The 144179-nt window shown below is 46.2% G+C and overlaps 3 protein-coding genes and 1 pseudogene across 7 annotated transcripts; 2 read left to right on the top strand and 2 right to left on the bottom strand.

The window, feature by feature from the left end:
• Positions 1-32847: 32847 nt before the first annotated feature.
• On the bottom strand, positions 32848-68611 carry kctd15b (potassium channel tetramerization domain containing 15b). 3 transcript variants are annotated; one of them, XM_078400680.1, is made up of 6 exons: positions 68516-68611; positions 67279-67400; positions 53328-53503; positions 43210-43354; positions 41686-41991; positions 32848-34438 (listed from the first exon to the last, which is right to left on the bottom strand). In XM_078400680.1, exons 1-6 carry the CDS (start codon positions 68574-68576, stop codon positions 34280-34282), a joined length of 969 nt encoding a protein of 322 aa, XP_078256806.1. In that variant the 5' UTR covers positions 68577-68611; the 3' UTR covers positions 32848-34279. The 3 variants fall into 3 exon arrangements, with proteins under 3 accessions (XP_078256806.1, XP_078256807.1, XP_078256809.1); XM_078400681.1 differs by lacking the exon at positions 68516-68611 and adding an exon at positions 67583-67761; XM_078400683.1 differs by lacking the exon at positions 68516-68611 and adding an exon at positions 67583-67638 and having other exon boundaries at positions 67279-67377.
• chst8 (carbohydrate (N-acetylgalactosamine 4-0) sulfotransferase 8) lies at positions 67304-143551 on the bottom strand. 2 transcript variants are annotated; one of them, XM_078400679.1, is made up of 4 exons: positions 143207-143551; positions 130782-130816; positions 123076-124184; positions 67304-67377 (listed from the first exon to the last, which is right to left on the bottom strand). In XM_078400679.1, exons 1-3 carry the CDS (start codon positions 143322-143324, stop codon positions 123096-123098), a joined length of 1242 nt encoding a protein of 413 aa, XP_078256805.1. In that variant the 5' UTR covers positions 143325-143551; the 3' UTR covers positions 67304-67377; positions 123076-123095. The 2 variants fall into 2 exon arrangements, with proteins under 2 accessions (XP_078256805.1, XP_078256804.1); XM_078400678.1 differs by lacking the exon at positions 67304-67377 and having other exon boundaries at positions 122619-124184.
• LOC144594827 (UDP-glucuronosyltransferase 2A1-like) lies at positions 87815-94428 on the top strand. Its single transcript, XM_078401730.1, has 2 exons — positions 87815-88022; positions 92793-94428. Exon 2 carries the CDS (start codon positions 92818-92820, stop codon positions 94426-94428), a length of 1611 nt encoding a protein of 536 aa, XP_078257856.1. The 5' UTR covers positions 87815-88022; positions 92793-92817.
• Positions 101496-106797, top strand: LOC144594320 (UDP-glucuronosyltransferase 2C1 pseudogene; annotated as a pseudogene). The gene is made up of 2 exons (XR_013547379.1): positions 101496-101662; positions 105064-106797. The product of XR_013547379.1 is annotated as a UDP-glucuronosyltransferase 2C1 pseudogene (transcript).
• Positions 143552-144179: the final 628 nt, after the last annotated feature.

Here is a 144179-nt window from a genome sequence, read left to right as displayed (position 1 = left end):
TGGAGTTGCCGAATCAGTAACCAGTGGTGTTCAAGTCAAGTGAAGTTTATTACCACAGGCACAAGTACAGTGGGATACAGGGACAATGAAAACCTTGCTCTCAGCAGCATCACAGGCACATAGATTCAAACAAACAGACAACAAACAAATTCTACATAAATTACACACAACATTTCTAAAAGAGAGAATACCGTGCAGAAAACAAGACATTCAAAAAACAAGTCTATGGTAGTGCAGGTGGTGGTCGTAGTGTCCCGTTGCTGAGGTGGGGTTAGGGTCGTGCGGGTCGGTTCAAGAACCTAATGGTTGCAGGAAAGTAGCTGTTCCTGAACTTGGTGGTGTGGGACTTCAGGCTTCTGTACCTCCTGCCTGACGGTAGCAGTGAGAAGAGGGCACGGCCTGGATGGTGGGGATCCGTGATCATAGATGCCACCTTCTAGAGGCAGCGCCCGGTGTTGATGCTTTTGATGGTGGGGAGGGTGAAGCCCACGATGGACCGGGCTGAGTTCACCACTCACTGCAGACTCCTGTGGTCCTGTGTGTTGGAATTGCCAAACCAGGTCATGATGCAATCAGTCAAGATACTTTCTACAATACAAATGTAGAAATTTGTTAGACTATTTGGATTCTTACAAAATCTCTTTAAATTCCCAAGAAAGTTGAGGCCCTGGCATGCCTTCTTTGTAATTCCATCTATGTTCTGGGCCCACGTCATCGAGTTAACCCCCAGGAATTTGAAGCAGCTAACCCTCTCCACAGCTAATCTATCGATGAAATCTGGTGCCTGGTCTCCTGACTTCCCCTTTCTGAAGTCAATCTGCAATTCCTTGTTTCAACAATTAGTTCCTTCGCCATAAGCCTGGGCAGGTGGGACTAGTGAAGATGTGGCCTGTTGGTCGGCATGGGCAAGTTGAGCTGAAGGGCCTGTTTCCATGCTGTATGACTCAGTGACTCTCCATGACTTTGTTGATGGTGAGGGCGAGGTTGATGTTGTGGTACCAATCAACCAGGTGTTCTATCCATCTCAGGTACACTGACTCAACCACCGGTGATTTAGCCAACCACAGTGGTGTCATCAGTGAGTTTGTAGATAGCGTTGGTGCTCTGCCTAGTCATGCAGCCAGAGGGCAGAGCAGGATGCTGAGTGCACAGCTCTGAGGAGCACCTGTGTTGATGGTCAATGCGGAGGCGATGTTATTACCAATCCACACTGATGGTTCTCCATTCATTTCTGAGCAGTGGGGGTCAGTATCAGTGCACGATTCACCTTCTCTTACCATCACTTACAGTCCATTCTGAGGGCAGAGAGACAAGAAACCTCTGAGATAGTAGCTTAAGATCTGCCCCCAACTTTTTTTAACATTGCATGTTGCAAGGACTCCGGTAAACCATTTACCATTTGATCTTTCTTTGTCTTTAAACTTCATTATGCAATTATTCTGACCCTGAAACAGCAAACTTTGGCTCCTCGCCAATTTCATTAGATATTTTTAAAGTCAAAAACAGGGACAGAAATTTGAAACCAAAATCCCAAAAGCTATGGACAGATTCATCATTCATCCAGTCATGTTGTTTACACATGCCCTGTCTGCGCTGTTGATGGCAAAGGAAGGAGTTACAGTAGATGCTTCACGTTTGTGCGATGTTGCATGGAAATAGCTGCACCTACCATTGATGTGATCTCTTCCTCATACTTGCTGTGTGCTGGGACCAGCATTTAGTGCCTGAGGAAGTCTGTGTCTTAATAAGTCACAAAGAGTGACAGTTAAGTGTCGCGAGGTTGTGGGGAGAACTGACGGAAGTATATAAAATTATGAGAAGTGTAGATAGGGTAAAAAACTAGAACCTTTTTCTCAGGATGGATAAATAAAATACTAGAAAGCAAAACTTTAAAGTGAGAGGGGCAAAATTTAAAGGAGGTGTGCAGGGCAACTATTTTTGCACAGATGCGTGGAATGCACTGCCAGGGGTGGTGGCTGAGGCATGTACAATTGTGGGATTTATGATGCTTTTGGATAGCATATGGTTATGCAAGAATGGAAGGATATAGATCATGCATAGCTAGATAAGAGATGGTCTTGGCATTATGTTTGGCTCAGACATTGTGAACCGAAGGGCTTGTTCTTGCGCTGCACTGTTCTATGTTAACTACATTGGTGAGTGGCTGGAACCACTTAAGAACCAGATGGCATAAGAATGGCAGGTTTCCTTTGCTAAATGACATTAACATATAACATATAACATATAACAACTACAGCATGGAAACAGGCCTGTCCGGCCCTACCAGTCCACGCCGACCATTCTCCCTGACCTAGTCTCATCTACCTGCACTCAGACCATAACCCTCCAATCCCCTCCTATCCATATACCTATCCAATTTACTCTTAAATAATAAAATCGAGCCAGCCTCCACCACTTCCACCGGAAGCCCATTCCATACAGCCACAACCCTCTGAGTAAAGAAGTTCCCCCTCATGTTACCCCTAAACCTTTGTCCCTCAATTCTGAAGCTATGTCCCCTTGTTGGAATCTTCCCCACTCTCAAAGGGAAAAGCCTACCCACGTCAACTCTGTCCGTCCCTCTCAAAATTTTAAAAACCTCTATCAAGTCCCCCCTCAACCTTCTACGCTCCAAAGAATAAAGACCCAACCTGTTCAACCTCTCTCTGTAGCCTAAGTGCTGAAACCCAGGCAACATTCTAGTAAATCTCCTCTGTACCCTCTCCATTTTGTCGACATCCTTCCTATAATTTGGCGACCAGAACTGCACACCATACTCCAGATTCGGCCTCACCAATGCCCTGTACAATTTCAACATTACATCCCAACTTCTATACTCGATGCTCTGATTTATAAAGGCAAGCATACCAAACGCCTTCTTCACCACCCTATCCACATGAGATTCCACCTTCAGGGAACAATGCACAGTTATTCCCAGATCCCTCTGTTCCACTGCATTCCTCAATTCCCTACCATTTACCCTGTACGTCCTATTTTGATTTGTCCTACCAAAATGCAGCACCTCACACTTATCAGCATTAAACTCCATCTGCCATCTTTCAGCCCACCCTTCCAAAAGGCCCAAGTCTCTCTGTAGACTTTGAAAATCTACCTCACTATCAACTACTCCACCTATCTTAGTATCATCTGCATATTTACTAATCCAATTTGCCACACCATCATCCAGATCATTAATGTAAATGACAAACAACAGTGGACCCAACACAGATCCTTGGGGCACTCCACTAGACACTGGCCTCCAACCTGACATACAATTGTCAACCGTTACCCTCTGGTATCTCCCATTCAACCATTGTTGAATCCATCTTGCAACCTCACTATTAATACCCAACGATTTAACCTTCTTAATCAACCTTCCATGTGGAACCTTGTCAAATGCCTTACTGAAGTCCATATAGACAACATCCACAGCCTTGCCCTTATCAATTTCCCTGGTAACCTCTTCAAAAAATTCAAGAAGATTAGTCAAACATGACCTTCCAGGCACAAATCCATGTTGACTGTTTCTAATCAGGCCTTGATTATCCAAATAATGATATATATTGTCCCTAAGTATCTTTTCCATTAATTTTCCCACCACAGACGTCAAACTAATAGGTCTATAATTGCTAGGTTTACTTTTAGAACCTTTTTTAAACAAAGGCACAACATGCGCAATGCGCCAATCTTCCGGCACCATCCCTGTTTCTAATGACGTTTGAAATATTTCCGTCATAGCCCCTACTATTTCTGCACTAACTTCCCTCAATGTCCTAGGGAATATCCTATCAGGACCTGGAGACTTATCCACTTTTATATTCTTCAAAAGTGTCCGTACCTCCTCTTCTTTAATCCTCCTCATTTCCATCACTACTCTACTTGTTTCGCTTACCTCACATAATTCAATATCCTTCTCCTCGGTAAATACCGAAGAAAAGAAATTGTTTAATATCTCCCCCATTTCTTCCGGCTCAGCACATAGCTGTCCACTCTGACTCTCTAATGGACCAATTTTATCCCTCACTATCCTTTTGCTATTGACATATCTGTAGAACCCCTTGGGGTTTACTTTTACATTACTTGCCAAAGCAGCCTCATATCTTTTTTTCGCTTTTCTAATTTCCTTTTTAAGATTCCTTTTACATTCTTTATATTCCTCAAGAACCTCATTTACTCCCTGCCGCTTATATTTATTGTATATCTCCCTCTTTTTCCGAACCAAGTGTCCAATTTCCCTGGAAAACCACGGCTCTTTCAAATTATTATTCTTTCCTTTCCACCGAACAGGGACATAAAGACTCTGTACTCTCAAAATTTCACCTTTAAATATCCTCCATTTCTCTATTATATCCTTTTCATAAAACAACAATTTCCATTTCACTCCTTTTAAATCCTTTCTCATCTCCTCAAAATTAGCCTTTCTCCAATCCAAAATCTCAACCCTTGGTCCAGATTTGACCTTCTCCATAATGATATTGAAACATTAATGAACACGAGGGGTTTTTAGGAAAATCTGACTGCTTTGCGTTAAGGCCCAGTGGGGAGTATTGTAAAACAAAGAGACCGAGGGGTGCAGGTACATGGCTCCATGAAGGTGGTGACACAGGTGGACAGGGGGGTAAAGAAGCACGTGGGGATTCATCGGTTCAGTTATTGAGTATGGGAGTTGGGACGTCCTGTTACAGCTGTACAAGACGTTGGTAAGACCACTCTCGGAGTACTGTGCACAGTTCCAGTTGCCTTGCTATAGGAAAAATATCATCAAACTGGAAAGAGTGCAAAAATAGATTCATGTGGATGTTGCCAGGAATGGGAGGTTTGAGTTATTAGGAGAGGATGATCAGCTGGCTGTTTTTTTCCCTGGAACTTAGGAGACTGGGGGGTGACCTTATATAATTTTTATAAAATCATGAAGGGACATTGATCAGGTGAATAGCCACGGTCTTTTCCCCAGGGTAGGGGAGTCTAAAACTGGAGGGAAAAGGTTTATGCTAAGAGGGGAAAGATTTATGGGGGCCTGAGGGACCACATTTTTAATTCAGGCAGTTGGTATATGGAACGTGCTGCCAGAGGATGTGGTAGAGGTGGGTATAATTATGACGTGTAAAGGTTTTTAGACAGGTACGTAAATAGGAACGTTTTGGAGGGACATGGGCCAGGTACAGGCAGGCACAGGCGAGTTGGGCTGAAGGACCGGTTTCTGTGCTGAATGACTCTCTGACTTGGTCCCTCCATGCTGACCCTGGATTTTTATCCACATATGTTAAACCAGATTCAATTCTCACCTGTCGTGGTGTGACTAGAAGCTTTATTTTCCCAAACACTGGCTCAGTAACAGAACGAATACAACCCCACATTCGTAAATCATGCAGCCTCCTGCGAGAAGCCAAGAAAACAAAACCGAAGCTGATTCAGGATAAACTGCTGGAAATTCCACTCAGATTCCCTCAGGCAGCTAAACAAAGCTCCATGAGACAACAGCAGCCCATAAATCCTCGGGGTAACCTCTGCGAACTGGAGACTGCCTAGGCTGAGGAGGTGGTTGAAGCAGATACTATAGGAACGTTTAAAAGATATTTAGAAAGGGACATAGATAGGAAAAGTTTGGAGGGATATGGGCCAAATGTGGGCAGGTGGGACTAATGTAGATGGGGCATCAAATATGTTTTAATCAGTGTGGTCACCATCGTTTTCATCCAAATCATTAATATATGTCACAAAAATAAGGGGTAGGCCAGTTAGGACTGAGATGAGGCAAAACATTTTCACCCAGACAGTTGTGAATCTGTGGAATTCTCTGCCACAGAAGGCAGTGGAGGCCAATTCACTGGATGTTTTCAAGAGAGAGTTAGATTTAGCTCTTGGGGCTAAAGAATCAAGGGATATGGGCTCAAAGCAGGAATGGGGTACTGATTTTAGATGATCAGTCATGGTCATATTGAATGGCGGTGTGGGCTCAAAGGGCCGAATGGCCTACTCCTGCACCTATTTTTCTTTGTTTCTATGCTTCTATGTTTTTATGTTTCTGAAGTGTTAATATCTATTATGTTATCCTATATATTCTGCATTAATCCATTTTAGAAAATTCTCCTCACATTCCTATTGACTCACCCCAGGTTCTGCCACTTACCTACCTACCGGGAGAACATTACAGCGGTCAATTAACTCAGTGACTCACGCAACACCCCTCCAACATAGGACAACGTGACAGCAGCTTACTAGCCCCTCTTTGAATATTTGTTCTAAAGATAACAAGTGCACAGAAAAAACAAGAAATTTGGAAATCTGAGATAAAAATCAAAGACAGCTTCTGTTATCAGACTTCTGAACGGTCTGTCCACAATCAAGGGCACTGTCCGATCCACCTCTACCCCATTGCGGCTGTTGGACTCGGTCAATGGAACTGGTGCGCGACAATGCTGACAACTATATTCTGCATTCTGTATCTTCCCCTTTGCTCTGTTCATTGTACTTACGTTTGCCTTGATTGTATTTATGTACAGTGTTTTTTGATCTGATTGTATAGCATTCAAAACAAAGCTGTTCATTGTACCTGAATGATCAATGTCAGAAATATACAGCAGGTGAGTCAGGGCCCGAGAAGGGCCAAGAGTGGTAATGGGATGTAAAATATTAACAACCATTAATATAATAATATCTTTGAAAAAGTCTGACAAGAATGATGCCACACAGGTGAAAAACTGGTGGAAAACAAGACGCATTAGGAAAATAATTCAAGACTTCTGACAGTGAGGAAGAAAGTGGTTTAAAGCTGCAGGAAATCTGACCTTTTGTGCACCACTGGTGTTTGTGACCTTCAGTCAAGGTTTAGGCAGCCAGCACCTTATTTTGTTGCTGCTTCCATTGTACACATCTCCTCCTCCCCAGTGCCCTTCCCAAGTGCTCATCACTGCGTCAATGTCATTGTGTAATTGGGGGTGGGGTCTAATTGGAGATATGAGGAACTGCAGAAGGGTCTCGACCCGAAACGTCACCCATTCCTTCTCTCCCGAGATGCTGCCTGACCTGCTGAGTTACTCCAGCATTTTGTGAATAAATCGAGGAACTGCAGATGCTGGTTTATCCAGTACAAAGTGCTGGAGCAACTCAGCGTGTCAGGTAGAATCTCTGGAGGACATGGATATGTGACCTTTCAGTCTGGACCCTTCTTCAGACTCGCTACCACAGCCACGGGCACCTATCCACTTTCTCCAGAGATGCTGCCTGACCCGCTGAGTTCCTCCAGCACTCTGTGTCTTTGTTTTGGGCTGGGGATGGTAACACGCTGTCTCTGGAGAGGACACAGAGCCACGATCTGTGACTCAGGGCAAGGCTGAGCCATGGGCGACATTACACCAGTGAGGAGGGGAGGTGACCCAGTGATAACCGTGTGGGAGCTGACATTGAGAGTGGTCATCTGCCGTTCATTCCCCCCTCTCTCCCCACCCGCCTGCCCTCATATCCATCCCTCCAGCTTTACATTTCACTCTGCCTCCCCTCTCCCTATCTGCCTCCTATTCACCTCTAGCCTTTGTCAGTTACTCCACCCATCTACCAATCTCTTCCCTTTCCCTGATGCTGCCTGACCCGCTGAGATCCTCCAGTACTTTCCTTTTTGCTCAAGATTCCAGAACCTGCATTTCTTGTGTCTCTGGAGTCAGTCTGTGACCTCCAAGATCAGGTTTTTATATTGCCAAAGTCGTGACACTACATGATCAAGGCCATCAACAGAACAGGGTAATTCTGTGCTTTTCTCTCGTTTAGGGAGGGCGGGTGAGGGTGTAGGGGGACAGGGGCAGGGATGTTTCTGCGGCTGTGGAAGACAGTGATAATTCAGAAGCAGACATACAAGTCATTAAAGAAATTTCACAAAAGGCGAGAGACAGGAGTAAAAGTGATCGAGAGTGCAGAGACAGATCCATCAGAGTTGATGCTTTATTGGTGAGCTGGCCATTCCTCAAACAGTGACCAATTATAAGTGGCAGCATGTGCCCAAAACCAAGCTCCCAGGAAAGACAGAGGGGCAGGTTAGGCATATTTCACATTCATCAGACACAACAATTAAATGGACCAGCGTTCCCTGAAAGACTAAGACACAGCTTGCTATTTTTTGACGCATGTCTCAAGTAAAAATCTATTGATCTCAAAGAATGTCCCTTGGCAATTATGAAATATTAAATCCAAGCCATGCTCTCTCTTTAAAAAATGCAGTTTAATTTTTTTTTATATATTCATCGCATTTTTCATTTGATCAATTTTAATAAGTTGCAATATGCTCTGAATATTGTTTTTTTATAAAACTCCAACCATCATTTAGTACTGTCCTTAATAATATTCTCATTTTTACTTTTGAAAGGAGCACACATTTTAATCAGAAACTCCTGATTAGATCTTTGCTGGGAAAATGTTCAGGTGCCATTTGAAACAAGGACTTTGATTCACAATGTGACCCCTCACATTTCAGAACATAGAACAGTACAGCCCAGGATCAGGCCCTTCGGCCCACAATGTCAGCACAAAACATGATGTCAGGTTAAATTAGTCTCCTCTGTCTGCATGTGATTCACACCCCTCCATTCCCTGCATATCCACGTGCCTATTTAAAAGCCTTTTAAATGCCACTATTGCATCTGCTGCCTCCACCACTACCCCTAGCAGGGCATTCCAGGCACCCACCACCCTCACACATCTCCTTTAAACTTTGCCCATCTCACCAAAAACCCAGTGGCTTCGAGCCTTTGACATTTCCACACTGGGAGAAAGATTCTGACTGTCCACCCTGTCTATGCCTCTCGTAATTTTTAATATATTTATATCAGTTCCATCCCTCAGCCTCCGACGTTTCAGAGAAAACAATCCAATTATGTCCAACCTCTTATACTATAGCTAGCACTCTCTAATCTAGGCAGCGTTAGACAATTTAGAAGTTATTCATACACAGTGAATTGCTTCCAGGTGGAATTACTGATGTATGGTGTAGCCAGGCAGTACACAGCAGGATCCCATGATCAGCCAATGAGTTTCTTGTGACACAGGTTGAAGGAAGAACTGCAATCAAACACCAGGAGTAAATGTTCAACCTTTGAACTGAATGGCCCATTGGAGTGAGCACCCAACTTCTCATGTAATTGGACAGCAGCTCAGTCCTCAGCATAGGAGGCTGAGGGGTGACCTTATTGAAGTGTACAAGATCATGAGGGGCACGGCGGATAAAGTGGACGCTCACAGTCTTTTTCCCAGAGGAGAGGATTCTAACAACAGAGGGCACCAGCTTAAAATGAGAGGGGGGAGATTTAAGAGAGGCCTCAGGAGCAACATTTTCACTCGGAGGGTAGTCCGGATTTGGAATGAGCTGCCGAAAGAAGCTATGAAATTAATTACGACTTTCAAAATGCATTTGGACATATATATATATGTCCAAATGTATATATATGTATGTATATATATATATATATATATATATATATATATCCAAATGCATATATATATATATATATATATATATATATATATATATATATGCATTTGGACATTTATATATGGCATTTCTTTCTTTAGTCAGAGGTTGGTGAATCTGTGGAATTCTGTGACACAGAAGACTGTGGAGGCCAAGTCAATGGATATTTTTAAGGTAGAGAATAGATAGATTCTTGATTAGTACAGATGTCAAGGGTTATGGGGAGAAGGCGGGAGAATGGCATTAGGATGGTGAGATAAATCAGCCATGATTGAATGGGCCGCTTGGCCTAATTATTCTGCTCCTATCACTTATGACCTTATGACCTTATCTCTCTCAGTCTTCACTTTCTGTCAGCTAGAGGAACTCAACGGGTCAAGCAGCATCTGTGGAGGCAGAGAGACGGTCAATGTTTTAGGTCAGGACCCTGCATCAAGGCTCCACATTCCTACACTGAGCTCTCTCAGCCATTTCCACCACCGCAGTGAGGCAGGACACCAACGCACAGAACAGCACCTCATTCCACCAGGTAACCTACCACCAACAGGTGGAATATTCTATTCTGCGCATTCAGGTAACCCCCTCCTCTCCACTGCCCCTTCTGTACTCTGGTTGAGCAACGGCAGTGTATTTTGTTTATGTGAGACGCACTGCTACCACTGCACCTGGAGATGGAAGGACTGAACGTTTTGGGTAGTCAGTCCGATCTGGAACAAGCTTTGTCCTGGTGTGTTGCCGTTTTTTGAATGTTAACATAGAACATTATAGCACAGGAAAAGGCCCTTCAGCCCACAATGCTCGTGCCGAACATGGTGCCACATTAAACTAATCACCACTGCCCGCATGTGATCCACATCCCTCCATTCCCTGCACATCGATGCGCCTATCCAAAAGCCTTCTAAACCCTACTATAGTTTCTGCCTCCACCATTACCCCTGGAACGGCGTTCCAGGCACCCACAACTATCTGTATAAAAAACTTACCCCACACATCTCTTTTCAACTTTGTCCCCCTCACCTTAAACCAATGCCCTCTAGCCTGACATTCCCACCCTGGGAATAAGGTTGTGTGTGTCTACCCTATCTATGTTGTTGTTAGAACTGCATTGGTGCAGGCAAGTGGAGAGCATCGTGCCACACTCTGATGATAGGACAGCGTTGGGGTGTCAGGAGGAGCATCATTGGTAGAGACATCGGCAGTAATCTGTGGAAACATTCCCAGTCATAAATCACTATGGATTAGTGCCGGAAATTGGCTGCTCTCTCTCTGTGTTAGAAACGGTGAAACATGTAGACATGTTTCTCCGTCACAATCACCCGTTTTCCATCTGCTCTCTGCTCTTCTCTGCACTTGGCCCCCTCCACCACCTTGTTACAGCCATCATTGGTCAGGCCTGAGCTTGGCCTCATGGACTCTGGCTGTTAAACCTGAGCCCAGTACTTCATCCAACAGGTGGCCGATATCCAGCAGAGAACAGTGGCCTCTCCGCTCCCATCGCACATGGGCGTCCTCAGTTCACAGAACATGTCAAGAGAATTCATGCAAGCTATCAGATTTCTAGACTAATTAATTTTTTTTCATTTGAAATGTCCAAACTCCTTGGCGGGTCTTGCCAGCACAGGCTGATATACTGGAGCCGGGATTTTGATCCTTTCCTTTGCCTCGCGTTGTGATGTCCGGGAGCTAAACTTTCCTGCTGCACTCCTGGAGACGTAACATGTCCTTTCATCCCGTCCCGCCGCTCCTGCAGCTTATTGCAAGTGGGCTACGATGCCGTGTGGAGGTCACTGGGACTTGCTCGTGGGGAGAGGAGGGCTGTGTCACAGCCTGTTTTGTAAGTGTACACCACTGGCTACTCTGCTCCAGAACATTCTTTACCGAGCAAGTGGTGACATGACGTGACTCACAAATATGGTTTAGTTTAGAGATACAGCACGGAAACAGGCCATTCGGCCCCCCCGTCCACGCCGACCATCGATCACCTATTCACACTTGTTCTATGTTATTCCACTTTCCCATCCACTCCCTACACACTGGGGACAATTTACAGAGGCCAATTAACTTACAGACCAGCACGTCTTTGGGCTTTGGGAAGAAACCGGAGCACCCGGAGGATACCACGAGGATGTGCAAACTCCACACAGACAGCACCCAAAGGTCAGGATTGAACCCGGGTCTCTGTTGCTGGCAGGTGGCAGCTCTACCCGCTGTGCCACTGTGCCACCCTTGCCTTCATCCTTCTCAGATGCCTCCTTCCCTCGCCATCAATGGACCTACCAGGTACCACCCTGCCTGAGGTCATTTGTGGCCAACACTGATCGGCTTTGGTATTTTCTCGCCCTCAGCTCTTCACCCTCCCCCCTAAACTTTCATAGAGTCTTGGAGTCGTACAGCGTGAAACAGGCCCGATGGCCCAAATAGCCCACGCCGACCAACATGCATGCCCCTTCTACACTAGTCCCACCTGGCCCATATCCTTCTAAACCGACCCTATCCATGTACCTGTCCAAATGTTTCTTAAACATTGCACTGTGAATCTTTCAGTCTGAGGAAGGGTCCCAACTCAAAATGTCCCCACCCATCCTTTTTCTGTCATCTATCCTTTGACCCGCTGAGTTACTCCAGCACTTTGTGTCTATCAGAATTTCACTGGTCGTGTTTGCTTAGATCGGAAATGCGTGGCATATCCCGTGTTATTTGTACAGCCCATCGCATATCACTCCACACCCTGCAATATTAGAGCATCAAGAATGCTACCACATCCGTCTAAATACCCAAGAAATCAAATCCCTTTCCATGTAAATTGTGTGCCGTGAAGCAGTCAGATTGCTGTGAGGCTGCTTTATACTGCAGGGGAAGGGGGCTAGCCTGCAAGGTATTAATCAGCAACTCTACACCTCTCTGTTGCTCTCGACCCAGACACCCCTCCTAGGTGCCTATTATTCTGTGAGTTTGGTGAGGAGTAGATGAAAATGTCCTATTTTGGCAGCTCTCCTCATTAAATGGAGAGGGTTAATCTCGCGAAACAATTTAATTTCCACTAAAACTGATACCAGAACAATGATTTTGACGATGACAGAATGTTACTTAATAAACACACAAAGCTTCACAAAGAGGCCATGTTCACCAGCAACTCAACATAAACCTCGCCATGGTAATATTTGGGGTTTTATACTGCAGAGCTCCGCCAAGCAAACCCCTTTTTTCCCCCAGACTAGGATAAAAAGGAAGAGTGGGAGGGAAAAAAAACCACCTTATTACTTCGAAGTCCTGCAAGCCATTTTAGTCTCGAAAGGTTTTGGATGGCCCCGGGCAGTATGTCTGCAGTGTTTCGGGAAATGAGTTGCCTTCGCACGAACACTGCTGTGTTCTGCAGCATTGCGGCCCCTAGCATCCCCGCTCGATTTCTTCTTAACCCTTTGTTACCCGGGATTCTCTTCTCCAACAGAAACATGGGAGGGGGCACAGCCAAGCAGATGGGGGTCGGGGGTCGGGGGTGAGGGGACACGTATGTGACGAGGCAAATTATCTGCTTAACAAGTCAACAAACTACTGGAACGATGTTGACACCTTTCCTGTTTCTTTTCTAGAAAGGAGAGAGATAAAATGAGAATTGAGTTCAACCCTCATCAACTAAATCCCTTCACCTCTATCTGAATCAAAGTACAAACGCAACTTTAATTTAAAGAGTCGATGATTTAATGTTAACTCTTTAAATTGGAGCCCTTGTTTCAGGCAGAATCGTGGATTCATTTGACTATTATCAAAATTAAAGTTTCCCTTACAAAGCTGAACTGGCCTCCTTCCTTCACCCTCCCACTTGTTCACAACTCTGACATGTCTGAATATAAACTGGGGTTTGAGTTCTCAGAACTGTCCTGTTGCAGACCTGTGTCACCCACATCAACATGTGTGGCCCTGTCAACCCACCCTCACTGCCATCGATCCCTTCAATCTGAAAGGTAGGAAAGTGTATTAGTGACACAGAAGTGCAGCTGGTAGAGCCGCTGCCTCACAGCGCCAGAGACCAGTGTTCAATCCTGACCTCAGGTGCTGTCTGTGTAGAGTTTGCATGTCCTCCCTGTGACCGCATGGATTTCCTACGGGTTCTATGGTTCCCTCTACGTCCCAAAGACGTGCAGGTTTGTAGGTTAATTGCCGCTCTGTAAATTGCCCCTGATGCCCAGGGAGTGGATGAGAAAGCGGAATAACATAGAACTAGTGGTCAATGGGCAATCGATGGTCGGCATGGATTTGGCGGGCCGAAGGGACTGTATCCGTGCTGTATCTTCGAATCAATTAAAAGTGCTGGCTGCTAAAATGCATTCTCTTTGACACCATGCGTGTAATGTATGCTCCCCACTGCGCTCTGTTGTAAAACTCATTTTGTTACATACTCTCTGCTTTAGAATGGTGCTGTTTATGCAAATCTCTCCAACTATAGCATTTAAGAGGCTTTTGGAAAGGCACATGGAAGTGCAAGGAATAGAAGGATAGGGATCATGTACAGGCAGATGAGATCAGTTTAACTGGACATAATATTCTGCGCCAACATTGTGGGATGAAGGGCCCGTTTATGTGCTGTACTGTCCTGCTTTCTATTAGGCTTGGTACCTATTTTTGCCTTGCATCTTCCCCAGTTTCAGATTCCACCATTCCCACCACAACATATCCAGAATCATTGTTCCAACCCTGTATGTTGTGGCTGCCTCTGCTCCACGTATGTGTGTGTGTGTGTTGTGTGTTGTGTGTGTGTGTGTGTGCGTGTGTGTGTGTGTGTATGCATACATGTGTTTGTGCGTGCGTGTATGCGTGTGCGCACGTGTGTGTATTCATGTGTGTGTGTGTGTGCATGTCCGCGTGTGTGTATGCATGTGTGTGCGTGTGCGTGCGTGTAAGCATGTGCGCGTGTGTGTGTATGCATGTGTGTGTGCGTGCGCGTGTGTGTATGCGTGTGCGCACGTGTGTGTATGCATGTGTGTGTGTGTGTTCGTGTGCTCCTGGTTCCACCCTAGTGCCTGATGCTACTCTCAGATGCCAACCCTGGTGATGCCTCGGTGTAACTTGTTCCTGGGACTGCCATGATTGGGGTGGAGTGAGCTGAAAGTTGTCTCCGTGCACGGGAGCTGCAGCTGGGAGGGACGATGTTGTCACCGTCAGAATAACAACTCGGATCTTTTACTTCAAGAGTCAAGAGTGTTTAATTGTGATGTGTACCGGGTATTGTGATGTGATGTGTGCAATTGTGATGTGTGCAAGGCAACAATAACATTCTCACTTGCAGCAGCTTCACTGGCCCGTAAACTTAATATCACTCAAAGAAATATGCAATAAACAACAATACAATTCATTAATAATGAGTAATATTCAGTAACCTGATCATGATAGTAACCAAATACATAGTGCAACCAAAACAAAGTCCACATAGATACTTGCAGAGGTAAGGTTCTGGTTAGTGTTGTGCAGTGTTCAAGAACCTGATGGTTGGTGGGAAGAAGCTGGTCATGAACCTGGCGGTCACGGTTTTCAAACTCTTGTACCTTCCTCCCGATGGTAGCAGCGAGATGAGAGCGTGGTCAGACTGGTGATGCCGGCTGCCTTTTTGATGTAGGGGCTTCTGCTGCTTCCTTCGATGATGGGGAGAACAGTACCCATGATGTTAATGTAAATATTCAATCAATAAAGAAATCTTGCCGTGCAAATTGTGCCATGCTGCTACCAGCCTCCTGTAGTGGATTACAAGGTGTGTTACTAGCATGGCTGACGTTTACTAAACATCCACAAATTCCCATTGCAAACATTCCCAGTCAAGATGGGACTGTCAGTGCCGGCATTCCTCTCTAGGTGAGAGAGGCCATGAGTTGGGGCTGCTATGGAAAGGTCCCAGTGTGGTGAACTACTGCTGGAATCCAGGCCGGTTGTTTGGAGACTCCAGCTTGAACCCATGGCAGCTGGAACATTTCACTGTAACTTTACTGAAGGAAACCTGCTTTCCTTCGCTCAGGATGTGACTCCGGCCCCAAGAGAAGCAGAAATGGTTGGAAGTTCTCAACAGGTCAAACAACATCTGTGGAGAGCAAAACAGAGTCAACATTTCAGGCCGGAGTCCGATCATCAAACTGAGACATTAACTCTTGCTTCTTTCTCCATAGATGTTGCCTGAACTGCTGTGCTTCCAGCCATTTCACTTTTTCTTTCACATTTCCATCATCTCTACTTCATTTGTCTTCCAGAACCACCAACAAGGTTGACTCTGAACTGCTCCTTGGTTCAGAGGCATTAGGGAATCCTGTGTGTTGATGGGTAGGTGTTGGGTGCTGGTCTGTCACCAAGTATCATGGCCGGGCGGACAGACTGCATCTTATGGAAGGTGATCATCGCTTGCTCTCGGTGCTGCAAATGTTATGTATCATCCCATGGCTGGTTATTGTCCTGGGCTTGCTCTCAAGCTCTGAGCTGCTGCATTTAGTGAGAACCTGTGAATGGAATCAGAGCCTTGATCATACTGTCGCTGTTCTTGCCTTCCCGATGGACGTGTATCAGTAACATTGGTACTGGTTTATTGGTACTGGTACTGTGCCAAGATACAGTGAAAAACTTTGTGTACTATCCAGTCAAAACATACTATATATGAGTACAATGAGGAAAACCAGTCGTGCAAAAAAACCCCCCGAGTGCAGAATATATAGTGTCACAGTTACATAGAAAGTGCAGATAAAAAAAGTGCAAGGGTGGCACTGAGGTAGGTTGGGAGATTGGGACTAGACCCTAGCTTACGGGATCACCCTTCAGTAATCTGAGGGAAAGTAACTCAGTGGGACAGGCAGCATCTGGAGAGTAGGAATGGGTGACGTTTCGGGTCGAGACAGGAGTCTGGTGTGTGTGACGGACTGGGCTACATCCACAACTCTCTGCAACCACAGTGTTGGTCAGAGCTGTTCCCAAACCAGGCTAATAGGATGCAGGATGGCTTTGTGAGTTTCCCATGCACAGGCTTCTCACCACAGGTAACACCACACTCCCCAAAGACCATCTGCAAAACTATCTGCAGTTTTCCTAAATCATGACAGAAGTGGAGAGTAGTCAGGTTTTCTAACGCCTTTTCCAAAGGAAGCTTGCCTTTCCTGTCTTCATTACCTCCTGCTGTAAAATCCTCGCAGGTATCTGCCCTGTCTAACTCCTGTCTGGTGTTCACCGTTGGCAGTCCTGCCTCCAGCTGCTGGAACCCTAAGGACCAAATCTCCTCCCCCCAACCTCTCCTCCTTTAAACCTACCTCTTTGGCCAAACCTTTGATCAGCTGTATCCAATGTTTGATGCTGCTTCTGTGAAACGCCGGGAGAGATTTTACTCCATTAAAGGCATTACATATAGTAAGTGCATGTTATTGTAATCGCAGCCAACAGCAGGATAACAAAAGCCCAAGCCAGAGGTTTTAGACAAACTGGTGCAGCAGCAGTTGTTCTGAGGAGCCAGGGAGCATACCTGGTCAGGGCCGTCTTAACGCATGGGCCTGATGGGCACTTGCCCAGGGGCCCACGAGCATAGGGGCCCCATGCTGATCTGTGTATGTTGCAATAAATAAATACTACATTAAAAATGTAGGTTCAATAAGTGCTTTTTTCGCAACATTTTCGGTCCCTAAGTGTTTCTCACAGCGATCTGTAAGTACTTTTTGCAACAATGTAGCACCCTAAGTCTATCGCTGTGCTTTTCGGTAAGTGCTTTTCGCCGGCATGACAGGGGGGGGGGGGGGGGCTGGTAGGGAAAGGGGGGTGGGGGAGAGTAACGGTAGGGGCCCCAGTACACTGCTTTGCCCGGGGGCCCATAATGCTGTAAAAACGGCCCTGTACCTGGTGAGGCGTTTAGTCCAGAGCTTTGGTTACAGCCAGTCTTCCTGAAACTCCCGAGACTGTAGGGTCCAGGTCCACAGCTCAGTGAAAGTGGCAAGACGAGTAGATTGAGCTGTGAGGAAGGTGTACGGTATTCTTGCCTTCATCGGTCGGGGCATTGAGTATAAGAGTCAGGAAGTCATGGTTAGGCTGCATTTGGAATATTGTGGAGAAACAAGAAACTGCAGATGCTGGTTTACAAAAAAAGACACCACGTGCTGCAGTAACGCAGCGGGACATACAGCATCTTTGGAGAACATGGATACGTGACCGTGGATGGAGAAGCAAGTCTGAAGAAGGTTCTAGACCCAAAACGTCACCTATCCACGTTCTCCAGAGATGCTGTATGGCCCACTGAGTTACTTTATCACTTTGTGTCTTTTTTTGGAGTTATGTGTACAGTTCTGTTCTCCCCATTACAAGAAGGATGTGGAGGCTTTGGAGAGGTTATAGGTTTACCAGAATGTTGCCTGGATTGGCAAGTTTTAGCTATAAGGAGCAGTTGGACATACTGGGATTGCTTTCCCTGTACAGAACTGTATGACAGGATGAGAGGCATAGACAGGGTAGCCTGAATCTTTTATCAAAGGGTGAAAATGTCAAATACCAGAGGACATATGTTTGAGTTGAGAAGTGAAAAGTTTAAAGGAGATGTGTGGGGCAAGTGTTTTACTCAGAGAGTAGTGGGTGCCTGGAACGTGCTGCCAGGGGTGTGTGGTAGAAACAGACACAATAGCAAAGTTTAAGAGGCCTTTAGTTGGGCACATGCACAAGCAGGGATTGGAGAGATAGAGCATCTCTGGGAGATGCAATCAGTTAAAATAGGCATGGTGGTCAGCACAGACGTTGTGGGCCGATGGGCCTGTCCCTGTGCTGTGCTGTTCTCTGTGGTGTGAGTTGGGTCGGGGTGTTTGATCCGAGAGAAAGCTCCCAGTGAAGGCAGTGGAACCTCTACTTTTCTCCCAAGGTCAGCATTAGAGATGATGGAGCCCTTCTCTAAAGCTACAACGCTGTTATATTTTCAGATCGCCTTTCCTCTCAATGGTCTCTGGATGCGGTGAGTTTCTTCAAAGCAAATGTGGCAGTCATTTTTGACAATAGTCCATAGGTGCAGGAGGAGGCCATTCGGCCCTTCGAGCCAGCATCGCCATTTAATGTGATCATGGCTGATCATTCACAATCAGTACTCCGTTCCTGTCTTCTCTCCATATCCCTTGACTCCGCTATCTTTAAGAGCTCTATCTAGCTCTCTCTTGAAAGCATCCAGAGAAATGGCCTCCACTGCCTTCTGAGGCAGAGAATTCCACAGATTTACAACTCTCTGACTAAAAAAGTTTGTTCACCATTCCCAGGCTGTGGTGTCTTGGGCTGGCATTTGGCACCCTCCTTGACACTGGATGATCAGCCATGATCACAATGAATGGCGGTGCTGGCTTAAAGGGCCTCCTCTTGCACCTATTTTCTATGTTACATGCGTGGCCTTTCCATTGGGTGGTTTGGTGTCGACCTCTTTGGCTTGACACTGGAGTTGTAGGTGAAGACGAGGGTTGCTCCTACTCCAGGGCAGGAGTAGACCACATGGATTTTCACAAGCCCAGGTTTGCAATTGCAAATTCTTTAGTAAAAGAGAGTTGAAATTTTGTAAATTAATTGTTTGGATTTGAAGTCAACTTCTCAGTATCGCTCACGCCAGCTCTGATGACTTGCCCAGTTACATAAACACAACATTACCATGCACACATCCAGATGCTACAAACATCAACAACTTTTCTTTCCGTCTCTGGAGCTTTGCACAAACCATGTTAAGGGATGGGGCAGAGGGAAAAATGACTCACCGATTGTACCTGGACTGACTCTGGAGATGCCAGCCTCAAACCCTTGGAGAATTTACAATCAGTTGCAGAGTCATAGAACTGTAATATCAGGTTGCACCACAGCTTGGTTTGGGAACAGTTATGCCCAAGACCACAAGACGTTGCAGTTATAGATATAACCCAGTCCACAGACCAGCCTTCCCACTATTGACTCCATCTGCACCACCCTGCCTCGGGAAAGCAGCTAACATAATCAAGGACCACTCACACCCGGTCATTCCCTCTTCTGACCTTCAGATGCAAGGTACCAAGTTTAAAAGCACCACATTCAGGAACAGCTTCTTATCTGACCTTTGAGCTAGGATGTGGTCCCAATCCTTGGTTTTTCTCTGGAAAAGGAACATTACAATGTCAGCATTACATTCTGCTATCTGGTATTTTTCCCTGTGCTCTACCTGTTCTACTTATGTTTGGTTTGATTGTACTCATGTATGGCATTGTCTAATTTATTGAATAACACACAAACAAAACCTTTTCACTCGGTACATGTGACTACACCAATATAGTGTTATAGTGTTGTGGTTACAGATGAAAAAGTGCAAGGGCCACAATGAGGTAGGTTGGAAGATCAGGACTACAACCTAGATTATGGGAGGACCATTTAGTAGCCTGACAACAGCAGGAATAAGCTGCTCCTGAATCTGGTGGTACATGCTTTTAAACTTTTGTTTCTGTTTCCTATTCAGATAAAGGATGGAAGCAGAGGGAAAGACCGGGGTGTGAGTGGTTCTTGATCATGTTGGCTGTTTTCCCGAGACATAAGTGTACATGGAGTCAATGTGGCTGGTTAAATTTCATGTGGATGGAGACCCACCCCCCACCCCCCTGAATCTTGCTGATGGGGTCTTTGTTGTGGTTAATGTCACTGAGTGTCAATGGTTAGATACTCCCTTGTTGGCTATGGGCATTGCCTGGCACTTTTATGGCACAATGCTATTTGTGCTTTTCAGCCCCAGCGTGAATATTATTCAGGTCTCCCTGTATGTACACCGAGGACTTGCAAATGGAATTAAACATTGTGCAACCTTCAACGAACAGTCCCATTTGTGACCTTCCAATGGAAGGACGATCTGTGAAGTTGCTGGGTCCAGACACTGCCCTGAGGACCTCCTGCAGTGATGTCTGACCTGGGACACTGCCCTGAGGACCTCCTGCAGTGATGTCTGATCTGGGACATGGCCCTGAGGACCTCCTGAAGTGATACCCTGGGGCTGGGGTGATGACCCTCCAGCAGCTACAATCCTTGTGCAGGGTGTAACTCCAGCTGTTTGGGTGTGTTTCCCTCTGATGCCTGTTGACCAGTTTGACCAGACCACATTGATGTGACGTTTGATCGAATGCTGAGAGTTCCTTGGCCCCACTCTACGATCGCAGAGACAGACATCACATTCCCCTCTATCCTCACTAATGGAAACGAGGAAGTCGGGTCATAAATCCCCACCCTTTCTATCCTTCCCCTTCCCGCTCTTTTCCATTCTCCTTGTTATCTTCTCCCTTCATTTGGATCATTTACAATTATACATAAAGTATTTTCATTTGCCTTATTCAAAAATATTATCCCTCCCTCTGGTTCTACATTTCTCTCCCAACTTGCTTCCTCATCAGATCCCCCGCCTGCACCCTTTTGTTTTCTCCACTCATCGCCTCCAGCCTCGGTCGCTATCTCCACCCTTCTCCCCCCCACCCCCCCCACCTCACTCATCTGTCAATAAATCCTCTTCACTCAAGTCTTGCCCCACCCCCCGTTCCCATCACCGCTCGGTCCCCTCGAGTCCAGTCTTGGAGAAGTGTCCCGACTCGAAACGTCGCTCATTCATTTCCCTCCACAGATGCTGCCTGGGCCGCTGAGTTGCTCCGGCACTTTGTGTTCTATTAGACTTTCGACCTTAGGGATACAGCACAGAAACAGATCCTTCAGCCCACTGTGTTCGCACTGATCAACAATCATCTTGTACACTAACACACTAGGGACAATTTTCTTCTTTTTTTTTTTACCTAAGCTAATTAACCTACAAACCTATACTTTGGAGCATGGGAGGAAACTGGAGCACCCAGAGAAAACCCAGGTGGTCACAGGGAGAAGGTACAAACTCCATCCAGACAGCACCGGTAGTCAGGATCGAACCTAGGTCTCTGGCACTGTAAGGCAGCAACTCTACCGCTGCGCCACTGTGCCGCCTGTTTTGCTGGACCGTGTTAGAGACTTCATTAACCCTCAGCTTTCCTCTCTTCTGCCATGCCCACCTGGGAGAAACCCACCTCTAGCTTCCTCAGATCCCTGCCCCTCAGTGTGGGACCCCCTCATGACAACCAGGTGTGGTGCCCAGATGTGGGCAGCTGTGTGAGCTAATCGTCCACATCCCCTGGACAAGAAGCGACACTCCCTGGTCAAATGGGAATGGGTGGCGGGATTTGTAAAAGGGGCGATGAAAGGAAGATAAATTGAACCGAGTTGTAAAGCAGATGGAAGGACCAGCATTCAATGTTGAGTAAAATATTTTTACACAAACTAAATGGAAACAGTTTTTTTTTTAATATTCTAATGACAACAACTGTAATACAATATGTTAGTGTAACTGCAGGGCACAAAACGAAGCAAAGATTGCAGTTAACCGTTGCTGAGAGCGGGCATTTGTTCCGCTGTGGATCCCAGTGAGTCTGTCAACTTACTTGAGGGCTGACAGAAAGAGGGTGTGAGAACAGGCACATTTCTCAACTCAGAAACACAGCACTGTCTATTATTAGAATAAGCTGCAGCAATTCCTCTTGCATCCCATAGTTACAGTCACGGAGCTGTACAGCATGGACAAAATAGCCCCTTGCCTTCGTCCATCTTGTCCATGCCGACCAAGTTGGCATCCTGGGCTAGTCCCATTTGCCTGCCATTTGGCTCATATCCCTCTGAACCCTTCCGATCCATATATCTCTCCAAATGTCTTTTAAAGATCGTGTATGGCGAGTCCGAAAACTTGTTGGTTGTAGAAGAAGTTTATTGCAGCCGCAATATTCGAATACAGAGTTAAACAACAAGGTAAAGGACAACCATCAAAAACTTACTGTCTTCTTCGAAGACTTCGCCGAACTGAACATTTTGGGCGCCAAAAGCGCACATGACCACGCTGGCCAATCAGCGATGTCGCTCCCTGGACCAATCCCCATGGTCGCGTTCACACGTGACCTCGCTGGCCAATCTGAGGGTTCGACGACCTGGACCATTCTCTATGGTCGCTACACGTGACTGTTTCGACTTCTGTAGCTTCCTCTGGCCGCTCGTTCCAGATGTGGACCAACCCTCTGAGTCTTCCCACTTCACGTGGTCCCACACCCCTCCACAGCACCTCACTGCACCTCACCCCACTCCCCCCACCCCACCCCACACCGGGTTGAGACTGATCCTTGATTATGCTGGTGGCCTTGCCGAGGCAGTGTGAAGTGTAGATGGAGTCAATGGAAGGGAGTTTGGTTTACGTGATGGTCTGGGCTACGTCCACAATTCTCTGCAATGTCTTGTGGTCTTGGCTGCGGGCTGTTCCCAAACCATGCTGTGATGTATCCTGATCAAATGCTTCCTACGGCGCATCTGTAGAAGATGCTGGTCCTTGTTGCAGGTCCTCGGTTCCTCACTGGTCTGCCTGCTAGTCATCTCCTCCCCTCACTCCCAACCCTGAAGCCGACACCACTGAACCAATCCAACCCCCACCCAGAAATTCACTTCAGCACCTCACTTCCCTCACAAGACCACCCTGAAATGTCACAGTCATCCAGCACTGAAACAGGCCCTTCACCCATTTCGTCCATACCGACCAAGATGTCCCAACTATGCTAGTCACGTTTGGCCCAGATCCATCTAAACCATTAAACCATGCCCCCCCCCCCCCCCCCTCAGCTCTGAATTAATCCCCAGCCCCATCTCCCTCCTGGAACCAGTCCCCAACACTCCCCTCCCCCCAATTTTGTCATTGCTCTCACACACACATGCACACGCACACGCACACACACATACGCACACACACATACGCACACACACACATGCACACGCATACACACCAAATTTGCGCAGATGCACACATTCTACAAACATGCAAGCTAAACACAAAAACAATGTCTGCCTGCGTGCAATTGTAATGTGCCCACTGTTGTACGCAGAAATCCCGAGAGAGTTTATCCTTCCTTGTGCTCAGCACCTTTGCTGATATCCCTCCCTAGACTAACTGGTTTGGGGCATCTGTGAGACAAGTGATCCAACGGTAGTGTGTGAAATCACGAGGGGAATCATAGGAAGAATGCAGTCATTTACCCAGGGTGGAGGAATGAAGAACTAGTGGACATAAGTTTAAGGTGAGATGGGAAAGATTTAATAGGAACCTGAGGATGGTGGGGGGGGGGGGGGGGGGGGGGGGCACGGTGAATGAATGAAGGTGGTGAGGGTGGGCAGGAAAGGTTTGTACATCAGGGGAGGGTCCCGTCACTGGGGTGAAGATGCCCCAGTCTGAGCAGTGCCGTCATGTGGAAACGTTCCCACTGCCCTCCGTGTGGTGAGGCAGTCCTGCCTCTCACCGCACTGGCACAGCGTATTCTCAATTACACAGATCAGAAAGCACACAGACTCCTGCACTATCTCATTCTGCCTCCCAAAGTCTGAGAGCACTTAACGTGTAATGAATCACTTTGAAGTGCAGCGCTGTGGAGGCAAACGCTGAAACCGTTTCAGCAGCAGCGGCACCACTCCAGTCCCCAGATCCACTCCAACGTCCACCTTCCAAAGCTCAATATGTTGCACTGCACACATCCCCTCAGTACCCCTCTCCCTCTCACTTTCTCTCTCTGCTTCCTCCTCTTCCCTCTCTCCCTGACTCTCCTCCATCCCTCCCTTCTCTGTCCATCTCTCCCTCTCTCTCTCTCCCATTACTTTCCTCTCCCCCCTCTAACCTCCTCTCTCCCCCTACTTTCCTCTCTCCCCCCTCCCTACCCTCTCACACCCCCCCCTCACTCTACCCTCCTCTCTACCCTCCTCTCCCCTCTCTATCCTCCTCTCTCCCCCCTCCCTACCCTCTCACCCCCTCACTCTACCCTCCTCTCTCCCCCCTCTACTCTCCTCTTCCCCTCTACCTTCCCCTCTCCCCTACTTTCCTCTCTCCCCCCTCTCCCCCTCCCTTCCCTCTCCCCCCCCTCCCCCCCGACTCTACTCCTCTCCCCCCTCTACCCTGCTCTCTCCCTGCCCTCTTCCTTTCTCTCTCCTTTTCCCTAGTTTCCAGCTCTTCCCCTCTCTTCCTCCCCATCACCCTCCCTTTCCTCACGTACTCCCTCTCCCACCCCTTGTGTAAGTCGTCACCACACTACGGGAAGGATATGGCAGCAACAGAGGAGATTCACCAGGATCCAGGTGCCTGGAACAGTGATTCGAAAGAAGCGTGGGTTGATTGTTTGCTGTAAATCGCCCCAGGTGTGGGTGGATGGTGCGTGCTTGGGGCGAGAGTCGACAGGAATGTGAGGGACGATGAGTTACAAGGAAGCAAGTGGGGACTGGGTTCATCAGCAATGTTGTGTGAGCTAGCACAGAGTCAACGGGCCAAGTGGCCCTGGTGACCCATTAGAAAATTGTGAGAACTTATCTAAAGACACTTGGACAGGTACATGGATAGAAAATGTTTAGAGGGATAAGGACTAGGTGCAGGCAGATGGGACTAGTTTAGATGGGGCATCTTGGTGGGTGTGGATGATTTGGGCTGAAGGGTCTGTCTCTATGCTGTATGACTGACCTGGTAAAAGCAGTACAAGCAGGATCCTTTGCATGGATCAGATACACCACCACAGCTGGTTTACGGAGGAGAGGCAGCTGCCAGTGCTTATGGCTGTCTGAGCAATGGTGATCAATGGCATTTGTTGAAGACCTGCAATCCCACAAACATCCACAGTCCATGGAAGACCAGTGATCCTGGTTGTCCATACACTCGGGAGAACAAGCTGCCTTAACCACTGTGGCCTGGAGTTACAGGGAGAGCTTGGATAGGACGGGACCTTTCACTTTGGAGCAGAGGAAGGTGAGGGGTGACCTTATTGAGGTGCACAAGACCGTGAGGGGCACGGATAAAATGGACGCTCACAGTCCTTTCCCCAGGGTAGAGGGTTCTAAAACTAGAGGGCACGGGCTTAAGGAGAAAGGGGAGAGATTTAAGAGGGACCTCAGAGGCAACCTTTTCACTCAGAGGGTAGCCCGTATCTGGAATGAGCTGCCAGAGAAGCTACAGAAACGGATACAATTACGTCTATTAAAGGACAGTTGGACAGATGTCTGGAGAGGAAGTAGGAAGTGGGTCAAATGCAGGGCAAATGGGACTAGCCCATGTGCCAACTTGTTCAGCATGGACAAAGTGGGTCAAAGAGCCTGTTTCCATGCTGTACATGGTGGGCTGAAGCACCTTTCCATGCTGTACAAGGTGGGCCAAGGGCCCTGTTTCCATGCTGTATGACTCTATCACCGTCCCAGGTAGGTAGGGCAGATTCACTGGCCAGGAGATGAGCAGTGGACCAGGTGGGCTTCAACAGCACACCGTACCTGGTGCTGCCTAACCGAACTGAACGATGAAAGATGGCGGATCAGTCTGCACCGTCTCCCCCCACCCCCCCCACCCCCCCGTCCGTCCCCCCCCCCCCCCCCGCCCCACTCTGCTCCTCCGTCAGCGACCTACATCACCTTAGCCGCAGAGTGGGAGCGAGTGCATTACTGAGTGAGGTGGTTCCACCCTGGGCAAAACAGAATTGTTTTTCCCAAAGCACCATCACCTGACCCGCCCATGCCTGATCACTTCCTGGCATCGGATCAGAGGAGCAGTGAGCTGCAGCTGTGACCAGCGCCAGGCTGATCCACCCTCTTGGCTGCGGGAGGATGCCTGGGGGCCACGCAGCCCATAAAACAACGCACTGCTTTGTTCCGTGTCAGGTCCCTGACGGCAAAATGGGCCAGCAGAATGGGCCACTGCGGAGCTGAACAATATGTGCACGCACATGTACACGTACACAAACACCGCTGTGGACAAGAAGGAGCCAGGCAGAGGGAAGGATGGGAGAGGAGAGAGCCTGGAGACTGGGTAACTGTGCTGCTCCTGCCCTCCGGCCTCTTCTGTTGTGTTTCTTCTTGCAGTGAGCTGCTCACTAATTAGTTACTATGGCTACAGACAATGTTGGCCTCTGTTTGAGTTCCTTAAGGTGCAGTTACTTTATTAAAGGTGGGTTTTTTTCCCTGTGTGATTCAGATTGTAGTAAAAACAAGTGCTCACAGATAACCTGGGAGTTATTTAGCAGTAAACAAAAACAGCCCTGCCTTCTCCCCACGGCCCTGGGCCTTCAGTTGGTTTACGGTTGTAACAAGGAACGGCTCTACCAACGCTGGCAGGATTGGCTTGGACCTCCGTTCCCCCCCCCCCCCCCCCACCTCCCCGGCCGCTGGCACCCCACACCTCCCCCCCTCCCCTCACCCTTCCACAGGGGCACCGCTAACCTGGCTGGGGTGCCACTTGCCGAGGTACACCTCTCTGAGAAGGGTCCCAACCCAAAAACATCACCCATCCTTTTTCTCCAAAGCTGCTGCCTGACCTGCTGAGTTACTCCAGTACTTTGTGTCTACCTTTAATATAAACCAGCATCTGCAGATTTTTGTTTCGACACCTGTCTAAGCTTCGTTTGACCTTGGCCGTCCTTTTGTACAGAGGTCACGATCCTCAACAGGGTGCTCAGTGACCACAGGGTTCGATGCTGACCTCTGCTGCTGTCTGTGTGGAGTTTGCACGATCCCCTTGTGGCCGCGTGGGCTTCCTCTGGGTCTTGCGGTTTCCTCCTACATCCCAAAGAAGTGCAGGTTTGTAGGTTAATTGGCCCTCGGTAAATTCCCCCTAGTCTGTAGGGAGTGGATGTGAAAGTGGGATAACATAGAACTAGTGTGAACGGGTGATTGCTGGTAGGTGTGGACTCGGTGGGCAGAAGGGCCTGATTCCATGCTGCATCTCTGAACCAAACCTAGCTAAACATCAGAGCCCAGGGTACAGGTGGGCGGGGAACATGGAGCAGGAACACAGGGAGGGGTGTTGGCCTGTCACTGGATCCACCGCTCTCGACCTGGTGACTGCATACATCATTCAGTACAGCGCAGGAACAGGCCCTGCGGCTCACAATGTTCGTGCTGATCATGATACCAAGTTCATCTCCTCTGCTCGCACGTGATCTATAGTCCTCCTTTCCCGCATATCCACGGGCCTTTGTAAAATCCACTTTCCTATCTGCCACCGCTGGCAGTACGTTCCTGGTACTCACTACTCTCCATGTAAAACAAAACCTGCCCTGCACATCTCCTTTAAACTTTGCCCCTCTCACCTTCAACCCATGCCTCTCTGATATTTCCTCCATGGGAACAAGACGAAGGCTGCCTACCCTATCTTTGCCTCATAATTTGATATACATCTATTACGCCTCCCTTCACCCTCCAACGTTTCAGTCTCTTGTGTCCGGATTCATTTGCTGTTTTGGGCACAAGGCAAGAGGTGGTAGACCTTCTTCATTTGATCAAAGTTGTCACATTTCCCAATATTTGGGAGTTCTCACACTGCATAAAAGCAAACACTGTCCCTGCTTGTTTCTGAGATTAACACTCACAGTCTTTCCCTGTGACAGGCCAGATGCCACTAAGCTGGAAAGTGCAGAGACAATTAACGAAGAAGTTTCACGTTGATGATTCAGGATAAGATCTCGCTTCAGGACCCCAGGCATCAACTTACTCCTTTTGCCTCCACAGATGCTGCTCGACACACTGAGTTCTTCCAGCAATGTTCTTTTTGTTCCAGGTTGGAGCATCTGCACTTCATCATCAAAAGCAATTGGTGGTCCACTTAGTGGATGAATGTGAATGCAGTGGAGCTGGTTGTGGCAGTGCCAGGTACAATCAAAGTCAGTAGCATTTGTACTCTCATAAACCGTGGCCGTTGGGTCGGGGGAGTTGTGCTACAGACAATAGGTGCAGGAGTAGGCTATTCGGCCCTTTGAGCCAGCACCACCATTCAATGTGATCATGGCTGATCATTCTCAATCAGTACCCCGTTCCTGCCTTCTCCCCATACCCCCTGACTCCGCTATCCTTAAGAGCTCTATCTAACTCTCTCTTAAATGCTGGCCTGATGTTGTACTTTATCCGAGGCTGGATAATGGGCTTGGTATTACTGCCTGTGCACAATGTGTGTGAGGATGCTTAGCTCTCATCAGGTACCGGTGAATCTGGTTTCCATTTGGCTGTGGTTACAACAGGTTTTAATTTCCTACCTGGGCACATCTCCAAACCCATGATGAAGGGGCTCTCTAGCCCAATAACACAGACTGCTTGTGAACAAGGGGGGATTAAACAACAGAGATGCACGGTTACCTGTTGCTTTTTGTTTTAGAAAATCAAGCTGTGAATCTCATAGTCACAGAGTAAAGCATGGAACAAGGCTCTTTGGCCCACCTTATCCATGCCGACCATGTTGCATACTGGGCTTGTACCATTTGCATTTGGCCCATATCCCCCTCAATCTTTCCTATCCATAGATCTACCCAAATGTCTTTTAAAAGTCGGAATTGTATCTGCTTCTGGCAGCTCTTCCTCTGGCAGCTTGTTCCAGATACAGACTACCCTCTGAATGAAAAAGTTGCCCCTGAGGTCCCTTAAATCTCTCTCCTCTCACCTTAAGCCTATGGTTTTAGAATCCTCTACCCTGTGAAAGAGACTGTTAACATTCACTTTACCCATGTCCCTCATGACCTTGTACACCTCAATAAGGCCACCCCTCAGCCTCCTATGTTCCAAAGAAGATAGCCCCAGCCTATCCAACCTCTCCCTATAACTCAAACCCACAAGCCCAGGTAACATCCTGGTGAATCGCTCTGTTTCCAATGTGTTGGGAGCAGAGGATAGACACAAAATGCCGGAGTAACTCAGCGGGACAGGCAGCATCTCTGGAGGGAAGGAATGGGTGACGTTTTGGGTTAAGACCCTTCTACAGAGGGTTCCATGCGCTGCTTCCATCGGCAGGTGAACACTGCTCAGTGACTGCCTCCTTCAGCTCTTCCTCAAACAGATCACTTGATATTCAAATATGTTACGCTTTACTTCTAACCTTTAGCTACCTCTATCTGGCCTGCGTCTGTTGTTTAAATTCCCCACCACTGACTACTGCATTTTTGTTGAAAAGAAAGAAAGAACTCTTCCCCTGGTACCAGGTCAGGCCGGGGCAGGTCTGGAAGCCCTTGAACCCCAGGCCAGGGACACAGCTGAGTGCAGGTGCTGGGGGACACAAAGGGTCTCTACCTCCCTTGACCTAGACCTCCCCCTCCGTGTATAACCCGGGGTTTGGGGCAGTTTTAGATTCCCGTCCTGCCTGTTCTCTCCATGCTAACAATGTCTGGTGGGAACCAACGCTGTAGACATTCGGATCTTGTTTTGATTTTCATTTTGTAGTTTTATGGGGTAACCCATTCCAGGAGTAAATTTCAGGTCATCGGCTCCCACATTCAGATGCCTTTAGCACCACCAGGAATCATGCGTTGAAGGGAATTTATAGGATTTTTTCAGTTTACAACTTTTTAAGAAACCTCGGTGGAATGAAGCAGATAGAGAGAGACAGCTGGCAGTGTTGCCGCGGTGGTGAGCTGATTTCAGGATGTGCTCTGCTTGTGTAAGCATGGTGTTCCCTGTCCACTGGGATCTGCTCCCTGCATTGGGAAGCCGGGTGCAGGAGGGAGGAAGGACTGTAAGTCTAGAGGCTAATCAGACAGTTTCTCACTTTAAGAATACTTAAACTGAGAATATATTGTTATCTGATGATTATTAAAGAATGAGCAAGTATACTTGCTTTCACCGGAGGTCCAGTCCATACTTTAGTTCTGGTTCCAACGATTAACACCACTCCCATTATATCTAGAAAGATGATAATATGTCAATAACATTTAAAGGGACCTGCATTTATTAGAATGTTGTTAGTTTTGTTATTGTATATACAATTACCTTCCATATGCACAGACAGAATCTCATTCTTGTACTGATTCTCCAAAGGAATAATAACATATTATCGTTTAATATTTCACGTGGCTTCCATTGTCCTCTGTAAAAATCCGATCCCTGATCTGAGAGCTGCATGAGAGTGGGTTAGCAGCAGAGTTGGAGTGGATGGAGACGATGGGACAAATGCCTCGTTTCGAACATCCCCATCTCCGATCACGCTCCCTCTCCCACCATCTCCACCCTCACTGCCAGCTCTTTCACTGCAGGGTTGCAGTGGGGTTTCCACAGCCACTGTCTGGTATCTTGGACCAGGGCAGATCACTCCTCATCCTCCTGCGCTCCAGGGAATAGAATCCCAGCCTACTCAACCTCTCCCTAAGGCTCAGATCCTCTAGTCTTGGCAACAACTGAGAGGTTGGTGAATGGGATTCCACAGAAGTTGGAATGCGGGTGGCTCTGGATGAGTTCAGGTCTGCGGAGAGTGCACGATAGGGAACATTTCACTGCAGTGAAGCATTGGTCAATCCCCTGGGCTGCTCTTGGATAGAACAACTCAGTCATAGTGTCTTTATCTCCCCCCACATAACCAGACCCAGGTTCCAACAGCAGTGGTTCCACAGATGTGGGATCTTTTTCATATTGTTGTTTTTATTTCCATTTACCCAAGGTAGGGAGCTGCCATGAGGTGCACACTTGCACGTTGTCTCTAAAATGGAGACAAACTCACACCCCACACGGAGAATAATCAACGAGGCAAAACACAGCTTTGACATTCCTGTCTTTCCTTTGTGGCAGGTTGCTTAGTTTCGCAGTTGAATGAAAGGCCCATGATTTAACCTAAAACTTGAGCTGATTCTGTCAATTCAGATACTGACTAACTTGTTGAGTATTACTGGAATCTTTTTTTTTGTTATTTTGAATTATAAATGCTTTAAATTTGAAGTTTTGAAGTTGTGTAAGTCAGGAGCTAAAGTTAGTGGGAGGTAGAGGTCCAATAAAAAGCATCAAAATAAGTGTACAATGAGGGTAATGGAGGGAATGTCCGTGGACAGGTGGGTCTAAAGATGACATTGACTAATAAAGTCCAGATGAGCAGAAGATTCAGTAAATGGACTAAATTCATTCCACTCATCAGATTTCACAATGGACAATACACAATTGTAGTGCTACCAGAAGGATTAAGTAATACATAGCACATGAAACCATTAGAAAAGAACCTGTTGTGCCGAAACTAAAGAATGCGAGGCCCACAAGTGAATACAGCGGCTGAACCTGAAGGAATTGAAATGTTGCAAGCTGCAGTGATGGAAGGAAACGATCGTAGTCAGCTCTCAATATGTTCTGCTGGAGGCTGGACCCCGTGTTAGAACAGTGCAGGATAGCGGCTCAGCAGGTGGAGCCACTGCCTCACAGCACCAGAGACCTGGGTTCGACCACGACCGCAGGTGCTGTCTGTCTGGAGTTTGCATGTTCTCCCTGTGACCACGTGGGTTTCCTCTGGGTGCTCTGGTTTCCTCCCACATCCCAAAGGCGTGCGGGATCATGATTTAATTGGCCCTCTGTAAATTACCACTAGTGTGTACGGAGTGGATGAGAAGTAGTGTGAACAGGTGGTCAGCGTGGATTCAGTGGGCCGAAGAGCCTGTTTCCATGTTGTATCTCTAAACTAAAACTAAAAGAGAGAGAGAGAGCAGGCGGCATTTCAACCGCTCCATTCATGCTGTCCCATTGATGTCTCCACTGATGTGTGGTCACTGCTGTAATGTGGAAAACAGCGATCAAATTGTGCAGCAATCTCCCACGGATACCAATGTAATAACCAGTGAGTATTATTAGAGTCATCACTGCTGCAGGATGCGTGGTGTTGCAGACATTGGGGAACTCCCTGGTCTTCATGTCCCCCATATCCTTCTGACAGGGGAATTGGTTTAGAGAGGTGCCTTGGCAACATAGCACAACCACAGCACTATGCTGCTGGGTAAGGGATGATCTGGCTGAATGTCCGTTTCAGACACAAGACTACTGTCCATCCAGCTTTGCTGGACAATGGAATTAGAACAACCCATGAGTAGTCCTAGAGCTGTAGGCATGGATACAGGCCCTTCGGCCCACCATGTCCATGCTAACCGTTGCATATTGGGCTGGTCCCATTTGCATGCATTTAGCCCATATCCCTTGAAACGTTTCCTATCCATACATCTGTCCAATGTATTTTAAAAATTGCAATTGCAAGCTTCTACAGGTTACTCTGGCAACTCATTCCAGATAAGGACCACCCTCAGAGTGAAAAGGTTGCCCCAAGGTCCCTCTTAAATCTCTCACCTCAAGCCTGTACCCTCTATTTATAGAATCCTCTACTCTGGGGAAAAGACTGTGTGCGTTCACTTTATCTATGCCCCTCATGATCTTGTACACATCAATAAGGTCACCCCTCAGCCTCCCAAGTTCCAGAGAAAAAAAGTCCCAGCCCATCCAACCACTCCCTATAACTCAAGTCCTCGAGGCCTGGTGAATCTCTTCTGCACCTTCCCAACTTAATGGCATCTTCCTATAGCTTTATTGTAGAAAAAACAGAGACAAGTTTCAGTTAAACATCTTCGTTTATTTATAATTAAAAAAATCAACTGCTTTCTTTTCAGCATTTAATGAATTGTATTTTAACTTTAGCTGCTTTAGTCTCATAGGTCTGGGGCCTGCCTCCGACTGAGTGAGATGATGGTGGAGTGAGGGGCAGGAGACTCTGTATGAAGACTGTGAGGGGCAGAATGAGACACTGGGTGGGTTATGTTGCTCCCGGGTACTCTATAATCAAACCTCTGGCCAGTGCTGGCTGACCAGTGGGGTGCTCACTAAAATCACATCGTCAAGCATCAAGGTGAAGCCCAAGAAATCGTCTTTAAAGTAGGAACAGGGACGGTGTCCCAGCATTGACTGTGTGTGTGTGTGTGTGTGTGTGTGTGTGTGTGTGTGTGTGTGTGTGTGTGTGTGTGTGTGTGTGTGTGTGTAATAGAGATGGTGTATGTAACAGGATATGTTTGTATGTAACAGGGACGGTGTATGTAACAGGGACGGTGTATGTAACAGGGACGGTGTATGTAACAGGGACGGTGTATGTAACAGGGACGGTGTGCTTAACAGGAATGGCGCCCCAGCACTGACTCTGTGTGTGCGTGTAATAGAGATGGTGTATGTAACAGGATATGTTAGTGTGTAACAGGGACAGTGTGTGTAACAGGGACGGTGTGTGTAACAGGGACGGTGTGTGTAACAGGGACAGTGTGTGTAACAGGGACGGTGTGCGTAACAGGGACGGTGTGCGTAACAGGGACGGTGTGCGTAACAGGGACGGTGTGCGTAACAGGGACGGTGTGCGTAACAGGGACGGTGTGTGTAACAAGGAAGGTGTGCATAACAGGGACGGTGTGCGTAACAGGGACGGTGTGTGTAACAGGGACAGTGTGTGTAACAGGGACAGTGTGTGTAACAGGGACGGTGTGTGTAACAGGGACGGTGTGTGTAACAGGGACGGTGTGCGTAACAGGGATGGTGTCCCAGCACTGTGTATCTGTAACTGGAGTGGATTGTGTCAACTCTGTTTACATAGACATTGCCCAGTGATGGTGAGCTGGTTGGCTCCCAGGGTCATTGAGGCGGACTGTGTTCCTTGGGATGGGAGCAACAATGCTTGGCTGGGGAATAGGTGGGGACAGAAGAATACTTTACAAGTTGCAGCAGTTGTGGATTATCGCAGTGTGAACCTCAGCCGTTGGTGGTAACCAGCGCCCCTCCTCCTCCTGCCTTTTGCCATCCTGGAATGATGACCGGCGGCATCGACTGTCCACACGCGTACGGTGACAGGAACGCAGCGGATCCAATCCAGCGATAAGTATCATCGTCAAGAGATCTTACTCTTGGACAGATGCCTGCTCTCGAGTCCAGCAACTAAAACGGAACAGGTAGAATGTTGGGGTGGATGAGGGTTGGTAGAAACAGAACATAAAAAAGCCTAATAGGCTGGGCTGGGTGGTGCTCACACTAATCCAGGGGCTCCTGTTTTATTCTGAACGTTGTTGGTGTGAGCTGTAACAGCTTGTCCCGACGATACAGCACGTATTCACTGAACTGTGAGGAATCCACTCCGCCACCGCAGGATGCCACCACCTTGAATCCCTTGTGCAACAACCGCTCCAGAACCTGCAGGGAGGACAATGTCACAGTCACACAGCACGGGAACAGACCCTTCAGCCCAGCCCGTCCATACCGACCAAGCCCCATCTAAGCTTGGTCCATGTCGACCAAGATGCCCCATCCAACCTCAATCCCATATCTCTCTAAACCTTTCCTACCCATGTACGTCTCCAAGTGTCGTTTAAATGTTGTTATTAGTACCTGCCTCCTCTGGCAGCTCAGTCCATCTTCTGCCGGGAGGGAACGGGGTACTCCCGTGCCTTCTCTCCCCACCCCATTCCACCCTCTCCCCGAACCACAATGATCGGGGGCTGGGTGGAGCCGAGCGGAGCTGGGAGCGCTGAGCACACCTACACCCTCGCTCACTGAGTCAGTGCTGCTGCTGGAGCTCTCTCCCCCCATGCCCTCTCACCTTCCCCTCACCACTGTCTCTCCCGCACGACATTTGTGGCTGTTTCTGACAACCACAGTTTGGGTTAGAAAACAGTTCTCAAGAGCCCTGTCTTAACCCAAGACTGCCCATATATGGAGCAAATCCCCTCTCAGTCTCCACAGCCTCAGCCTATTCAGTATTTTCTTATAATTGAAATGTTCGACTCAGGCAACATCCTGGAGAATCCCCTCTGCACCTCAGAACGTGGAACAGTACAGCACAGGAACAGGCCCTTTGGCCCACTATGTCTGTGCCAAACATGATGCCAAGACCAACTCTTATCGGCCTGCAAATAATCCATATCTCACCACCCTCTGTGTAACAAGTATCAATGTAATAACATCCTACCCACAGTGTGGTGATCAGAATTGCACTGTACGGCAGCGATGGCCTATTCAAAGTTACATAATGTTGTACTGGGCAGTCCCTGCTCCGATTGTCTGTACCCCAGCTAATAAAGGCAAACATCCCACAGGCGTCCTTCACCACCTTATCTACCTGCCCTGCCATCAGGGACTAGGGCACAATGGCTCTTCTGTTCCTAAATACTCCCTGGGGCTCCACCATTCATGAGTGAATGAGGAGATATTGATTCCAGTGGCAGAAAGGTCAGTGATCAGAAGACACAGATTGAATGAGATTGGCCAGAGGGAGAGAGGAGAATTCCTTTCAATGGAGCAGCCTAAATTCTGATAGGGAAAGGGCGAACAGGAATGGCAGTGGAAGTGAGTTCAACTGGAAAGGGGATGCGGATAAATACTTGAAGAGTAACAGTGTGGGGACCAGAGGGAGTGGAACGTATTGGACAGGTCTCTCACTGCCCGGCATCAGCACGGCGCCTGATGCCTGTGTCGGTAAGCAGGTCAGAGGGACACCCATGTAAATAAAATGGACACCGAGCAGGCTGCTCTGGCTGCCCTGGTTCCGCATCTGGGGCTAGAGCCCAGAAATGTAACGGAATTATACAGGGAGCAAATAGCATATTAAAAACATATCATCGCATATTACGACCAATTAATGTGTGAAATGGCGACAAAAATCATAAGGGATAGAAGTAGAATTAGGCTATTCAGCGCATCAAGTCTACTCCGCCATTCAATCATGGCTGATCTATCTCTCCCTCCTAACCCCATTCTCCTGCCTTCTCCCACAACCTCTGACACCTGTACTAATCAAGAATCTATCTATCTCTGCCTTAAAAATATCCACTGACTTGGCCTCCACAGCCTTCTGTGGCAAAGAATTCCACAGATTCACCACTCTCCGACTAAAGAAATTTCTCCTCATCTCCTTCCTAAAAGAACGTCTTTTAATTCTGAGGTTATGACCTCTCGTCCTCGACTCTCACACTAGTGGAAACAGACACTCTATCCAAGCCTTTCACTATTCTGTATGTTTCAATGAGGTCCCCCCTTATTCTTCTAAACTCCACAGTACAAATCAGCCTGAGTCTTGGTGCTGGGCTGAGGCTGCACCAGGGATCCTGCAGGCAGAGGATTGTGTATTCCCTTCTGTGGAACCCAGGCTCCTCAACAGACATTACAAGCGTAAAGAGATGCAAGCAGGAGGAGGCCATTTGGCCCCTCCCACCTGTTCTACCCTTCAACAAGAACCACGGCTGACCTTTTACCTGTGTCACCTCCCTGCAGGGACCCCCAGCCCCATTACCCTCCACCTTGAGGAAGGGTTCCGACCTGAAACATTGTTCATTGCTCCTACAGATGCTGCCTGACCCGCTGATTTCTTACAGCACTATGCTTTTTTGTTCTTTAGTTACCCTATCATTTCCTAAATAGCAGCATTACATTTCCTGCCTTCCATCTGTAGGATCCCAGGACCTGTGGCAATTTAGAAAATGGCAGTGTCTAGGGTGCCACCATGTCCGGGACCTTGGCATGGAAGTGTCAGGTGCCGGCATTTAACTAACTCCGTGCTGTTCATTTCCTACAGCTCCTCATTCACTCCAGAATTGTAATCTGGGATTACTTCCGATGGTTCTGAAGCTTCGCTTCAATAACGCTCAGCACCCAGATTATAATATGAACATAGATTTCATCGGGGATGAGACATAATAGGAAAAGAGGCCGAGCAAAGTCATCAAATCAGTGCTTTGTGCATAAACAGACAGACCAGCATTTATTCAGCGTGGAAACAGACCCTTCAGCCTGACTCACCCATGCCATCCAAGATGTCCCATCAAAGCTGGTCCCATTTGCCTGCCTTTTGCCCATATTCCTCTAACTTCTCCTATCCATGTACCTGTCCAAATATCATTGAAATGTTGTTATAGTACCTGCCTTAAATACCTCATCTAGCAGCTCGTTCCATACACCACCACCCTCTGTGTGAAAAAGGTGCCCCTCAGCTTCCTAGTAAATCTTTCCCCTCTCATCTTAAACCTCTGCCCTTTAGTTCTTGATTCTCCTACCCTGGTTCAAATACAGCATTAATTTACCCTATCTAATGCCCTCGTGATTTTATATACATCTATAAGATTTCCCCTCAGCCTCCTGCACTCCAAGGAATAAAGTCCTATCCTGCCCTGTCGCTCAGGATGTCGAGACTGACTAATCTCTCCCAGTAACTCACTCTCATAAATCTTCTCTCCACTCTTTCACCTGACGTTCTTTTGGATTGAGAACAACTTTATGACTGCTGATTTAAAGTTACGAATTCAAGGGAGCTGCGGCTTACTCTGGCAAAGTGTGGACTTGGTAGTGGGATTGAGTTGTTGAAAGGGTAATAAAGCACTTTGAAATTATAGATGCACTGTGGTTTATTTGAGCAAGGTAGGCGGATTGTTTAGGTATGGTTAGGGAAGACCTGGGATACGGGCAAAAGGTGCACGCAACTTGGACTGGTACAGGGCTTGGAATGGACTGATTTTTGCAGAGCTTATGATTAGTTACCTGCTGAGGGCAGGTTTGCTGTAAACACTCAGCAGAAAGTTCGACAAGTTCCTGCTGTTGCCCAGTGTACAGCCGGTGCTGAGGAGGCATGTCCCACTACCAGGGACAGCCAGGACAGAGTTTAATCACTTTCAAGAATCAGAGATCAATTTCCCAGATGATTTAAGGTTTTTCTTGTGTAAAATGTGGGCGATAGAAAGTGCAGCGGGTAGAGCTGCTGCCTCACACCACCAGAGACCCAGGATGCTGTCTGTGTGAAGTTTGAACGTTCTCCCTGTGACCGCGTGGGTTTCCTCTGGGTGCTCCAGCTTCCTCCCACACTCCAAAGACATGTGGGTTTGTAGGTTAATCGGCCTCTGTAAATTGCTCCTAATGTGTAGGGAAAGTGGGATAACATTGAACTAGTGTGAAGGGGTGATCGATGGTCAGCTTTGACCTGGTGAACCGAAGGACCTGTTTTCATGCGTATCTCAGAACTAAAAATCGACACAGAAGAGGGCCACTCGGCCCCTCAAGTCTAACCCACCCATTCAATGTGATCACTAGACCTCCTCTTCTGCACTGGGCAGCTCTCCATCTCCCTCAGTTCCCTGACCTTTAAATATTGCAGCTATTTTCTCTTTAATGTGATCTGTTATCCACAACAATCTGGAGTGCAGAATTGTGCAGACTCACATCATCTACAAGAATTCCCAGTGTTTGGTTTTAAATGACTGTCCCCTGATCTTGTAACTCTCAGGGAATTGTACCTCAAGGTGCCTCTGTTCCACAAACACTCTCCAGGGCCCGGCCATGCACTGTGTATGTCCTGGCCTGGTTTAATTCTCAAAATGTATAATCTCACCCGTGTTAAATTCTGTCTGCCACCCCCTTTCTCACATCCCCAGTTGACCCAGATCCTGTTGTAAGCTTAGGCAAACGTCTTCACTCTCCACTATGCCACCAATTTTGGTGTCATGAACAAACTCACTAATCAAGCACCTTCACATCCAAATCACGCAAAAGGGGACCCATCACCAATCCCTGCAGCACATCAGTGATCACAGGTTTCAAACCTAAAAAACAAGCCTCCACTTCCACCATCTGACTCCTACCAGTAAGCCAGGACTGGCTAGCCATCCCTGCATCCCATGCATTCTAACCTCTGGACCAGCCTACCATATACATATATTCCTTTATTTGTCCCACACCGGGGAAATTTACAGTGTTACAGCAGCAAAGTGGATAGCAAGAGATCATTCATTATAAATAAAAGTAAAGGCAAGGATAAATTGTCATCAGTTTACTGTGTATTCCTTAACTGTTACTGTTGACTCGTCTGCTGGGAGCAGTGCTGGTTGTGCAGTCTCACAGCAGCGGGAAGGAAGGACCTCCTATATCTCTCCTTCACGCACTTGGGGTGAAGGAGTCTGTCACTGAAGGAGCTACTCAGTGCAGTGACCATGTCCTGCATGGGGTGGGAGTCGTTGTCCAGCAGCGATGTTAACTTTGCCATCATCCCCCACTCTCCCACCGCCTGTACTGAGTCGAGGGGGCAACCCAGGACAGAGCTGGCTTTCCTGACCAGCTTGTCAAGTCTCTTTCCCTCCGCCGCTGAGATGTTGCTGCTCCAGCAGACCACTCCATAGAAAATAGCTGATGCAACCACCGTGATGTAGAAGGCAACACAGGGTTTTGCCAGTGGCCTTTGCTAAAGCCCATGTTTACAACATCTACCACTCTGCCCTCATCAGTCCTCTTTGACACCTCCTCCAAAATCTCAATCAAATGCACGAGCCGTGATTTCCATGCATAAAGCAGTGCTGACTACCCTACTCAGGCCTTGCCTTTCCAAATGCAAATAAATTCCTTCCAACAATTGACGTCAAGGTCACCAGCCTGTCGTGCCCTGGCTTGTTCCTGCGGTCCGTCTTAAACAAAGGCACAATAAGATTGTAATAATACTTCTTTCAAGTTTCCAGCCCTCTTGCAACAATGGCAAACATACAATTTGCCTTCCTAACCATTTGCTGCACCTGCTAACTCTCTGCAATTTGTACACAAGCATCACAGAAAGGTGCAGCACACAAATGGGCCCCTCAGCCCACTTCATCCATGCCGACTGTGATGCTTACCTATGCCAATCCAATGTTAGGCCCACATTCCTTTACCTTCCTGTCCAAGTACTTGTTAAATGTCCAAAGAACTTCTCTCTTCCTCTGTACTTCATTCATCTGCAATCTTTCTCCATTCCTTCTCTGTTTCAGACCCAATATATTTTTAACTCTCTGTAGTCCCGATCTTCCAACCTACTTCATCGCCGATGTACCTTTTCTCTGTAATTGTAATGCTACAATACTGTAACATTACATTCTGCACTCTGGTATTTCTCTCTTTGCACTACCTGTTGTACCCAGGTATGGCTTGATTGTACTCATGTAAACAATGATTTGACTGGGCACACGTGAGAATAATAAACCAATACCAATACCATTTGTTTTAGTTCCTCACACCTTATATGGAACAAAGCTCCCTGGCTTCACTGCACACAGCTGATGATAATTCTCACACCATCCGCGCCTTTGAATGTGGTTGCCAGTTTAATTCTAGTTGATGTCAGATCAAGTGCAGTTGTGGTTGGAATTCCACACCCAGTATGATATATAGTTGCTGTCCAATGTAACTGGATCTATGCAGGGTCCAAGCAAGAAGTCTATCACCTCATCAACCTGACCAGGGCTCGCACAATGAAAGGCCGATGGCTTTCCTAGTCCCAAGGCCATGAACATATGTTATAACCATACACTGCAATTTTTTCTTAGTTTGCTCTCTTTTTTAAAGAAAAAAAGGCGAGTGTTTTATAGAAAAAAGTGCAAAAACGTACTTCTGGATTCTATAAGCAAAGGAAATGATCAGTAAATCAAGGCCTTTCTTCATAACGTTGATCACACGAGATACTCAATTATTGTACAAAGGACATTGGAACAATGAGAAAGTACAGTTAAAATTCACAGAATTTCAGAGATGGGGAGGTGGAATTTTTACAGATTACTGTCTGGGGTAGAACAGGTTCAGAGGGAAATTAAGTCAAGTCAAGTCAAGTCAATTTTATTTGTATAGCACATTTAAAAACAACCCACGTTGACCAAAGTGCTGCACATCTGATGGAAGGTTTGAGAGGGTAGAGATTACAGTGATCATTTCCATTGACCAGTAAATTGGCAATGAAGAGCCTCGTGGTTTATACTGTTTTGGATTTACACAACAGTAGGTGTACATTACACACGTTCACATCAAGGGATCAGTGTGTACTAAAGAGCTGGAGGGAGCTATTAAGTGGTATTTAGTTTGGCAAACTCTCGTTTCCTCTCAGAGCAGCCCAACATCTGCTTAACATTTGGTGCATGGTTCAAAGATGGAACAGATGGAATCAATACACATCCACCAATGGAATGACATCGAGCTCAGCATGAAAACAAAGCACCCATTTCCGAGCAAAGCATGAAATCATGGCTGGAGCTAGCACCCTCCGAGTGATGGGGCAGAGGTCTCAGTGCAGGTACATGGCCAGAGACAAGCTCCGAAATACAGGGCATGTATTTCCCAAGGTAAGTGCCACTGACCACAGAGGAAAGCCTGAGGGTGGTGGGGGAATGGGCTCAGGAGATACTAAAACAGTAACCACAGTGCATTCAATAGACGGCATAGCTTTGGTGCACTGGTGGTGGAGGGAGTGAATGTTTGGGGTGACTGAGGAGCTATCATTCTACCAATGCGCCTCCTGGGTTATTCTCCAAGGTTTTCTTACAAACACTGAATATTGGCAGACTGCTGGAGCAGCCAGACAGTGACCATAAAACCCCTGTGCTAATACAGTTTGTAAACATTACCAGGGGATTTAGTCGGGACTCGGTCTCAGGACCACTGCTCACCTGGACGGAGTTAAGCCGGCAGTATCCGTTGATTGGGAATCGGATGACATGCGTGGGGTCCTGGTTCCACCCCGCGTTTACGGAGTTGCACATGACGTCCCCAGTCTCAGGGAAAATATCCTCTATTAGTGACTTCTCTCCACTCAGACTGATGCGCTCGCCCAGGTCAGGCATCACCCTCAGCACCAGGCACTCACAGGGCTGCGAGCACAGTCGATGCTCCTGCTCCTGCTTCCACCTCTCCAGTTCCCTCACCATGGGCTGTAGCTGGTAATACTTGGCTTCTTCGTATAGCAGGCAGAAATCCTGAAACAAGATTAAACTTCACATCGGTCTTTTGTCCGGTCTGAATTTCCTGCTCATACAGGAACAGGATTTTCCCAATTTTCCAACCCTTGAGCTGGCTCCAACTTTTAATCAAAGAGCATAGTATGGAGAGTGTGGCTATGTTACAGCTACTCACTCCAACCGGTTTGTGCTGGCATGTATGTTTAATGCAAGCCTCCTAGCTTTGTCATCTATACCCAGTAGTGTTATCCATGGATTTTTTGGTTTTTTAGGCATTAGAGATATAGTGTGGAAACAGGCTCTTTGGCCCACCGAGCCCACACTGACCAGCGATCCTCTGCACATTAGTTCTATCCTACACACTAGCGATGATCTACGGAAGACAGCACCCGTAGTCAGGATCAAACCCGCGTCTCTGGCACGATAAGGCAGCAACGCTACCGCTGTGCCACTGTGCATTAGGAGACATGAGAGGCTGCGGATGCTGGAATCTTGAGCAAAAATACAATGTGCAGGAGAAATTCAGTGGGTCAGGCAGTCTGACACCCTTTTGTCTTCTCTGCTCCAGCCTTAGTTACTTATTCCACCCATCTACAAATCATGCCCCCCTTCACCTGTACCCACCTATCACCAGTTAGACTTTGTCCCAACCCCCCCACCTCACTCTTCCAGCTTTCTCCCTCCTACTCCATCAGTCTGAAGAAGGGTCCTAATACAAAACTTTGCCCATTCACTCCACAGATGTTGCCTGTCTCACTGAGTCCTTCCAGCTCTTTGTGTTTTGATTTAGAATTTGTATTTTGATTCCTGAATGATTAACTAGACTGTGAAGGACAGAGGATCCACAATGATTCTTGAGGGGCCGCACTTTTTAATCTTTCTCCCTCTGAATAGCTTATTCCATTAAATGTTCGCACAGTGCCACTGGATTAGTAAGACTGAGGCCTAGACTAATGACCGAGTTCCTCCAGCCAGTTTTTTAGCAACATTTGCTTTGCTTTCTGTCAAATAGTTTGTTTCAACAAACATCATAAAGTAGATTCTCTGCTCATCATCACACTGCGAGATCATGCTGGCTTCTGTGGTGGGGAGGTTCTTCGTCTGGGCAAGGGGCTACAGAAATACGAGGATGGGTGTCATGGAAACCTTTTCCAAGCAGTTTTGGATAGATTGCTGATTACCAAATAGATAAAAGAATGAGGAGAAGATGCATCCAAAATATTGTTGTATTCTCACCTTGAAGTCCTCTGGAAGCAGGAGCTTCGATGTCCTGAGGAAACTTAAGACGTATCGGAAAATCTCTCCATCTCGGTCAATGAAATAGTGCTGCTTTAAACTGTCCAGGACAATGGGCTCGGTGCCATTGAAGAGGCGTCCTATCCTGTACCAAAATATATGGACCACAGTTTGCTATTCATTTTGAAACAACGATATCAAAGTCTGAATGCAGACCACTTATTAACACTTGTGGCAAATGGCCAGCTATTAAAAAACAATCTGAGCTGCAAAATAAATGGTACCAGTTATATTGTTACATTAGAAAGTAGAACCTAACATATAATAGTATCTACAATTGTCATCTGCAGTCAAGTTGAGTTTAATGTCATGTGCACAAGTATGGTGAGGTACAATACAGTTGCAGCTGTACCACAGGCACATAGACTCAGCCACAAACATAAATTATACCTCAATCACACTTACAATTATTAAAAGATAGAAGACTTTGCAAAGAAACAAATCATTAATGCAAAAATATATCTAGAACAACATAGTCCATTGGAGTGCAAGAGATGGTCCATGGCATTCTGTCGTCAGGGTGGGGTCAGGGTTGTGCGGGTCGGTTCAAATACCTGATGGTTGCAGGAAAGTAGCAGTTCCTGAAGCTGGTGATGTGGAAAAAAAAATGTTCCCAATGTTGGTGGAGTCCAGAACCGGGGGACACAGTCTAAGAATAAAGGGGAGGCCATATAAAACTAAGGTGAGAAGAAACTTTTTCACCCAGAGAGTTGTGAATTTGGGGAATTCTCTGCCACTGAAGGCAGTGGAGATTAATTCACTGGATGTATTTAAAAGAGAGTTAGATAGAGCTCTAGGGGCTAGTGGAATCAAGGGATATGGGGAGAAGGCAGGCACGGGTTACTGATTGTAGATGATCAGCCATGATCACAATGAATGGCGGTGCTGGCTCGAAGGGCTAAATAGCCTCCTCCTGCACCTATGTTCTATGTTTCTATGTTAACATGAGGCTTCTGTAACTGCTGCAATGTAGTAAATATACAGCAACCGGGGCTCCTGGGGAACTTTAGTCCAAGACTAAAGTTGTAAGGGCACACATGCTACTTCTTGTAAGGACACACGTGCAATGTCTTTAAGGAGTCTATGGTATGTGGACCACAAACAAAGCTGATCTGAGGGATTGTATTTTGCTCTCATTTATTTCGGTGTTCTCCAGTCTGACAATTTAGATCAGGCATAATTAAGGTTTAATAATTTCGCATTAACATGTGGAGAGATGTATAAATCAGGGCAAATGTCAAAGGTTTTGCACAAAGTCACGCATTTGATGCAACAGTCCATAACCTTCGAGGACTCGTCCCTGACCTACTGTGGGGCCAGGTATGATTGAAGTGACATCAGGTAGAATCTGCTGCCTACCTCCTGCCCCCCCCCCCCCACCCACCCACCCACAGCTGCTACTCAGAGCCCCTCCATGGTCACGTCAACCAGACAGCAGTGTGCTGGATGGGAACTAGTCCATGACCAGGAGTGGTCTGGCAGCACCCACTCTGACCACAAAGCCCAAGTCCAGAAGAACAGAGATGGTGACTGGTCCCGTACCAAGCAGCGGGGATCAGCTGAATTAGGTTTGTTAAGACACGAGGAACTGCAGGTGCACAAACTTAAGAAAAACTCAAAGTGCTGGAGGAACTCAGCAGGTCAGGCAGCATCTATGGAGAGAATGGACAGACAACATTCCGGGTCCGAACCCTTCTTCAGACTGATGGAGTGGGGGGAGGGGGGAGGAAGGTGGAAAAGAGAGGTGGGGTGGGACAAAACCTGGCTCGTAATGGGTGAACACAGATTTGTCCTTCAGCAACATGTAGGGTTGTGGTTCACGTTATCTCTGTTCTATACTATTTATTGGTTTCTTTATCCTCAGCAAAGTATTACCGCTCAAACGGCTGCACCAACAATATTCTGTCCACAGTCATACAGCACGGAAACAGGCCCTTCGGCCCAATGTCCATGCTGACCAAGAAGCTAACCCTAACCTAGTCCCATTTGCCCCATATCCCTCTAAACCTTTCCTATCCGTGTACCTGTCTAACTGTCTATTAAATGTTGTTATTGTATCAGTCTCAACTACCTCACCTAGCAATTGGTTCCATATACCCACCACCCTCTGTGTGAAAAAGTTGCCCCTCAAGTTCCTGTTAAATCTTTCGCCTCTCACCTTAAACCTATGTCCTCTGGTTCTTGATTCTCTGGGTAAAAGATTCCGTGCATTCACCCTATCTATTCACCTCATGATTTTACACCTCTGTAAGATCACCCCTCAGCAGCCTGCTCTCCGAGGAACAAAGTCCTAGCTTGCACAACTTCTCCCTATAGCTCAGGCCCTCGAGTCCTGGCAACATCCTCGTAAATCCTCTCTGCACTTGCAGCTTAATAAGCACCAAACGTGGGCAAGCGGGATTAGTGTAGATGGGACAAGTTGGTCGGTGTGGGCAGGTTGGGCCGAAGGGCCTGTTTCCACACTGTATGACTCTATGACTGTTCAAATTTTGTTCATTACGACATATAACAAAAAAGCAAGTGCGCTCTGCGAAAGCCCTTTAGAAAGGGCCCTCCAGTCACAAGTCCATGATCACTATCAATGCTTGCTTCCTGCCACTGAGACTACTTTGGATCCCAAGGGCTTTAATTTTCTGTCATGTAGGACATTGTCAAAATCCATGGAGACAACATCAAATGTGTTATCCTCAATGATCCTTCTTGTTAAATGCACTAACCTCAATCTAGTTAGACAAATACAACCGTCACAATGTAAATCCATGCTGACAACCCATGAATAATCCACTTTTTACTGACTGTTGATCAATATTGCTCCTCAGAATTAATTCCAAGAGTTTGCCCACCAATGGGGATTGGGTACACCGGTCTGTCATTACATTCCTTTCACTCCTTGTGAGCAAATATCACTCATTAAGTTTTCTGGCACTAAATCTGTGGGCAAGGAAGATTGGAGAACGGTGGGGCAAGAGTTTACTCACTTGTTTCTCCTAACAACCTGGATGGACTGCGTGTGCCCATGGTAATTTATCTACATTTAAAGATCCTAAACCACTTCCTACCTCTTCCCTCACCGTGCTTATTCCATCCAGTGTTTCGCATAGACTTAGTCTTACTGCATGGAAACAGGCCCTTTGGCCCAACTCGCCCATGCCAACCAAGATGCCTCATCTAAGCTAGTCCCATTTCCCCACGTTTGGCCCATGTACTTCTAAGTTCTTTGTGACTTCTTTATCCACGATATATACATCATTCCACTTTTTTTGTATAATCAGGACAATCTTTCTCATCAATCCACCTGCTATGGACGATCTACTCACAACAGTGTAGGCAGGAGTAAACACCTCAGCGAAACACAGTCTTTGTGCTGACGATCATCTTTGTTGTGTTGTGTGGAGCCAGCACCTTGCAAATGGGATGAACTTTGAACAGATCCAGCATGCAAGGCTGGATATTCTTCGGAGATGCAGGACAAGACAGCAATGGAATTAGATTCAACCAAGATCTTCATCATCTTCCAGCATAGAATGTAGAACAGTACAGCACAGCAACAGGCCCTTTGGCCCACAATGTCTGTGCTGAACATGATGCCAAGTTACACTGATCTGCTCTGCTGTACATGATCCATAACCCTCCATTCCCTCCATTTCTATATATCTATCTAAACGCCTCTTAAATGCCACTATTGTATCTGCCTCCACCACCACCATCCCTGACAATGCGTTCCAGGCACTCACGACTCTCTGTATAACAAACCTGTCCCGCACATCTCCTTTAAACTTTGCCGCTCTCACCTTAAAGAAATGCACTCTCGTCTTTGACATTTCTCCCTGGGAAAAGGGTTTTGACTGTCCACCCTGTCTAAGCCTCTCATAATTGTATATACCTCTATCAGATCTCCCCTCAACCTCCAGATTTGTTCAGCCTCTTCTTATAGCTAATACTGTCAAAGTATTCAGGCAACATTCTGGTGAACCTTCTCTGCACCCTCTCCACATTCTTCCTGTAATAGGCTGATCAGAACTACACACAATATTCTAAATGTAGTCTAATCAAAGTTCTATAAAGCTGTGTTCAAAAGGTCTGCTTCAGGCTGAAAGAGTAGCTGGGGAATGGGATGGGGCCAGTGGTCTCAGCGCGCAGTTAATGATGGGACTGAAGATGATGGGACTGAAGATGATGGCTTTCCAGCGTTTAACTGGGCAGGAGATTTCTGTTTATGCAATTTAAGATGATAAAAGCACCAAGATGTGGTGGTGAAACAGATCTGCCCATCACCCGTGTACATGTGGAAATGGATATATGAAAATATCCACCTGGACTACTGGACTCGACCCATGATAACTGCTCCCTGCGGCAGCGCAGACTAAAACCCATGCTTTATTTTGAAAGAGGTCACAAATCCAATGGAAATATAAGGCAATGCTACCTCTCTGTACCAGAGGCTGGTATTTTATAGGCAAGAGCGTCTGAGCAGATGATCATTTCTCCAGAGACACAAGGACTCTGAAAAATCGATGCTAACATTTTACACAATCAATAAGCAGTCCCTTACATGCCTGGGGTTTTATTTTCCTGGTTTTTCTCTCTCTCTCTGTCATTCCCAATACGACCAGTTTCTGAATAAATATACACAGGCACGGTGATAAAGATCAGAGCGGACATTTTGTGCCCATTCTCTGTGCAGAACATCAGAAAGTGAGCAGAAGGAGGTGACATGGGCCCTTGCACCTCTTCTGTCCCTCACTGAGATCATGGCTGATTCACATCTCACGATCATTTTCCCACCTGACCCAGATATCCTCTGATTCCCTTTTGTTTGAAAATTCTAGCGACTTCAGATTTGAATCTACTCGATAACGAGAAGGGTCTGAAGAAGGGTCCCAACCAAAACATTGCATATTCGTGTTCTCATGTTACAGAGCACTATATTTACATTTTTAATTCGCTGCTGCAAGTAAGAATTTCACTGTTCCTTTTCGGGACAATAAAACACTCTTGCCTCTTCCCCATTGCTGCTGCCTAACCTGCTGAGTTACACCAGCACTTTGTGTTTTTTGCTCAAGATTCCAGCATCTGCAGGTTGTTGTGCATACTCAACAAATAAGTATCCAACTCTCTGAGGAAAAAAAAATCTCTATTTGAAGAAATGTTTTCTCATCTCTCTCCCAAATGGCCAACTCCTGATCCTGAGACAGTGCCTTTGAATACAAGACCCTCCAGTGAGAGTGGTTGCCCCTCAACATCCCACCTATTAATCATTCTGACTCTGGTGTGTTTCAATATAATCACCACTAGTTTTTCTAAACTTCAATGTGCACAGGTCAATCTTCACCACTCAAACAATCAACTTCAGCCCCAGAATCATTCGAGGGAATCCATGTCTCCTTGACAAGTGAATATCTATAAAACATTATTAATGATAAGACATCCCAATAATAAGTTGGTGATACAAGAGAAAGCAAGTGCTGGAATCTTGAGCAAAAAACAAACTGAAGGGACTCAGCGGGTCGGGCAGCATCTGTGGAGGGAAATGGACACTCGATGTTTCTGGTTGGGACCCTTCAGACGAACGACTGCTCGAAGCCAGTGATACGGAACTAAGTAAGAGGCACGTGGAAGGCTATATAGCAAATCTCACAAAGTAAACGTTATAGCTCTAGACCATCCCATCAAAGAATCCTAGAGCAGGGACAGCATAGGTTGGATACCAAGCAAATCTAAACTGAAAGAATGATATGGCGAGAGAGAATGTGTAGGAAGGAACTGCAGATGAGAGTAGATGGATTGAATGAGAAATCCAGGAAGAAATATACAGCTACTCCCCAGGTTATAGCAAGGTTCCGTTTCTATGAACAATTCCTAACCAGATCGTTCTCGAGTCGGAAATGTGGCTGTAAACTGATTTTTAGCAGGGAGACAGAAATCAGGAGAGTGAAGGCCATCTGGCCTAACAACTGTTACTGAGAAAATGCTGGGGTTTAATATGAAGGAGACAAGAGCAGAACATTTAGAAAATCATAAGAAAATCAAGCAAAGTCAACATAGTTTTATTGAAGATAGATCATATTTCCTGGATCTCTTTAACAAAAATATAACAACCAGGGTGGATAAAGGGAACCAAAAAGGCTGTTTACTTCAGTTTCCAAAAGGCATTCAGTAAGGTGCCACATAAAAGGTTACTGTGGAAGATAGGAGCGTCTGAGTTTGGGGTCAAATACAGGCACGGATAGGACTTTGGCCAACTAACAGAAAATAAAGAGTGGGGGTAAATCGGCCATCTTTGGATTAGCAATTAGTAGCTACTGGGGTTCCACAGGGATCAGTGCTGGTGTCTCAACTCCGCAATAAAGTTTGGATGAAGGGACAGAATGTGCCGTGGCCACATTTGCAGATGATACAAAGATAAGGCGGAGGCACAAAGAATCTGTAGACAGATCTGGATTGGCCAAGTGGGTGGGCAGGAAGTTGTCAGACCAAGTATGATGTGGGGAATTGCGAGGGTGTCCACACTGGAAGGGAAGATGAAAAAGAAAATTATGTAAAGGGAGTGAGACTGCAAATTGTATTGAAGGATCTGACAGTCCCAGTGAATGAGACACAAAGGGTTATAATGCAAGCACAGGAGACTGCAAATGCTGGAATCTGGAGAAAAAAACCCAAACTGCTGGAAGAACTCAACAGGTCAGGCAGCATCCGTGGAGGTGAGGAGACGCTGGAAGTTTTGGGTTGCAATACTGCATCAGGTGATAATGCAGGTCCAGCAAGTGATGAAGCTGCTGTACAGCAGGCTTTACTACAGGGATTTGAGATTCTCTCCTCAGGGAGATGTTGGAGGTGGAGTTATTGCATGTACTGAAGGTGGAGATTGGCACAAAATGCAAAGGAGTCAAGTGTGTAGGAAGAGTGTGAAGAGGAGTTGCTGAGGCCAAGACTGAGTCAGCCATGATCCAGTCTAATGGCAGAGTAGGTCCGAGTCATTTGTCCATGAATCTATTTCCTATCTTCGGAACAGCAGAAGTGGTGCATTTGGACTTTCAGAAGGCATTTGATAAAGTACCGCGCAGAGATTATTGAACAACATTAGAACATACATGATTGGGAACAATATCTTGGTGTGGCTGAAGGTCGGTGGACAGGAAAACAAATTATTATTGTGAGCACAAAGAGACACGAGGTACTGCAGATGCTGGAATCTTCAGCAAAACATAAAGTCCTAGAGGAACTGATCAACCTGATGAAGGGTCCCGAACCAAGACCTCATCTCCACCAAGTCAATCTCCCCCACCATACACTCTACACTGACAAACTGCATCACTGAAATAAAATCTTGGCTTCAATCAAATTTCCTCAAACTCAATTGCAACAAATCTGAAATCATCATCATTGGTCCAAAAACGCTCACCAAATCCACCCAAAACTTCATCCTCAACATTGATGGTCTCCCAGTATCCACCTCACCTCACATCCGGAATCATGGAATCATCTTTGATCAAGCCCTCTCCTTCGACAAACACATCAAACACATCACAAAGACAGCCTTCTTCCACCTCAAAAACATTGCCCGTCTCCGTCCATCCCTCTCCTCCACAGCTGCAGAAACCCTCATCCACGCCTTCATCACCTCCCATCTGGACTACTGCAACAGCCTCCTCTATGGCGCACCCTCAAAAATCATCAGTAAACTTCAATACATTCAAAACTCCGCTGCCCGTCTACTCACCCACACCCCGATCCGTGACCATATCACCCCCGTCCTTTATAAACTCCACTGGCTCCCCATCCCCCAGAGAATCCAGTACAAAATCCTCCTCATAACCTACAAAGCCCTCCATAACCTGGCCCCATCCTACCTGACCGACCTCCTCCACAGGCACACTCCCACCTGCACCCTCCGCTCTGCTGCTGCCAATCTCCTATCCCCCCACATCCGGACCAAACTCAGATCCTGGGGGGACAGGGTTTTCTCCATCGCTGCTCCCACCCTATGGAACTCACTACCCCAAAACGTTAGAGACTCCTCCACACTCACCACATTCAAAACATCGCTGAAGTCTCACCTGTTCAGTACTGCCTTCAACCACTGAAGGTCACCTCACCTTCTGTCTCCTTTCTCTGTTCGTTTATTTATTTACTTATTTATCTATTTATTAATTTCCCTATGTTCTCTAAATCTCTGTAAAGCGTCTTTGAGTATATGAAAAGCGCTATATAAATAAAATACATTATTATTATTATTATTATCCATTTCCTGACCCGCTGAGTTCTTGCAACACTTTGTGTTTCATTATTGAATTCAGCAGGGGTGCCTGGTGAGATACCACAATCTACATAAATGATGGGATCAGGACTAGGATATGCAAGTTTGTTGATGATTCTAAGCTAGGTGGTAGTGTGGGATGGATGGAGAATGAGAGATGCATCAGGGGTATAGGGACAGATTAAATGAAAAGGCAAGGACATGGCAGATGAAATATGATTTGTAAAATTGTAAAGTTATTCCATTAGGGTGATTTTTAAATGGTGAGAGATTGAAAGGTTTTGGTGCTCAGTGGATAGTTAACGTGTAGAATCGGCAAGCATTTAGAAAGGCAAATGATACATTAGTCTTTATTACAAGGGAATTTGAATACACGAGTGGATATGTATCACAGGTCCACCACCGATTTTCCAGCCCTCTTGGTTCCAGAGCCTTGCCGGATTATCCACTTTGCCAGACCAAGAGAGGTCACGTAATAATAATTCAACAATACACCTCTTACCCAATAATTATACCCCTCTCAAATCTCTAAAGCTCCAAGGACTGCTAGAAACTTAAATAATGAATTACCAATTAACAAAGAAGTAAACATTTAACTCTTGCAGAATGGAGGCACATGTTCCAAAAGAGCACGTGCAATGCTGTCGTAAATTTGTCCGGATTAAAGGAGGTGCCGGACTATCAGTTGCCAGAAAATCGGTGGTGTACCTGTACTGCGATTACACTGAACTCTGGTGAGGCAGCATCTGGAATGTTTTGTAAAAGTCAGGTCTTCCTATCCAAGATGGATGCACTTGTGATAGTGGGATTGCAGTAAAGGTTCATGAGAAGAAATGTCTTCAGCTGGAGGGTAGGGGAGGCGAGGCTCTGGGAACTCAGTCACTGAGCATATTCAATGTAGTGTTTGATGGAATTTTTAATCAATGGGAAGGAGATTGCAACAGGACAGTGGCACTGAGGTAAAAGGTCAGCCATGTTCTTATAAAAGTAGTAGCAAGGGCCATATGACCTCCTATATTTTTTAAAGAGGCTTTTAGCTAGGCGCATGGATTTGCTGGGAATGGAGGAATATGGATCATATTCAAGGAGAGGAGATTAGTTTAACTTTGCATCATGTTCAGCATGGACATTGTGGGCTGGAGGGCCTATTCCTGTGCTGTACTTTTCTATATCTTTTATGTTCTTATTCAGTCTCTGAATCAGTCTCTCCAGAACATCCTGGTTTTCGAAGAGAACACAGAGGGCTGAGGAGGCTCATTTGCATTCAGCACAGAAATGAAAGAATATGGGACATGAGGTAGCAATGGCCAAGACCTTACTGAACAACAGATCAGATGCAAGGCAATGAATGCTTCTGTTTCTATTCTGTTCTTCCAACAGTCAAACTCCTTCTAGATTGGACCTTCTGCCCATTTTGCATCTCCATTTCCCAATGTCTCTGACTGAGTTTATAATCAAACTGCAAAATGAAATTTCAGAGACACAAGGAACTGCAGATGCTGGAACCTTGAGCAAAACAGTGGTGGAGACAACATCTGTGGTTGAAAATTGTCAATTGGACAAGTCTGAAGGGTCATGACCTGAAACGTCGTCTGGCCATTCCCACCACAGGTGCTGGCTGACCTGCTAAGTTCGTCTGACAGTTTGTGTTTTGCTCAAGATGAAAGTTCACCTCAGCAGGGTAAGATGGGAATGATCCCCTACTGATCAAAATGAGAATCCAGTAGCAAGTGTCCATGTTTTAACCATTAACCGTCTGCTGATAAGTGCCTGCGTGTTGCTGACACATTGAAACTCTTACCTGGAGTCTGTGTATTTGGTTAAGGTGGCGAGGCTGCTGGTATACATGTGTCCGCCAACATCAATATGAACAGGAGCATTGGACTTGGTGAGCTGTGCTGGCAGTGGAATGCCCTGAGATATCACAGGTGACACAGGGGAGCGAGTCAGAGACAGGCGTGACATTGTTCTTCCCTCCTGGAAACACAACAAGGAAAGAATCACAGTAACAAAGGCAACATTTTTTATGTTTGTGTTATACCGCCTGCTGTCTGGCCAGAGAAACAATGGGGCACTGGTCCAAATACTCAAATATGTAATAGCTGGAACATCAGACACTTGCAGGCTACGAGGGTACATCATCAACATGTGCAAATCCAAGGAGTGGGAAGTTTATTGATCCCATTCAATGTCATATCTGTGAAGGAAGATAGGCACAAAATGCTGGAGTAACTCAGCGGGTCAGGCAGCATCTCGGGGGAGAGATGGAATGGGGATGTACGGGAGATACATATCTGGTTTCTGGGTTGCATATCTGGGTTGGGAGCCCACTTTAAATGTAATGGCTGGTGGCCATAAACATCGCAAAATTCCCACGCTTACCTGACCGTCAAACTGTCGCCTCCAATCTACCTGTCAAATGTCCTGACGGTAAATAAATTGGTTAAACACAAGCATTTTATGGTATTTTGAAATGACTTTACTTATTTTAATATAATGTGCTTCTAAATGCATCTAAGAGAACCTAGCAAACCTGGGGACAGCAGGCGACAGCGCCCGCAATAAGCAACGATACCTGGCGACAAACCAACTGTCGCCGAGAAATTTCACTCCGGATGATTTCTCAGTGACGCGCTGAGATCCACTACGATTCTTGGAAGACTCTCCACGATCATGCCCGCGACACCCGGCAAACTGTCGGCGACAGCCTAGTCGCCGGCAGTCGCCTTAAAATCGCCTAAAGTGGGACAGGCCCTTAAGTTGGTCTCTTATTCCTTCTGAGCTTTCAGAATCTGTGAGCTGACTCAATCTCTCTCTCCCTCTGAGCGTTTAGAGTCTTTGAGCACTCTCCCTCCTCCCTCCCTCTCTCTCCTTCTCAGCATTTAGAATCTGTGAGCCGTTTTTAAATCAATCATCTCACTGATCTGTGGAGATTGATCTAAAGCCATTGAGGACAGCCAATCCTCACGTGCAGCCCTGGACTATCCAGCAGGTACACAGTGATCTCCCTGACATGGAGCAAAATTCAAAAGGACACTAAAAGAGACAGCTCATTCTGCATTTCTTTGAATATTCCATTGTATTTAAAACTACTGCAAATGAGGAAAAACCTAATTGAAAAAGGCACCTCATCTAATTAGGCGATGGAGATTCTGCTGCTGCAGTTGCTGGAATTGTTAATGACTTTGGTACAGTGCTGATTACTGCTGTTGGAAATAAAAAAAGATTGGTATTGGTTTATTATTGGCACATGTACTGAGATACAAAGAAAATATTTCTTTGCGTGCTATCCAGTCAAATCATACAATTCATGGGTATAATCAAGACATACACAAGTACAACTGGTAGTTTATGGAGTCATAGAATTATACAGCATGCAAACATAGCCTTCAGTCCATCTTACACGTGCCAACCAAGTTGCCTAACCAAGCTAGTTTAACATGCCTGTACTGGGTCCATATCCCTCTAACCACGTACATGTCATGTTTCCTATCCACGTACCTGTCCAAATGCCTTTTAAATGGTGTTATTGTCCCTGCCTCAACTATTTCCGCTGGCAGCTCATTCCATATACCCGCCAACTTCTGTGTGAAAAAGGTGCTCCTCAGATCCCCGTTCAATCTTCCCCTTTCGCCCTAAACCTTAGTGCAAAGAGGAAAATACCAGAGTGCAGAATATAGTTTTATAGGTACAGAGAAGGTGCAGGAAAAGAATTGCAAGGTCCACAAAGCAATACGTTGGGAGACCGGGTCTACTCCCTGGTTTATGAGAAGACTGTCTGTAGTCTGATCACAGCAGAGAAGAAGCTGTTCCTGAACCTGGTGATGCATGCGTTCAAGCTTTTGTATCTTCTGCCTGAGAGAAGAGTGAATGCAAAGGTGGCTAAAGACCAGAGGTCCATCACGGGCGGCCATTTCCCCCTCACGCAGGAAGATGGTTAATTGGCCGCTGGAAAGTGTCTCTAGTGTGCAGGTTGATGTTATAATCTGGGAGGAGTTGATGGAAATGGGTAAATAGTGAACGACAGTCGGCATGCACTCAGGGGGCCGAAGGGGCTGTTTCCACGCCACCTCGTACTCTGCCGCTCTCACCTCAGATCCCCCATCTTACATCGTGCACCTCACACATCACATCTGCACCTCACATCTGGCAAACCCCCCTTTTACACGCAGCACCCCACACTTCACCCACTCCCTAACCAAGGGCAAAGGCTGCCCTCAAGGGCCTGACCTTGGACCCCACAACGCACACCTCACATTCTGAACCTCACCATCAAGCCTCAGCTCTCACATCTGGATCTGAGCAGATGTGACGCACCGATTCACTAAAAGCCAGCGCTCTATATGCTGGGAGAAATTTAAAGGAAAATAGGACCGACAACGGGAAAGTATGAGAGAGAGCAGCAGTTAACAGAAAAGGATTCAGAAGTCTTTTCAAGTAACAGGCAGCAAGAGGAAGGGTGAACTGATTCTCAGGAATGTCATTTATGTAGTGTATTCAGGCAGATGACAGAAATGGATTGCTTGAATGTCCCTAGCACGGTGCACTGAAATAGGCCCTTGAGCCCATCACCTAGAACTGATCTTTATCAATCCCATTTACTGGCACTTGGTCGACAGCCTGCCACCCCTTGGGCATTTAAGCATCCATCTACACGTTGACTGTCTTGGGAGGAACTGCCCCCACCATGAAGGCAATCCGTTCAAGAGTCCGATCACTGGGTACGTTCTTCCTCTGATCGCCTCTAAACCTATTACCCTTTACTCTCAACCCAGTGACCAGTTTAATACACCTCACAATAGGAAAAAGTAGCTATATTTCAGTGCTCCATGCTAGGAACATTCAAGCAATCCATTTCTGTCATCTGCCTGAATACAGTACATAACAGTTTACCTATATAATACCTCTGTAAGGTTCCCCCCATCAGACTCCTCCAAGGAATACAACCCCAATCTATCCATATCACTGAAACGCTCCTCCCTGGGCAACATCCTGGTGAATCTCCCCTGTATTTCAAGTGTGATAATATCCATCTTACAATGTGTTATAGTATTTCAAGTGTGACAATATCCATCTTACAATGTGTTATAGCTGTGCTATAGTTTGGTCTGACCAAGGCATTATAAAATTGTACCTATTCTCTTTGCTGTGATATTCTATGCCCAGCTAATGAAGGCCAGCTTTTGATTTACCTTCTCCACCACCTAATCTAGTTGTGCTGTCACCTTCAGGGATCCTTAGTAAGGATGCCCCTGTTCCTCATTGCTCCTGGGGTCCTGCCATTCATGGTGTATGTTCTACCCTTATTGGTCCTCACAAAGGGTATCACCTCGAACTGATCTGCCCGTCTAACCAATTTATATCATATCATTTTATAGCCGAGAATAACCTCCCCACTATCAGCAACACTGGGTTATTATATTTTGAGATGTGTGTTATTGCATTAACGGGCCTGTAAAATTACAGAAGGTAAGCATTTCAATGTTCTATTGCCGGTTAAACACGCAAAACTCTTAAATAGGGTTATAGAGGGATGAAGATTTGATAGAGTATAACATTATCCTGAGTTTATAAGTTTATAAGGGGTAAAAAGAAGGGAGTTGTGCCCATTTGCAGTGATTTGAGGGTTGGAGGTCACCGATTTACTGGACAAAAGAGGTAAAGATGATGCGAGGAAAAATGTTTACAAAGGGTGGTAGAATCCATTTATGATTCCGATGGCAATACTGATGACAGATCAGAGGGCCACAGAAAGTGGAAGGAGCATGGAAGCTGCAAGGCGAAATTAAAGAGGAAAAATAGAAAGACAAAGAAGGTGGGATCAAAGTAGCGGGGTTGGAAGGTGCTGATGACGTGCTGTTTTATAAATGGAATGGATTACTGTGGCAAATTGCAGGCCAGTCAGCATAGCGGAGGAACGGAGTGATCTTGGTGTGTACCTCTACAAATCCCCAAAGGCAGCTGGGCAGATTGACAGGGTGGTTAAGGTGCAGGTTTACTGGATATAAGGCGTAGTGAACAAAAGCAGGGAGATCACTCGTGCACAGGGATGGCCACTAGTTGGACAGGTGTGAAGATAGTATGCAGTTAGTCACTGTATGAGAGGAGGCAAGGTTGCCTGGCTGTGAAGGAGGTTTATAAGGATGTCGCCCACCTATCAGGAGAGTGATGTGGCATTGGAAAAAAGGAGACAGAGCGAAGCTTAGTTAAGTTGTGTACAACTATGAGAGGTCTGGCCACAGTGATTAGGAAGCACCAGTTTTCTTAGCCTCCAGGACAATAACTGGAGACTAACGATTTCAATTAATTGGTAGAAAGATCAAAGGAACATTAGGAAAATATTTTCCATTCAGTGAAGTCTGGAACTCACAGCCTGGAAAGATGGAGGAGAGAGAAGATGTAACATGTTTATGAAGTACCCAGATGTTATGTTGAAGAGCCATGATCTAACCTAATGTCTATTTTGGCTGTCGTGGACATGATTGGCCTTCTTCTATCTGCAAATTTCAGTAAAACCTCAGAGTTTCTTCAGCTCAAACGATGCAGGATTGACGGGAACTATAAGGATGGATATCTGAGCATCAGCATATTTGCTTTCTTTGGCAGATTCAGTATGTCCACGAGGATTCTCTCAAACTTCTACAGAAGTGCTTTAGAAAGTGATGCATCTCAGCCTGGTACACCAACTGCTTTGTTCTTGACTGCCTGAACATGCAAAGAGTGGTGAACACAGCCCAGACCATCACGGGCTCGTCACTTCCTTCCATCCAGTCCATCTTCTTGGTGCGTTGCATCAGGAAGGTTGGAAGTGTCGTCAAGAATGCCTGTCACCCTGGACATTCCCTTTCCTCTCTTCTATCTTCTGGGAGAAGATACAGGAACCTGAAAGCTTGGATGTCTAGACTTAAAAACAGTGCCTGGACCACATTCACACCTCATTTCACAAGTCTACCTCATTTGGTTATTCCTTTAGTATACTTGGAAATTCATTTACACTACTTAGATTTAACAAACTTTGACCTTTCTGATGTTTTGCATTCATCATTGTATTTTTAAAGTTTAGTTTGGTGTAGAGATACAATATAGAAACAATATGGATACAATTTGGGGGTCTTCAGCCCCCCAAATCCATGGGACCATCGATCACCTGTTCACACTAGTTCTAAGTTATTCCACTTTCTTATCCACTCCCTAAACACTGGAGGTGATTTACAGAGGCCAATTACCCTGCAAACCCATATGTCTTAGAGATGTGGGAGGAAACTGGAGCATCCAGAGAAAATCCATACAGTCACAGAGTGAACACTCCATACAGACAGCACCCATGGTTAGGATCAAACCCAGGTCTCTGGCACTGTGAGGCAGCAGCACTATCAAATATACCACTATTTATTGATGTATTTCCCATTACTATATGTACACTGTTTACTCGTTAGGTTCTTATGAACAAGGAGTTTCATTGCACCATGGTGCATATGACAATAAACTAATCAAATCTAAGGATAGACACAAGGAACTACAGATGATGCTTTACAAAGAAAAACACAAATTTCTGGAGGAACTCAGCGGGTCAGGCAGTATCTCTGGAGAACATGAATAAGCGATGTTTCAGGTCAAGACCCTTCTTCATATTCATTGTAGTAGAGAGAAGAAAACTGGAAGATGGTGGGGGGGGGGGCAAGACAAAGCCTAGCAAGTGATAGGTGGATACAGATGAGGGTGAGGTTGATTGGCAGATGGTTGGACAAAGGACAGAGATGAAAAGACAAAAACGTGTGAGAGGTAAGGATAGAAGAGGTGTGAAATGTGAAGCCAAAGGAAGGAAGATAGGTGGAAAGGGACAGGGGGAAATAGGTGTGCGTCCTGCTGGGGCTCAGGAAAGAGAGGGGGAAAACTGGATGGGTGAAAAAGGTTGAGGGAGCTGTCTGTAGGTTCGTTACTGGAGAATTCAATGTTCATACCTTTGGGTTGGTGCAGTATCAACAAGACAAGACAAGACAAGAGATTGTAAGCTGTCCAAGAGGAATATGAGGTGGTGTTCCTCCAGTTTGTGTGTGCCCTCTCTCTGGCAATGGAGCCAGGACAGAAAGGTCAGTATGGGAATGGGAAGGGGAGTTAAAATGGTTGGCAACCAGGAGATCCAGTAGGCCTTGGTGGAACACGTGCAAGTGTTTGGTGAAATGAATGCTGAGTCTACGCTTGGTTTCGCCAATGTCCCCCTACCTTTATCCTTCTACCACTTACGAGGCTTTGTTCCACCCCTCCTCTCTGCCAGCTTTCTCCCCCCCCCCCCCCCCCCCCCCCACCATAATCAGTCTGAATAAGGGTCCAAACCAAAATCATCACCTATCCATGTTCTTCAGAGATGCTGCCTGACCCGCTGAGTTACTCCAGCCCATTGTGTTTTTTTCCTAATCTAATGATGATGGCCAATATTTCCAGGGTTTAAGGTAATGTGAATAACAATGAAGGTACTTTGAAAACCCAGGAAGTTAATCCTGATTTTGTTGGGAGCAGCCTCGATGGATTCAGAGCTGTTTGACTTTCACTAACAGCTGCAGTCGTCAGCTGCTGAAGTAGCCTCTGAGACGCAAGTGTCCACCTGAATGTTCAGCATCACACTGAGGCTGACAGCTGCAACTGTGCGCTGGAATCCAGCTGTTTCATTCCCAAACACCGCAGTCAGAGAAAGGAACTCCTTATTACAATCGTAAAGTTTAAAAGGACACAGTGAGTGCTAAAAAAATAATGTAAGGATTTTAGTGAATGCAGACTGCCACGAAATTTCTTTAGGTGTGGCTAATGTATTATGCACAAACATATTAATATAAATTTACCAATTCAAGTTCTGTTTGCAAGTGGTCCAAAATATTCAGCATTGGACTTAGAACGAACTGCCACAGTCAGTCTTTTTCCCCAGGGTGGAAATGTCAAAGACTAGAGGTCATAGATTTAAGGTGAGGGGAGCAAAGTTAAAAGGAGAGATGCGGGGCATGTTGTTGTACACAGAGTGGAGAGTGCCTGGTACGCACAGCTGGGGGTGGTGGTGGAGGCAGATATGATAGTGGCATTTAAATGGCTTTTAGATATGCACATGGATATGCAGGGAATGGAGAGATAGGGATCAAGTGCAGGCAGAGATCAGTTTAAATTGACATCATGTTCGACACAGACATTGTGAGCCAAAGATTCTGGACTTGTGCTGCATTGTTCTATGTACTGTTTGTCTGAGAATGGGTGTATCTTTAAAATCACTTAATGCACTATCTGGGGGAAGCAACAAAAGCATGGGACCAGTGTTACTTGCAATTCACACACCTATCCCCTTTAAAATATCTCACCCCACTCCTTCGTCATCAATGGATCAAAATCTTGGTCTGTCCAACCAGACAGCACTATGGCAGTGCACTGCAGTGGGGATGCAGGTGGTGGCAATGGGAGGGGGTGAGCTGAAGTTCGGTGTATCTTCAAATTTCTTTCAGGTCTTCAACCAGCTAGCATTTTCTTGCTGCCAGCGTCAGTCTCACTGGGACACTGCGCTAATGAACCGAGGGAAAGCAGTCTCTTCTGCTTGTTGTTTTAAACATAAGTAGATGAACAAGTTACTGCAACAATTGGGGTCATGAGAAACTGCAGCACCTGATGCTTTTCACCCCTTGTCTTTGTCACTTATTCCATCCATCCATCTCCTAACCAAACGTCCTCACCTGTATTCACCGATTACTTGTCAAGCTTTATCCTGCTCCATCTCTCTCTTCCAGCTTTCTCCCCTCTATTCCATCAGTCTGAAGAAGGGTCCCAGCCTGAAACATTATCTGCCCATTCACTTCACAGATGCTGCCCAACCTGTCATGTTTTGCTGTGGTAGATGCTGCCTGGGGCTCCATGCATCGATGTTGAAATGCTGCACTAGCTGTGATGCAACTTTTTGTAATTCAGGCTGTTGTCTGGTTTCCTGTGCCAGCAAATGGCCTTCAAGAGGAAGTGGCATTTCCAGGGGTGGCTGCCTCTTGAATTTGCATACCAGAGGAAACACCATAAAAGCTAAGCTCCAACTGTACACAGATCGAAAAGAAACAGGTCACCAAAAGGGAAGTGAAGGGCCTGAAACATATATATACCTGTTGTCCCAACTCACAATATAGTATAATGGGCACTGCGTAACCCTCAGATCATCTCCAGAAGATGTTAATCCTCCCTCGGGTACCATTCCTTAAGGCTTCAACACTTCAAAGCTCCAGAAAGTGCTGTCTCTCTGTTCGGTACAGATCCTCGGGGTAATGATTCCTGTTGTGATAGTCCCTGAAGGTATTAATTCTGACAATGGGACAATCTTGAGGGGACCTCCTAAGCATGCTGACACTCACTGGGGGAAGAGTCCCTGAGAGTCACTGAGATCCAGCTCCTCAGGTTGCCAGTTGTCATTGGGATACAATCCCTCAAGCACAGATTTTCATTAATGTACGAGTGCCTCAGGTACTGATTCTGACTACGATCCAGTTTTTTAAACAGTGACCCCATTGTAGCTGCAGTTATTTATGCCATTGACTCTTAAAGAGGTGCTTTTTATAGACACAAATTCTCACAGGAATACAACTTCACAGGCTACGGTCATAGACCCACCACATCCATGATCCATGACAACCACATTCATGACAACTATTGCACTTACCTGTACAAATCTCACTTATAGACACAAAATTCTGGAGAAACTCAGCGGGTCAGGCAGCATCACAGGAGAAAGTGGATAGGTGACATTTCAGGTCAAGACTCTTCTTCAGTCCCAACCCAAAATGTAACCGATCCATGTTGGCATGATCCCCAGAATGTGCAGAGAATTTTTTTAAATGGGATTAAAGTAGAATTACTATAAACGGACAGTTTATGGTTGGCACCGAGCCGGTGGGCTGAGGGGGCTGTTGAAATGCTGTATGACCCTGTGATTCTAAAAGCAGATGCTGATTCAAGGCAACGCGACCATAGCATAACGAGAGGTACACAGAGAGTGATGTAACATCTCTACCAAAGGAAGCACAGCCCATTGGGAGCCTGTGACCACGGAGCAGTTTGATTGATTTCTGGTGTAAATTGGTTCCAAATACACAATACAAATTGCTTCACACCAATATCCATGCCACACCTTTGTGGCTCGTACATGCCACAAAAGTCACCTTTTCTCAAAATTGTGCAGAATTTACGAGAGAGAAAGGCCCTTTGCCGAAAAGGCTCCTAATTCATAGTCTACATAAGCCTCGAACTGCATCTCTTCCCATCAGCACAGTTTCTTCCTCCCTCAGTTTCGCTCATTGTGATTCACCTTGACAACTTCCTTTGAGAACGAGTTCCACATTCTCACTGCTGTCCGGGGAAAGAGGGTTGTACTAAATTTCTAATTTGTTACTATCTCATAATCATGGTTCCTAGTCCAGGACAACACCTAGCCCATTGAACCCTGCAAAAAAACGTTAAAGAAACCTACTCAGTACATAGGCCTGGGGCCTGGCTGGCACTGCTAATCTGAGCTGGATTAGTGCTTCACCTGCTGTTATAGGTTTCAATAGTGTTGAGCTGCGAAGGAGTTAAACTGGCTGGTTACTGCCTCAAAGAGCATGTGGACAGATGTTACTTGAAGACAGAGTCAAGAGTTCAGAAAGTAGAGAACAATAGCATGGTACAAGGCTGCTATGGCACCCTTACCAATGTTTCTATACACAACGTGAACAAGGGATTATCATTTACACCACGTTTACAAAAAACATCTACACATCAACAAAGCAGTCACTGGCACAGAGCACTGGAGCAGAGAGGTCACTGTTCGACATTGTGAGGGGACCGAATAAAATTATTAGAGAAAAAGGGAGCTGGTCAAGATGTGCTTCTATTTTAGTATAGTGGGTTCTGAAGTTGCCAATGAGACCAGTGCAGGAGACATCAGACAATACAGACGCTGGAATCTGGAGCAGCGGGGAAACACAGCGGGTTGAGCAGCATCTGTGGAGGGAAATGGAGAGTCGATGCTTCGGGTCGGGATCCTTCATCGGGTATGGAATGTGCAACCAATGTGGGAACTTAGACTATTCTATAGAAGGGGCAGGTGGAGTGGGGTATTCCTTCCACTCTTGACACTGGGTTGCAAGGGCATCCGATGCATGGACGAGTTTCTCAATAACATTCCCAAAACTCCTTCTCCACCTTGAGTAGACATGGGCCAGAGATCACCGGGAATCAGTGGGGATATCACACATTTTTCCAGGAGGCATTGTGAACATTCTTGAATCTTGCCCTCTGTTTGTTTGGTAATCTCTTTCCAGAACAGAGCTCAGAACAGAATGTCAGTTTAGGAATCTAAAGTAAGGGATTTGAATGATACGGTCTACCCAACACACCAGGCCAAGGAAGATCTCCACAACTGATGACAGAAGAATTCTCTCTATATTAAAGAAAAATCCCCAAACACCTGTCCGACAGATCAGAAACACTCTTCAGGAGTCAGGTGTGGATTTGTCAATGATCACTGTCCGCAGAAGACTTAATGAACAGAAATAGAGGTTACACTGTAAGATGCAAACCACTGGTTAGCCGCAAAAATAGGATGGCCAGGTTAGTTGGCCAAAAAGAATTTAAAAGAGCAACCACAGTTCCGGAAAAAGATCTTGTGCACAGATGAGACGAAGATTAACTTATATCAGAGTGATGGCAAAAGCAAAGTATGGAGGAAAGAAGGAACTGCCCAAGATCCAAAGCATACCACCTCATCTGTGAAACACAGTGGTGGGGGTGTTGTGGCCTGGGCATGTATGGCTGCCCAAGGAACTGGCTCACTTATGTTCATTGATGATACAACTGCTGATGGTAGTAGCATAATTAATTCTGAAGTGTATAGATACATCCTATCTGCTCAAGTTCAAACAAATGCCTCATAGCTCATTGGCCGGCAGTTCATTCTACAACCAGACAATGATCCCCAATCATACTTCTAAAGCATCAAAGGAGTTTTTCAAAGCTAAAAGCTTGAATGGCCAAGTCAATCACCCGATCGGAACCCAATTGAGCATGGTTTTTATATGCTGAAGAGCAAACTGAAGGGGACTAGCCCCATAAACAAGCATAAGCTAAAGATGGCTGCAATACAGGCCTGGCAGAGCATCACCAGATATGTCCATGAATCGCAGACTTCAAGCAGTCATTTGCATGCAAAGGATATGCAACAAAATACTAAACATGACTACTTTCATTTACATGACATTGCTGTGCCCCGAACATTATGGTGCCCTGAAATGGGGGTACTATGTATAAACACTGCTGTAATTTCTATATGGTGAAACCAAATGTATAAAAATTGCCTTTATTAAAATCTGACAATGTGTACTTTAACCACGTGTGAATTTTTCTATTACAAATCTCAAATTGTGGGGTACAGAGGCAAATAAATAAATGATGGGTCTTTGTCCCAAACATTATGGAGGGCACTGAAAAATCCAGTTCACAATCTACTCAGTCATACGGCAATGACTCCATGGATCATTGTAGAGTTGTAGTCATGAAATAGACCATTCAGTCCCATTGGGTTAATGCATGAGTTATGTTCCATCTAAGGCTCCTCAAACTTTTCACTATCTAAACCTTTCTGTTTCTTCCTCCCACACATGTTCACCCAACTTTCCCACATGTGCATCACATCTCCACTCGTTACTTCGACCACTCACCATAGGGACAAGTTCCACATTCTCACTCTTCCTGCAGTGAATAACTATTGTCTGAATTGCCCATTGAATTTAATCATGTTTTTTTTATATTTGTGATCTCTAGTTTTGGTCGCCTGCTTGTGCAAATAACCTTAGATAGACACAAAATGCTGGAGTAACTCAGGAGAGAAGGAATAGGTGACGTTTCGGGTCAAGACCCAAATAACCTTATCGGGTGCACAGATGAATGGTCCCGAAAAGAGGGGAGTTAGATGAAAAGTATGGTGAAAATATTTGGCATGCCTGTCTTCATTAGGAAGGGTTTTGAGTACAAAAGCTGGCACATTATATTGTGTGACTAGTACACATGTGTACTGTGTGCAGTTCTGGTCACCCAGCTATAGGAAGGATGTCATTAATTTGAAATTAGTTCAGAAGAGATTGACCAGGATGTTACCTGGGCTTGCGAGCTTGAGTTATAAGGAGAGGCTGGATAGGCTGGGACCTTCCCCTTTGGGGAGCATAGCAGGCTGAGGGATGAGCATATGAGGTGTGCAAGATCATGGATAAAGTGAATGCTCACAGTCTTTTTTCCCAGGATAGAAGATTCTAAAACAAGAGGGCATAGGCTAATGGAGAGAGGGGAGAGATTTAAGCGGGACCTCAGGTCCCTCAGAGGGTAATCCATTTATGGAGCAAGCTGCCAGAGGAAGCTATAGAAGTGGATACAATTACGACTTTTAAAAGACATTTGGATATATAGTTCAACCCGAAACGTCACCCATTCCTTCTCTCCAGAGATGCTGCGTGTCCCGCTGAGTTACTCCAGCATTTTGTGTCTACCTTTGGACAGATAGTCAAGGTTTGGCAGGATATGGGCCAAATGCAGGAAAATGGAACCAGCCCAGTATGCCAACTTAGTTGGCATGGACAAAATGGGCCAAAGGGCCCGTTTCCCTAATGTAGCTCTATGACTCTATAACTTCATTTATGAATAATCACATATTTGCTTAATCTTCAAGACCCACTTTAAGGAAAAGAACAATCTTTTCTACTGGATATAACCTTTTTATTTTGGAATCTCTCCAGCAAATATATTTGCACCTTTTCCAGTATGTCTACATTATTTTATTTTATTTTTGTAACATGGATACTAGACTCTAAGACATAATTCAGGTTACCTACAAGTAAAACAAAAGTCTTAGTTATTTTACAATCCTCGCCTGATAGGAATGAAACCAGACAACGTCTCTTGGTGATAACCTGCTGAACAAATAATTTAACGGAAGATCTGATATCGGCAGATGAAAGAAAGGTTTCCGTGATGTTGTAAATCTGTGGAGATGGGATATTGGTGGGGTCCGCTCTGAACGCTGCTTGCCGCAAGGAGTGGCGGGCGGCAGTGGAGCGGAGCCTCTCCGATAACCTGCGGGGAACTGCACTCTGTTCGCAGGCCGTCCTCAGCTCTCACTCCCCCAGTTGTTTCAGCCTGCCGGTGGCAGCTGTACAAGCTGCTGGAACTTAGGTTTAACTTCTCCGGGTCCCCCCTTCATTCATTCAAACTTTGAACAAATCGACATTCCTTCAATCCCCACACTGAATTTGCCTTTTAAACGCTAAACCCTTCATTAGTCAGTAAAACTCAAAACAAAGCTGGTCCATAAAAACCTGCAACAACATTAATACATGAAGCTTTGCAGGAGGAGACTGTTGTAAAGTGCCGGGAATAAAAGCCAAGTCTCTTCCGCGGGCTCTCTGAGCCGTGACCTCGCTAACCGGGACCTCTGTTAATAACATATTCCACCCCAGGAACACAGGAGGGGGGGGACCCGGAGAAAGAAGGGAAGGGTACAGCGAGGAGGGAGCTTGGGTCCGGGAGAGGCAGTAGGCAAGGAGAGAGCCCGGCAGTAGACGGTGCGGGCACCGACACCACCAACCAGAGGACCGAAGGCGACGACCGGAGCTCGGTACCACGACAATAAAAAAAAAACCGGCAACACTGTCAAAGTGCCAGCAGCTAAGACATAACAAGTTGCAAAAGACCGCTGTAAAAACAGGGGCTCCTACCGTGAACATTAAATCTCTTCTCTGTTGCCTTCGCCCCGAACACCATTCGATGGGGATTTCTCTCTCGCCCTCCCTTCGCTCTCTCCGGCTGGCTTGTTTCTGTGTTAAAAGCAGATTGGGATCTGTTGCAGAATAAGAGAGAGAGAGAGAGAGAGACAGAAAACCAATAATCAGTCTCTAAATAACACAGGGAGGCGAAGGAGGAAAAAAGCTGTGGTGTGCCCCGGGCTATTACACGGCCCCGGGGCAGGGCTCCGATTAAATCGCTCTCTGGCTCATTTCGAAATATTTTTTTTTCTCCTACCGAACTGATGCGAAACAGTCTCTCCACAGCCTTCGGTGGTGGGATTATTCTCTCCTTTTTTTTTTGTTGCTCCTTTCTGTTGCTAACGGTTCAATTTCTCACTCCCCGGTTCCGTCCCCTCTCCTCTGGATAACGGTTTTAATCAGATGTACTGTCACATCTCTTAATACATTTGGCAACCCCCCTCCCACCCCCCGTCCCCAAAAAAATAGAGCTGATTTTAATCATTGTCATTCCTTCTGATGTAATCTTCCCCCAGGCATTTTTAACCAGGCATAAATTTTCAGTTCTGTGAAAAATAAGTAACACAGAACACGTTTGCTGCGATCTTTACCCAGGCTGATTAACATAAATAGTGGGGGACTTGTTGATGTGAAGGTGCCGGCTAGGATTCCATCTGCATTTTTAAATAGATGTGCTGAGCATGTATGTGTATTTTTCTGCATTTTCCTAATGTCTCCAATGCCAAATTTCCTGCTGGCCATTAAATCCCAATGACGTGAATCCCCATGCATTCTTCTATTGTAAAAAGCGCCCTCGCAACTTGCCTCTGGCGTAAAGCGCCATTTCAATTATAGCTATGTGTCTGCCACTAAAATTTCTCCGGGAGCTCCGCCGGCGATTGGCCTCAATTGCTTTTGTTTCTTTAAAAACATCTTTAAATATTTTCTTGTCGCATCTCCCTTTATTTTTATAGTTTGTTATAAATATTGTTTCATGTTTTGCTCGTCTTAAATTTTTAATTTGCCAAAAAACTTTCCCTTCCACTCTGCAGTTCATTGCAATGTCATTACTTCGAATGCAAAGTTGTTACAATTTGGGTTTTTTTACACATACACACATAATGATCCTTCCAGTTTCTCGACTAAGCTGTTTTTTGTTGTTTTTTTGCAAAGGTGACCACGCTGTTTGATAGGTTGATTTCACTCCTACCTCTTTGTCGGCGCGGATTGTGTAGAAGTGAAAGGAGTTGTTCAGGAGTTCTGCTCCACATTTACCTGCAACTCAAATTCCTGCACTTTCTTTTACCCTCTTTATGTTTTGAAAATTGATCTTTGGCGCCAACTAGCTACACTATCATGTAAGAGTGACTTTTGACTGGGATGTTTAGGTACAATAATATTAAGCTCCATAAAACATATTTTCAGGAGTATAGACAAAGGACATAGAAAGGTATAGCAAAGGAACAGGCCCTTCAGCCCATTATGTCTGTACCGAACATGATGCCAAGATGCACATGATCCATATCCCTCCATTGTACATTTTAAGAAATGTCTTAAAATTGACATAATATCAGAAATTTCAGAGATTCCTCCAATATCACCATTAAAGGGGAGAATTGGGATAAAACAAGAAAGTCTGGATGTGACTTTTTTTATTTCATGTCATATTCCCAACATAGATTCATGCAGCACAGAAACGGGACTTTCAGCCCATCTCGTCCATCACAACCAAGATGGTGAAGGGAAAAAGATTTAAAAGGGATTTGAGGGGTATCTTTTTCACACAAAGGGTGGTGGGTGTATGGGACAAGCTGCCAGAGGAGGTAGTTGAGGCTGGGACTATCCCAACATTTAAGAAACAGTTAGACAGGTACATGGATAGGACAGGTTTGGAGGGATATGGACCAAATGCAGGCAGGTGGGACTAGTGCAGCTGGGGCTTGTTGGCCAGTGTGGGCAAGTTGGGCTAAAGGGTCTGTTTGCACACTGTACCACTCTATGATTCTATGCCCCATCTAAGCTAGTCCAATGTAACTGTGCCTGGCCCACGTCTCTCTAAACCTTTCTTATCCATGTATCTGTCCAAATGTCTTTTAAACATTGTTATTAAATATCCATCCTATCCCTATATATTCATGTACCTATCTATCATCCACTTATTTATTCACAAAGTGCTGGAGTAACTCAGCAGGTCGGGCAGCATCTCGGGAGAGAAGGAATGGGTGACGTTTCGGGTCGAGACCCTTCTTCAGACTTCTTCAGACATCCAAGTCATTTATTTCTGTCACTCACATCAGAGGACACAGCACAGATCTCTGTAGATCTCCACAGATGACAGACCTCCAGCCTGAATATTATCCTTCCACCACAAGCTTCCGTCTTCTATCAGTAAGCCAGCTCTGAATCCATGCAAGCAAGTTACTGTTAATCTAGTGCATCTTAATGTTCTGGATTATCCGACCATTGGGAATTTTATCAAATGCCTTACCAAACTGCATATAGATGACATCTACCTCCCTAGTCTCATCGATCACCTTCGTCACCTCCTCAAAAAAACTCGATCAAGTTCGTAAGATGTGATCTGCCCTCTGCAGAGCCACGCTGACTATCGCTAATTAACCCATTCGTCTTCACATGGGTGTAAATCCTATCCCGTACAATTGTCTCCAGTAGCTTCCCTAACACTGATGTGATACTCACCGCCCGATAATTCCCTGTACTTCCTTCTTAACTAAAGAACCTCATTAGCTACTCTCCAGTCCTTTGGGACCTTGTCTATTCTCCACACTGATCTCACAGTCCACCAGGCCCTACTCTTTGGTGAAAACAGGTACCATTTTGTCTGTAGCTCAGGAACAAACAAACAAACAAACGTGAGTTTTAGTATATAGATATCGTAGTTATATCCCCTTGTTTGTGACTCTCCACTAGTGAGAGATAGAATATAGACTCAACCTGTCGAGCCTCTCTTGACAGGGCAACCCTCTCATCCCAGGAATTTGCCTGGTGAATCTTCTTTGGACTACCTCCAATGCCTTTTTAGGGTTGGTGACCATAACTGTTCCCTGTATTCCAGCTGAGGTTTCACCAATACTCAGTAAAACTGAAACCAAACCTCCCTTTTCTTAAACTCCAACCCCTTCACAATAAAATCCAACATGACATTTGCCATCTTAACTACTTGTTGGTCCTGCCTGCTAGGTTTATGTGATTCATACTCGAGTTCCTAGATCCATCTAAACCTCCATCTACCTGGGGTGGGTTTTGCCGTGAAATAAAATGATCTGGTCTGGTGCCTTGGCAATTCCTCCTGTGTGCATCTCATGACTTAGGCTTGCTCGAACATGGATTATACACACTGCGGTCATCAGTACACACACGCCAATCCTCAATGCTATCGTGAGGCCTTACTCTGATCTTGAAGACACTCCTGTTGGGAAACAACTTGATCCTCAATGGCATCAATGCTGAGGTCCGAATATACACTACGCTCTGGAAATGGTGTGATTGGCAAGGAGAAAGTAAATTAAGCTAACTCTACCAGAATCTTCCACTGACTTAGTCTTTTGAGAGGAGACCTGTCACAACCAACATCCTATTTCATCAGAGGGACAACCACAAAACCTTACAGCAACGTAAATGGCACCTGTTTGATAATATTATTGTCTGGATGAAAGACTGCAGGAGAGCCTGCATCTGCACCATGACAGATGCTAGTCACCCCTGGACTGACCACTACCTAATCCTTTAATGTTTTCATCAGCTTGGCTCAAAAACAAAGGCAGCAATGGGAACATTGCCAGAAGAAAATCAATGAAAGTCACAAGGATCTTGCAGACAGCTTTTCTCAGAAAGCATCTCACAGACAAAAGGATACAAGATTGCAGACAAACCATTTATAAATCAACTGTGAAATAAAAGGGGCAATTGTAACACAGACAGAAATTTGGCCAAGTGACAAGAATCAGAAAGTAGTATTGATCAGATTGTACATTTTACCGTATGTATTTTCATAAAATGAGAAGAGAATTGTGTGATAAAAGATGTGCCTAGTCAGAGAAGTTGCTGATCAGTGCTTTATATTCTGTTTATGGGAGATACAATTTATTCTTATTAAGAAGGTGAGAGTACAATCTAAATAACTCTCCCTGAGGATCAGTTTCAGGCCATGATCAAACAAACGTGCCAACCAGCAGTTAGCTAAAACTGCAACTATTTGCATTTAGTAATAGATACTCTTCATCAGAAAGAATCTTCATTAGTTTAGTACACTTCACATCCTAGGATGTCCCTAAGCAAGCCATTTTGAAGTGCTTTCTAACGAGTAGTCACTATTGGCGACACAAAGAATTGTAGATGCTGGAATTTTAAGTAAAACACAAAGCACTGGAGGAACTCAGCGGGCCAGGAAGCATCTATGGAGGAAATTGACGTGCTACGTATTGCGTTGAGACCCTTCAGATTTCAAGACTTGATGACCGAACAACTTGGGTACTTTCTCCACTGTGATTTCTACTTTCCATGAATGAGTACTTAGTTATCGGGGTAAGGTGAAGATGACATGGTCTCCACTGCACATTTTGATGTTTAGGATCGGCTGCAATACTCTGTGAAGTTGAAGAAAGCAGGCTCATAATAAAGCAGTTGACTCTTAATGCCTTCAGGGCAACCAGGGAAGGGCTGAAAATCCTACCTTAAAATCCTTCCTAAACTATCCACATGCCAAACACAAACCTTGTAAAAATTTGAGGGCCCATTTGGATTGGACAAGGCAGACTAATTATTACCTTTTAAAGTACAATTCCTGGCTTTCCTTGTAATAAAATAAAGTTGATTAAATACTAAAAAGCATCCTGGTATCATAGAACCAGACAACAGTGAGGTGTCACTGTATTGAAGGGCAGAAGGGAGGAGATAAATTGGGATATAAACTATATAACTACATCTTCTTGCTTGAAGAAGTCAGGGCGTAGGCTGATTGCTGGAGGCATATTTAAGATCTCCAATTCCAACAAAGGCCCCACATTTTGCCTTGGAGGCTTTGGCTCACCTGGCAGGCTGAGACCGCACCCTTCCGACAAGCTGTTGTTTCCCTTCAGGCCTTGATCTGTTCCAGCTTTCCAACCTGTGGGCGTCATAACTAAATAGCTGGGAGTGCCTTGCAAAACCAGAGACAAATACCATGTTATAGCTAAATGTGCAGCGGATGTTGTATATAATGGTACTTTGTACAATTCGTATTTCAGAACCCAAACTTAATGATCTGATGAATCTCACCAGAACAAATTGTAAATTTTAAATCATTTTTTAAAACTCCCAAATATAATGCTAGAATTGGTAAAAATAACTTTGAAGCTCTCAGATACACTCAGTCATACAGTACGGAAACAGGCCCTTCAGCTCAACTTGTCCATGCAGACCAAGATGCCCCATCTAAGTAGTTCCCTTTGCTCGTCTTTGCCCATATACCTCTAAACATCTCTTGTTTTTGATTCCCTTACTCTGGATAAAAAACTGTGCCTCTCTAAAAAAAAACCCTCTCTAATCCCCTAGTGATTTTATACACCTCTATAATATCACCTCTCAGCCTCCTGCATTTCAGGGAATAAAGTCCCAGCCTTCCCAAATGTCTCCATATAACTCAGCCCCTCAAATCCTGGCAACATCCTCGTTAATCTTCTCTGCAATCTTTCCAGCATAATGATAAGCTTCCTCTAGCCTCACCAACATCTTGTACAACTGTAACAAAATGTCCCAATTCCCAGACTGATCAAGGGACAAGGCCAATGTACAAAATGCCTTATTGATCATCCTATCTACCTATGATGCCACTTTCAGGCAATGATATACCTGCATTCCTAGATCCCTCTGCTCTACACCACTCCCCAGAGCCACACCACTTACTATGAAGGTCCTGCCCTGCTTTGACTTCCCAAAACGCAACACCTCACATAAAAAGCTAAATGCGTGACTAATGTACTTTTGGGGGGCGGGTGGGTGGGGGGTGGGAGACAGCAGCATAACCTCTTTTGTTGGACCTATAACTGACTCCACTCCCAATATGATTAATCTTTAACTGTCCTTTACTTTCATATCAAACTTTTTCTGAACAAATATGGACCACTGTCATATTCTCGTTTCATGGTTCAATAGCCTCTTGATTACTTGCACTGATGTGAGCTTTTTAGTTTTAAGAATTTTTAAACCAAGTTCAAATTCTGAAAACCCTGTGTTGTGACTAGAACATCTTATTCTTTATACAACCCCCTGTAATGCCTCCATTTAATTCCATTAACAGCCCTTGTACTCACAAACGAATCCTTCTACAGCAAAATCAAGAGTGTGGAGTGATTATCCTGAAGCGGGGTAGGATATCTACCTTGTATTATATTACGCCAATCAAATTAGGATATTTCCAGTTTTGATCACAATTACTGTCAACGAAGTTGAGTTCAATCTAATAATATGCAGTTGTTTGGTTACACCTAGTTTAGGGAGGGGAAGTTAGCAGGAATTCCCATTCTGTTCAATATCAAAGTAATCCTTGCTGGCACATCTGTGCATGAAAAATGTAGAAAGAAAGTAAAAACAAAACAAAATTCTCAAAACACTCATCAAGCCAGATAGCTTTCCCTTAGACACAAGGAACTGCAGTTGCTGGTTTACAAAAAAAAAGACACAAAGTGCTGGAGTAACTCAGTGGATCAGGCAGCATCTCTGCAGAACATGGGATTTGTGACGTTTTGGGTCGGGATCCTTCTGCAGACACTCCCTTTTTCATTCTCTTTAACTCTGTTTTGCTTTCCACAGATGCTGCTTAACATGGCATGTTGCTCTGGAAGATTAGATCGCACAAGATCAAGGGAGAGCTAGCTGACTGAATACAGAATTGGATTCATTGAAGGAAGTAGAAGGTGGTGATGGGATGCTATTTTTTGGGCTGGAGGCCTGTGACTAGTAGTGTGCCTCAGGGATCGGTGTATGTGGTATACATCAACGATTTGGATGAGAATGTACAACGCATGATTAGTAAGTTTGCACATGTCACTAAAGTGGGTGTACCGTTGCTCACGAAGATGGTTATCAAAAATTACAACAGGATCTTGATCAACTGTGCAAGTGGGCCGAAGATTGGTTAATGAATTTAATGCAGATTAGTGCAAGGTATGGCATTTTGGTGCGTCAAACAAGGGCAGGACCTTCACAGGTCCTGAAGGGAAAGGCTCTGGGGAGTGTTGTGGAGCAAAGGGATCTGGGAGTTCAGGTACATATTTCCCTGAAGGTGATGTCACAGGCAGATTGGATAGTAAAGAAGGCTTTTGGTAGATTGGCCATCATCAGTCATTATTATTAAAGTCATTCAGTATTAAAGTTGGAATTTTACGGATCAGTTGTACAGGACAGTGGTGGGGCCACATTTGCAGTACTGTGTTCAGTTTTGATTACCTTGCTTTTGGAAGGATATCATTAAGCTTTAAAGAGTGCAGAGAAGATTTACAGGGATGTTGCCAGGACTCAAGGTCTAAGCTACAGGGAGGGGATGGCAGGCTAAGACTTTATTCATTGGAGGGCAGGAGTCTGAGATGTGATTGTGTAGAGGTGTATAAAATTGTGAGGGGATGAGAGAGGGTGAATGTACAGTGTCTTTTTCCCAGGGTAGAGGAATCAAGAATCAGAGGACATAGTTTTAAGGTGAGAGAGTAAAGATATAATAGGAAACTGAGGGGCAACTTTTTCACTCAGAAGGTGCTGGGTATATGGGACAAGCTGCTAGAGGAAGTGGTTGGGGCAGCATTTAAAAGACACAGGAAGGTACATGGATAGGAAAGGTTTAGAGGGATATGGGCCAAACATGGGCAAATGGTACTAGCTTAGATCTTGGTTTGCATGGACTTACTGGTCCAAATGGCCCGTTTCCAGGCTGTATGACTATTCTGTTTATAGTGTTATTTCAAATATATGCATATTTTAAATTTTCACTGTGAGGATCAAATTGGTCAGTTTTTGATTTTTATGATGAAGACTAAATTAGTTTCAGCTGTGACACGTTTCCTGGCCAAAGCATGTGCCTGCAGTTACCGTCTATGCTCGATACAATTTCTTCATTAAGGCATTGGATTGTAACACATGTGAAGAGGTGGGAGAGTCATAGAGACATAGAACACCAGAAATTTGGAGTACTTCTCACACTGCAGACTACCACATGTGCTGAAAAAAATTACAACTTCAACATATTTCAGACTTCAGTGGCAACAAGTATTACAGGAGTACCTTCACTTAAATAACATGTTTCAACATAGGCTCCCGCACCCCGACAACTTAAGTACACACAGAAGTAATAGAAATGGATGACCGCTCAGCAAACTAAGACGACACACCAGGTGATATTGTAGTTTCCTGAGTGCATCACCTTCTCCAGTCAGTATTCACCTCTGCATACTGAAGATAGCTCAGACAGTACAATCATAGCTGTCCATGGTGCAGGTTGAGAAAGAGAGAAGTACAACAATATAATTCTTGCTTGCATTCAGGGAAATGAAATTTGTCATCACAGTCTTAATTGTCTTACCCTTTATCCTAAGACTTTGACACCTGATCTGGGATTTCCTAGCCATTCGGAATGATTGTGGAATTTCAAATGTGGAATTGGGGCATTCTCTACCACAGCCAAATTATATATATATGTTCAAAAAAGATCTATTATATATCCACTGACTCACATAGCTGTCTAGACTATCCTTCTTCCCACTTTGTTTCCTATATTCTATCCCCTACTCACAATTCCTCCGTCTATGCCGCATCTGCGCCCAAGATGAGGTGTTCCATTCCAGGTCATCAGAAATGTCCTCATTCCTTAGGGAACCTCATTCCTTAGGGTTCCCCTCTTCCATTATAGATGAGGCCCTATCCCGACACTCCGCTCTTGCTTCCCCACCCCCCATTTGCAAGAGGGACAGAGTCCCCCTTGTCCTCACCTTCCACCCCATCAGCCGTCACATTCAGCACATAATCCTCCAACATTTTTGCTACCTCCAACGGGATCCCACTACTAGCCACATCTACCCATCTCCACCCCTTTCCGCTTTCCACAGAGACCGTTCCCTCCATACCTCCCAGGTCAACTTCCCACTCAAACCACCCCCTCCCCATGTACTTTCCCCAACAACAGCAGGAGATGCAACACCTGTCCCTATACCTCCCCCCTCGACTCCATCCAAGGACCCCGACCGTCTTTTCAGGTGAGGCAGATATTCACTTGTACCTCCTCCAACCTTATCTACTGTATCTGCTGTTCCAGGTGTGGACTCCTATAACACCTCCGCTCAGTCCACCTCAACCTACCTGATCTCCCGGTTGTTCAGCACTTTAACTTCCCCTCCCATTCCCACACTGACCTTTCTGTCCTGGGCCTCCTCCATTGTCAGAGTGAGACCCAGTGCAAATTGGAGGAACAGCACCTCATATTTCACTTCGGCAGCTTACACCCCAGCGGTATGAACATTGACTTCTCTCACTTCAAGTAGCCCTTGCTTTCCCTCTATCTCCATCTCCTCCTCCTTCCCAGTTCTCCAACCAGTCTTACAGTTTCCGACTACATTTTGTTTGCTTTGTTGTTACCTGCTCCCAACATTGATCGATTCTACATTTTCCTTGATCTCTATTCCGTCGTGTTTTCACACCTTATACTTCTTTATCTATACACTTCCTTATCTATGTAATGTACTGCCCGCACACCTGACATCATTCAGAAGGCTCTCGACCCGAAATGTCCTTTTCTCTAGAGATGCTGCCTGTCCCGCTGAGTTACTCCAGCATTTGTGTCTAACTTCAATTTAAATCAGCATCTGCAGTTCCTTCCTACACCCTTCATGTTCAAAAAGGAATTGAATATAGTTCTTCAGGATTTGGAGGGAAAGTTTGAACATAGTACAGCTTTTGGATGATCTTGAATGGCAGAATAAGATGGGAGGGTGAAACAGTCCACTTCAGTCTGAAGAAGGATCTCGACCCGAAACGTCACCCATTCCTTCTCTCCTGAGATGCTGCCTGACCCGCTGAGTTACTCTAGCATTTTGTGATAACTCTGGTCTGTGTTAGTAGGTAGTTTAATTCCATCTTCCAGATCCAAGTCCAAGGCTCTTCAAGTACACATCTGATACTCTCTAAATATAATCAAAACTTCAGCCTCTGGAGGTAGTTGTAGACACCTACCATCCTCTGGGTGAAAAATCTTTTCATATCTCCTTTAAATTAATCTTTCTACCAATTACTTTGCATCAATTCCCCTTGGCTTTTGACCTCCGTTGAGGAAAATATGTCCTTCTGTTTTTACCTAGGAGTAAGTTTATTTAACATATTAATTTTGTTTCAGCCTCCTCTATTTTAGGAAAAAATAGCTTATTCAATCTTTTCGCATTGCTGGTGACATCATTAATATTTATTGTTCCACAAAGAGAATTAAAATTGGCTTATTATTGCCACATGCACAGTGATACAAAAATTAGTTTTGTATGCCCAATCATACCATGCATGATGACAGCACGTAGTGCATAAGAGAAAATAACTTGAGTTCAGAATATAGTGTTAAGCTACAAAGTAAAAAAAATAAGTGCAAGGGTCGCAATTAGGTAGATTGGAAGATTGTTATCACATCCTTAGTGTAAAAGAGGTCAGTTCAAGGCTCTGATAACAGCAGGGAAGGTGGTTTTCTTCAATTTGCTGATACTGTACATGCTTTCAAGCTTTTGTATCTACTGCCTGATGGGAGCAGGAAGAGAGAATGGCTGGTTCTTGATAACAATGGCTGCTTTCTTGAGATAGCGTGAAGTGTAAATGGAATTGGGGGCAGGGGGGGGATGAAGGAGGCTGGTCCATGAGATGGACTGGGCTGCTTTCATAACTCTGTAGTTTCATGCAATCCTGGGCAGAGTGGTTGCCATACAAGCTGTGATGCAAATGGTAAGATGTTTTCTATCGTGCATCTGTTAGGCACCTGTAATCTTTATCCTATTTAAATTTCCAACAATGTGTCCCAGGTTCTACAACACACTAGGGTTAATTTTTGCAGCAGCCAATTACCCCATCAACTTGCACAACATTGAGTGTGGGAGGAAACAGAAGAAACCAAAACGGTCATAGAGAAAATTTACCAACTCCACAGGTTTAGTACCCAAGGTCAGGGTTGAACCAGATCCCTGGAATGATGAGGAATCGGCTCCAGCAGCTGCACCATTGACAGTTGCTAGGACTGGAAGTTAAAGTTATGACAAGAGATGATGAGTCTGTGTTTAATTTCATTTTGGGGCAAAGAAAACGGAAGAGAATTTAATTGAGGTGTATAATAGCAAGTTGAGTAGGAAGGATATTTCCTTTTGCACAGAGATAGATTTATTTAATTAGTAGATGGCTTAAAGGAAAATTTAAGGTTATTTTCATCCTTAAGAAATGCCAACCTGGAACTTACTGTCTAAAACACAGAAAATGGCAGGTCTTTATCATATTTAATACATACCCGGAAAGTCACAACCAATAAGCTTAAGGAGTGAGATTTAGGTAGTAGAATACTGAAAATAGCTCCATTAGTGGATGATATCAACAGAATACGTAGAAAGAACTCCTTCTTTGCAGTACATTTGTGTGATGCTGGGATTCCATGGAATGCTGGGATTCTAAAACAGGGATTCATGCTGGGATTTACACGCTAGGGCAGTGTTTCAGTACAATGTTCTTCACTGGTAAGTTGCCACTTTTGGCATGAAACCATCAGCGTGAGACCCACATTCATGACTAAATTAACACATTGTTTTTTCCTCCTTAATTTTATTGAACAGCTTGTAGAATGAAAACAGAGTCTTCTGATACTATAAATTAATTACTTTTATAAAAAGAGGTAATTGCAGTATTATAGGGAAACGTCAATGACTGAATTATAGTCATATGATTTGTAAACAGGCCCTTCGGCCTCATGTCCATGCCACTGAGATGCTCATATCAGCTAATCCCATTTTCCTGCATTTGCGCCAGATCCTTCTCTACCTTTCCTATCCATATATGTCCATATGCTTTTTAAATGCTGCAATAATACCAGCCTCTACCACCCCCTCTGGCAGTTTGCTCCATATACCACTATCCTCTATGTGAAATAATTGCCACCCAGATCTCTTTAAAACCTTAAAGTCGTGCCCTCTAGTTTTAGACTCCCATCCTGGGAAAAAGTCTATCTACCCTATGTCTTCCCTGCAAAATTTTATGTCGTGTGATAGGAGTAGAATTAGGCCATTCAGCCCATCAAGTCTACTCCTCCAATCAATCATGGCTGATCTATCTCTCCTTCCTAACCCCATTCTCTTGCCTTCTCCCCATAACCTCTGACACATGTACTAATCAAGAATCTATCTATCTCTGCCTTAAAAATATCCACTAACTTGGCCTCCACAACCTTCTGTGGCAAAGAATTCCACAGATTCACCACCCTCAGACTAAAGAAATTTCCTGTCATCTCCTTCCTAAAAGAACATCCTTTAATTCTGAGGCTATGACCTCTGGTCCTAGACTCTCACTAATGGAAACATCCTCTCCACATCAACTCTATCCAAGCCTTTCACTATTCTGTCTGTTTCAATGAGGTCCCCCCTCATTCTTCTAAACTCCAGCGAGTACAGGCCCAGTGCCAACAAATGCTCATCATTGGTTAACCTACTCATTCCTGGGATCATTCTTGTAAACTTCCTCCACAGCCACCACATCCTACCTCAGATATGGTGCCCAAAATTGCTCACAATATTCCAAATGCGGCCTTACCAGCACCTTATAGAGCCTCAGCATTACATCCCAGCTTTTGTATACAAGCCATCTTGAAATAAGTGCTCGCATTGAGTTTGCTTTCTTTATTATTGATTCGACTTGCAGATTAATTTTTGGGGAATCCTGCACCAGCACTCCCAAGTCCAATTGCACCTCCGATTTCTGGATTCTCTCCCCATTTAGAAAATAGTCTACGCCTTTATTCCTACTACCAAAATGCATGACTCCACACTTTGCTACACTATATTCCATCTGCCACTTCTCTGCCCACTTTCCCAACCTGTCCAAGCCCTTCTGCAAAGTCCTTTCCCTACACTACCTGCTCGTCCACCTATTTTCGTATCATCTGAAAACTTGGCCACAAAGCCTTCAATCCCCTCGTCCAAATCATTAATATACATGAAGAGTAGTGGCCCCAGCACCGACCCCTGCAGAACTCCGTTAGTCACTGGCAGCCAACCAGAAAAAGCCCCCTTTATTGCCACTTTGTCTTCTGCCATCCAGCCAACCTGCTATCCAGGCTAGTATTCTGCCATTTGATACCATGGGCTCTCATCTACCTTAGCAGCCTCACGTGTGGCACCTTATTAAAGGTTTTCTGAAAATCTAAGTAAACATCTACTGACTCTCCTTTGTCTGTCCTGCTATTTAGAAACATAGAAACAGAAAATAGGTGCAGGAGGAGGTCATTAGGCCCTTCGGCCCTTCACTGTGATCATGACTGATCATCCACAATCAGTAACCTGTGCCTGCTTTCTCCCTATATCCCTTGATTCCATTAGTCCCCAGAGCTCTATATAACTCTCTTTTAAATTCATCCAGTGAATTGGCCTCCACTGCCTTCTTTTTTATATCAAAAAATACTTTATTCAAGTAATAAATATTTACAAAACATCTTCTTTTCAAAAACCCCATCCGACATTTCCGGAGGTTATACATTCAATGCAGATATTCATTTCCAAATTTACACAGAAATTTACACAATCCCTTATTTGGAGGGGCATCTCCATCACACCCTGCCCCCCTTGTCCAGCAGCTCTGTGGCAGAGAATTCCACAAATTCACAACTCTCTGGGTGAAAAAGTTTCTTCTCACCTCAGTTTTAAATGGCCTCCCCTTTATTCTAGACTGTGGCCCCTACTTCTTCAAAGAATTCCAGCAAATTTGTCAAGTAAGACCTCCCCTTCACAAAGCCATGCTGACTTTGGCCTATTTTATAGTGACAAACCCCTATAAGGTCACCCTCTCGTCTCCTGCATTCCAGTGAGAACAATTCCAGCTATCTAATCTCTTTATAATTAAAGCCTTTCATTCCAGGCAATGTTTTACAAAGTATCATGATTCCCATTGTTGTTTAGCACTTTGATGATAACACTTCATGCTTGTTCATTTGCTCCCATTGTTCCCCAGACATCTTCCAGCTCTGAATTATAAATATACTGTAGAAAGTAAGAAAACTAAACACCCTATGTCTTACAAAAAGCCACCACTTCTTCTTGAATCCACCAGATGGGGACACTTACTATTTAAATGAAAATGTGTCCTGCGTGAAGTACAGCCACTGTTCAAGATTTAATCTTTTCATGCTGAGCAGTGCATGAAAGTAAAAACATTCCCTTACCAAACACTGGACAGAGAGCAGGGTGGAATGATGTCACTTTAGAGTCATGGAATTATAGACAAGGAAACAGGGTCACCTCCCTGCGTGGAAAAACCTATCCCGCAGGTCCCCTTTACATCTTCCATGTTCACCTTAAACCTATGCTCTCTTGTTTTAGACATCGTAACGAGAAAAAAACCTGTTACTATCTGCCTTATCTATATCCCTCTTAATTTTACAAACCTCTACACGTTCAACCACTTAATCTCCTTTAATCCATGGAAAACAGTCCCAGCCTATCCAGTCTCTCATGATAACTCAAGCCTTCCAGTGAACATGTAGATATTTTCTACACCATTTCTGGCTTAATTACATCCTAGCAACTCTCTTAATTCCCATATTCAAAGGCGGTCTGGTCGGTGACATTACATGGGATACAACTAGCCAGTTGGATAGAAAATCGACTTTGGATGAAAAGATAGGTGGCATGATTAGTAAGTTGCTATTAACACTAGAATTGGTTGTATAATGGACAGTGAACAAGGTTGTTTGAGATTACAAATTACAACAGGACCTAGATCAACCGGGAAAGTAAAAAAAGGAACGGCAGATGGAATTCAATTCAGACAATTTAAATTATGCAATTTTGGAAATTAAACGGGGGGGATAGTGGGAATGAATGACAGGGCCTTGGAGAGTATTGAGGAACAGAGAGATTCAGGGGAACAAGTCCAAAGTTCCCTGGAAACTTCCCTGAGTTGTGAGGTGGCATATACTTTCCTTTATTAATTGCCACCTACCTCGACTCCATCCTAGCCCCCCTGGTCAAATCCCTCCCCACCTATGTCCAAGACACCTCACATGCTCTCCATCTCTTCAATAACTTACGGTTTCCAGGCCCCCACTCCCTCATTTTTACCATGGATGTCCAGTCACTCTACACCTCCATCCACCATAGGGATGGTCTTGAAGCCCTCCGTTTCTTCCTCGACCATAAAACCAGCCAATCTCCATCTACTAACACTCTCCTCCACCTAGCAGAGCTGGTTCTTACCCTCAACAACGTCTCCTTTGACTCCTCCCACTTCCTCCAAACCCGAGGCGTAGCTATGGACACTCGCATGGGCCCGAGCTATGCCTGTCTTTTTGTCGGGTACGTCGAACAATCCCTGTTCCAGACGTACACTGGCCGCATCCCAGAACTCTACCTCCGCTACATTGACGACTGCATTGGTGCTACCTCTCGTACCCATGCAGAACTCACTGACTTCATACATTTCACCACTAATTTCCATCCTGCTCTTAAATATACTTAGACCATCTCCGACATCTTCCCACCGTTTCTCGATCACACCATCTCCATCACAGGAGACAGACCAGTGACCGACATCTACTACAAACCCAAACTCCCACTGCTATCTTAACTACACTTCTTCCCACCCTGTCTCCTGCAAAAAGTCTATCCCCTACTCTCAATTCCTCCGTCTACATCGCATCTGCACCCAGGATGAGGTGTTTCACACTAGGGCATCAGAGATGTCCTCATTCTTTAAGAAATGGGGCTTCCCCTCTTCCATTATAGATGAGGTCCTCACTAGGGTCTCTTCTAAATCCCGCAGCTCCGCTCTTGCTCCCCCTCTCCCCATTCATAACAAGGATAGAGTCCCCCTTGACCTCATCTTCCACCCCATCAGCCAGCGTATATAACAAATCATCCTCCAACATTTCCGTCACCTCCAACGAGATCCCACTACTGGCCACATCTTCCCATCTCCTCCCCTTTCTGCTGAGACTGTTCCCTCCGTAACTCCCTGGTCCACTCGTCCCTTCCTACCCAAACCACCCCTTCCCCAGGCACTTTCCTCTGCAACCGCAGGAGATGCAACACCTGTCCCTTTACCTCCCCCCCTTGACTCCATCCAAGGACCCAAACAGTCTTTCCAGGTGACGCAGAGGTTCACCTGCATCTCCTCCAACCTCATCTATTGTATCCGCTGTTCCAGATGTCAACTTCTCTACATTGGCGAGACCAAACACAGGATCGGCGATCGTTTCGTTCAACACCTTCGCTCAGTCCACCTTAACCAACCTGATCTCCCGGTGGCTAAGCACTTCAACTCCCCTTCCCACTCCCAGTCTGACCTTTGTCATGGGCCTCCTCCAGTGTCATAGTGAGGCCCACCGCAAAATAGGAGGAACAGCACCTCATATTTCGCTTGGGCAGCTTACAGCCCAGCGGTATGAACAATGACTTCTCTAACTTTAGATAGCTCTTCTGTCCCTCTCTTCTCCTCCCCCTTCCCAGTTCTCCCACTGTCTTCCTGTCTCCACCTATATCCTTTCTTTGTCCCGCCCCCCTGACATCAGTCTGAAGAAGGGTCTCGACTCGAAACGTCACCCATTCCTTCTCTCCAGAGATGCTGCCTGACCCAGTGAGTTACTTCAGCATTTTGTGATCCCTTCGATTTGTACCAGCATCTGCAGTTATTTTCCTGCATATACCTTCCTTCATCGGTAGGGCATTGAGTAAATGGAGGGAGGTCATTTTACAGCTATATAGCACGTTGGTGAGATCTGGAGTATTGTATAAAGTTCCAATTGTCATACTATAAGAAAGTTGTGATAGAGCTAAAGAGGGTGGCAAAAAGATTTACAAGAATGTTGCTGGGTCTAGCAGGCTTGAAGTATAAAGAGAGACTGGACTAGCTGGCACTGTTTTCCCGAGTGAAGGAGGTTAAAGGATGATCTTTAACGGTTTTTCACATTACGAGGGCCCCCAACACTTCGCCCTCACACCATCCCCCGGGCATTCTCTGCCTCACAGTTGCAGTAATCCGTTTTCTCTGCTGACCTTCAATGCTGTCTGTATAGAATTTGCATGTTCTCCCTGTGACAATATCGGTCTCAAGTTTTCTACCACATCCCAGACATGTGGGTTAGCAGTTGAATTGGCCACTTAAACTGAGTGGCCACCTCCAGAGTGCAGGTGAGCGGTTGCATCAGGAGTGTTCACGGTTACGTGGGAATAATAAAATGGATGAATATAAATGGCTTATTGGTTGTTATGGACATTGTGGGTTGAAGGGCCTGTTTCCATGCTGTACGACTGGGATGTCTAGCTCTGAAATCAGTCATGCTTCATTGACCCACATGCCCCTGTTTCCAGTCACACTGCATTTGGACCCAGCACAATTTCTTCTCTCCATACACCTCGTCGCATTCTAGGCCACAGGTCTTGGATACAAATTAGCACATGAACATTTAGTCATGGAGCTGACTGCCTGGAGATGCTCAAAGCCACCATTGCTTCACATGTCTTTAATGATGGAGACTATTTTAAAACATATCCGTAACATATAACATTCAATCTAATGGCTCCCTCTACTGCAACAATGTACAAGTTTTAATGGTTAGTCACATTAAATATAATAATTGTCATAATCTGCACACATTGTCACTTACTCCACTCAATCACACAATGCAAAGATGCCTTTGATATTTACACTGGTAGTTGTTTTTCATTTGCTATATTTTGGATAACAGAAAATTTCAGAAATCAATACCTTGACCAATGAAGGCAATTGTGCCAAATATTTTCAGCACATTATCTACTATGAAGTAATTGCTTCCCCGACTTTGAATGGACACCATCGTGGCCAAAGTGAATAACTGAGAAAAGGAGTAAGTAGGAATGGACTCCCCCACAACAACTAAAAAGACAAAAGAATCATCCAATAAAGGTTGCGAATTTTGGTCAATCTGTGCAGAAAACCAGCATGATAGAGATTGTTGCAAAGTAAAAGTGTGCATTGGTCAGGGAAATGTGGTGATATTAACTCAGAGATTGTTTCTTATGCTCCATTTACTCAGCAAGACACTCTCTCCTTTGTCCTTTTACTCAGTAAGTAAAAGTAAAAGCTTTTACTGTGCTCTTTTACTTCCTACTCTTCCATCCTCTTGTCCATAGTCCGACCTAAATTCCATCCCTGCCCGAAAGCTCAACCATTCCTGTAACAGCCTTGACCTCCAATCCCTCATATTCTCACCCTAACTCAAAGCTCAACCTCAAGAAAAAAGATTTAAAAAAAATTGAAATACAAAAGCAATGGGCTGTGCAAGAATTACAAATGGAAGACCATTAGAATTACATTTTAACCAAGATTTCAGCATCTGCAATTCATTGTCTCTCCTAAACTCAATACCCTAGCTGATGAAGGCCATGTCACTGCTTTCAGGGCACTGAGAGGTGATCTCACAGACACTAGTTGGCTGCTTGCTCCACACCTCGGCTAGAGCAGCATCTCTTGTGGCTGAAGAGACCAATGTGGAAGTGACAGTCTCTGTCGCAAAGGTCACATTTGTGTGTGGACTCTGGTCTGTTGAAGTTGCTGCGCTCCTTTCTGCATGCCCGCTTTTCTGCCGCTGCGTTCATCAGTTTCTCTTCCCCCGTTTTGAGATGTTGGTTCAGGGTACCTCTCCACCTTGTAAGGTCAGCTGCAAGGCTCTCCCAGGACTCCACATCGATGTCGAGCACCTTCAAATCTCTCTTGCAGACATCCTTGTAACGTAGATGGGGGCAGCCGATGGTTCTCCTCCCAGATGTTAGCTCTTCATAGAGGATGTCTTTTGGAATACGGCCATCCTCCATGCGGTGGACATGGCCCAGCCACCGCAGCCTGCACTGCCCGAGTAGAGTACATACTCGGAAGGCCAGCGCGAGACAGAATCTCGGCGTTGGACACTCTGTCTTGCCAGGATATACCCAGGATACGGCGGATGCTTCTAATGTGGAAGGTGTTGAGTCTTCTCTCCAGTCTGGCATATGTAGTCCATGTCTCACTGCCGTACAGCAGCGTGCTGTTGACACAGGCGTTGTAGACTGCTATCTTTGTCTTCATTATCAGCTTTGGATTGGTCCACACTCGAGTTGTGAGACGAGCAAGAGTTGTAGCTGCCTTCCTGATCCTCTTGTCAATCTCTGTGTCCAAGGAGAGGTTGTCGGTGATGGTGGAGCCAAGGTATGTGAACTGATGGACGGCATCGAGTTCGTTCGTAGTTGTCGATGGTGATGACAGGGGGTGCCTCGGTATCCTGTCCCAGGATGTTCATCTTCTTCAGGCTGATGGTCAGCCCAAAGTCCTTGCAAGCCCGATAGAAGCAGTCCATCAATGACTGTTGTTCCTGCTGGGTGTGATCATAGTCTGAAAATAGGACTGATACAAGGATATTTTTTTTTCAGCCAAAGGACATTCGGTGCACTGAAGGGTTGTAGGCTCAGTGATTGAGGTAATTGACATCAGACATTAACAAGCAACACAGGGCTAAGGTTAGGCTGCTTCACAGCACCAGTGGCCTGGCTCCAATCTTATCTCAGGCACTGCCACTGTTGCCATGTCTACCTATAGACCAACCCTTTCCCCATCTGTGAGCATATGTGCCGTATAAGTGACAAAAGGGTGTCAGATAACGATAGAAAATGAGGAATGAAATGTAAACCTGGAGCAAGTGAAAGGGGGGGTGGAGCAGAAAGCGTGGGTGGGCAGAAAGAGGGGGGGGGAGCGACATGGGGGACTCATGGGTGGGAAATATACATAGGGAGGAGGGGAAACGAGCCAGGTGAATGGGGTGGGAGAAAGTGTGTGCAACAGCATGGGTGCAGAGAAAATAAATGGGGGGCTATTACTTGAACTTTGATCATTCAATGTTCATACCATTGGGATGTAAAATACTAAAGGAATAAAAGGTGCTGTTCCTCCAGTTTGCGTGTGGTCTCACTCAGTTCTTCCCACCCCCTACTCCAGCAGTCTGAGGGGTCCAGACCCAAAGCGTCGCCTGTCCACTCCCTCACAGATGCTGTCTGACCCACTGAGCTCCTGCAAGCCCTGTGTGTTTTGCTGAAGCTTCCAGCATCTGCAGCCTCTTGTTGTGCCTCCCTTCCCCATCCTCATTCCAGTGAACTGATTGACCGCACCCACAAACTCACTCTGACCCTGACGTGGCCTTATCCACGTCCCTCCTTCCTCTCACAACGTCGGTTCGGTTCGGTTCGGCTCGAATTAAAGCGCGCCTTAATTCCGAACCCGACCAGTCTCCGGCTCCGCTGGGGAAGGAGGCTGGGAACAAGTCCCCACACTGGCGGGTACAATCTCCACAGCGCGGGAGGGCCAGCGGCCATTACGGCTCGGCAGTGAGGAGTTGGCGGCGCGGCGCGGCGCGGCTGGGTCAGACAAATTCAACATCTTTTCTTTTGCCGGGGAGCTGTCTTTGGACTTGAACTTTCGAACGTCAACAAACTTCCCCATTCCTAACCGTGGTGGGTGAAACAGATAAGTGTGGTTGGGCTTAAGATGCTATACTAATAAGGCTCTTCACAGGTCATGCAGCACAGAAACAGGTCCTTCAGTCCAGCTTGTCAATTGCGATCTAGATGCCCCATCTAAAGTCGTCCCATCTGTCCACGTTTGGCCCATATCCCACTAAACCCTTTCCTATCCATGTACCTGGCCAAGTATCTCTTAAATATTGTCGTTGTATCTGAGTTAGCTACCTCCTCAGGCAGCTGGTACTAAATACCCACTTCCCTCTGGGTGGAAAAGTTGTCTCTCAGGTTTCTAATAAATTTGCCTCTCTCATCTTAAACCTGTGTACACTGGTTTCTTGATTTCCCCTCCGCTGGCATATCTCTGACGATGTGCCTCGGGTGCGTTGACAGTCATTAAGAAAGCTCATCCATGCTTCAACTTCCTCAGGTTTTTGGAGATTTGGCAGGGTGCCAAATTTTCTATTAAAACTTCTTCAGATGCCTATGGTGCAGCGCATATTTGCATCACTGTCTAGTTCAGCAAGTGGCACACACAAAACAAAGGAGGTGTAGAAAGTGGTTGACACTGCATGGCCCCTCTTGGGTAGACTTCACTACCATTGAAGGGATTTACAGCAGGTGCTGCCTCACAAAGGCGGCTAATATCATCAAAGATCCACACGACCATGGTCATTCTCATATCTCACCACTACTATCAGGAAGGTACAGGAGCCTGAGAACTATGACCTCCAGGTTCAAGAGCAGCGTGTTCCCAGCAACCATAAGGCTCTTGAACTGCAGTGCACAATTCTAACTCAGCAATAAACTACCGTGGACTTGTTATTGGATGTACTTTCCTTTGCACTAGTTACCTAAACTAACTGGTAATTTATTCCATTAGGTATATATTTATTTATTCTGTTGTTGTGTTAATGTGCCTGAAAGGCTACAGCAAGTATGATCTGTGCTGTTCTTGGTCCATTTGGCAATTAATCACTCTTGACACGATCTACTAGTGGAACTTAGTGGAACTTAGCGGCTCAGGCAGCATCTGTGGAGGGGACTGGATGGCTGATATTTCTGAGTGAAATCCTTCATTTGTTTCATGTCCTTTCAGCAGAGGACTAATTGCCTGAAATCAGCATTGGTCGCATGGTTATCAAATCTACAGAGATATACGCTGACGTGGATATTGTTCCAATATGAACAAACTTTCAAAAACATTAGAAGTCAATAGTGTAGCCAGTTAGCCTGGTAGTTATTGGTTTGTACCTTGCTGGTGAACAACACATTTACATCTTCTAAACTAATAGCTTCTTGGGTCCTGGGCAGTGTCGGCAGTTCTACTATAATGCAATAGTTACTTTCTGAGGAAATCTCTCCTTGTAGAAAAACATATTATAAAAACAGGTGTGACAATGGAGAAAAGGTAGGTAGGGCCTGAAGAGTTTCAAACTTAATATATACAAAGTATGTATACTTTTGTAATTACAAGAAAAAATTGTTGAGGTTGTATGTTGTGTTGTTTAATAGACTATCATTGCGCAGGTGGCAATAGAAGTGATCACGTCAATTGTAATGGCCTCCCGCAATGAAACACATGAACACAAGAACTCTGTTCTTAAGGGACTAGTGTCTGATTACTGCGGGGAGGTTACAGGGAAACAGGTTTTTCTTCCAACTCTGATTTTCTTTTTCCCAGAATTATTTTTTTCTGCTGGTCAATTTCCAAACTAACAGAACTATCTGTTAGTTTGGAAATAGTTGATATCTAGGTGATAAGTATGTGAATCAGTTTGGGATTGTGTGGAGATTTCTGGGCAGGTTGTTATGATCCTGGGAGCACTAGGAGTAAAGTTTACTGATTCACTGGGAACAGGTTCGAGAAGGATTTCATGGCAGTTGAAAGAGTGCAGAAAAGATTTGTTGGATTAGTGCCAGGTCTTCAACTGTATGGAGAAGGATTAAGTCATTTGACATAGGTGTTTAAAAGGGACTAACAAAGTCGGCACTGGCATTGTGGGTTGAAGAGCCTGTTCCTGTGCTGTACTCATGTCAAAAGGATAGTAGAATTAGGCCATTTGGCCCATCATGTCTAGCCTATGTTTTGATGTAAAACATTGTTCCCACTGCTGCAAGGATCATTAACTAGATTTAAGGTGAATAGAAAACTATAAAGGATACAAATGTTGTCATGCAGTGAGTGGTTAGGCTCTGGTAAGCCTGAAATGGTAAAAGGAGCAGGCATAATTGTAACTTCTAAGTTAAAATTCTCAGAGTACATGAAGGAGAGACTGTAAATCACAGGGGACAGATCTAACTGGATTGCTCGTACATAAAGCTGGCCCAGCTGCGATGAACTGAATGGCATCCTGCTATAGTATGACGTTTATAGAATGTTCTTTGTCAATGACATTTGACTGATCATCGCCATTTAATGTCAATCTGGGAGCTAATGTGATAGGAAATTTGAGCAGAGGAAATTGCGAGAACTATAGACAATAGACAATAGACAATAGGTGCAGGAGTAGGCCATTCAGCCCTTCGAGCCAGCACCGCCATTCAATGCGATCATGGCTGATCACTTTCAATCAGTACCCCGTTCCTGCCTTCTCCCCATACCCCCTCACTCCGCTATCCTTAAGAGCTCTATCCAGCTCTCTCTTGAAAGCATCCACGAACTGGCCTCCACTGCCTTCTGAGGCAGAGAATTCCACACCTTCACCACCCTCTGACTGAAAAAGTTCTTCCTCATCTCCGTTCTAAATGGCCTACCCCTTATTCTCAAACTGTGGCCCCTTGTTCTGGACTCCCCCAACATTGGGAACATGTTATCTGCCTCTAATGTGTCCAATCCCCTAATTATCTTATATGTTTCAATAAGATCCCCCCTCATCCTTCTAAATTCCAGTGTATACAAGCCCAATCGCTCCAGCCTTTCAACATACGACAGTCCCGCCATTCCGGGAATTAACCTAGTGAACCTACGCTGCACGCCCTCCATAGCAAGAATATCCTTCCTCAAATTTGGAGACCAAAACTGCACACAGTACTCCAGGTGCGGTCTCACCAGGGCCCGGTACAACTGTAGAAGGACCTCTTTGCTCCTATACTCAACTCCTCTTGTTACGAAGGCCAACATTCCATTGGCTTTCTTCACTGCCTGCTGAACCTGCATGCTTCCTTTCATTGACTGATGCACTAGGACACCCAGATCTCGTTGAACTCCCCCTCCTCCTAACTTGACACCATTCAGATAATAATCTGCCTTTCTATTCTTACTTCCAAAGTGAATAACCTCACACTTACCTACATTAAACTGCATCTGCCATGTATCCGCCCACTCACACAACCTGTCCAAGTCACCCTGCAGCCTTATTGCATCTTCCTCACAATTCACACTACCCCCCAACTTAGTATCATCTGCAAATTTGCTAATGGTACTTTTAATCCCTTCGTCTAAGTCATTAATGTATATCGTAAATAGCTGGGGTCCCAGCACCGAACCTTGCGGTACCCCACTGGTCACTGCCTGCCATTCCGAAAGGGACCCATTTATCCCCACTCTTTGCTTTCTGTCTGTCAACCAATTTTCTATCCATGTCAGTACCCTACCCCCAATACCATGTGCCCTAATTTTGCCCACTAATCTCCTATGTGGGACCTTGTCGAAGGCTTTCTGAAAGTCGAGGTACACCACATCCACTGACTCTCCCTTGTCAATTTTCCTAGTTACATCCTCAAAAAATTCCAGTAGATTTGTCAAGCATGATTTCCCCTTCGTAAATCCATGCTGACTCGGAATGATCCCGTTACTGCTATCCAAATGCTCAGCAATTTCGTCTTTTATAATTGACTCCAGCATCTTCCCCACCACTGATGTCAGACTAACTGGTCTATAATTACCCGTTTTCTCTCTCCCTCCTTTCTTAAAAAGTGGGATAACATTTGCTATCCTCCAATCCACAGGAACTGATCCTGAATCTATAGAACATTGAAAAATGATCTCCAATGCTTCCACTATTTCTAGAGCCACCTCCTTAAGTACTCTGGGATGCAGACCATCAGGCCCTGGGGATTTATCAGCCTTCAGTCCCATCAGTCTACCCAAAACCATTTCCTGCCTAATGTGGATTTCCTTCAGTTCCTCCATCACCCTAGGTTCTCCGGCCCCTAGAACATTTGGGAGATTGTGTGTATCTTCCTCAGTGAAGACAGATCCAAAGTAACGGTTTAACTCGTCTGCCATTTCTTTGTTCCCCATAATAAATTCCCCTGCTTCTGTCTTCAAGGGACCCACATTTGCCTTGACTATTTTTTTCCTCTTCACGTACCTAAAAAAACTTTTGCTATCCTCCTTTATATTATTGGCCAGTTTACCCTCGTACCTCATCTTTTCTCCCCGTATTGCCTTTTTAGTTAACTTTTGTTGCTCTTTAAAAGAGTCCCAATCCTCTGTCTTCCCACTCTTCTTTGCTATGTTATACTTCCTCTCCTTAATTTTTATGCTGTCCCTGACTTCCCTCGTCAGCCACAGGTGTCTCGGAGAAATATATTAGAATTATTAGTTTATAAGCTGTCTGCATCACAGGCAAGGCCAGCATTTGTTGTCCAATATCTCTAAAACCTATAAAAGAAACTGTTGCAGTCCTTCAGGTGTTGGGTAAAGTGTGTGACTATGAGAAGAACCTCCAGGTGGTGTTTGCATACACTTGCTGCACTTGACTTTCTGATTAAATTGCCAATTTAAATTGATCCCTTGACTTTTATATTTCCAAACAGGATTTGTACATCTATTTGATTCAAAATGGAATTTCCTCAATGGAACACCAGCTTAATAGTCACGTGCACTCTTGGTATCATCATTACTCTTTCTTGTTCAGTTACTTACGGGGCTAACATACTGGTTGTTCCATTTGATGGGAGCCACTGGGTCAACATGAGGGTTCTAGTGAAAGAACTGAGACGCCATGAACACAACATTACTGTACTTCATTCATCAACATCCTGGTATATTAAGAAGGAACCAGATTTGTATCAGTCCCTGGTGGTCCAGCTTCACGGAAGCAAAGGAGTGATTGAAGATGCCGATGGCATACAAACTTTGATAGAAAACTCATTGGCCATCTCCAATACCAACATCCCACTGTGGACTTATCTCCAGCTTCAGTTTCAGCTAACAATGTTCTTGCATGAGGGCCATCTTTGGTTGAGGCGTTTCACCATCTCAATTTTTGAGAACAAGGCATTGTTGAAACAAATTGCAGATGAAAACTTTGATTTGATACTTGCAGATCCAGTTGCTTATGCAGGCCCAATGCTTGCTTATTATTTCAACATTCCATTGGTGTATAATATTCGATGGATGACTGCAGAAGATGCTCATTTATTTGTAGCCCCATCTCCACCCTCCTATGTCCCAGCCTTAAGATCACAATTAACAGACAAAATGAGTTTTCATCAACGAATTCTTAATGTCCTACAACATTTCCTTCAGTTTGGTATTTCTAAGTTTGTGATTAATCCTTTGCACGACGATTTGTGCCAGCAATACCTTGGCAGAGACACTGACATCAAGATGGTTCTCCAAAGGGCAGATGTGTGGTTAATGAGAATAGACTTTGTATTTGAATTTCCGAGACCTACGATGCCAAACTTTGTGTACATCGGAGGTTTCCAATGTCAACCACCTAAACCGCTAGATGAAGAGCTACAAACGTTTGTTGACAGCTCTGGGGAGCATGGTATTGTTGTGATGTCACTGGGTACTCTTATAGACACTTTATCATTGGATCGTACTATGAAAATCGCTGAAGCGCTTGCTCAAATACCCCAAAAGGTAATTTGGAGACACAATGGAGACATCCCTCCCAATACTGGAAATAACACCCTCATAGCAAAATGGATTCCTCAGAATGACCTACTGGGCCATGCCAAGACACGAGCTTTCATTTCTCATGGTGGCACCAATGGACTGTATGAGGCGATCTATCATGGGGTGCCAGTGGTTGGCCTACCATTGTTTTATGACCAGTTTGATAATATGGTTAGACTGGAAACTAGAGGAGCAGCAAAGGTAGTTAATGTTGCATCTCTCCATTCATCAGATCTAGTGTCAGCAGTTAATGAAGTCATAAATAACTCCACTTATCAAAAAAACATGCAGAAACTCTCTATTCTCCACAGGGATCAGCCAGAGACCCCAATGGAAAGAGCCATTTTCTGGATTGAGTACACTGCCCGACACAAAGGAGCAGCACAATTACGCTCAGAATCTTACAAACTTCCATGGTACATTTATTACTCTGTGGATGTAATAATTTTCCTTGGATCAATAACACTAATTATGGTATTACTTATAGTTTTCTCAATGAAGAAACTATTTGTTCTACTGAAGAGAAAAGAAAAACTTCAGTGAGACGAGTTAAACTGTGGGAATAGTTGCTGAGGAAGTGGAACAGTAAGCTTCTTGTATTAATAAAAGATCTGAACACATTAAAGATTAAACATTTGGATCCCAGTTGACTTGTCTTACAGCTGCAACACCTGGCTTTATCCGAAGTCACCTTCTTTATCTTCAAATAAGCATTGAATTATTTCACAGTCAAGTAGCATCCACTGTCTTTCGCTCTGACTCTACTGCTCTATCGATCACAAGAGCACCACCTGATGGATCCATTCCACGCAAAAGTTGTAGATACTGGCATGAACATCACATTTACCCAATGTGGCACCATTTTAAAAGCCCATCAACATTTCCTGTCCACACAGAAATAACACAATGAAAGGGGAATGAGGAAGAGAATGACATGTCACACAGATATCACAATTCTAAAGTGACCACTTTGGATTGACAAAAACCTAACCAGACCAGCTGCATAAACAGTGGGACTGCACAGGCAGTTGGAGCCTATGTATCATGAACGGACTTGTCTTCAGCTTCAAAATATTTCCCATCATCTGAGAAGAACAAGTCAGGAGCTGGATTCCACTTGATCCAATGCAAAACCAGTCTGCTTGACCATCAACTCAACCACCATCTTCACCACTCGTGAATTGAGATTTTGGTATATAACCATCTGCATGAAACACTGAATTACATTGCCAAGGCTCGTCAACAACATCTTCCACACTGCTGTCAATTAGAAGGCCATGTACAGAGGCAGATGCAAATACCATCAACTTAGAACTTTAGAATTCTGGTCACCCGTCGCAAAGTGCTTTCCCACTGATATTGAAAACACTCTCTCAACCACATTTCCCAATGGGAGTAACATCGCCAGCATCCTCTCTAACAGTAAATGTATATTTTAACCAATGATTCCATCCTATTTGTTGTAAAGTCCCATAAGGATGTGTTCTCAGCCATGCTATTTTCCCTATACACTCATGATTGTGCGGTTAAATTTGCACTAACTCCAAATACACGTTTACAGATGCCACCACAGTGGTGGGCCAGATCTGGAACAATGATGGCACAGGAAGGAGATAGAGAGCTTAGTGACATGGTGTCTGACTGCAACCTCTTCACTTAATGTCAGCAAGAGGAAGCAGCTAGTATTAGATTTTAGGAAGCATGGTGGGATGCATGGCCCAATCAACAACAATGGTGCCAAAGTGGAAATGGGTAGAGTTTCCAGATCCTAGGACAAATAATACCAACGAACTATCCTGAGCCAAGCACATTGAAGCTACTTACAAAAAAGCACACCAACATCTCTTCTTCCTCAGGAGACTAAGGAAATACATGTCTCCAAAGACTTAGACATCTACAGATGCACCATAGAGGGCATACCGTCAAGTTGCTTCATGTTGGCTTGGGAACAGCTCTGCCCAAGACCGCAAGAAATTACAGACGTGTGGAGGTTGCGCAGTCCAACAATGACCAGACTCCCCACCATTGACTACATCTACACTTCACACTGATTCAGGAATGCAGCTAACCAAATCAAAGATGTGTCCAAGCCCAGTGATTCCCCCTTCTCCCTGTTCCTGTCTAGCAGAACGGACAGAAGCATGAAAACACACACAACCAGACTCAGGAAAAGCTTCTTCCCTAATGTTATCAGATTTCTAAAAGGGTTCTTCCATAATTTAGGTTGTAGTTCCGATATTTCAAACTACCACGTTGCGGACATTGGACCTTTTTCTCTGAAACTATTACACTATAATGCTGAGAAACTATATTCAGCACTTAACGAAGTCATACATATTGAGAAAGCATGCAGAAACCCTTTCTTCTCCACAAGGATCAGCCAGTCCCCAAAGGACAGAGCCATTTTCTGGATTGAGTACACTGTCTGATACAGCTTCACGTTTTGTATTTACATTTGGCTTTATTATACTCATGCATAGTATTACCTGATTTGATACGATAGCATGCAAACCAAAGCTTGTTACTGTACTTTGTACGTCACACTAATAAACATAAATCTAATGAGAAGGTATATCATCAAAACCAGTTTGTTCATTAATCAACGGTCACTGAGGTCTAGCAAGAAATAATCGCAATTAGATGTAATCATTTATAATTGAAGCTTCTGAAGTTAAAGGCAGTGCAGTTACGAAGTGGCATCTGACTAGCGACTCAACCAAAAACACTGGGACTGTTATTTGATGCAATGGCTCCCTCTCCTGGACCCAGCACACAACCCACCAGAGGATTTTCTCTTGTAAATTATTGCATGATTCACACACTTCAGAGGTCCTTGGCTATTAAAGATGTGTGATTGTTCATTCTAATCAGCAAATACAAAATCCCTGACTTAATATTTTTAAAATTATCACCCCCATACCCTGTGAATAGGCTGATGGACAGCATAGAGTGCGCTTTGATCTGTGCGAAGCATGTGCCCTTGGAATAACTGATGGGAAAGTGCAGAGTGAGCTTCATTCTGTCTCATCTAATACAAAAAGAGATGGATTAGCAAGTTGTGGGAAATACATAACATCCGCAGAAGGATAAAAATAGCTTGAGAGGTGAGAGATTGCCAGTTGGAAAATGATGTGTGAAAAATGTGCCCACATATCCCCATTAAACCTCTTTCCTCTCATCTTAAACATGTGCCCTCTCATTTTAGACACTCATACCGTGGGAAGTACACTCTGGCTGTCTACCCTATCAGTGCTTTGCATACATTCATATATCAGGTCGCTCCTCAACCTCTTACATTAGGGGAAACAAGCTCACCCGATTGGTTCCTGCCCCATTACTCAAGCCCTTCACCAAACAACATCCTGGTGAGATCCATATGAATGCCTATTGGTTGGCAAGGACATGGTGGGCTGAAGGGCCTGTTTCCATGCTGTATGACTGGAATGTCTAGCTCTGAAATCATTCTGTCTAGCAGAATGTCTAGCTCTGTGATCATGTTTCATTATCACACGGCCGTTTCCCGTCAGACTGCATCCGGACCCAGCGCAATACCCTCTCTCCATACACCTCATCGCATTCTAGACCACAAGTCATCTGTACAAATTAGCACATGAACATTTAGTCATGGAGCTGACTGCCTAGAGATGCTCAGAGCCACCAGTGTTTCACAGGTCTTTAATGAACACTGTTTTAGAACATATCTATAACATATAACAATCCACTAGCTCCCTTTGCAGCAACAATGTATGAGCGTTAATGATTAGTCACGTTAAATATAAAAATCGTCATCATCTGCACACATTGTCACTTTACTCAATCGTACAATGCAAAGATGCTGTTGATATTTATGCTGGTGTTTTATTGTAGTTTGGATGACTGAAAATTCTGAAATTAAAATACCCTGACCAATGAGAGCAATTGCGCTAATTACTTTCACCACCTTATCTACCTGTATCACCACCTTCAGGGTACCGAGAAGTGATCTCACTCATGATGTTAATTGGTCGAGGAGTCTAACCAGAGGTCAAAGTCTGAAAATAAGTGAATACAAGGAGATATTTCTTCAGCCAAAGGAAATTTTGTATTCTGGAGGGCTATGGAGGCTCAGTGGTTGAGTTCATTCATATTAGACATCAAAAGTAGCAGAACAGAGCAGACGTTGGGCTGCCTCACAGCTCCAGTTTCCTGGCTCCAATATGATCTCTGCTCTCATTGGCATTGCCAATGTTCTATGTCTACCTTTAGACCAGCCTTTTCCCCATCCTTGAGCATAACAAAAGCTGGGTGAAACCCAGCAGGTCAGGTAGCATCTGCGGTGGAAATGAGCACGCAATGTTTCAAATGAGGACCCATCTTCAGACTTATGGAGTAGGGAGGAATCTGGAAAGGAGTTGGGGGCAGGACAGTCTGGTAGATACTGCTGAGGGGGGAGCGATCGGCATATGGGCTGAGTAAGGCTAGAGGTGAAAGTTTTGTGTCAAAAGGGTGTCACATAAAGACACAAAGTGAGGAGTGAAATGCAAAGCTGGAGGAAGGGGTATAATAATAATAATAATATTCATTTATTGTCATTGCAACGAGTACAACGAAATTAAAAAATAGCCAATCCTGACGGTGCGTACAAACATATATGCAATAAATGCAAAAACAAATAAATACAATTATATTAAGTACAAGATTTTTTAACGGTGTTGCCTAGTGCAAAGGTAGTGTTCAGTTCTCGTATGGCCCTGGGGTAAAAACTGTTCTTAAGTCTGTTTGTTCGGGATTTGATCGACCTGAAACGTCGACCAGAGGGCAGATGAACAAACAGACGGTGGCCGGGGTGGGATGGATCTTTTATTATTTTGCCTGCTCTACTGAGGCAGCGTAGGCTGAACAGGTGCTCCAGGGAGGGCAGTGAGCAGCCGATGATCTTCTGGGCTGTCGTGATGACCCTCTGAAGGGCCTTCCTGTCCTTTTCTGAGCAGCTGGCATACCATGTGGTTATACAGTATGCCAGCACACTCTCGATGGAGCAGCGATAGAAGGACAACATGAGCTTCTCCTGCAGGTTGGTTTTCCTGAGGATCCTCAGGAAGTGGAGTCTCTGCTGTGCCTTCTTTACTGTGGTGATGGTGTTGGTAGACCAGGTAAGATCCTCTGCGATGTGCGTACCCAGGAACCTGAAAGCGGGTACCCTTTCCACACAGACCCCATTGATGTAGAGTGGGTCGTATTCTACACTGGTTTTTCTGAAGTCAATTATAAGTTCCTTTGTTTTGGAGTAGTTCAGGACAAGATTGTTCACTGAACACCATGCTGCCAGCCTTTGGATTTCATCCCTATAGGCTGTCTCATCTCCTCCTGAGATGAGTCCAACCACAGTCGTGTCATCCGCGAACTTGATGATGGTGTTGGTGGGATGGGTGGGGGCGCAGTCGTGAGTGTAGAGGGAGTAAAGGATGGGGCTCAACACACAGCCCTGTGGTGAGCCGGTGCTCAGTGTAATGGTGGAGGAGAGGTGAGGGCCTATTTTGACGGTCTGGGGGCGGTTGGTCAGGAAGTCCTTGATCCATTGGCAGATGGTTTGGGAAAATCCAAGGTCAGAAAGTTTGGTGACCAGTCTGCTCGGGATGACCGTGTTAAAGGCAGAGCTGAAGTTGAGGAAGAGCATCCTCACATAGCTCCCCTGGTGTTCAAGGTGGGTCAGTGCAGTGTGAAGAGCAGTGTCGATGGCATCCCCTGTAGACCTATTTGCTCTGTAGGCAAACTGGTGTGGGTCGAAGGTGGGTGGGAGGCTGGCTTTGATGTGCTGCAGGACCAGTCTCTCGAAGCACTTTGTGATGACCGGTGTGAGTGCTACCGGACGGTAGTCGTTAAGGCCGCTGATGAGACTTTTTCGGCAGTGGGATGATTGTGGCGGACTTCAGGCAGGGAGGGATGGTGGATTTTAAAAGGGACAGGTTGAAGATTTTTGTGAAGATAATTGGTCTGCACATTCCCTCAGCACTCTGCCCGTCACACCATCGGGGCCTGCAGCTTTCCTGGGATTCACTGCTCTGAGCACGCGCTTAACATCATACTCCTGCACAGTGAAGGTGTTGCTGTCAGGTGCTGGAGAGGGTGTTATGTCTGCCACTGTAGCTTTCACCTCGAAACGAGCAAAGAAACAGTTAAGTTCCTCTGCCAGCGAGGCGTCGCCGTCGGCAGTCGTGCGGTTGCTGGTCTTGTAGTTGGTGATGTGCTGGATGCCTTGCCATACCCGCCGTGGGTCATTGTTGGTAAAGTGGTCCTCAATCTTCCTCTTGTAGGACGCTTTGGCATCCTTGATGCCTCTCTTCAGGTTGGTTCTAGCAGCACTGTATAGAGCTCTATCACTAGACCTGAAGGCGGTGTTACGGTCCTTGAGGAGAGACCTGACATCCTTTGTCATCCAGGGTTTCTGATTGGGATACAACCGGATGCGTTTGTCGACGGTGACATTGTCAACACAGTTTTGGATGTAGCAAAGTACAGTTGATGTGTACTCCTCCAAGTCCTAATCCTCAAAAATATCCCAGTTGGTCCTTTCGAAGCAATCCTGCAGCTGCGAGGAAGCTCCTTCAGGCCATGTCTTAACAGTCTTTATGGTGACTGGAGCTTTCCTTTAGGTCTGCATGATTGAAGTCCCCGGCTATGATGTGGCCTGCTTCTGGATATGTGCTCTGTTGTGAGTTTATTGCACCGAGCAGGTAGCCTAAAGCTGTGCTAGCGTTAGCATTCGGTGGGATGTAGACTGCTGTTACTATAACCCCTGTAAATTCACGAGGAAGGTAAAAAGGCCTGCATTTAACTGTTAGGAACTCCAGATCAGGAGAACAGTGGCTATCCATGATTTGGATGTTAGTGCACCAGTTGTTGTGCACGTAAATGCATAACCCCCCCCCCCCCCCCCTTGCTCTTACCGGAGTGGAAGGAGAAAGAGGGGGAATGGCAGGGATAGGAGACTCAGCTGGGGGATGTACGTACGGAGGAGGGGAAAGGAACAGGTAAAAAGGTGTGTGCAGCAGCAAGAGGAACTGAATTGGGAGTGGTGAGGTTTTGAAATTGGAGAATTCAATGTTCAGAGCGTTGGGTTCTAGGCTTCCATAAAAGAATATGAGGTGCTGTTTCTCCAGTTTGTGTGTGGCTTCACTCTGTCCTTCCCACCCCATTCTCCATTGGTCTGAAGAAGGGTCCCGAGTCCGACCAGAAACGTCTGTCCATTCCCTCCACAGATTCGCCCCGACCCGCTGAGCTCCACCAGCACTGAGTGTTGTGCTGAAGCCTTCAGTGTCTGCAGCCTAGTTGTGTCTCCGTTCTCCATCGTAGTTCCAGCGTACTGACTGGCCGCCCAACAAACTCTCTCTGACCCTGACGCGGCCCCCCTCGTCCTTCGCCTCTCAACTTCGGCTCACCAGCGCGTTTTATCTCCGAACCCGACCTCAGGCTCAGTGTCCGGCTCCGCTGGGGAGGAGGGTGTGAACGTCCCCACGAGCGGGTACAATCTCCACAGCGCGGGAGCGCCGGCGGCCATAACGCTTCGCGGAGAGGCGGGAAGCACCAAGGACGGTGTCTCACGTGACCGCGGGGCGGTGTCGAGCGGTGTCTCCGCGGCGCGGCAGTGAGGAGCGGGCGGCGCTCACAGCTACACCTGCTGTTCGCTGGCTCAGAGCAATTCGCCGTCTTCTCTTCAGTTGCCGAGGAGCTGTCCTTCGACGAACTTCAAGCGATCGTCAACAAGCTGCCCCTTTTCTGACCCTGTGGAGCACGGAAGGTAACTGGTGAAGCAGATGAGGGCAGTTGGGCTTAAGTGGATGCAATAAGGGTTTTCACAGGGCATGCAGCACAGAAACAGATCCTTCAGCCCACCTAGATGCCCCATCTACACTCGTCCTATCCGCTCGCGTTTGGCCCATATCCCTCTACCTTTTCTATTCATGCGTCCATCATAGGTACTGACTTCGCCACCACAAAGGTAGCTAATATCATCAATGATCCACACCGCCTTGGCCATTCTCCTATCTCACAGCTACTATCGGAAAGCTTGAGAACTGTGACCTCCAGGTTCAAGAGCTGCGTCTTCAGGCACTTGAACCGCACTGCACAATCCCACCTCAGCAATAAACTGACGTGGTATTTGATGCACTATGTACTGTCCTTTGCACTAGTTACCTCATATAACTGATACTTGAATGCGTTATTGTTTATGTTAATTTGTTTGTTTATTGTTGTATTACTGTGCCTGAAAAGCTACAGCAAGTAAGATCTGTTCTGATCTTGGTGTTGATGACAATTAATCATTCTTGACACTCAATCTACTTGATGAACTTAGCGGGACAGGCAGCATCTGTGGAGGGAAATGGACGGTTGATATTTCTGATTGAAATCCATCAACTGTTTCATGTCCGAGGAGCAGAGGACTAATCGCATGAAATCAGCATTAGTCGCATGGTTATCAAATCTATCAATATGCACTGATGTGGACATTGTTCCTTCACGAACAAACTTTCAAAAACATAAAAAATCAATTGTGTTGGTATTAATCCCAGTAGCTGTTGGTTTGTGCCTTGCTAGTGAGTAAAACAATTAGTTTATATTCTAATAACTTCTAGGGTTCTGGGCAGTATAGGTAGTTCTACTATAATGCAATTGTTGCTCTCCTAAGAAATCTCTCGTTATAGAAAATCATATTGTGCCCTTGCACGACGGCAGGTGAGGTCACGAGCCCTGACCCGTACTGTTGCCACGCAACGCCTTCTGGAGTACAAGCGGTGTACTACAGGCAAGCACTTACTATGGCTGCCAGTACAGCGGGGCCGTCTTCGGTCCCAGCAGCCGTTGAATTGTCGCAGGTTTTTGCGAGAATTCTGCCAGACTCTGAAGCCAAAATCGCCACTAAACTTGCAACACCTCAGTCCCAACCAAAAATCTTTATGAATGGTACCACATAATTACAGTGCTGAATCACATCAGGCTGCTTAACTTCATCCCAATAAACTTAGTGCAGCTATGGTGAAGATGATATTTAAGTTTAAGATGCTCTTTTGATGACAGATGATAAGCCAGATACCAGCTGCAGAACTCACAAATCACTGTTCCTTTGGGCTCGGAATAACAAGGAATTGCAGATGCTGGTTTATACCAGAGAAAGACACGTATGCCAGAATAATTCAGCAGGTCATGTAGCATCCCTGAAGAACATAGATGGGAGATGTTTCAGGTCACTGAAACTGATCTGAAGAAGGGTCCGGGCTCAAAACATCACCTGTCCATGTTCTCCCGGGTTGCTGCCTGACCTGCTGAGTTACTCCAGCACTTTGTGTCTTTCCTTAGGGCTTAATGAAACAGAGCTTACTTATCTTTTACAGTTCATTTTTCTTGCTTTGGTACATAGGAGACCAATTTCAGTGACTCTGGTTACATTTCAAAAGATATTCCTGCAAAGCCTTTAAGGTTATGGATACCAGTGGTGGAGGGATTTAAATCAGCTCACTTAAATGCTGGAATTGGAAGACAATGGAGACAGGGAGTGTAACCAGGCTGGATGAAGTTAAGGAGAAAAGGATGGCCAAGGGTTTGGCCTGACAAAATAATATAGCGGAATCACAGGGGGAGCAGTGAGAGAGGATGTTGCTGAACTTTCGTCGGAGAGTGGAGGACTTCAAAGTAGACATACCTTAAGGAGATTTTGCAGTGGAACGGACAAAATGTGTAGGAAAGAAGTGTAGATGCTGGTTTAAATCGAAGGTAGACAGAATGCTGGAGTAACTGAGCGTGTTGTGTGTGTTACGAGTGTTTGCCGGAAGCTGCCTTGTACTCCAGAAGGCTTGAGCGACTCCGTGCGTCACGCCCTTTGACCTACCGTGCAATCCCCCTATTGTTGTGTTAATGGGGAAAAGGAAGATAAGAGCTGGAGAATTATGTTTCCTATTGTTACTACAAGGTAAAAAATACTTTAGATTGTACATTGTGTTTAATAGACAATCATTACAGGTGTCAATAGAAGTGATCACGTCAATTTTAATGGCCTGCTGCAGTGAAACTGATGCACTAATTTCTTAAGAGTATGAGGTCTGATTACAGCAGAGAGGTTACATGAAAACAGGTTTTCCAGTACTAACCTTTTTTCCCCATAACATTTTTTTTCCTGCTGGTCAAACGAACAGAACTAGCTGTATGTGGAAATAATTGATATCCAAGTGATAAGTACGTGAATTCATTTGGGATTGTGTGGAGATTTCTGAGCGTATTATTATGATCCTGGAAGCACTAGAAGTAAAGTTTGGTGATTCACCAGGCACAGGCTTGAGAAGGATTTGAAGACCAGTGAAAGAGTGCAGAAAAGATTTGTTGGATTTGTGCCAGGTCTTCAACTGTGTGGACAGATCAGATTTTTGAGGATTGTTTCTCTTAGAATGGAGTAGGATTAAGTCATTTGATACAGGTGTTTAAAAGGGACTAAACAAAGTTGGCACAGGCAAAGTCGGGTCAAAGAACCTGTTCCTGTGCTGTACTATTCTATGTTCTGAAGTAAGACATTGTTCCTACTGCTGCAACGATCAGGAACCAGAGGACTCTGATTTGAGGTGAATGGCAAACAAACTCTGGGATACGAAGAAATGTTTTCAGGCAGCGAGTAGTGCCTGAGAAGCCTGGAAGGGTAAAAGGAGCGGATTTAATTCTAACTTTTAAGTAAAAATTCTCAGAGTACATGAAGGAGACAATAAAACTGCAGGGGACAGGTCTAACTGGATTGTTCTTGCACAAAGCTGGTCCAGACACGATTAACCTGAACGGCGCCCTATGATTCAAATAAGTTTCTAGAATGTTCTTTGTTAATGGCATTTGACTGATCATCAGCATTTAATGATACTCTGGGAGCTAATGTGGTGATAGGAAATTTGAGCAGAGGAAATCGCAAGTTGAACTCGACAAAATATATTAGAATTGCTAGTTTATTTGTTTAATAGAAGTTTGCAAAGGGAGTCAAGGCCAACATTTGTTGTCCAACCCCATTGTTCTTGAAGCTGGTGAACCACTTCCATGAACTGCTGCAGTCCTTCAGGCGTTGTGACTTGGAAGGGAACCTCCGGGTGATGTTTGCATACACTTGACCTTCTGATTAAATTGCCAATTTATATTGTTTCCTAAACATTTTATGTAATTTCCAAACAGGATTTATACATCTATCTGATTCAAAATGGAATTTTCTCCATGGAACACCAGCTTATTAGTCACATGTGCTCTTGGTGTCATCGTAACTCTTTCGTGTTCAGTTACTTATGGAGCTAACATACTGGTCGTCCCATTTGAAGGAAGTCACTGGGTCAACATGAGGGTTCTAGTGGAAGAACTGAGACGCCACGGAAACGACATTACTGTACTTCATTCATCAACATCCTGGTATATCAAGAAGGAACCACATTTGTATCAGTCCCTGATAGTCCAGCTACGTGGAAGAAAAGGGTTGATAGAAGAGGCAGATGGCATACAAACTTTGGTACAAAACTCATTGGCCATCTCCAACACTAACATCCCACTGTGGACCTTTCTCCGGCTTCATTTTCAGCTAACAGTATTCATGCATGAGGCCCATCTTTGGTTGAGGCATTTAACTATCTCAATTTTTGAGAACAAGGCATTGTTGAAACAAATCGCAGATGCAAACTTTGACTTGATACTTGCAGATCCAGTACTTTATGCAGGTCCAATGCTTGCTTATTATTTCAACATCCCATTGGTGTACAATGTCCGATGGATGACTGCTGAAGATGCTCATTTCTTTGCTGCCCCATCTCCACCTTCCTATGTCCCAGTTCTAAAATCACAATTAACAGATAAGATGAGTTTTTATCAACGAGTTCAAAATGTGCTGCAACATTTCCTTCAGCTTGGTACTTTTGAGTTTGTAATTAATCCTTTGTATGACGATTTGTGCCAGCAATACCTTGGCAGAGATATTAACATCAATATGGTTCTCCGAAAGGCAGATGTGTGGTTGATGAGAATAGATTTTGTACTTGAATTTCCGAGACCTACGATGCCAAACTTTGTATACATCGGAGGTTTCCAATGTCAACCACCTAAGTCGCTGGTTAAAGAGTTCCAAACGTTTGTTGACAGTTCAGGGGAGCATGGTATTGTTGTGATGTCACTGGGTACTCTTATAGACACTTTATCATTGGATCTTACTATGAAAATCGCTGAAGCCCTTGCCCAAATACCTCAAAGGGTAATTTGGAGACACAATGGAGACATCCCTCCCAATGCTGGAAATAACACCCTAATAGCAAAGTGGATTCCTCAGAATGACCTATTGGGCCATGCCAAGACACGAGCTTTCATTTCCCATGGTGGCACCAATGGACTGTATGAAGCGATCTATCATGGGGTGCCGGTGGTTGGCCTACCATTGTTTTATGACCAGTTTGATAATATGGTCAGACTTGAAACTAGAGGAGCAGCTAAGGTGGTCAATGTTGCATCTCTCCAGTCATCAGATCTAGTGTGGGCACTTAAAGAAGTCATAAATAACTCCACTTATCGAGAAAACATGCAGAAGCTCTCTGTTCTCCATAGGGATCAGCCAGAGTCCCCAATGGACAGAGCCATTTTCTGGATTGAGTACACTGCCCGACACAAAGGTGCACCACAATTACGCTCGGAATCTTACAAACTTCCATGGTACGTTTATTACTCTGTAGATGTAATGATTTTCCTGGGATCAATAACACTAATTATTGTATTACTCATAGTTTTCACAATGAAGAAACTATTTGTTCTATTGAAGAGAAAATAAAACATTCAGTAAGATTAGTCAACCTGTGCGAATGGGTGCAGGGGAAGTGCAACAGTATGGTGCTTGTATTAATTAAAGATCTGATCACATTAAAGAGTTGGACTTCTGAACATTTGGATCACAGTTGATTTGTCCCTGGAGCTGCTCCTACAGCTGGAACACCTAGCTTTCTCTTAATTCACCTTATTTCTTCTTCTTCAAAGAAGCATTGAATTCTATCACAGCCAAGTAACACCCATGACCTTTTGCTCTGACTCTACAGATCACATGCACCACTTAATGGATCCATTCCATGTATAAGTAGAAGATATTGTCATTGACATCAGAATAAACCAATGTGGCACCATTTAAAAGCCCATCAGCGCTTCTTGTCAACACAAAAAGAACACAATGGAAGGGCAAATGAGTAAGAGGATAACATATTACACTGATATTACAATTCTAAGGTGACCACTTTGGTTTGTCAGAAAACTATCCCGAACATAAACCAGCCACATAAACAGTGGGACTACACAGGCAGGTTGGAGACTGTGTACACTGCAGGAGCGGACGCACCATGATAAACACATGTTTCCTTCACCTTCCGTGAACTGGGATTTTGGTATATACCATCTATCTGCATGATCCACTGAATTACATCACCGAAGATCATCATTAACATCTTCCACACTGCTGCCAATTAGAAAGCCATGCACGGAGGCAGATGCAAATACCATCAACGTAGAACTTTAGAACTTTGGTCACCTGCCCCAAAATGTTTCCCCACTAATATTTAAAACACCCTCTCAGCCTCATTTCCCAACAGGAGTAACGTTGCCAGCACCCTCTACAACAGTAATGAAGTATTACAACCAACGATTCCATGTTATTCGTTGTAATGTCCCACAAGGATGTGTTTTCAGACATGCTTTGAATTGAATTGTTTATTGTCACATGTGACGTCGCAGTGAAATTCTTTGCTTGCAATAGTCGTCACATAAAGGGTGCTGACAATGTTACAAAATATCACGCACATGTCCACTCCCTCACGGCTGTCTCCCCACGCCAGGCCCTTCTTTGTTTCCCCCTCTCATCTGTTCCCCCTCGCCGGGTCTTCCTTTTGTTCTCTTCCCCACCCCCATCCCGGCGGTTCCCCCATGTCGGGTCCACCTTTGTACCCAGCGACATGTCCTCAAACTCCCACGTGGCCCGCCGGCACCCTCAACAACTGCCACACTGACCACCACGATTGCCGCCGTCCTGACGCCTGGGCAGCGCCGGGCCAGGCCCCAGCCGCGGGCTCCATCGATCCAGGCTCCGCTGACGACAACCCGCGAGGCTTGGGCCCCGGCCCGCGAGATTTGTGCTCCGGCCTGCGAGGCTTCAGCCCTGGCCTGTGTGGCTCCAGCTCCAGCCCGCAAGGCTAGCCCGCTCTGACCCGTGGGGGCTTGGCGGCCTCCTGGAAGGCGCCTGCCGTGGCAGCCACCTGGGATGCTGTATTCCCTACACACTCACAATTGTGCACTCATGACTGTTTAGCTAAATTCTGCACCAACTCCATCCATAAGTTTGCAGATTCCACCACTGTGGTGATACAGATCTCGAATAATGATGATACAAGAAGGGGATAGAGAGCTTAGTGACATGGTGTCGGACTACAACCTCTTCTCTCAATGTCAACAAGAGGAAGAACCTAGTATTAGTTTTCTGGAAACACGGTGGGATACTTGGCCCAATTAACAACAATGGTGTCAAAGTGGAAATAGGTAGAATTTCCAGTGCCTAGAACTAAATAATACCACAATATATCCTGAGCAAAGCACAATGAAGCCACGTACCAAAAAGCACGCCAACACCTATTTTTCCTCAGCAGTTGTATGAAATTCAGCATGTCTCCAAAAATTCTTACAAACTTCTGCAGATGCACCATTAAAAAATATACTGTCAGGTTGCCTCAGTTTGGCTTGTGAACAGCTCTGGACAAGGCAACGAGAAATTGCAGAGTTCTGGAGATAGCCCAATCTATCACACTGACCAAAGACTACATTTACACTTCTTGCTGATTTAGGAAAGCAGCCAAGATAATCAAAGACCTGTCCAAGCCCAGTCATTCCTCCTTCTCCCTGCTCCTATCCGGCATAAGGTACAGAAGCTTGAATACGTGCACCACCAGACTCAGGAACAGCTTCTTCCACAGCTTTGATTCACCTTTTGTATTTGCATTTGGCTTGATTGTCCTCATGTATAGCATTATCCAATTTGATTCGATAGCAAGCAAACAAAAGCTTGTTACTGTACTTTGGTACACATCACACTAATAAACCTAAATCTAATGAGAAATAATGTAATCACAACTTGTCTATTCATCAATCAAACTAGAGTCTTTGTCTAGCAAGAAATAATCGCAATTAGATTTAATAATTTCTAATTGACGTCTCTGAGGTTAAAGGGGCAGTGGCAGTGCAGATACGAAGTGGCACCTGACCAGGCCAGGATTGTTATTTGATGCATTGGCACCTCCTCCTGGATCAAGCATTCAACCTGCTAGTGGAAAGGTTTTTCTCTCGTAAACTATTGCATGATTTACACACTTCACAGGTGCCTGGCTATTAAAAATGTGTACTTGTTCAGTCTAATCATCAAATACAAAATCCAACCTGACTTTCTAAAAATTATTACCCCAAACCATGTGAAAATATTGATGGACAGTACTGAGGAAGCTGTAATCTGTTTCTAACCCATGTCCTTGGAATAACTGGGAAAGTGCAGTGGGAGCTTCATTCAGTCTCATCTGATACAAAAAGATGTGGATTAGCAAATTGTGGGAAGGACATAAAGTCCGTAGAAGGATAAAAATAGTTTAAATGGTGAGAGGTTGGCAGTTGCAATATAAACTGAGAAAAATGTATCCCACATATCCCCTTTAAATCTCTTCCCTCTCACCTTAAATGTATGCCCTTTTGTTTTAGACACTCCAACTGTGGGAAGTACACTCTGGCTGTCTACCTTATCTGTGCTTATGTTCAGAAATCAGGTCACCACTCACTCCCTTGCTTTAGGGGAGACAAGCAGAGCCAATTAATTCCTGCCCCATAACTCAAGCCCACTGAAGGCAACATTTTGGCGAGATCCATATGAACTCTTATTGGTTGACATGGACATGGTGGACTGAAGGGCCTGTTTCCATGCTGTACGACTGGAATGTCTAGCTCTGAAATCAGTCATGTTTCATTGTTATACATGCCCCCGTTTCCAATCACACTGCATCTGGATCCAGCGCAATTTCATCTCTCCATACACCATTGTCGCATTCTAGGCAATGTCATGCACACAAATTAGCACATGAACATTTAATCATGGATAAATACATTTATTCATACTTAGAGATGCTCAGAGCCATTACTGATTTGCAGGTCTTTAATGATGATGACTAGACCAAGTGGACTAGGGAGTAGGTGATTGAGTCTTTGCAGGAAGCAGGGTGGGAAGAAGTGTAGTCGAGATAGTTGTGGGTGCCAGTGGGTTTGTAATAGACTATTTCATGTGATGGAGACAGATCAAGAAAGGGGAGGGAGGTTTCGGAGATGGTCCAAGTAAATGAGTGCAGGATGGGAATTGGTGGTGAAGTTGATGAAGTCTATAAGTTCTGCATGGGTGCAGGAGGTAGCACCGATGCAGTCATCATTGTAATGGAGATAGAGTTCAGGGATGAGGCCAGTGTACGCCTGGTACAGGGTTTGTTCAACGTACCCTACATAGCCGGGGCCCTTGCGGATGCCTATAGCTACGCCTTGGACTTGGAGGAAGTGGAAGGGGAAGTTGTTAAGGGTGAGGAACAGTTCTGCTAGGCGGAGTAGTGTTAGTAGAGGGAAATTGGATGGTTCTGGGGTTGAGGAAGAAACTGAGGGCTTTAAGGCCTTCCTGGTGGGGGATGGAGGTGTCAGGAGCTGGATTCCATTTGGTCCAGTGCAAGACAATCTACTTGACCATCAACTAAACCACCAACTTAAACACACATTCCCTTCACCTTCCATGAACAGAGATTTCAGTATGATCCACTGAATTACATCATCAGGGCTCATCAACAATATCTTCCAAACTGCTGTCAATTAGAAAGCCATGCACCGAGGCAGAGGCAAATACCACCAATTTAGAATTTAGGTCACCCGTCCCAAAATGCTTCCCCACTGATATTTAAAGCACTCTCTCAACCTCATTTCCCAATGGGAGTAATGTGGCCAGCACCCTCTACAACAGTAATGAAATATTACAAGCACTGATTCCATCCTATTTGTTGTAATGTCCTACAAGGAAGTGTTCTCAGCCATGCTATTCTCCCTGTACGCTCACGGGTGTGCTGCTAAATTCTGCTCTAATTTCATCTAAACGTTTGCAGGTGCCACCATTGTGGTGTGCCAGGTCTGGAGCAATGTTGGTACTGGAAAGAAATCGAGAGCCTAGTGACATGGTGTCGGACTAAAACCTCTTCTCTCACTGCCAGCAAGAGGAAAGAGCTAGTATTAAATTTCAGGAAGTATACCGGGATAAATGGCCCAATCAACAATAATGGTGCCAAAGTGGAAATGGGTGAGAGTTTCCAGCTCCGAGGACTAAATAATACCAACAATCCATCCTGAACTAATCACATTGAATCTACAAACAAAAAGAATACACCAACACCTCTTCTTTCTCAGCAGACTAAGGATATACAGGTTTCCAGTAACTCTTACAAACATCTATAGATGCACCATAGAAAACATATTGTCAAGTTGCACCAGCTAAGCTTTGGAACAGCTCTCCCAAGACCGCAAGAAATTGCAGAGTGGTGGAGGTTGCTCAGTCTATCACACAGACCAGACTCCCCACTATTGACTACATCTACACCACTCGATTCAAGAAAGCAACCATCATAATGAAGGGGCGTGGCTGTGTTCTGCAGCTGCGGCTCACCGGCAGTCTCTCTGTCTTTTTTTGTTTTTTTGTCTATTGTCATTGTTTAATGTACGTTTTGTTCTATTTTTAACTCTGTATATGTGGGGGGGGGGTTGGGGGAAACCTTTTTTTCTAATCTCTTCCTCAACGGAGATGCGACCTTTACCGTGTCGTATCTCCGTTCGCGCTACGGCCTAACATCGTGGAGTCGGCGGCCTCCAGCTGGGATCGACCTTGAAGACTCCGGTCGCAGGGCCTGGACTTACCATCTCGGAGGCTTCGGCCGTGGGCCCTGCAGACCGCAACATCGGGAGCTCGCAGGTCCCTGGCTAGCGACCGGTTTTTGGGAGCTCCAGCCGTAGCAGCTTCGACCGCCCGGAGCGCGAGGTACGATCGACCCGCTCACAGGCCCTTCATCGCCCTGCGTGGTCCGGCCGCAGCACTTTCCATCGCCCGGTGGGGGCTCAGGACTTTCATCGGCCTGCTTGGCTCGGCCCTGGGACTTTCCATCGCCCGGTGGGGGCTCAGGACTTTCATCGGCCTGCTCGGCTCGGCCCTGGGACTTTCCATCGCCCAGTGGGGGCTTCAAAAAGTTGGGAGCCTCGATCACCTCGTGGCACCACGGGAGAAGAATGAGGAGGAGATAAGACTTTTCTTTGCCTTCCATCACAGTGAGGGTGTGCCTAGAGCAATCACTGTGATGGCTGTTCGTGTAAAAATTGTATCTGTGTGTCCTGTGCTTTTTGTTGTCTACTGCCGGACCCTGACGTGAGAGGACGCTGGCGTTGTTTATTCGCCGCTTTTCCGTTAGGATAGTTTGTCTGTTTGTTTTTATGTTATGATTGTCTTTGTAAAGCGCTTTGAGCACACGATAAGGCGCTATATAAAATAAATGATTATTATTATTATTATTATAATCAAAGACTTGTCCCACCCGGGTCATTCCTCCTTCTCCCTGCCCCCATCCGGAAGAAGGTGCAAAAGCTTGAACACGTGCACCACCAGACTCAGGAACGGTTTATTTCCCTGTTATCAAACTTTTGAAAGGGTCCTTCAGTAAGTTAGGGTGTAGTTCCGATTTTCCAAACTACCGCATTGTGGACATTGTACTTCTTCTCTGAAACTGTTACACTACAAGGCTGAGAAACTATTCTGCACTCTGGTATTTATCTCTTTGCTTCATGTTTTGTATTTGCGTTTGGCTTGACTGCACTCGTGTAAATATAGTATCTGATTTGAATCGATAGCATGCAAACAAAACTGTACTTTGGTACACATGACACTAATTGACCTAAATCTAATGAGAAGGTATGCAATTAAAACCAGTTGTTCATCAATCAAACTAGAGTAATTGACGACTGGCAATAAATAATCCCAATTAAATGTAATCATTTCTAATTGAAACCTTGAGGTGAAAGGGGCAGTGGCAATGCGGATACAAAGTGGCATCTGACCGGCGGCTCAATCAAACACACCGAGACTGTTATTTGATGTAATGGTTCCCTCTCCTGGATCAAGCACTCAACCCGCCAGTGCAAAAGGTTTTTCTCTCATAAATTATTGCATGATTCACATAATTCAGAGGTACCTGGCTATTAAAGATGTGTGTTTGTTCATTCTAATCAGCAAATACAAAATGCCTGACTCCATACCCTGTGAATATGTTGATAGACAGTGTAGAGGGAGCTTTAATCTGTGTCTAACCCATGTCAATAGACAATAGGTGCAGGAGTAGGCCATTCAGCCCATTGGCCAAGGATGTCCTTGGAATAACTGTAAGAAGGAACTGCAGATGCTGGTTTAAACCGAAGATAGACATGAAAAGCTGGAGTAACTCAGCGGGACAGGCAGTATCTCTGGAGAGAAGGAATGGGAGACGTTTCGGGTCAAGACCCTTCTTCAGACTGGTTAGGGTTAAGGGAAACGAGAGATATAGACGATGTGGCGAGATAAAGAACAATGAATGAAAGATATGCAAAAAAAAGTAACGATGATAAAGGAAACAGGCCTTGTAAGCTGTAGGGTGAAAATGAGAAGTGAGTGCGACTTTGGTGGGGGAGGGACAGAGAGAGAGAGAGAGAGGGAATGCCGGGGCTACCTGAAGTGAGAGAAATCAATATTCATACCACTGGGCTGTCAGCTGCCCAAGCAAAATATGAGATGCTGTTCCTCCAATTTGTGTATAGCCTCACTCTGACAATGGAGGAGAACGAGGACAGAAAGGTCTGTGTGTGAATGTGAAGGCCAATTAAAGTGTCCAGCAACCGGGAGATCAGGTTGGTTCACGCGGGCTGAGTGAAGGTGTTCTGCGAAATGATCGCCCAGTCTGTGTTTAGTTTCGCCGATGTATAAGAGTCCACTTCTTGAACAATGGATACAGTAGATGAGCTTTGGAGGAGGTGCAAGTGAACCTCTGTCTAACCTGAAAGGACTGTCGGAGTCCCTGGTCAGAGTCGAGGGAGGAGATACAGTGACAGGTGTTGCATCTTCTGTGGTTGCAGGTGAAGGTACCTAGGGAGGGGGTGGTTTGGGTGAGCAGGGATGAGTTAACCAGGGAGTTGCAGAGGGAACGGTCTCTGTGAAGGCAGAAAGGGGTGGTGATGGGAAAATGTGGCTAGTGGTGGGATCCCGTTGGAGGTTGCGGAAATTTCGGAAGATTATGTGTTGTATGCGACGGCTGATGGGGTGGAAGGTAAGAATTAGGAGGACTCTGTCTCTGTTGTGACTCGGGGGAAGGTGGAGCAAGGGCGGAGCTGCAGGGTGCTGAGGAGACACAAGTGAGGGCCTCATTTATGATGGGAAAGGGGAACCCTCATTCCCTAAAGAATGAGGACATCTCAGATGTTCTAGTATGGAACACCTCATCCTAGGCGCCGATGCGGCGTAGACAGAGGAATTGGGAGTAGGGGATAGAGCCCTTGCATGAAGCAGGGTTGGAAGAAGTGTAGTCAAGATAATTATGGGAGTCAGTGAGTTTGTAATAGACATCAGTCAATAGTTATTTCCTGTGATGGAGACAGATCAAGAAAGGGGAGGGAGGTGTCGGAGATGGTCCAAGTAAATCTGAGTGCAGGATGGAAATTGGTGGTGAAGTTGATGAAGTCTACGAGTTCTGCATGGGTGCAGGAGGTAGCACCAATGCAGTCATCAATGTAATGGAGATAGAGTTCAGGGATCGGTCCAGTGTACGCCTGGAACAGTGATTGTTCAACGTACCCTACAAAGAGGCAGGCATAGGTGGGGGTGCCTAGAGCTACGCCTTGGACTTGGAGGAAGTGGAAGGAGAAGTTGTTGAGGGTGAGGACCAGCTCCGCTAGGCGGAGTAGAGCTTTAGTAGAGGGAAATTGGATAGTTCTGCGGTCGAGGAAGAAACTGAGGGCTTCCTGGTGGGGGATGGAGGTGTAGAGTGACTGAACGTGCATAGTAAAGATGAGGGAGTCGGCACTTGGTAAACGGATGTCATTAAATAGACGAAGGGCATGAGAGGTATCGTGGACAGAGGTCGGGAGAGATTGGACCAGGGGGGATAGGATGGAGTCGTATGTGGAAATCATTTCCGTGGGGCAGGGGCAGGCAGAAACAATGGGTCTGCCAGAGCAGTTGTGTTTGTGGATTTTGGGGAGAAGGTAAAAACGGGCTGTGCGGGGCTGGGAAACGGTAAGGTTGGAGGCTGTGGAAGGCAGACAGCCAGAAGTGATGAAATCAGTAATGGTGTTTGAGATTATGGTCCAAGGATAAATAGGAGGAGGCATCTGAGAGTTGTCGCCTGGCCTCAACCTGGGAGGTCAGCGCGCCAGACTGCCAGACTGGCGCGTTTGATTATAATGTCAGCGTTGTTGCAGAGTGAGCGGAGGGCTGTACGTTCAGAGGGGGTGAGGTTAGAGTACGTAAGGGGAGTTGAAAAGTTGAGACGGTTGATGTCACACCGGCAGTTAGAAATAAAGAGGTATAGAGAGGGTAGAAGGCCATCCTGGGGAGTCCAAGAGGAGGGGGACCGGTGGAGATGGGAGAAGGGGATTATCACTGGGTGGTGAGGACACCTTCCCATAGAAAAAGGCACGGAGGCGATGGAAGAAAAGCTCTACGTCGTGGCGGACCTGGAACTCGTTGAGGCGAGGGTGACGGGGAACGAAGGAGAGGCCTCTATTGAGGACAGACCGTTCCGTATCTAAAAGGGGAAGGTCAGGGGGATGGTAAAGACATGACAAGGGTGAGGGTTGGGGTCAGAGGGGGGCTGGGGAGTGGACGAAGGCCCAGGCGAGATCTGGTGGGGTGATGTTGGGTGTTCAGAGAGGAGGGGAGCGCGCGGACTATTGTATAGCTTTTTGTGTCTATCTTTGGAATAACTAATGGAATGTACAGTGGGAGCTTCATTCTGTCCCATGTGATACAAAAAAAGCTGGATCAGCAAGGTGGAAGCACATAAAGTCTGCAGATGGATAAAAATATCGAGTGGTGAGTGGGTGGTAGTTGGAATATAATCTGTGACCCCTCAAATTCCCTTTAAACATCTCTCACCTTAAACATGCCCTCTCGTTTTAGACACTTCTCATGTTCATATTTCAAGGCACCCCTCAGCTTCTTGCTTTAGGAGAGACAAGCCCAGCCGATCCATTCTGACACTATAGCTCAAACCCTTCACTCCGGGCAACATCAAGGTGAATCTCCTCGGTACTCTCTCAAGTGCTTACTCATTTCCTGTAGTCAGATTATCAGAATTGCCATAATACTTCAGGTGTAGCCTTACCAGTGTTTTGTGCAACTGCAACTTGATGTTCCAACTCTCGTGATCTTATTGAAACACAGAGAACTAAGTGGGATTGACTGGGTGTGTTCGGTGAGGATATTGAACCATGGAGGGTTGTAGAACTAAAGTACATAGTTTCAAAATCAAGCAGAGGGAGGTACTGCAGGAGGGGGAAAGCCTTTTGGCCCAATTCATCCATGATGTTCAAGACAGATGATCTTTTTGTCCATGCCTCATTGCCCTTGAGAAGTGGATGGTGAAAGAGCACATTTGGCCTATTGGGTCTACACACCTCACAATCCCATCAAACCTCCTGTCCTTTCCCTATAGCCTGCAACTCATTCTCATTCACACTGGCACATCAATTTCCTTATCAATCCAGACATCTCAGAAGTGAAAGGAAACCAGAGAACTTGGAGGAAATATACACGGTCACAGGGAGAACTTGAAAACTCCACAGACAGCATCCAAAGTTGGCATTGAAGCCAGGTTACAGGCACGTTGAGGCAGCAGGAATAACTACATTGCCACCGACTCGGCAAACTGCTTCTTCCCCTCCTTTATCAGGCTTCTAAACTATCCCGTAAACTGTCTGATTCACCTCTACCCCATTGTGGACATAGGACTTTGTGTCTGGAATTGATGCGCTACAATGCTGAGAAATATATTCTGCAGTCTATCGTTCCCTTTGCTCTACCTATTGTACTTGAGTTTAACTTGATTGCATTCATGTTCACCTGATTTGGTTGGATAGCATGCAAAACATAACTTTTCATTGTACCTCGGTACGAGTGACAATAAACCTGAACATACACTGTTGGGGAGGGGGAGGGATTTAGACACAGTGATGATATTGGAACAACTTGGTACATGTCTTGAAGCGGAACCTGTAGATGGTGGTGTTCATTTGCACTGTTGCCCTCACACCTCCTGGTGGTCATCAGATTTGGAAGGTGTCAGATAGCTTGCATGACCGCAGAATATTTTTTCGGGGGGACACACCAGCAACAATGTGCCAGTGGTGGAAGGGAAGATTTTGGGTGCCAGAACAATTCAAACAGGCTGTTTTGGCCAGACGGTGTCATTGAGTGTTGTTGGCACTGCACTCATCTGCAGACTGTTCATGTGCCTGTCTTTATATCCTGTCCCAATACAACACAAGTAGATAAGATGGTAATGCTTGGTTGGTTAGGGTATTGAGTATAATAGTAGGGAAGTCATAGGTAGACTCAAAATATTGAGTAACTCAGCGGGACAGGCAACATCTCTGGGGGGAAGGAATGGGTAACGTTTTGGGTCGAGACCCTTCTTCAGACCTTTCAGTAGGGAAGTCATGTTGCAGCTTTACAAAAATTTGGTTTGGCTAAATTTAGTGTTGTGTGCAGTTCCATTTGCTGCATTACATGAAGGATGTGGTGGCTTTGGAGCAGATGCAGAAGTATGCCAGGATGCTGCCTGGATTAGAGCATAATAGCTGTAAGGAGATATTGGATTGTTTTCTCTGGACTGTCAGAGGTTGAGGGAAGATCTGATGGAAATTTATAAAATTACAAGACGCATAGATGGTAGTCAGGGGTGGAAATGTCAAATAGCAGAAGGGAAAAGTTTAAAGATGTGTGAGGCAAGTTTTTTAACAGTGTGGTGAGTGCCTGGAACACACTGCCAGGGAAGGTAGTGGAGGCAGATACGATAGCAACATTTAAGAAAGATTTAGACAAGCGCATGAAGAGACACTGATATGGATCATAAGCAGGCAGATGGGATTACTTAAAGTTAGCATCACGTTCAGCACAGACATGGTGGGCTGAAGGGCCCGTTCCTGTGCTGTACAGTTCTATGTACAAGAAGGAACTGCAAATGCTGGTTTAAACCGAAGATAGACACAAAAAGCTGGAGTAACTCAGCGGGATAGGCAGCATCTCTGGAGAGAAGGAATGGGTGACATTTCGGGCCGAGACCTTATGCCATTACAGCTTTTATTCCCTTCAGTCTGAAGAAGGGTCTCGACCCGAAACGTCACCCATTCGTTCTCTCCAGAGATACTGCCTGTCCCGCTGAGTTACTCCAGCTTTTTGTGTCAGTACGGTTCTATGTTCAATTTCCACATTCCCTCTGGGATTTTTCCATGCGCAGTTCTGTCACTGTGTTTTTCATAGCGCATTCAGAGGATGTAAAAGGTGCTTTGGGAATACAAATTCTTTCCCTTTTGTGACTTCATGGATAGAAAGTCTAAGGTTGAAGGCAGTATGTGCAATTATTGGAAAAAGGTTTTAATATAATTTATTGCACAAGAAACTTCAGTTAAATTTACAATTCACATTTGATTGGGTTATAAAAGGTCCAGCCTCCTAATGTACACCAGTCACAAAACCACACAACTCACATTTAATGTGCTACGATACAATTATTTTCCATAAATTCTCTACCTTATTAAATAAAATGTCACCAAGCTTCCCACAATACCCGTCCTGAAAAACAAAACTATTTATACCATTTTCATCATAGTCTTTCAATTGTTACAATCAACGAGGCAAGAGATATCAATACAGCCAGGGCTAGCCATCACGGGTTAGAATACAGCTCCCTCTCCACAGCACACAAAATATTTATTTCTATGAAGTACCAAGGGAGCACAGAGTGGTCAGAGGGTTACTACTGAGAAAGGACAAAAGAACACTTTGTTAGGTACAGAGTGAAGATCCCGCCCGATGGTCCTGTCACACACGTTTGGAGCAGGAAGAGCAGGGTTCGGATACAAGGTGAAGCTTCCGCTATGCTGTTGTATCACACGCTCAGACCAGGAAGAATATGGAAATGTGGAAAAAAGGAATAAATGGAATGTAGACTCCCTGCAGAGTTCCAGCGACAGCTCCCAATGTTTCACCGGAAAACTGGCTTGAGACCACTTTGAGGTTAAATTCACACAAGGATATTTAGTCAACAAAATCTTTCATCCATTTAGCCCGAGTTGAATTTGAAACCATCCCACTCTCTCAATCGGAGACCACGAGCCACGTAATGAGCTCCCCGGAAAGTCAGGTAAGATTAGGTCTACGGTTTTGTAAAAAGCACCAAAGACTTACGGACTAAGGATGACCTCTCCACCAGGTGGCGCCTTCAGCGATGGCAGCCTCGTCAACAGTCTCTGTTTTTTGTCTTTTTTGTTATTTTTAGTGTGTTTTAAAAGTTTGTGTTAATGTTCTCTGGTTTGTTTATGGGGGGGGCTTCAATCACTTACCTTGCCGGAGATGCGATTGTTTTCCAGGTTGTATCTCCGGTTGCTCTGCGGCCTAACATCATGGAGCTGGCAGCCTTGCGCGGCAGTGGCTTTGAGCCCCACCGCGGGGCCGTGGACTTACCATCAGAGCGTGAGATTCCTTGCCTGGGATCGACGCTCCAACTGCGGCCTGCAGACTTCACCATCTCGGGTAGAGACCGATGTCGGGAGCTCCAAATCGCAGGTTTTCGACCAGCCTCAACCCGGGTCAGATTGCCCGGCGCAGGGGAGCTGAGATTCCCCCCGATGCAGGAGCTTGATCGCCCCAATACGGAGGGCCCAAACGCCGCCGGCTACGGGAGTCAAGATCATCCCATCAACGGAAGGCTCGAGGCCCCCGACCGCAGGGGAACAAAGAAGGGAAGGGATTGAACTTTCTTTCGCCTTCCATCACAGTGAAGAATGTGGAGGAGTTACTGCGGTGGATGTTTATGTTAAAATGTATGTTGTATGTTCTGTTGCTTTAAATTGGTATGACTAAATAGCAAAACAAATTCCTCATATGTTGCAAAACATACTTGGCTAATAAAGTATGATTATGATACGCTGGGAAGCTCATTGGCTTGGGCTAAAATAAATAGGATGGGGGAAATCAGGCAGACAAAGAGGAGGGGAGGACAACAAAAGATTGTTGAACAGGTGAGGGGACAGAGATGCAGACTGTGAGAGAGAGTGGAATCTGGAATAAACATGGGATTATACTTTGGGCTGGGATGGATATTCTGTCCTGCTGGGTCACTGGAGAGCTGTGGAATGATTCCGTAGGCAATCTAACAGAATCTCCACTCCATCTACATTTCCTTCTCTCCATACCTATACCATGTATCCTAAACTCCTTAAACCTACTATTTTAAAGCATCAGAGTTAGACAACATGGGAACACGCCCTTTGGTCCAACTTGTCCAAAAGTTGCCTACCTGAGCTGGTCTTATTTGCGTTTGGCCCATATACCTCCAAATTCTTCCTCTCCGTGTATCTGTCCAAATGTATTTTAACTGCTGCAATTGTAATTGCCTTAACCCACATAGCCCCTTCCATATATCCACCACCCTCTGCAAGAAAATGTTGCCCCTCAGGCTCCTTTTGAATCTTTCCCCTCTCACCTTCCATCTGTGCCCTCTAGGTTTAGACTCCCTTACCCTGAAAAAAACCTGACTATTTTAGAAACGTCTGTAAGGACATCCTTCAGTCTCCTATGCTCAAAGGAATAAAAATTCCCAGACTATCCAGTCCTACTTTACTGGGCATGCCAAGGGATCTCTAGAACAACAAAGGATCTAAAGATATAAGAAAATAATTGCAGATGCTGGTACAAATCGATTTATTCACAAAATGCTGGAGTAACTCAGCAGGTCAGGCAGCATCTCGGGAGAGAAGGAATGGGTAACGTTTCGGGTCGAGACCCTTCTTCAGCCCCCCCTAACATCAGTCTGAAGAAGGGTCTCGACCCGAAACGTCACCCATTCCTTCTCTCCCGAGATGCTGCCTGACCTGCTGAGTTACTCCAGCATTTTGTGAATAAAAGGATCTAAAGATACACTGGTTGTGTAGGAAAATAACTGCAGATGCTGGTACAAATCGAAGGTATCACAAAATGCTGGAGTAGCTCAGCGGGTCAGGCAGCATCTCAGGAGAGAAGGAATGGGTGACGTTTCGGGTCGAGACCCTTCTTTATCCTTTCTTTGTCCTGCCCCCCCTAACATCAGTCTGAAGAAGGGTCTCGACCCGAAACGTCACCCATTCCTTCTTTCCCGAGATTCTGCCTGACCCGCTGAGTTGCTCCAGCATTTTGTGATGCCAAAAGATACACTGGGATACGTTGCAGCTTAGTATTGCAAAAGCTCTGCCCAAGACCACAATAAATTGTAGTTATGGTTGTAGCCAAGTCCATCCTAGACCACTCTCCCTGTATACACATCATGCTGCCTCACTCAAACAGCCGATAAAATCAAGGACCATTTTTACCCCAGTCATTCTCTCTTCACCCCTCAGGCAGAAGATACAAAAGCCAGAAAGTACGTACCACCAGACTCAGAATCAGTTTCTTTAGACTTTTGAATGGTACTCCCATAAGCTTGGGTGTAGCCCTAATCTCCCAACCTGCCTCATTAGGGGCCATGCACTTTAAAAAAATCTGCACTTTCTCTGTAGTTTTACATCATATCTTTTACATTTTCTTCTCTTTGCACTATACCTAGGAGTGTAGGAGGATGTGTGTTTTTATAGAGGTGTATATAATCACGAGGATAGGGTAAATGTAGTCTTTTACCCAGACGAGAAGAATCAAGGGACTTAGGTTTAAGGTGAGAGGAGAAAGATTTAATAGGAACGGGAGAAGCAACATTTTCAGAGGATAGACACAAAATGCTGGAGGGACAGGCAGCATCTCTGGAGAGAAGGAATGGGTGACGTTTCGGGTCGAGACCCTTCTTCAGACTTCAGCTTGAAGAGGTTTTCACAGAGGATGGTGGGTAAATGGAACAAGCTGCTTGAAAAGAGTCGAGGGATATGGGCCATACATGGGCAAAAGGGACAGTAGATGGGGTATCTTGGCTGGCATGGGCAAGTTAGGCCAAAGGGCCTGTTTCCATGCTATATGAATATGACTACGTGTTGTATTTCTGTATGGCTTAATTGAACTAGTGTATAATATGATTTGAATAGTTAGCACGCAAAGTTCTTCACTGTATCTCAGTTCACAGGACAATAATAAACCAATAACAAATGTGAGGTTTGGAGAAGGAGCATTAGCTCTGTACTGTGGGGACTGCTGTGTCGCCTCTTACCCTGTCCCCATCACCAGTGACACCCTCACCCATTGTGTAGGAAAATAACTGCAGATGCTGGTACAAATCAAAGGTATCACAAAATGCTGGAGTAACTCAGCAGGTCAGGCAGCATCGAGGAGAGAGGGAATGGGTGACATTTCGGGTCGAGACCCTTCTTCAGTCTGAAGAAGGGTCTCGACCTGAAACGTCACCCATTCCCTCTCTCCTATATGCTGCCTGACCTGCTGAGTTACTCCAGCATTTTGTGATACCCTCACCCCTTGTGAATGCTATGCAATTGGTGACTCGAGTTTGGATGCATGGGATTGAGAAATTGAGCAAGGATTTGAGATTCCTTGGAACTGAACAAAGATGCTCCAGAACTGAGCAGAATGGACGGTGGAGGGCCTTTAGGAGACTGGGGGGTATAAACTCAGGGGTCAATCTTGCCTGAGCCTGCCCCTTAAAGCCCCCTCCCCCTGTATACACCCCACCCTCTAATAGATTGTGTAGAAACAAAGAAGCTGCAGCTTCATACCAAAGATAGATACGAATTGCTGGAGTAACACAGAGGGTCAGGCAACTTCTCTGGAGATAACTTTTTCTCCAGAGATGCTGCCTGATTCGCGGAGTTACTCCAGCACTTTGTGTCTGCCTCATAGGCTCCGCTCCCATCTCTACCCACTTGGTCCCCAGGTCACGCCCTCATCCAGGGCCGAAGGGCCGCGAGTAGTTGAACATGGCGTAGTCGGCCAGGTAGAAGTCCTGTGCACGGCGGCGCTCGTCGGCCGACAGCTGGGCGAGGTAGCGGCGGCTGAGTTGTGGCCCGGTACGTTCCTCCCGCCGGTGCCGGTCCTTGAAGCGGGGGAAGGTGAGGTTGGCGGGGGCGCCGACCAGGCGCAGCAACGCCTCGGCCTCGGCCGCCAGGTTCTCGAAGCGGCCGATGAAGTCGTAACGGACCAGGCAGGGGCTGCAGAGGCGGCCGACGCGCTCCCAGTGGATGTCGAGGCCGAGTGGCCGCCGCGTATCCAGTAGGTAGCGCACGAACTCGGGGAAGGTGACGCCCGATCCGGAGTGCAGGGCCTGGCGGGTGGCGTTGGGCCGGTAGCGGGCGATGATGGCGCGGCCGAAGACCGGGTGGTAGTAGGCGTTGGGCTGTTCGAACTTGTCGCGGAAGGCGGAGACCAGGCGCTCCAGCGGCTCCCGCACGAACAGCGCCTTGGTGTAGGTGCGCAGTCGGCGCGCCATGCCGGCGCGGTCGAAGCTGTCGAGACGCCGCAGCGAGTTGCCGTAGTGCGCGGCCTGGTGCTGGATGTGGGCCGGCGAGCTGGCCATGCCACTCAGCACCATCAGCACCCGCTTCCAGTTGGAGCAGCCCGCCTTAGGCACCTCGCAGTACAGCAGGCGGTGCCGGTCCTCCACGTAGATGCGGGAGACGTGGTGTGGGGCCGGCAGCCTGGAGCCCGGCACCCCACCACCACGGTACTGGAGACAGGCCTCGTCCACCAGCCGCCGGCGGCCATTCTGCACCGCCCTCAGGCGCCCGCGCTGCTGCTGCCGCCCCAGGCTTTGCTGGTGGTCCTCTGGCTGCGGCGCCCCCAAGCGGCGCGGAAACGACATTGCACCGCCCGGCGCCCTCCTTCTACGCCTGCGCCTCCGGCCGCGAAGAGTCGTGCCCGGGGGCGGGGCCTGTCGCAGAGGGGGCGTGTCTGTGTGCTGATGGGCGGGGCTCGGCGCAGGGTAGGAGACGAGGATGGGCTGAGTGGCCGCGTTGTGGTCCCAGTCTCGTGCTCCCTAAAGAAGAAAAATGTGTCCGAATAAATACGTCAAATTCTGCTTGGGTAGCTTACAATCAAGCAAGGTAGACGCAAAATGTCTTCAGACTTTCGGGTCTCAACCCGAAACGTCACCCATTCCTAGTTTAAGAATAAGGGGTAGGCCATTTAGAACGGAGATGAGGGTGGTGAAGGTGTGGAATTCTCTGCCTCAGAAGGCAGTGGAGGCCAGTTCGTTGGATGCTTTCAAGAGAGAGCTGGATAGAGCTCTTAAGGATAGCGGAGTGAGGGGGTATGGGGAGAAGGCAGGAACGGGGTACTGATTGAGAGTGATCAGCCATGATCGCATTGAATGGCGGTGCTGGCTCGAAGGGCTGAATGGCCTACTCCTGCACCTATTGTCTATTGTCTATTGTCCTTCTCTCCTGAGATGCTGCCTGACTCGCTGAGTTACTCCAGCATTTTGTGTCTACCTTCAATTTGAACCAGCATCTGCAGTTATTTTCTTACAACCAAGCAACATAAACATTAAATTCTACAGTTTAGGTAACTAACCCACAATCAATCCCTTTTTTCCATCCTTCTCTCCCCCCTCCCCTTGTGCTCCACCTGGACTCGAACCCATTTCTCCCCATCCTCTAATATTCCTTCCTCTGACTGCACAATGCACCCTCTTCTGTCCCTTTTCATCTCTTACCTTTGTTCAAACTGCCTGTTAACCTCTTTCCTCCCCCCTTGTATCCACCTAAAACTAGGGTTTGTCTTGCCCCTCTTCTCTTTCCAGTTTTCATTACACACCTCCCCCCCTTCCATCACTGAAGAAGCTCACTGAAGAAGGATCCCGACCTGAAGCATCACCTATCCATATTGTCCGGAATGCTGCCTGACCTGCTAAGTTACTCGCGCACTTTTTGTCTTTTCAGTATCACTCCAAAGCGCAGAGCTTCCCTGGGCCTTGCACAAACGTGCACACTGCAGGCAGCGCGATACGGATAGTCCTTGGGCCCAGATTCAGGGACATTCTTCCCTGCTGTTATCAGGCAACTGAACCATTCTACCAACAACTAGAGAGCAGACCTGAACTACTATCTACCTCATTGGAGACCCTCAAACTATCTTTGATCGGACTTTACTGGCTTTGTCTTGCACTAAATGTTACTCACGTTATTCCCTTTATCGTGTATCTGTACACTGTGTATGACTCAATTGTAATCCTGTATTGTCTTTCCGTTGACTGGTTAGCACGCAACAAAAGCTTTTCACCGCACCTTAGTTAACGTGACAATAAACTAAACTCAAACTCTCTAACCTGGGTGATCTAGCACAGGCTGCGCGTGGATTAGTGCCAGCTGCTGGTTGGGTTTGAGATAAGGTTGGGTTTGGGTTTACAGTGAAGACATAACTTTGGCATCTGTATGGTCAATGGTAAGGGAACAATCAATGAAATGTTCGACACAGGCTCTGTTGGATGGAAATAAAATTTCCTATGCGAATGGAAGGAGTGGAGGAATTGCAGCTCCCAGGGTCTGGTGGTTGATGCCCATTCCTCAACCACCACCTGAAACCTGGTAGTTATCTAACTGTTGCTTGTGGCTCCTTCTGTATACAGATTGGAATTAAAACATTAGCCACACTATGAAACTAGCAATTGACTCTGAGCTCCTTGGGACATTCTAAGCTGGTGAAACCAAAGATACTAGAGGAACAAGATGGACCACTCTGTTGAAATAGCCTATGCTGAAGTGTAGTACGCAAAGGAGCCATTTTAGTAGGCAAAACCCGCCGTTCGCTCTGCCTCTCGCAGTGTAATCAGTGTTTTGGGGGAACAGTATGTGTGATGATACCATTAAAATGCAGAATATAACTCATCTATTGATTCACAGATCGTTATTTTTCTTTTTAAATGTTTCTGCCTACTAAAATGGCATCATGATATACTACTGTTTTTAGGGTCGAGTGGTCTATCTTGTTCCTCTAGTATCTTTGGGTGAAACCATGACTTTTCAATTGCTCAATATCTAAAGATCAATCAATCAATCAGTCAGTCAGTCTCTGGCTGGAATTTACTCCATGACTGAGCTCCACTGCTCTCTGAGGTAGAAAAATTCCAAAGATCCATGGGGGCAAAATTCTTTGCATCTCAGTCCTAAATAGCTGACCTCTCATTTTGGGACAAAAACAGAAAATGCAGGAAATACTCAGCATGTTCAAGTTGCCCTTTGGGAAGAGAAACGGTCAATGTTTCAGGTCAGAAAGCCTTAGATGAAGGCTATTCAGGCTGTAATGTTGATTCTGTTTCTCTTCCCACAGAGGAAGGGTATTTTCAGTTTTTGTTCCTTTTGTTTGAATTTCGCTTATTTTGAGATTTGTCCCTTGGTTCCACATGACCTAGCCGAGAGAAACTCCATCAAGTATCTCCTCTGCAAGTCCTGCAACACGTTTATACATTTCAAACAGATCACCTCTTTCTATTGAACTTAAGAGAGTCTGGTGAACCTTTCACTCTACTGCCTCTGTCACTAATGTAACAGTGTGAAGAGGGAGACCCGACCTGTGCACGGTTTCTATCAGTGGATGCTCCTGCTCTATTCTGATATTCAAATCCTCATGCACGGTAGCCCAGCATACACTTAGCCTTCTGACTTGCTGTGATGGGACTGGGAGACTGCAAAGTGCAAGTGAAAGGTAGGTGGGTGAGCGATGAAGGCAAGCATTGATATAGCAAAATCCAGCCTTGAACTCTCTTGTTTAAAGGAGGGCAAGAGGGTGGACTCAATGTAAATGGTTAAAAAAGTAGCAAGGAGACAGAAGAATTATTTCTTTCTCAGGAAAATAAAGACAAAGAATAATTTTTAAATGAGAGCAAGGCTGCACAGATGAGAAGTCACTCCAGTGGTCAATGGGAATTTGATGTGGCTCACCACAAGTCATTGAGCTGCTACAGTGTTCTCCAAACTCATGGATCTGACCATATGGATGTGGACCAGCGACAGGTAAATGTTTCTGAAGGGTAGGGTAGGTATGACGGGCCAAATGGCCTCCTGTCTCTCTCTCGTCACTGGTCCAGGCTCTCATAAGTTCTCAACCCCATTCCTCTGCCTTCTCCCCGTTACCCTGACACCCTTACTAATCAAGAATCTGTCAACCTCTGCCTTAGAAATACCTAATGGCTTGCCTACAGCCATCTGTGGCAATGAATTCCATAGATTCACCACCCTGTCCCCGTCATGGCCAGCAGGTGGCGCTGTGGGATCGCTGCAAACACTCGGCCCCTGATTCCCTGCAGTGAGGAAGAGGGAAGGACCTGGGGTAGCTTGAGAGAGGGTGGGAACTGTGGTAGGCGAGAGAAGGAGGGCTGAGGGAGGGGACTGGGGTAGGGGGAGAGAGGGAGGGGACTGGGGTAGGGGGAGAGAGGGAGGGGACTGGGGTAGGGGAGAGAGGGAGGGGACTGGGGTAGGGGACAGAGGGAGGGGACGGGTAGGGGACAGAGGGAGGGTACTGGGGTAGGGGACAGAGGGAGGGGACTGGGGTAGGGGAGAGAGGGAGGGGACTGGGGAAGGGGGAGAGAGGGAGGGGACTGGGGAAGGGGGAGAGAGGGAGGGGACTGGGGAAGGGGGAGAGAGGGAGGGGACTGGGGTAGGGGAGAGAGGGAGGGGACTGGGGTAGGGGGAGAGAGGGAGGGGACTGGGGTAGGGGACAGAGGGAGAGGACTTGGGTAGAGGACAGAGGGAGGGGACTGGGGTAGGGGACAGAGGGAGGGGACTGGGGTAGGGGAGAGAGGGAGGGGACTGGGGTAGGGGACAGAGGGAGGGGACTGGGGTAGGGGAGAGAGGGAGGGGACTGGGGTAGGGGAGAGAGGGAGGGGACTGGGGAAGGGGGAGAGAGGGAGGGGACTGGGGTAGGGGACAGAGGGAGGGGACTGGGGTAGGGGGAGAGATGGAGGGGACTGGGGTAGGGGACAGAGGGAGAGGACTTGGGTAGAGGACAGAGGGAGGGGACTGGTAGGGGATAGAGGGAGGGTACTGGGGTAGGTGAGAGAAGGAGGGCTGAGGGAGGGGACGGGTAGGGGGAGAGAGGGAGGGGACTGGGGTAGGGGGAGAGAGGGAGGGGACTGGGGTAGGGGGAGAGAGGGAGGGGACTGGTAGGTGAGAGAAGGAGGGCTGAGGGAGGGGACGGGTAGGGGAGAGAGGGAGGGAGGGAACTGGGGAAGGGGAGAAGGTGAGGGAACGGGTAGGGGAGAGGAGTGGGGGGGTGAGGGAATGTTGGAGGAGAGGGGACGGGTAGGGGGAGAGAGGGAGGGTACTGGGGTAGGGGGAGAGAGGGAGGGTACTGGGGTAGGGGGAGAGAGGGAGGGGACAGGTAGGGGGAGAGGAGTAGGGGGTGAGGGAATGTTGGAGGAGAGGGGACTGAGGGAGGATTGGGAGCGGGGGACTGAGAGGAGGGTGAAGGAGCTAGGCACTGAGGGGAGGAAGCAGATGGGCAGGAAAGGAAGGAGATGGGGGTTTGTTAGGGCATTGGGGGGGAGAGTATGTTGGTGGCACGAGCCACAGGGTGTTGCATGTGTCTAGTGCCCTGATATAAATCCAGATGCCCCTGGCTAGCAATTTTTGCGAAAAAGGGAGCCGAGTGCTTAAGCCTCCCCCTGCCAGTACACAACCTCTGCATCATCAAGACTCTCGCAGTGCCTCCTCGTGGCAACACATGGTAACTGGGGCCACCTTCAGTCCCAGGCTAAACTGCGCGGGGATCTCGGAGGCACTCTGGCCCACAGAGATGCGACATGCAGGCCCACACGTCCTGCGTCCATCAACCAGGTCACAACTATGGGTTAAATAGCACCCCTCTGCCTTGTGGGTCAGGCTCAGGAGAGTCAAAGGCACTGGAGTCCTTAAAGACGGCCGGCTGATCTCTTGTGCGTCCGCCTTCCGGCAACTCCTGCAACCGAGTAGGCCCCAGACATAGCAGACATAGCAGCCATGCTGTTCCTCTGGAATCAGCCTATCAGGTCGAGAGGGGAATGCAGATGCTGGGCAAGTTTGTATTCCCATGTACCTGCCCCGGCTCAGCGGCCAAATCAAATGGAGCGGACGCTTCATCCTTGCTGGGCACAGTGAGATGTAACCACAGATGAAACATCCCCCTCTCCAAGCAGGACAACGCCAAGCCGCACCATCATCTCTCGCAGATGGACGGATGCCAGTACAGGGGGAGAGAGAAAACTGAGGGAGGGGCGTTAGACTGCAGGAATGGACATTGTCCATGAGTGTTCCATCACATCACCATCTGCTGCCACACACTCAAACAGCTTTTCCACCACAGACATTCTGACAGGAAATTTAAAATATATTGCAGGTCACGTATACAGGTGTTTGAGACTCTGCTGGGTGTCACTACAGCTGCTCTCAACCCCACCCCATCTCCTTCACCTACTCCTACGACCCCACAACTTCCCAGAATTGCACACTCTGGGTTATGCATGGTTTGTCAGTCCGCTGTTCTAAGTCTCTTGTCCCTTTGTCAATCCCTTGCCATCAGTTGTCCGGGGCCTCTGCTCCAGAATCCCCTCCTCAATCTCCCCTCTGACACGCTCCTCACACCTCCCCCCTCAGCCAAGCTGTCTGGTCGCACTCTGGCATCTCCTGTGGCTCAGGGTCTGAACCAATGTTTTGTCGGGTTGTTGGGGGTTGATTCGGGGAGTTTCTGGAGGGTGGGAAGCTGCAGTGGCCTGCGGCATGTGCTGGGATAATGATGCTCTGGGGAGTGTGTGAACTCAGCTCCTGGTATAATGGAGCACAGAGGCAGGAATCAGCCACAACTGACCACAGGCTGCTCAGTGTTGGTTCCATCCTAGCCTCTCCACATTCATGCCCTGCTTCTGGAAACAGCAATAATCCTAACTTGACCCTGGTTTCTGCTCACTGCTGGCTATTTCTGGGTATCGAACACCACGCATCATTACATCAGACTCAACGAGCAGGACAATCGTTGCCTTCTGTCCCATTACCTGCATCTCATAGTACAGTGTGGAAACAGGCCCTTCAGCCAACCTTGTCTGTGCCGACCAAGTTGGCATTCTGGGCTAGTCTTATTTAGCTGCATTTAGTCCACAGCCCTCTAAGTCCTTCCTATCCATGTGTCTGCCCAAGTGTCTTTTAAAAGTCTTAATTGTATCCAATTCGAGAGCTTCTTCTGGCAGCATATTCCAGATATGGATTCCCCCCTGAGTGATAACCTGTCCCTTTGAGGTCCCGCGTAAATCTCTCCCCTCTCACCTTAAACCTATACCCTCTACTTTTAGAATAGTCTACTCTGAGAAAAAGACTGTGTGTTCACTGTATCCATGGCCCTCGTGGTCTTCTACACCTCAATAACCCTCAGCTATGCTCCAAAGAGAAAAGTCCCAGCCTATTCAGCCTCTTCCTATAATTCAAGCTTGCAAGCCCAGGTAACATCCTGGTGAATCTCTTGTGCACGATTTCCACCCTTGCCTCTCCCATCTCATTGCCCCCGTATTTCCCTCGCTTACTGTCTCCGCTTTCATTACCCCCTCCGTGCTTCAGTCCCCGACCCTCTGCCAGTGATAGTACGTCAACGTTAGCCTTGCTCCACCACTCACCTGCGGCTCTCCTGGATTCCCCGGGGGGCCGGTTTCTGGAATGAAAAGGAATGTTTTATTAGCAACACAAAGTGACACTAACCTTGCAGCATTGAACGTAGAGCTGGAAGGTGCAACAGAAGAGAAACAGCAGGAGGCCATTCTGCCCATCTCAAGCTTGCCCCAAATTTTCTAGAAGGAGCAGGAGAGCATGTTCATGATACAAGCACTCAAGGTGCCCTCATTCACCCAACCCCTTTCCCCCAGAACAGAGTTATGACCAAGAAGGGTCCCAACTCGAAACGTCCCCTATACATGTCTTCAAAAAGTGCTGCCTGACCCGCTGGGTTACTCCAGCCTTTGTGTTCCACACTTGGACACAACTATTTCCTTCTAGAACTATCTGTGCCTTGCCCCTCATAAGAGGCAGTATGACAAGTTCTTCCACACTTTTTGACACTGCCCTGAAGACTGGATCAAGTATTGATTTTAAGTTTTCTACTTTATCTTCAATATTATTAATTTCCCAATTCAGGAATGACCCTAGATACCTTCTTCCTTTTTAAAAAAAAAACTCCTTGGAATCTCCTGCTGTTTGTTTGGAAGTTACCTGCCAGTTTTCTCATATCATTAATTTTCTTCCTACTTGTTAGCTTTTTAATCTGACTGCTAGCTTCTGGAGAGCTCCCCACCCTCTGGTCTACCACTAGCCCTGACCAGTTTGTGTACTCTAGATGTGTTAAAATTTAAATAATTTTGGTGATTGCCACCTCATGCGAGTCCCAGAGAATCTACAAAATCAACATTCGTGCAGCAAAGTGAGAGCATCAGAAAATGTTAACCATTTTATGATATATTATCAAAATGAATGAACTAAAGGTGATAGAGTTTATGACAGGGAGCAGGATGAAAGGTGGTGTTGCAGGATTTCATGCAAGAGCCATGTGGTCTGGTGCACAGCCCCACAGACCACCATGCTCCCTCCTCCTGTCTCAAGCACCACTCTCGCTCCAGTCATTCCATCTTCTCCCGTCGGGCAGAAGATACAAAAGCTCAAAAGCATGCACCACGAGATGCAGGAACAGCTTCTTCCCCACTGTTATCAGATGACTGAACAACCATCGCATAAGCTAGGGTGTAGTCCTGATCTTCCAACCTACCTTATTGCAAACATTGCCCTTTTTCGTTGTAACATTATTTTCTGCACCCTGGTATTTTTCTCTTTGCATTACCTGCGCATGGCTTGATTGTATTCATGTACAGTATGATTTTGCTGGATAGCGTAGAAAGTTTTTCATTGTAACTGGATATAGGTAGCAATACTCTCTCCATCCCTTCTCTACTCATCCCATCTCCCTCCATTCCACTCGCCCTCCCGCTTCACTCTTCTTCTAGATTCTCGCCCAACCTCACACTCCCGCCACTCCTGTTATACCATCAACATGCTCTCCCCCTCTCCCCTTTTCTCTCTTGCCCTCTACAACATTATACCAGGGTGAGGTCAGAAATCATTTCCTCAGACTCTGGGAAATTCTGGAACTCTTCCCCCTCCCTCAGCATGCTGTCCAGGCTGGGCTGAGGCGAGGTTACTCAGTTTGGTAAGATGGGAGAGAGCTTATCGTGAACCCCGAGCTCTCAGTTCCCTGCTGCCACTGGTTCCACCTTGTCTCGTTCTCTGTAGGCACCGGTCTGGCTCCCTCAAGTTCCTGCCACACTTCATGGCTTCACTTAGGCACCACTGCCGCCTTGGGCCAGCTGATTGCTCTGGGACTCCCCTCATGACTGCTTCCGTTGCATACTTCATTAAAAATCAGGCAAATGTGATATCCCTTTCACGAATCCATGCTGTCTCTGTTCTCTGTTCTCTGGAGAGGCTAGATGCGGGAAGATTGTTCCCGATGTTGGGGGATTCCGGAACCAGGGGTCACAGCTTAAGGATAAGGGGGAAGTCTTTTAGGACCGAGATGAGAAAACATTTCTTCACACAGAGAGTGGTGAGTCTGTGGAATTCTCTGCCACAGAAGGTAGTTGAGGCCAGTTCATTGGCTATATTTAAGAGGGAGTTAGATGTGGCCCTTTTTGCTAAAGGGCTCAGGGGGTATGGAGAGAAGGCAGGTACAGGCTACTGAGCTGGATGATCAGCCATGATCATATTGAATGGCGGTGCAGGCTCGAAGGGCCGAATGGCCTACTCCTGCACCTATTTTCTATGTTTCTATCTCTCAGTAGAGAGAAAGGATGCTGCAGATGCTGGAATCTGGAGCAAAACAACAAAATGCTGGAGGAATTCAGTGACTCTTTAAAAAAAAACAAGGTGGGATGGAAGGAATAAGAACAGCAATGATAGACCTGAGAAGGAGAGCAGAGCGAGGTGGGTCGGTGAGATTTAGAAATGTCAGTGAGTCAGCAACACTGACCTCGTGCAACAAAAACAAAATCCATAGTAGATCGTAATTGTTGATCTTGTTTCCTGCAGTTTCTCTCTCTGGCTCACACTATCTCTGTCTGTATATGGCGAGACGGCGGGGGGGTGGGGGGGGGGTGATGGGCGGGTAGGGGGAAGGGAGCTGTGGGACAGAGGATGGTGGGTGATCGGTGCAAATAGGTAAGGCAGGGGAAGGTGAAGAGAGGCTAAAAGGTGATCGTTGCTCAATGCCCGACGTGCTGCATGTTCAGGGTAAAAGTCGTTCCCTGTTACTGACTAGGATCCCTTTTTATTTACGGCATGATCACTGACTGTGACTACTGACAGTCGCTGTTTGATTTCCAGGATAATGACAAGTGTTAATGTCAGAACTACTTAAACTGTTTTCACCTTCTTGTGTTAAAGTTCATCTCCATGACTACATGTAGGTGGCAGCCTGCCCTGTCAGTCTCCGCCAAGACACTGGGTACATTCAGGCCGCCAACTGTTACTGACTCACAGACAGGTTTCTAAACCTAACCGACCCAACTCATTCCGCTCTCCCTTTCTGGATCTGTCATTGATGTTCTTATTCTTTCTCCTTTTTAAAAAAAAAGAGTCAAGTGTTTAATTTTCAAATGTGCCAGTGACAGAACAATTACATTTTTATTTGCAGCAGCTTTACGGGCTCATTCGTGCAATAACACCACAAATAAATATACAATAATCAATAATAAATAAATAATGAGAAACTAAGTAACCAGACCATTATAGTGCGAAACTGATGTACATAGTGTAACCCAAGTCCATTGTAGATCATAGCTGCAGACCCTGGTTCCTGCAATCCCTCTCTCAGCTCACACTAATTCTGCCACTCTATCTCCTCTTTCTTCAGATTGAACCCAGGTGTCTGGCGCTGTGAGACAGCAGCTCCATGGGGCCACTGTGCCACCGTGCTGCCCGAAATTGGTCTTCCAATGTAAACTATGTGCTGTGGACTGACACGCTGCAAGGTGCAGATGAGGGACATACCTGACACTTGGTGCAGCAGAGTCAAGGAGCTAGTTGTCAACTGCAAGAAGCGGGGTGGAGCACACACCCCCTGGTGTGACGTGGCGCTGAAGTGGAGATGGTTCCTCAGTGTAAATATCACCAATATTTTGACCTGGTCCGATCACATTTATGATACGGCTCAGAAAACACTCTGGAGAAAATGCCTCCACTTCCTCAGAAGACTAAGAAAGTTCGGCATCTCTCCAATGCTGTGCATAACTTAAATATAGTTTCCCAGCTTTCATTAATCAATTCCCCTCATAATAAACAATACAATTCTGTTGATGAAAATCAAAGAATGGCAGAGAACATACTGTTGACTTTGCTAACTACTTTGGGTGGGAATATCAAAGACTGGAGGCTATAGCTTTTAAAATGAGAGCGGCAAAGAGTAAAAATGTGTGGAATTATTTTTTTTGCACTGGGGTGGTGAATGCCTGGAACAGGCTGCCAGGGGTGGCGCTGGAGGCAGATACACTAGTGGCGTTTTACGAGGCTTTTAGATAGGAATGAATGTGCCGGGAATGGCTGGGTATGGATCACATGCAGGCACAGGATGAACTTGGCATCATTTACGGCATGGATATTGTGGGCTGAAGGGCCTGCGCTGTACTGTTCGACATAGAATGTCACCTTGCACTACCCAATACAATACAATATATCTTTATTGTCATTGTACAGGGGTACAACGAGATTGGGAATGCGCCTCCCATACGATGCAATAAATTAATTAGCTAATCAGTATAAATTTAGACAACCCAGTGAAACAAAATTAGAAACAGTTTTAAAACAGAATAAAGTTCAAGTAGGTCTGTGCAGGTTCACTGCGATGTGACCATCCGGCTCAGCAGGACCGGTTCATAGCAGCTATGGCCCTGGGGATGAAGTTGTTCCTGAGTCTGGAGGTGCGGGCGTAGAAGGCCTTGTAGCGTCTGCCCGATGGTAGAATTTCTAACAGACTATTGCAGGGGTGTGAGGAGTCTTTGTGAATGCTGGTGGCTTTTCTGAGGCATCGTGTGTTGTAGATGTCCTCCAAGGCTGGTAGCTGTGTTCCGATAGTCTTCTGAGCTCTATGGATTACCCGCTGAAGAGCTCTCCTCTCTGCCTCCATGCAGCTGAGATACCACACAAGGATGCCATGCGTTAGGATGCTCTCTATGGTGCAGCGGTAGAAGGTCGTCAGCAGCTGTTGGGGCAGACCAGACTTTTTCAGTGTTCTCAGGTAGAACAGTCGTTGCTGCGCCTTCTTGACCAGCGCAGCAGTGTTAGTGGACCATGTGAGATCCTCTGAAATGTGAGTGCCCAGAAACTTGAAGCTGGACACTCTCTCCACACTGTCCCAATGGATAAAGATCGGAGCGTATTCCCCGTTGTGTGATCTACGGAAGTTGATGATCAGCTCCTTGGTCTTGGAGGTGTTTAGGGACAGGTTGTTATCTGAGTACCAGTCCGCCAGGTTCTGCACCTCCGCTCTGTAGTTTGTTTCATCACCGTTGGTGATCAGCCTGATCACCATTGTGTCGTCTGCAAACTTGACAATGGTGTTGGTGTTAAATGCAGGAACACAGTCGTGTGTGACTAGGGAGTAGAGCATGGGGCTCAAAACACAGCCCTGTGGTGTGCCGGTACTCAGGGTGATGGTGGAGGACAGGTCCAGGCCCATTCTCACTGCCTGCGGTCGCTCCATCAAGAAGTCCAGGATCCAGTCGCATAACGATGGGCTGAGGCCTAGCTGGTGGAGTTTGGTGATAAGCTTGGTGGGGATGACCGTGTTGAAGGCAGAGCTATAGTCAATGAATAGCATCCTTGCATACGTGCCCTGTCTCTCCAGGTGAGCCAGGACAGTGTGAAGAGCCAGAGAGATGGCGTCCTCTGTGGATCTGTTTGCCCTGTATGCAAATTGATGCGAGTCCAGTGAGGCAGGGATGCTGGATTTGATGCGTGAGAGGACCAGCCTTTCAAAGCACTTCATGACTATAGGAATTAGGGCAACAGGACGGTAGTCGTTCAGGTTGGTGATTTTTGCTTTTTTCAGCAATGGTAGCTGACTTCAGGCACTTGGGGACCGTAGCCAGAGATAACGACAGATTAAAGATCCTGGTGAGTACGACAGCCAACTGTTCAGCAGAGTCCCTAAGTACCCTTCCTTGAACGCCATCCGGGCCTGCAGCCTTGCGTGGGTTGACCCTTCGCAGAGCGCGTTCTACATCCTATGTGCTCAATGTTAAGACCTAGCAGCGGGTGAATTGTATGAGAGGTTTTGCATATAGTGTCACCATGTTTTTGCGAGGAGTCTGTGAATCTATCATTTGGCAGAGTCAGGGCATGATATGGATCTGGCTTCCTCTCCAGAACTGGGAGCTCGCGTTGCTGTGGGTTGATCCAGATTTCATAAGAGTTGCTGTTCATGAATATATAATGTTTTTGATTCATTTCACAGTTTATTCTACATTCCCGACATTGAATATCCATCCCTCATATTTGAGGATAAGTTAGAGACGCCATCTCTCGTGGTCGGCTCGGCACACTGGCCGTGATGGTTCACACTCCAAATGTAGGTCAGCCATGCTGTCAGTCGTCCTGGTGTGTTACTGAGGCGCAGTGATCGCTCACAGGGTTTTCCCCAATGCAGAGGATTCTAAAACTAGAGGGCAAAGGCTTAAGGTGAGAGGGGGGAGATTTTAGAGGGACATTAGAGGCACCCTTTTCACTCAGAGGGTAGTCTGCATCTGGAACGAGCTGTCCGTGGAAGCTAGAGAGGCGCGTACAATACTGACTTAAAAATATATATATATATATTTGGACAAATGTATGGATAGAAAGGGATTAGAGGGATCTGGAACTAGTTCAATGCCGATTTGATCAGCCTGGACGAAGTTGGCCAAAGGGTCTGTTTCTCTGCTGTACAGTTCTATGATTCTGATCAGTATCTACAAGGTCAAACTCCACCGTCCCCACCGTCCCCTCAATGGCCATCTCAGGAAGGGAGTGGAAGTAGAGCCGGCCTCCATCCACGGGGACCGTCTCGGGAGATGAAGGCAGTGGCCTTGATATGAGCGTTGCCAAGGTAACCCTCCAAACAGCGCACAATAGCTTCTGTGGGACTGTCGGTAATTGCCGGAGAGGGAGAGGGATGTGGCTGAAGGATGACAACCAGCAGCAGAGTCTGCACCGAGAGCTTTAGGTCCGAGGTTCCTTTCTAGAATAAACCCGTCTTGCCATTGACCAAAATACTCTCCCGTTACTGCACCGATGTAGTGTTTGTATCTGATTCCACCCCTCCTCTGGCAGTGGGTTCCACACATCAACCACTCTCTGTATAGAAGCTTACCCCTCAGATCCCCTTTCAACTCCTTCCTCTCTCTTGAGAACAAAAGGAACCCTTTTGTTTTATCCCTTCCATGAGAAATGGATTCTGACAAGCTACCCTATCTATGCTTCTTGAAATCTTAATGCCTCTATCGGGTCACCCCTGAGCCTCCTTCACTCCAGGGAAAGCAGGGGCAGCCTTTTCAATCTCTCATATGTAAAGGCCTCTGATCCAGGCAACATCCATGGTAATATCCCCTGCACCCTCTCCAGCACCACCTCAACTTTCCTGCAATGTGGCAGAACTGCACACTGTACTCTGTGCGGTCTAATTAGTGTTTTCAGAAGGTTGCAACATAACCTCTCGACTTTTATATTCTACTAGACTCCCCCCTCTCCTCTCCCCTCCCCTCCCCTCCCTCCCCCCCCCTCCCCCCCCCCCCTCCCTAAGAGATAGATTTAAACTTTAAAATGTGAATAACTTAAAAAATATAACACCGATTTTAATGAAACCTCTTCCATTAGCACCAAAGGAACGACGGTGAGTAAGGTGGGCCTAAAATTGCCGCGCTATTGTGTACCGTTTTGGGTGTAGTTCAGGAACAAACAAACAAGACTTTTGGTATATAGATGGTTCGATCCATGAAGGCAATGGGCAATGGTGTGCCTTTTCCACCACATATCGACGGTGTTGTTACTTTCAGGGAATGGTGGACGAACACCAAAGCACTTGGCAAATTCCATTTCGCACGTGTCTCCCAGTAGCCTACTGCCACTGACATGGCCGTCAGCTCTGCCCACCATCCCCTGCCACCCCCCTGCAGAAGACAATGAAACCAGTGATCCGCAAGTGAAAGTAAACTGGAGCACAAGGGGGAAACACAAAGGGAACGTGCAGACTCCACACAGAGAGCGCTGCATCAGCGTGCTGTTTCTGTGAACTGGTGAGAGACAGGAACATGCATGCAGAGGTTTGTAGAATCTGCCAGTGCCTGAATCATTGAGTTGTTTCGCCTTGTTTATGAGATGATGGGTTTGATAAATATATACACAGTTTAGAGTCAATGAGGCAAGCAATAATTAGCTTTGCTCTGAATTGTGCTGTTGTGCTAAACAACCATGGTTATTTGGTCTGATTCCACGGAGTATTTAACTAAATGCAGCTTTTGTTTTCCAGGCAGTTAGGGGCAAGCTTGGCAGCTAATTGCCCCGCACTCACCCTGAAGGGGGATCTCTTCAACCACTGCAAAAACCTTTCTGCTCAAACCTGAAAAACAACCACATCATTCCCTTCCACATGAACCAGGTTTAGGAATGGCTACTTTCCTACTGCTATAAGATTCTTGGATTAAAAAGGACACAAGGTGCTGGGGTAACTCAGTCCATCTGTGAAATGCCGCAGTGACCTGTCCAGGCGAGGGGAGGCAGAGGGTGGCTCGAGCACAGTTCCCCCCTAGCCCACACCATTGGCCAACATCAGCCCTCCCCCCCCCTCGCCAATCCCGACCCAAGGCCCATTGAACCGCTCCTTCACATTGCCGAGCGAGCGGACAACAGGCCATTATGGCCAAGTTAAGACTCGACATTTTTAACAATTCTGAACTTGAAGGGTACAAATTATCGCGAGAAGTGCAGCAACTCTTGTGTATTGTCTCAGTGTAAGCTACTGCTCTTACACTACGTACTTAAGTATGATTGTGCCTATATACAGGAAGATTGAACCACAACATCCAGCGTATATACTACATAGGATCTATATAATTGTACAGTATATAATACACCGCCTAGGGTATACACCGCCCAGGGTATACACCGCCCAGAGTATACACCGTCCAGGGAATACACCGCCCAGAGTATACACCGCCCAGGGTATACACCGCCCAAGGTATACACCGCCCAGGGTATACACCGCCCAGGGTATACACCACCCAGGGTATACACCCAGAGTATACACCGCCCAGGGTATACACCGCCCAGGGTATACACCGCCCAGAGTATACACCGCCCAGGGTATACACCGCCCAGGGTATACACCGCCCAGGGTATACACCGCCCAGGGTATACACCGCCCAGAGTATACACCCAGAGTATACACCACCCAGGGTATACACCCAGAGTATACACCACCCAGGGTATACACCGCCCAGGGTATACACCGCCCAGGGTATACACCGCCCAGGGTATACACCGCCCAGAGTATACACCCAGAGTATACACCACCCAGGGTATACACCCAGAGTATACACCACCCAGGGTATTCACCCAGAGTATACACCGCCCAGAGTATACACCCAGCGTATACACCGCCCAGAGTATACACCGCCCAGGGTTTACACCGCCCAGAGTATACACCGCCCAGGGTTTACACCGCCCAGAGTATACACCGCCCAGAGTATACACCCAGAGTATACACCGCCCAGAGTATACACCCAGAGTATACACCGCCCAGAGTATACACCCAGAGTATACACCGCCCACGGTAATTCCCAGCAAGGCCATGTCCGCCCAGGATTCCTGACGATTTTTCCCACTCTGTATTTTGTCATCCCAGCCGTGAATGTACACCGTGCTGTGAATGTACACTGTGCCGTCAATGTACACCATACCGTAAGTGTATACCGTGCCGTGTGTACGGATCGGACGCGGCCTGCAGCGGCACAGAGCGGCTTGTGCTCCAGTTTCCTTTCATTTGCAAAGGACTTGCGGATCACTGGGTTCATTGTCTTCTGCAGTGGAGCGGCAGGGGATGGTGGGGAGAGCTGATGGCCATGTGAGTGTACACCGTGCCGTGAGTGTACGCCGTGCAATGAGCGTACACCATGGCGTGAGTGTACACCGTGCCGTGAGTGTACACCGTGCCGTGAGTGTACGCCGTGCCGTGAGTGTACACCGTGCCGTGGTGTACACCGTGCCGTGAGTGTACACCGTGCCATGAGTGTACACCGTGCCGTGAGTGTACACCGTGCCGTGAGTGTACACCGTGCCGTGAGTGTACACCGTGCCGTGAGTGTACGCAGTGCCGTGAGTGTACGCCGTGCCGTGAGTGTACGCAGTGCCGTGAGTGTGCACCGTGCCGTGAGTGTACGCCGTGCCGTGAGCGTACACCGTGCCGTGAGTGTACACCGTGCCGTGAGTGGTATGCCTTGCCGTGAGTGTACACCATGCCGTGAGTGTACGCCGTGCCATGAGCGTACACCGTGCCGTGAGTGTACACCGTGCCGTGAGTGGTATGCCTTGCCGTGAGTGTACACCGTGCCGTGAGTGTACGCCGTGCCATGAGCGTACACCGTGCCGCTCTGGGGCAGCCACGCAAGCAGAGTGTTTCTCTTTTACCCTCACTCTCTGAGCACACCAACGGTGAGTTAAACAGCCTGTCCTCCAAATTAACCCTTCAAAACCAACAGTCTGTTTCCCGTCTGCTGCCTCCACAAATATAATTATTTGCTTATGTGCTCACATTGTTCAACAGGGGACTTTGTTTCCAGCCAAAGCACCTGAACTAAATTGTGCCTAATGTTGTGGAAAATTACTTGCATCCTGCTTCCTTTATTTACGCAAGCTGCGTCTGGACGATGGAGAGGACGGTGGAGGAGTCTCCGGCAGCGGCCTACACTGACAACCAGAGCACTGTCAGCTCCCACACTCACCCAGCAGTCTGGTCAGCTCCCCATTGCCAGCACCTGCCCCACAACACGCACACACACTCACACTCTACACACACACTACACACACTCTACACACACACTACACACACTACACACACACACTCTACACACATACACTTTATACACACACTCTACACACACTACACACACACTACACACACACTACACACACACACTCTACACACATACACTCTACACACACACTCTACACACACACTCTACACACACACTACACACACACACTCTACACACACACACTCTACACACACACTACACACACACATTCTACACACACACAACACACGCACTCTACACACACACACACACACTACACACACACACACATTACACACACACTGCACACACACTACACACACACACTCTACCCACACACACTACACATGCTCTCCACACACACACTCTACACATACACACACATTCCACACACTCTCCACACACATATAAATTCCACACATATTTCCTACACACTCTCCACACACACACACACACTATGTACGCACACACCACACACACTTTCCACACACAAAAGTATACACACACTCCACACAATCACATATTCCACACACACAAACATTCACACACACATACAGACAAGTACACACATGCACATTCCACACAACGCAGCGCACAGACACTCCTCCTGCCAATTCCTGGTTAGAGTTGTATGTTCTGCCACTCGTGCTTGCTGTAAACTTGATTACTATTCCACAGCCACATACACCATAGATGTTTGAATCACTGTCAGTTTATCAAAACTCCCCTGGGAATAATGACAGGCAGTGTAGAGGGAGCTTTACGCTCTATCCCATGCTGCTCCTGCCCTGGGAGTGTTTGCCAAAACTGTACTGAAGGAGATTTACTCTGTGTCTATCCCATGGTGTACCTGCCCAAGATGTGCGTGTGTGATTTGTGGAAATTTACTTTGTGTCTAACCCATGCTTTCTGATGGGACAATGGTAGCAGAAATTGGGAGGATTCCAATCGCTCGCCTTGTGATCTCCCTTTTAATATCCCTGGTCTGGAGCTGAAGCAGTGATTTATGGCTGAACTAAATTCATTGTTTAAATATATCTGTGCAAGACCTGCTTTGCAAATTGTGCTACGTGTTTTAAAGGGAACTACAAATATGGGTCAGTTAAGGTTGGCAGCAGGCACAAAGCTGCCTGGGTCACGGCCATTCATTTACCAGCATCTGGTCTCAATGGGCAGCAATTTCACTCCAAGTAGCCACCTCCCACACAGCTGTGACCCAGCGCATGTCACGTACAGTACAACCATTGAGCTGTACAGCATGGAAACACGCCCTTTGGCCAATTTGCCCACCAAGTTTACTATTGGGCTAGACCCATTTGACTGTCTTTGGCTCATATCCCTCTAAACCCTTTCCTATCCATATATCTGTCCAAATGTCTTTAAACGCCACAATTGTATCCGTTTCTGGCAACTCATTCCAGATACGGACTACCCTCTCAGTGAAACAGTTGCCCTTGAGGCCCCTTGTTGATGTCTCCCCTCTCATTTAAGCTCATGCCCTTTAGTTTTAGAACCATCTATCCTGGGAAAAAGACTGTGAGCATTCACTTTATCCATGCTCCTCATGATCTCATGTACACCTCTGTAAGGTCACCCCTGAGCCTCCTACACTCCAGAGAAAAAAGTCCCTGCCTATCCAAACTCTCCCTATAAAAGTATCTCTCCAGGGTCCATTGCCCCTGTGAATAGTTTTAGCTACTTAATGGGATTCCATTTTCTCCCAAACACTTTAGACTTCAGGGAAGCGTTCAGATAGTCACAATCTTTTGGGCAATTCCCTGTTTTCCCAGCTATATGGCCCTTACTTCAAAATAGTTTATCTGCAGCCTTTGGAAACAGTTTCTCTTCTGCTTCCGCCTAGTGTGCTGTGTGCGTGTGACCTGTTATCTGAGCAAGCTGAGTGTAAAGCTACGAGCTCAGTGTTGACTCCCAGAGGAGAACACAGACGTTTACGGACTGACCTGTGGTCTCTTGGTGGGAAACATCAATCAGATCCTGAACATGGAGGAGGAACAGCACTCCTAGCAATCCGAACAGCAGGATGAAGGAGAACAGGTACGAGATCCTCATGGTCATCATAGCTCCACGTGGCAGAAGGTTGGGAACTCACTGCTGCACCGCCACCTCTCACTCCCCCTCCCCTTCTCCCACTCGCCCTCTCCCTACTCTCTGACGCTCCTTTTGGCTTACTATCCTCTCACTCTCCCACTCTGTCTCCACCTTCTCTGACTCTCTCCTGCTCTCTACCTTTCTCTCTCTCGCCCACTGAGATTCCTTCTCTCCACACCCACTCTACCTCTCCTTCCCACTACCCCAATCCCTACCTCTCTCACCCCCTCTGCCACTCTCTCTCCCCCACTCCCTCTCCTGTCTGCTCACCTACTCTGTCTCTCCCTTTCTCTCCCCCACTCCTTCTCTCCCTCTCCCACCTATTCTCCCTCTATTTTCCCCTCCGCTTCTTGTTCTCTCCAACTCCCACTCTTTATCCCTCCCTTTCTCAGTTTCTCACTCTCTCCTATCACCACCCCAATTCTCAGCCTCCCTCTCTTAGACCGACTGGTACAATCCCATGCTCTCTCTGTCTATCACTGTTTTTACTCTAACTTTGCCCCTGCCCTTTCGCTGCCTCTTGTTTCATGTCTCTCACTCTCTCTCTCTTGCAGTTCTGTCTGTCTCTTTGCTCTCCCTGTCGCTCACACTCTCTCCCTCTCTCACACTCTCCCTCGCTCCGTTTCTTCTTTGGCTCTTGGTGTCTCCTGCACAAAATGCAAAAAAAGAAAAAGAAAATTAAATTCTCACACATCAGTGCCGGCTGTGCGTCACTAGATCTGCATATGATGCACTTGCACTTTTCTAAACTGAATCTCATTATTCTAATTTCCTGCTGCTCACAAACTGCAAAAATCTCTCCAATTCCAGTGTCATACCCTTGTT

This window comes from Rhinoraja longicauda, chromosome 6, assembly GCF_053455715.1.
Source record: "Rhinoraja longicauda isolate Sanriku21f chromosome 6, sRhiLon1.1, whole genome shotgun sequence".
NCBI lineage: Eukaryota > Metazoa > Chordata > Chondrichthyes > Rajiformes > Arhynchobatidae > Rhinoraja > Rhinoraja longicauda.
This window is presented reverse-complemented; position numbering and strand designations above follow the sequence as displayed.

What these genes read in the sequence shown, in the direction of transcription:
- kctd15b (XM_078400680.1), bottom strand. Translation starts at nt 68,576, where the DNA reads ATGTGGAGCAGAACTCCTGAACAACTCCTTTCACTTCTACACAATCCG. An exon ending in ACCAAATACACAGACTCCAG is followed by an intron (nt 43,355 to 53,327) that starts GTAAGAGTTTCA and finishes ATTTTGGTACAG; the next exon opens with GATAGGACGCCTCTTCAATG. An exon ending in TGCTTCCAGAGGACTTCAAG is followed by an intron (nt 41,992 to 43,209) that starts GTGAGAATACAA and finishes ATCTTGTTTCAG; the next exon opens with GATTTCTGCCTGCTATACGA.
- LOC144594827 (XM_078401730.1), top strand. Translation starts at nt 92,818, where the DNA reads ATGGAATTTCCTCAATGGAACACCAGCTTAATAGTCACGTGCACTCTT.
- chst8 (XM_078400679.1), bottom strand. Translation starts at nt 143,324, where the DNA reads ATGATGACCATGAGGATCTCGTACCTGTTCTCCTTCATCCTGCTGTTC. An exon ending in TTCCCACCAAGAGACCACAG is followed by an intron (nt 130,817 to 143,206) that starts GTCAGTCCGTAA and finishes TTTTCATTCCAG; the next exon opens with AAACCGGCCCCCCGGGGAAT. An exon ending in GGAATCCAGGAGAGCCGCAG is followed by an intron (nt 124,185 to 130,781) that starts GTGAGTGGTGGA and finishes TTTCTTCTTTAG; the next exon opens with GGAGCACGAGACTGGGACCA.